Raw genomic sequence first — 120,090 nt, 5'->3', positions numbered from 1 at the left:
GACCTCCAGGTAAAGTTTATTGGACGCGTTTCAGTGGATCAGCCATCCGACGTAATCCAGACCGAGATCCAAACAAACACATGACCTTGTGTCTGTGTACTGTGGTTAATATACACCTTTAATAGCTTCTGCAGTCTTTGAGTTTGAATGTATGCAGTCTTTATGAATGGGCTGATTATCTTCATGTAACTTGTACATGACATAAACCAATAAATGGTTAGGACTTGTGCCTTATCGCTGTACTGTAAATGCACTGCAATCCATTGATCAGAAAGCTGATTTCTCAGTATTTCCTGAAAAACAACCTACTTTGTTTCATAACTGGTTTTCAGAACCGCGTTATGACCCTATAGAAGTGTAAAGTACTTGAATAATTATACTTTATTATTATTCTTTTAGGGTAATTTAGAGAAACAGGATAATTATGCATTTACTTAATCAAATGGAAAATTACCTTTATACATTAAAAGCACAAAATAGTTTAAATAAAAGAAGCTTTAACTGAAAAAAATAAAATTAAAAAAATAAAAATGTAAATGCCTTTAGCTAGTTAACAACTAAAGGCCATGAAAAGAAAGCATTTTTGTTTCATGAAAAATGTTTACTGAAATAAAATAAAATATATAAAAATGACTACTACTAAAAATGAACTAAAATAACTAAAAGCGATATAAAAAAAATTATAAAACTATATATACATATTTAAAACATAATAATTATATTATATGACATACATTTAAAATGAAAACAGAAAATATAAAATTTTAAACTAATTAAAAATATATATCAAAAATATAATAATATCTCAATGATAATAAAATAAAATAATAATGCGGAAAATTTAATGTGGACACTTTTTACTTTAGTACAATTTAGACAGTGTTAATATTTAAGTATAATTTTTTAGTACTTTACTGAAAACGCCAAGTAAATAAATAAATGAAAAATATAAATAAAATAAAAATTTAAAAAAATTGATTTTTCAAAGCTGTAAATAAAACATAGATTATTGAAGTATGATTTACAAGAAAATACTTTTTCTACTTCAGAATAATTCTTTTAATTTAAATTTAATGTGTTACTTGTCATTTCTTTTTAATTATATTTCTGAGTGAAAAAAACTTAGTAAACCACACCAAATTGTTTTTAGAAAAAAAAAAAAAAAAAAAACCCCAGAGAAATCTGAGACACCGAAAATATGGCAAACTTTATTTGCTCTGTTTCACTCTGCATGAACTAATTTCTTGACAAAATCAAAAACCACAGGTCGATGTCATTTCTCACAGGACCAAACAGCCCTGCTGGATGAAATCAGAGCTCAGTACTGGCTCCCGAAGCCTGCGTCTCTCCCCTTCCACGTGTTTAGTGATCTCCTATGTGTGACTCGGCTAAAATTAGTGTTTAGAGAGCACTGGAGTCAAATTCAGTCATAAGGCCATGTTGCATACAGTACATAAGTGCACTGCTTTACTCCAGCTGCACTGGATTGTGTTACAAAGCTGCTGATGCATGCTAAGCAATTATTTTGGCTTTGGAGTAAATGGACTGTAATACTATGCAAATAATGCAAATAATTTAATGCAAATTCACTGATTACTTTATCATATCAACACTGTACTCCTCTGGCAGTGTAATTACAGATATACATAATTTGTATGTCCAAATAAAAGACAACAGAACAGTTCATCCAAAAATTTAAATTAACTGGAAATGTCCTCATCCTCAGGCCTTCCAAGATTAGGATGAGTTTGTTTCTTCATCAGGTTTGGAGAAATGTAGCGTTGCATCAGTGTCTCATCAATGGATGCTCTGCAGTGAATGGGTGCCATCAGAATGAGAGTCCAAACAGCTGATAAAAACATCACAATAATCCACAGCACTCCAATCCATCAGTTAACATCTGGAGAAGACAAACACTGTGTGTTTGTAGGAAACAAATCCATCATTAAGATTAAGATTTCAACTTCAAGCCATTGCTTCTGGCTAAAATACAAGTCCATAATCCATAATGGCAGTGAAAAAGTAGTCTTATTTGAATGCGGAGAGAACTCTGCACAGATCAAGCACCGTTTACAAGCCACAAAACAGCTCTAAACAAACATGTGAGTGGTTTCTGATGTGAGTGACAACAGGAGATGGACTTTTTCACTTTAAAAATCCATAACATCATAAAAAACAACCAAAAGATGAACACATTACTTACAAACACGCAGATATTGTCTTCTCCAGACGTTAACTGATGGACTGAAGTGATGTGGATTATTGTGATGTTTTTATCAGCTGTTTGGACTCTCATTCTGACGGCACCCATTCACATCCATTGCTGAGACACTGTTGCAATGCTACATTTCTCCAAATCTGATGAAGAAACAAACTCATCTACATCTGCTATAGCCTGAGATTTTCATCAGACATTAATTGTTCGGTGAACTATTCTTTCATACTTCTGGCATCTGAAGAGTTCTAAACACCTGTCCTGTCCATATAACGGGCTTTTCCCTCGCTGCGTGCGTGTCCTGTGTTCAGGTTACAGATGCTGAATAGGTTGGTGTCCCCCTCTGCACAGATACCTTATAAACCTCTCTGGAGTTAGTCTTGGCACAGACGCTTATCCTCCACCAGACTCTGACGTAATATTGCAACCGGAGCAGACAGCTTTGCTGCAGGATTATACCCTACGAAGTACAGCGTCCCCGTTTATATTTGGACCTATTAACATTAATTGCTGATACTACCCTGCACTGACCTTTTGGTATTTTTAAAATCCAATCAATAATGTTTAGGCTTCAGTATTATTTCAAATATTTGACCTTTTTAAAGACAACTTGATAAATCACAGAAAAGTTTTCCCAATGCATTTGAGTTAGTCTCATAATAACCATAATCATATAAATATAAAAGCACCTGTAAAAGCAAAATTCTCATTTTTTTTGTTTGTTTTTTTCATTTTATATTGTCATTTTATATGCAACCACATAGACTTTATGTTAACTTCTATGTAAATGACCATAAGAAATTATAGCTGAACTAAAATACACAAATAGGTCAGACACAGTTGCAAAAAATAAGTTTAATGTCATGAGTTTTTCAGCAATTAAAACTCATGGTGTGTTATTTTATTATCATTGACACTATTATATTTCTATTAATATTTTTAAATTGTTTTTTTAATTTTTAGCTAAATTTTAGTATTTTGTATTTTTTTTTCAAATATGTCTATATAGTTTTTATTTATATTTATTTCAGATTAATTCTAGTATTTTAATACAAAGAGTTAAAATAAATGAAAATGAGAAATTTAATTTTAGTTAACATCTATTTTATTTCAAGTCACAAAAAGGTGTTTTATAACCTTTAATTGGTTTATTTTTGGTTAACCATAATAATCCTGCCTTGAGGCGTTAACTAACTTTAGTTTAGTTCGGCAAATAACGTTCCCTTTCATAGGTCACTTCGATGCTGCGGTGACGTCACCGTATGGGAACACCTTCGGTGTGACGGATGTCTGAAGCCCTATACCATCTCGCCAATCCTATTGGCCAAATAGCGCTTGGCACCGCCCGCCCTACGCATGCGTACGCATCGTATACCCGGGCGCCGCGCGCTATTTCGCTCAGATTTCATTTCCTTCAGGAAAGAGAATCATCTGTGCCCTGGAATCATCTCGCGTTTCATAGCGGTTTTCCCTCGAGCAGTGTTAACTCCTCTTCGCGGACGCGATGAGCTTTCGAAAGTGCAAGGAACCGTGTACCAGGTTCATCACTAAGGAGACACTCACGAAAGGTGCGTAGTCTGTTTGGGATTACATCACGCGCAGTCTGCGCTTAGTGGCCTTTCCTCTTGTCCCCACTGTGATGGCCTCGCGACTTAAAGTACTGCGCTCGAGGGTAGAAGTGTTTTCCAAGGTCGCCCCCGCGTCTAACCCCCCCCGCCGTGTCGCTTCTTTCTTTCTGCGGCTGCCGAGGCACCGCACGAGCGATGGCTTTGGGGAGACATGTGCGACCTCACTTACGACGACAGCGCGGCGCGTGGAGTTTTCTCCACATTCGCTCGCTCTCCCCTACCCGGTGCAGGATGCCACCTTTCGTCGAACACCGTTGTGTTCTCGGACGGGGTTTACAGCCCACCCCGGAGGCATACATGCTATCTCCTTCGGTTGTGGGCAGTTCGACGACGACGTCTTATCCACCGCGGCTTCGGAGTCTGAGGACTTTCGGTGGCGGATACGGACAGCCCTCTCCCTCCTAGCGGACAGGAGAAGCGCGTCTCTCCCTCCTACAGCGAGCTGTTGGATGTGGATCTCGTCTCGTGCGTGTGGGTAAGCTGGGACTGGGACTGGGGAGGTTGAGAAGGCCGAGGCCCAACCTTCATCTAAGCTGGACGACCCGTTTTTTGACTAGTCGTGCTCCCCCGCGCAGCCCCGTAGGCCCCTGCCTTTTTTTTTCCCGGACCTCCACCAGGAGTTTCGAGGTCCTGGAAGCAGCCCTACTCGCGCGCATCACGAACCTGCTGCGGCTGCGGATTTCGCCACCATTTCAGATATGGCGAACCGTGGCTATACAGCGATGCCCTCCGGTTGAGGAGACTCTCGCCGAACATCTGGCGCCTAATTCGCCCACGGCATGGAAGTCTCGCCCCCTCCTTCCTTCGAAGGCGTGTCGAGTCACGTCTAGCCTTGTCGGGAAATCTTACATGGCTGCTGGCCAGGCGGCCGCATCGCTCCACTCTATGGCCGGTCCCCTCCAGGCCTACCAAGCGGAGCTTTTAAAGGATCTCGACGAGGGGTAGGCATCACCACCAACAACCCGAGGCTGTGAAAGAGCTGCGTCGAGCAAACGGATTTGGCGCTACGCGCTACCAAACATCTGCTCGTGCAGTGGCCGTTCCATGGCTGGTTTGATTACGGTCGAGCGCCACCTTTGGCTGAATCTCACCGATATCAAAGAAACAGGATAAATCTTTTCCTCATGGACGCGCCCATTTTCTAAGGACGGTTTTTGTTTTGAGAGGCAGTTTACGTCGGTGGTGGATAAATTTAGGGCACGCGAACAGCAATCAGCCGCTTTCCGCCAGCTGATTCCACGCAGACCCAGAGAGACTGAACGGCGGCAGGCGCCCGCGCGGTGTCGTCTCGTTCAACCCTCCCTCCTCTTCAAACCGCCAACGGGCTGCCTCACGGGAAGAGCCTTCGCCTATGGCGGCCCCTCGTAAGGACTGGGGTCCTAAGGCTTTTTTCCACCAGCTCGCCACGACAGCGGAAAAGATCTAGACCTAGTTCGACGGCTAATGCCTCTCGCTCTCGGGCTCCTAATAGCAGCTCCTGATATTTTCGCTGCTTGCCAGGGACTGTGCCCCTCCGCTAGAGAGCGCTATTGGACCCGTTTTTCCTGCGCATCCCACCATCCCCCTCCATCACTGCAGTCCCCACGCTCTAACATTGACTGTCTCGCCGCAAAAGGAGCTTCGAGCAGCATTGGATCGAGTAACCATGTCAGCGTTTCCCCTCAGACACTCTCTGGCGCGATTCAGCCTTCAAATCCGAAGAACCGGTTACAAGGGTCTGGCAAAGACGGCCCGTTTATGACGGCTCATACAGCCGCCGCTTTTTCGCTAGCGGCAGAGAGCCCGATGTTCATCTTGTTGGATTAATTCCTGCCGTGGACACACGCTTCAGGATTATACACAACGAGATGCAGCGGATTTGACGCACGCGCGCTTCCCCGCTTACCCCGACGTACGGACCGCGAGCTTTCCGTATTCGGGCATGTTAACGCGTATGAAAACGCTGAAAAAGGCGGAAACCTTGAACCCCACTGACGCTATTTCGGGCCGCGTGGGAACGCTTGCCCGGCATTTCGCAATGGGTGTTACGCACGATTCGTCTCGGATACCCCTTCAGTTTTCGAAAAGGCCCCGCCTCCTTTCCGTCCGCGGAATTCTTCCCACGGTTGTGAAACCAGAGGAAGTCGCGCGTGCTGCGGCAAGAATTACAGCTCTGCTGAAGAAAGGGGGCTATAGACGAAGTACACTCCTACAAGCCTCTCAGATTGGAGTCAGGTTTTTACAGCCGCTATTTTTTTTGTAACCAAAAAAAAGGGGGCGTTTTGCGACCCCATATTGGATCTACGCCGTTTGAATCTTTCACTCAGGACGAGCAAAATTCAGGATGTTAACGTAAAGTCCATGTTTTGTCCTCAGATTCAACCAAACACTTGGTTTGTCACGATCGATCTGAAGGATGCATATTTTCATATTCAGATCATCAAGAGACACAGGAAGTTCCTCAGATTCGCTTTAGAGGCAAAGCGTATCAATACCGTGTTCTTCCGTTCGGCTTAGCCCTGGCTCCCCCCGAACTTTTTCCAAATGCATGGACGCAGCTCTGGCCCCGTTGCGGCTCCAGGGCGTTCGTGTGTTGAATTACTTGGACATTGGCTGGTGCTACTATCTCAATCACAGACTCAAGCACTCTCTCACCGAGATTTAGTGCTGAATCATTTAAAAGCCCTGGCTTATGCACGAATTTTCCAGAAGAGTGTTTTAAATCCCCTCTCAACGGATAACCTTTCTGGGAATAGATTTGGACTCTCTCTGCGCGCGATGACAGCCAACTATCTCTCCCTGCGCGTTCAGTCTCTCACGTCATGCGTGCGTCACTTCAAAGTAGGCCGCACAGTGACGGTGAGTTTTTGTGTCTCAGGCTGTTAGGTCTGATGGCAGCGGCATCCCTGTAAGTCGTCTGGGCTTACTTCACATGCGCCCTTTTCAGTGGTGGACAAAGTCAGAACATTTCACCCCCGTTGTTTTCCTTCGCATCGTACGATTCGTGACACGGAGGTGTGTTATGTCACTAAACAGTGGATGTCAACCGAGTTCCTTCTAGCCGGAGTTCGGGCTGGGGATTTGTGCTTCCCCAGAGAGACTGTCACAGACGGACGCGTCTTTGAACCGTTTGGGGAGCTGTTTGTCAAGGGCGCCCAGCTCATGGAGTGGGACAGCGACACAACGCGGTTGGCACATAAACAGGTTGGAACTACTGGCAGTTTTTCTAGCTCTCCAGTATTTCTCAATCTGCTGACCGGCCGTCATGTAACTACTCAGGTCAGACAACATGGCGGTTTGTGCAGTAAAGACCTGAATCATCAAGGAGGGTTACGCTCTCGGCTCCCCCTGTGCAGGCTGGCGAGGAAGTATTCTTCTTTTTGGTCTCGGAACAGATTTCTATCGATCCGAGCATTCATGTCCCCCGGACGTTTGAACGTCGGAGCGGGATCTGCTATCCAGACAGACTCTGGAGCAGGGGAATGGAGATTACACCCACAGACGGTGAGCCTTTTATGGCAGGAGTATTTGCGAGAGGCGAGAGTGGACTTATTCGCGTCGAGCACGACTACGCATTGCCCCTGTGGTTGTTCATTGCCCTATGTCCCCTCCATCGCCCCTAGGCCTGGATGCGTTAGGCTCACAACGATTGGCCCAGGACCAGCTTGTATGCTTTTTTCCTCCAATTCGTTTAATTCCAGCGGTGTTGTCCAGGGATACGGCTGGACAGAGTGGAGCAGCTGCTGCTGGTGTGCTCCGTGGGTGGCCCACCACGAGCCGTGGTTTGCGGCGAACTGGTCAGTCCCTAATAGTGGGCTCATCCATGGGAGATTCCCCTCAGACAGGACTTACTATCGCAAGCACGAGGGATGATTTGGCACCCGATAGCCAGATCTGTGGAAACTGTGGGCGTGGCCTCTGAGCGGAGTGAGTTACATGATGTCCCGGTCTTTCTACTCCCTGCGGAAACCTCCGAGACTATTATGAATTCCAGAGCACGCATCTACGAGACGCTTATTATGCTTTCAAATGGAAGCTGTTTACGACCTGGTGTGGTTTTCGTAGTATAGACCCGAGTTTACTGCCCAGTGGCTTCAGTACTGGAGTTCCTTCAAGACCGTTTCTCTGATGGCGTAACGCCAGCAACTTTGAAAGTTTATGGTGGCAGCCATTTCAGCTAACCACGTGCTATATATGGATGGTGCTTCATGGGGGCCGTCATCCGCTGGCTCTCGTCGTCGCTTTATTTTCACAAGTGCGCGACGGCTGAGGCCTTTCCGCCCTGTGCGAGTTCCCTCATGGGATTTATCTATTGTACTGCAAGGTCTATCAGGACATCCGTTTGAGCCCTTGGAAACCGTACCGGATAAAATCCTGACCTTGAAGACAGTTCTTCCTATGGCCTTATCCTCCCTCAAGAGAGTTGGGGATTTACAGGCTCTTTCTGTTTCGCCGTCGTGCATGGATTTTGCACCAGGCTCTTGTGAAAGGTATTGCTGCGACCGAGGCCTAATTATGTCCCTAAAGTCGCTTCGAACCCCTTTCATTTTCAGCAGACGGTCCTGGAGGCTTTACCCCCTGGCTGGGATAGGATCAGAAGATCTAAGTCTTTGCCCTGTCAGAGCGCTTAAGACTTATGTCGATCGATCAGCCTCATGGCGTTAGTCCGACCAGCTGTTTGTCTGTTTTGGACATAATAATAGAGGCCATGCTGTCACAAAAGCAACGCATGTCCCATTGGTTGGTGGAGGCAATATCTTTAGCCTATGAGGCGCGCGGTCTCGCCTCCTCCTCTAGGGTCAAAAGCTCATTCCACTAGAGCAGTCGCGCTTCCTCTCTCAGGCGGCCCTCAGTGGATCTTCTATGGCTGATATCTGTGCTGCGGCAGGATGGTCCTCACCGAGCACTTTTATAAAGTTTTTACAGTCTGGATGTAAGGACGGCTCCTGGCTCCAGGGTTCTCTCCGCTTGAGCAGATGCTTCCTTGGATCCCAGCTATCAGGTACGTCCGAGGCGTTATGGTATAGGGTTCCCATACGGTGACGTCACCACCGCAGCAGCATCGAAGTGACCTATGAAGGGAACATCTCGGTTACGTATGTAACCACAGTTCCCTGAATAGGGAACGAGATGCTGTGGTCCCGGCCGTTCCATACCTGATAGCGTTCTTCTCTTCAGTTCATGAAATCTGAGCGAAATAGCGCGCGGCACCCGGGTATACGATGCGTACGCATGCGTAAGGCGGTGCCAAGCGCTATTTGGCCAATAGGATTGGCGAGATGGGATAGGGCTTCAGACATTCGTACACACCCGAAGGTGTTCCCATATACGGTGACGTCACCGCAGCACCTCCTTACCAAAACAGGAGAGCTTTAATTACATACGAGACCTACTTACTTTTATTATTATTATTATTATTAATTCTGCAGCTCATTCAGTCCGCGCCGTGCGTAGTAAAAGAGGAGGGTCTCATTTACATACGAGCATTGCTTTCACCCGTGATTGGACGTTCTGACTCTGGTTCAAAACGCGCTGACCAATCAGAGTCCACCGCTCACTCAATGGGCGTGTCTAAGGAGTTTTCTTAACGTGATCAGGCGTTTTACCGGCATTTCAGCGTTTAATCGCCGGCTGGCGAGAGTGTTATTTATTTATTTATTGTCGAAGACTTTTATCATTTTCAAGATGCTGTGCCTGTGCCTTTATGTCCCCGTCCATAATTCAGATCAAGTCGAGGTGGAGTATTTTGAATCTAACGGATTACCGTCCGAGCTCAAGTCGCTCAAGTCCCTCAGCGTCCTTCTGCCGTCGCAGGAATTCTCCACATACCGAAAATGGAGTAAGGTAGGAAAATCCAGCCATCTATATACATATTTTTTCACTGTGATGTAACTTAATAAGTTAAACTGATTAAACTAAAACGTAGTTTAGTTATTTAATTATTCCTGTGCACGTTCCGTTCCCCTGCGCGCGCTCGCGCAGCCGTTCGAATTGACCATATATGGAGTTTCCCAGCACGAAAACTTAAAAAAAACGCGCGTTTTTATTACTATCGACTAATTAAAGTATATCAGTAATGAGTCTAATGTCTAACCACATCAATAGCACTATAACTTATACATTTTACTTGAATGTCGTTGTCCTTGAACTGAATGCTGTATGGCGCCCCTAGTGGTGCAGTTTCACCAAAACAATCAGTTCATCATCTGGATGAGTGTACAAATATGATTATCATCTCATGAACATGTGTTCTTGAGAATGCATTCAGTCATTACAATCAAAGAGGAGTCTAAGGAGTCTATGTCAGTGGTTAAAATGATTTGAACGAGGTTTTTAATTGTTCTAGTTTGCCAGGTGTTGACATTCACACATTAACTTCTGCTGATTTCTGCTGAGCTGCGTTGGATTTTCTTGCATTAAATTGTCATCTTTTCAATTTCCTCCCCACAGAAAACCATGAAAACTCAAGAGAAGGAGCATGATGGACAGCTGGACTTCGAAGAGTTTGTTCACTACCTCCAAGACCACGAGAAAGACCTGAAGCTGGTCTTTAAAAGCCTGGACAGGAAGATTGCTGGTATTATACCTCAATGCAACACTTCAGAATCATAAACCCGCAACTTGCTGAATTAAAATCGCTGACATTTAATTATTTGTTCCACATCAGGTCAAGTGAGCGCCGATGACATCGTGAACTCACTGCGGGATCTTGGCGTTCATATTTCCCTCCAGCAAGCAGAGAGAGTCCTTCAAAGGTGAAATATTTTTTCAATAAAAATGGACATTAATGCACTTATGTTTTCTGGTAGGGCTTTGACTTTTAATAATCGTGGTGAAGTCTTAAAACCACTGTCATTTACCTCTAATTTTCACTATTTTAGACACAACAAAAGCTTTATCGGTTAATTTTTTTTATTGCTTTATAATTATTTTTTTTGCATTATTAGCTTAATTTGACCTGTAATTTCACTGGAATTTATTGTAGTAATTGTTTATTACTGTACATTACAGAGAAACCAAACCCTTTGTTTATGACTCTATAAATGCAGTGACCTCTTGACCATTTTATCTCTGAATGGACCGAGTCACAGCTTTGTTGGAAGTTTTATCATCTCTTAAATTAACTGTAAAGTTAATTAACAGGCTCTAAACGATCTTCTTTCTGTCCTATTTCTCATTTCTCTCACGCAGCATGGACAAAAACGGCACGATGACTGTCGACTGGAACGAATGGAAGAAGTCTCCCACGTTGCAGCCTGCCGAAAACATTCCCGAAATCATCCTGTACTGGAAACACTCGACGGTAAGCGGTTCCTCCCACACAAATCCTGAACTCAAACTAACACCGGTCCAAATCCTAGACAATCTTGATTAGCAGAAGCTGCTTTATTCATGTCTTCTGCAAAGAGACATTATTATGGGGATCTGGGTGACATGTTCGCTTGATTCAGATTCCTTGAAATGTGCATTAATTAAGCTGGTTTGGGTTTTGGGATGAGTTCAGAGCGTTGGCCTGGTATATGCTTGATGACAGTCCTAACGCGACTTCCTAAAATATCTCCAGCTCCAAAGGAACACCGTGATCTAGGACAGGGTCCAATTTAATAGATATAACCTATCATCCAGTCTGTCTCTAGAGAATCCTTCTATTAATACAGCAGCCAGAGTTTGTGCATAAATCCATCCATTAAACATGCAAATCAAGTGTCATGGCACTCAAATAAACCAGGACTGACTGTGCGACACCTTCTTGTGCAACAGTTCAGGACACTCACAGTTAGATGATTTGGAGACTTGGTGTAGTTCAATATCAACAAGCTACTTTAGATTGTTATTGAGCTCCGGTTTAGACCGGACTGCAGCCTTTGTTCTCACGAGGCAGAGTTCAGCGCGCAGACAGATGTCTGATGCAATGTGCACGAGTTTGCAATCAGTTTTGTATGAGTTTGTAAAGTCCGCAATGGATTTTTTGGATCAAATGGCGCTGTGAAAACACGCAGATTAGGTTCAGGTTTTGTCAGCGTCACAGACTGACGCACACGCTGATGCTGCCAAGGTCTTGCACTTTAGTTCTCTTGCGGTTTATATTTGCACTCATGTGAAATACTACACTTTACAAAAATTGAATCTGGTGTAGAAATGATTTACACTCTGAAATTGCTAGTAAATTTCACAGATGATTACAAAGAAATGGCAAGTAACGCACTGAATTAAAAGTGAAATCTTGAAGTAGAAAGACAGAAATTGTTTTGTTTTTGTTAAAACATCCTGCAATAATCTTTGTTTTATTTACAACTTGGAAAAAAATTTTTTTTATTTTTTTTTTTTTTTATTTAAAAAATTCACTTAAAATGAGTTAATTTCACAACTAATTACAATGACATGGCAGATAATACATTGAATTAAATGTCCGATTAGACTGAAATAGTATTTTCTTGTAAAACACACTCCAGTAATTTTTTTTTTTAATTATGTACTTTGAAAAATACATTTTTAGTGTAGGATTTACTTTAAAACAATTTTTATTCAGAAATTGCTAGTGAATTTCACAAATAATTGTAAAGAAACGACAAGTATCACATTGAATTAAATGTGAAATTTATGAGTAGAAAAACTGAAGCATTTTTTTTTTCCAAAACATTATTTACAAATTTGAAAAATACTTTTTTACTTAATGTATTAAAAATAATTTTCACTAGTAAATTTAACACATTACAATAAACTAGTTCATTGTTTTGTTTTTTTTATTTACAACTTTAAAAACTATTTTTTGTACATTGCTTTGAAACCATTTTCACTTTGAAATTGATAGCAGATTTCACAAACAATTAATGGCACGTAACACACTGAATTAAAGATGAAATTAGACTGCAGTGGTATTTAATGTAAATAAGGAGATTAATGGAGTATGTTTTTTAGAGTGTAGTTGTTGTTTACTGAAAACGCTGTATATTGTCAGTTGTCTTTAACCATGCTGCTGATCTGAACTTATGCATACATACCATCTATGAGAGAAAAAAAATGACCCACACGAGATTACTTCACATCAGACAAACACATGACGGGGATGTGGTGGAGACATCTGGCCGCCGGCGGAGGCGCTGGAGCCGTTTCCCGAACCTTCACTGCTCCGCTCGACCGACTCAAAGTCCTCATGCAGGTACGGCGGCGCACACACCTCAGAATTACTTGCAAAGATGTATGTTCCAGTGAAAGCATTTGGACTCTGAATAGTTCTACAGTCCAGTCAGGCGACCAATCAGAATCCTTGGAGTCGAGCGCACCCTCTGTGCTGCGCTCTGATTGGTCAGAGACGAGATAACGTTTGATGCTGTCACCTCCCGAGCGATAGTGAAGATCTGTGTCATGTTCTACGTCAGCTGTTACTCAATCGGACTTTGATAGTTCAGTGAAATCAGGCCCAAACCTTTTACCTACATATTCCGAAATACTTAACTTTGCTCTAGTTTTAATTGAACGCATCAATCCGTTCATTAAAACTGTAAACGTATGATATCATCTGTTAATATTGACACACTATTCTGAAAAACTAGATTGTTGTTGTGTATATTTTATATCTATATTGTTGGCTCTTCTGCTTTAGGTGCATGGATCTCATGGAAACAGCATGTGTATCATGAGTGGTCTCGCACAGATGGTCAAGGAAGGAGGGATGCGTTCGTTATGGAGGGGCAACGGCGTCAATGTCGTCAAAATCGCGCCTGAGTCGGCCCTCAAATTCATGGCTTATGAGCAGGTAATAGACCAGAGATGATGCTGAGAAGCATAGTGATGTAAAATTGCTGCTTTTTCAATGCAATTCCAAAATTAAAGCTTTATAGTTAATGTTTGAAAATGAAGAAACAGGCTTATTATCATCAACTAAAATCATAAAAAATATTAATTACTTGAAATGAAATGAACTATTGAAAACTGAAAAAAAAAAAAAAACAGTGTTAGTAGATAATATATGCTATATATATATATATAATATATTATAATATATATATATATATATATATAGATATATATATATATATATATAGATTTTTTTTTTTTTATTTATTATTATTATATATTTTTTTTACGTATTTTTATAGATAGTTATTGGCTATCATTTTCTATTTTTTTTTATTTTTTAAAATTGAAGTACTAATGATAATTCAAATCAAATAACTAAAAAACTAAACTTGAAAAAACATGTACAATATATATATATATCATATATATATATATATATATATATATATATATATAATATTATATTTTAAATATTACAAAAATCATTGCTAAAAAAATTACTGCAATTTTAATTAAAACTAAAATGAAAAACAAAATCGAAAAATGTAATTCAAGATATTAACAAAAACTATAAAAGAATATCAATAATACTAAAATATCAATTTACCATTCTGTAAATTATTATTATTAATTAATATTAATATTATACTATTTATAATCACTATAATATTTTATTGTGGTTGTAATATATATATATATATAATATATATATATATATATATCTATATATATATTTCATAGAATCCTGAAAAAAACATAGAATCCTGAAAAAAATTATTTATTTTTTTAATTTATGGGGTGAGCATTAAAATAATGGGCTATTATTATTATTATTATTATTATTGTATAGTCATACTGAATGGGGTAATACAGGTTTTCCACTTTTATTCTCAGCTGATCACATGTTTGCTTTGTGTGTAAATGCCACTCAAATCCTGCTGCATTAAATGAACCGCTTTTCTTCATCAACAGATTAAACGTCTGATGGGAAGCAATCAGGAAACTCTGGGGATCAGCGAGCGTTTTGTAGCAGGTTCCCTGGCAGGAGTCATCGCCCAGAGCACCATCTACCCCATGGAGGTGAGGTGTCAGATTAACCTTAAAGATCTTTAGTTGCTATTTTAATTTGTAATTCAGACATAGTTTTAAGATTAAGCTGTCAAAAAACAAAAAAATCAAACCCCCTTAATTCCATTCCCTCAAAATTCCCAAAACCCGCCTAGAAATAAGAAACAAGTACAAGTACAAGGGCATCTCAGACTGTGCCAAACAGATCCTGAAGTCTACAAAGGCTACGTCCCCAACATGCTGGGCATCATCCCGTACGCCGGCATCGACCTGGCCGTGTACGGCATCGACCTGGCCGTGTATGAGGTGAGCAGAGGAACACAAACTAAAGCGGTCACTGCTGCCGTCACTCGTGAAGGGAGAAAGCTCATTGTATTTCCTCTTCTGCTCTTGATAGACGTTAAAGAACACTTGGCTTCAGCGCTACGGCACGGAGAACGGACATCCGGGTGTGTTTGTGCTGCTAGCCTGCGGTACGACTCCCAATACACCCGCCAAACCCGCAGTACGAACACGCATGCAGGCGCAAGGTGAGGTTTATGCTTTATAACAGCTGTAAATAATATATCATCTCTTTTAATAATTATATATTTAATACATTTTATTACTAGATTTCATTTATTGCTCATTTTAATACATTTATGCTTTATTAATTGCTTAATATTTTATTTATGTATGAAGAAATTTATACGTTTCCAAGCTACGAGCAGCGGGGACCACCCGGCGCCACAAGATCGGACATTCTGCTATTACGGTTTCTATTTATTGCTTAATATTTTATTTACGTACGAACACGCATGCAGGCGCAAGGTGAGGTTTATGCTTTATAACAGCTGTAAATAATATATCATCTCTTTTAATAATTATATATTTAATACATTTTATTTATTGCTTAATATTTTATTTATTTTTAATAAATTTTATTTAATATAACACATTAATACATTAAATGTATGTTTATATATTTAATATACATTTTATTTAATATGTTTTATATTAATACATTTAATTTCTTATTTAATACATTTATATAATGCATTTAATTTAATGTTTTAATATAAATTTTATTTATATTATTTAACAGATATTAATACATTTTTTTTAAAATGCACATTTTTATGTTTATTATATATATATATATTTATATATATATATATATATATATATATAGATATATATATAAAATACATTTGCTTTTTTAATATTCTTTTTTTTTCTATATAATAATACATTTTAATGTATTTACATATTTCTAATTTTATTGTAAACTTATTGGTTTAATATTTATTTTAATATTAATTTTAATATATACTTAAAGAAAATTCACTGCTTTTTTTTCTTTTAAGTTCAATTTTAATGTATGACATTTCCAAAGTTAATGAGTAATCATGATAAATAATCATTTTCTCAATATTGACCAAAATAAATATGATTATGACTTTTACTATAATCGAGCAGCCCTAGTTTATAATGCATAAATGTACTAAATATTGTTCGGTTTGTATTTCTGCAGCTATGGTTGAAGGCGCGTCTCAGGTCTCGATGACGGGACTCTTCAAGCAGATCATGAAGACCGAGGGCCCCACGGGTCTCTATCGGGGCCTGACCCCAAACTTCCTGAAGGTCATCCCGGCCGTCAGCATCAGCTACGTAGTGTACGAGCACATCAAGATGACGTTAGGCGTGCAGTCGAGATGAGGAGTTGATGAACGGACATGAGGCGTAAATCTCGAGGTTTCTGAACTTTGAGGTGTGGAGGCCATCTCATTCTGTGAATGTGAGCGAGGACGATGATGCTGTCAACGAACATCTAATTATTTATTTAGTATTCTAAAATGGTAACGATGTTTGAAAGCTGAAATCAGGGACCAATTGTGAGCGTGTATTTCGTCATATACATGTAAAGTGCCACTGCGAGAAGAATCAAGTGCTGTTATGATCCAGTCAGGCAGTGCATGCATTATCTCATGCTGACTGAAGTTGCACTGCCCGTTTTCTTTCTAATGCTGCTTTATATCGACTAAAGTAATATATTTATACATCTTTATAACCAGATACTTATTTATGTTGTAGCATCCGAGAGTTTGAAGGATGTGTTGCACAGACTGAGTTTCAGAAGCCGGTGTGTTCTTGTGTTTCAGTAGTTCAGCTGCTGTCTAATTTAATCTTAATTGTGGTTCTCGGCACACTGATGTTCTTAGCTTTGCCTTAAGATAATGTCTGGATGATTTGAAAGGGAATGCACTTTAATTGCTTTAGTTAATTGTGAATGTAATGCAATGCAATGACTGTAAATGTTGTCAGAGGGTGGGTTTTCTGTAAAGGGGACCGTATGTTCGAGTAATAAATTCACATGATATGGTTACGTGCAGTATTGAGGGTTTTGAGTACACTAATGTCAACATATAAATGCACAGGTTTGTGTTGAGACCGTTCTGATGTGGTTCCGGAGCACTGGAAACGGCTTTAGGATGTTCTTGGGAATTAATGATTCAACTATGTCAGAGATTTTCATTGTAGCAGCATTTCTGTTTCAGAGTGGTTCTTATTTTAGTCTTATTATTATTTTTTTTTTTTTTAAAGAAATCCTTAAATGTAATTTATTTTTTCAATAAAAACTTAATATTCATAGTATGTTGTTTTGTTTTTGATTTTTAGAAATGCTTCCAAATTTTAATGATGCGTGTGTGTGTATGTGTATGTATATATATATATATACTAAAATCATTTCGGAAAAACATTCCAATTGTTTAATATTTTAAATATTATCTAAAACAATATTTTAGTTTATTCTGGAAATAAGTCCATTAAATACTGCCATCTGCAGCTCAAAACACTGTATTTATGTACCACTGAAATGCAATCTATTTCCTTCTCCAATTTTAAACATGATATTGGCATTTTACGCGATTTTAATAAACTAACAATTACTATGTACACTTAAAAAAATCTAAAGTTTTAATTTAATCAATTAAAATAAGTAGTTCTATGACAATTAATATTTAACAGAATCTTATTTTGAAATCCCGCTCGGGGGGGAAAGAGGACTTTTATTTTGAAATCCCGCTCGGTCAAATAATGACTTTTATTTTGAAATCCAACCAAACGCGGAAATGTCAACACGAAAGAACCGGAGGAATAAAAACAGCGATTAAAAAAAACATAAAATTAGACGATCTCAAAAACAAAATAGTACAAATATGTTTTAAAATGTTTTACTGTGTGTTAATGAATTCGTGATAAGAGTACACACAGAATAGTACTTGTATGTTTAATAATCTAGCTATGTTTAAAGTGTTTTAATATAATAAGACGCAGGATGTCTAAGAACATGTTTAAATCAGGTTGTTTAGTTCGGACTGCTCACGTGATTCTGACCTGGATCACAACTTTAGTCCTGTTTCTGCATAACACAGGTACACACAATTTACACTTTTCGTCCTGTGTCTTCTGCATAAACACAGGTACATTCATTGGTATGTGTTGTGTGGGTGGTGTTGTGTTGTGTCGTGTGCTGTGTGTGTGTGTGTGGTTCAAATCTAATTACAATTTATGATGTATGTTATAAATATATATATCTATATATATCATATATTATTATTATATATATTATATATATAATTATGATCACTCTGCCGTTCAAAAGTTTGGTCAGTTAGATTTTAACGTGTTTGAAAGAAGTGGCTGCATTTATTTGACAAAAAAAATACAGAATAAAAACTTAATTCTGTAAAATATTTTTACCATTTAAAATAATGGTTTCTATTGTAATATACTTTAAAATATAATTTATTTCTGTGATCAAAGCTGAATTTTTTTGGAACTTTTGATACTTTTTTTCAGGATCATTTGATGAAAAAAAGTTTACAGTAAAAAAGAACAGCCTTCATTAAAAACTTATATTGTTAGACTTTTCTAGCAATATAAGTGTTTATTATCACTTTTTATCAATTTAACACATCCTTGCTGAATAAAAGCATTAATTTCTTTAAAAAAAAAAAAAAAGACAAAAAACTACTGACCCTAAACTTTTGAACGGTAACAAAAGATTTCTTTTTTTGAATAAATGCTATACTTTTTTTTAACTTTTATTCATCAAAGAATCCTGAAAAAAAAGTATCAGGTTACAAAAACAATATTAATCAGCACTGTTTCCAACATTAAAAACAAATCAGCATATTTTCATGATTTCTGAAGATCATGTGACACTGAAAACTGGAGTAATGATGCTGAAAATACAGCTTTGATCGCAGAAATAAATTATATTTTAAAGTATATTAAAATAGAAAACCATTATTTTAAATTGTAATAATATTTCAGAATATTACAGTTCTTTCTGTATTTCTGATCAAATAAATGCAACCATGATGAACAGAAAAGTCTTCTGTAAAAATCTTACCGATCCCAAACTTTTAAACGGCAGTGTATATATATATATATATATATATTACTTAAAATATTTAATTTTATTTTTCTATAAATTATATTATATATTGACATATTGAAAAGAAATGTGAAAATGCTGTTTTGCTGCAGATCTTGGTAAGTGTCGGGAGAGAGGAGATCTGCTCCAGCCTGTGGTCTTCATCTCCGTGGTTCTGCTCTCTGTACTGCTGTACTTCACTGTGTCTCTGATGGATCCTGGCTTTGTTCTGTCTGACAGCGACACGAAGGTAGTTCTGAAAGTAACGTCTGTATGAGATAGTATCCTACTCGAGTAATAACTCATCTAATATAGGCAGATATCTGGGCTCTTTCAGGGAACGTTGGTGGAGAGTAATGAAGAACTGGAGAAGATGATTCCTCAAGATCACAGTTCTTTAAAGCAGCGGCGCTGCGGCTACTGCTTTAAACTGGTACTTCATCAACCTGAACGCTGCTTTCGCTCCACGATAAAGTCCAACCATAATTCTCCCTGGATAGACAACTGTGTCACTTCCACTCTACTGTAAAAACCATAAACCCGATTATGGACCAGTCACGTACAAAAATTGTAACCGCATAGACAACCGTTTTGGTGTCCCATCATATGATCCCTGGATATACAACTGTGGTTGGGTGAGTAGGAAATCACAACGTGGTTTCTAATTTAGTTAAAGTATGAATGTAAAGTTTGTGGCTGTATCTTGGGGTTTACAGGCTTCATGGTGAGTCTGAGTCTGTGTTTTAACATCCCCTTCATATCCTATTATTTGATCAGACTGCAGGATAATTTAGTTAAAGTATGAATGTAAGTATAGTTCATATAAAGATGTTTTAACACTAAAGTAACATAACATATTATAAAAATTTTATAATCATTAAATGAAACTAACGAGATCATCACAGTGTTTAGTTTGAAAAGTTTTGCATTGCATGATGGAACAAAATAAATTATATAAAAAAAAAAAAAATAATAAAGCAATTTTCAAACAAACTTCTGAACGAAAGAAATAAACAAACAAAAAAAAAAAAAAAAAAATAATATGAAATAAGATTAACAAAATAAATTTGTTAAAATAAAAAAAAGTCGTAAAATAACTCAAATTTGATTGAAATAAATAAATAAATGTAATAAACAATAATAAAATAAATTTTGTTTTAATAAATAAAAGTCAATAAATAAAATTATTACAATAAATAAAGATTTATTTGAATAAATAAAAATACATTTTGATAAAAATAAATAAATAGAATTTAATTTAAATAAGTAATAAATAACTAAATGTGATTAAAATTAACAGAAAATGATTCAAATAGATATATTCAATAGATAATTCGATTTAAATAATAAGAATAAATAAAATGATAAAAATAATATAAAATTTTATTACAATAACTAAAGATTTATGTGAATAAATTAAATAATTAATATAATTTAATTTAAATAAGTAAAATAAAAATAAAATTATCAAAAAAAATAATTAAAATAAATAAATTTAAATAAAAAAAAAAAAAAAAAAAATAATGATAAAAAACAAATAAATAGAATTTAATTTAAACAAGTAATAGATAACTAAAATTAACAGGAATGTTTCAAATAAATAGATCATTTTATTTAAATAATAAATAAAATGTGATTAAAATGATTAAAATAATGTTTTAATAAAATAAATAATAAATACATTTTGATAGAAATAAATAGATTTTAATAAATAAAGAAATAAAGGGATTCAATGATTAAAAATAATATGTGTGAATAAAATAAGTATAAATACATGTTGGTTTTATTAAAATAAATAATTAATTTAAATAATAAATAAAAAAAAAAAAAAAAATAAATTATAAAAAAAAAAATAATAAAAACATTAAAATAAAAAAAATACAAAAAAAAAATAAAAAAAAATAACATATCAATAAAAAAAAAATAATATATCACATATTAATATACAGGGGACCAAATTTGATTAAATAATAACCAGTACAGATCTATCGTTGAGTAAGCTTTAAAATAATATAAACATAGTAATTATCAGGGGTTCCATTTTTTCAACCCATATCAAATGTTTTTTTATATATATATTTTATTATTATGAAAATGTGTTTTTGTGTCTTTATAAATTGTTTAAAAAATTTAAGGATGGGGGGGGGTCCCTCCTCCATTGAGGGAAATCATCATATTTGGTGAAGTGTTATGTGGAGAATTGGAAAACCGCCTGCATTATGCAGTTTATATCTGCAGTTATATATTTATAGTAATATATTATATTCATTAAGCTGATTTGATTAGCACTTTCCCCTCATCACTGTGAAATACTGATTGTTCCCAGTCCGACTGGGTTATTCATTAAGCTGATTTAATTATCACATTCCCACTCATCACAGTTAAATACAAATCATTCCCAGTAAAACCACTATGAATTACTCCGGAGCGTGTGTGTTTAAGGTCCGGCGTGGTCTCTGCACCCACAGTGTGGGTGTTAAGGTCCCGTTTTTCGGTGGTCGTGCTGCTCCTGCTGTGCATTCACCTGTACCTGGCCTCGGTGAACAGCACCACCTGGGAGTTCATGTCCCGCCAGCGCATCCTGTACCTCAAGCACTGCGACGCGGAGGAGAACCACATAGAAATATTATTCAACCTCAACCACTTCTCAACACCACCCCAGAGCACACTTCACCCCAACCAATCCTACACCTAAAACAACCCGACCCACAGAAGAACCCTCTCCAAACAAGACACACCGACTCCAAACCTGTGGGACTTCTGCTGCGCCTGCGGGACGGTGGCATGGGAGAGGATCTACATCAGACACACCGACGCGGAAAAAAACCTGCAGGGAACATGTACAGTATCTACTTGATACTCAAACCCTGCATTAATCGTGTTTTTACTAATACTGATGTCAGGTGCTTATTTGCATCACTTTATGTAGTAAACCTGCAGGGAACATGTACAGTATCTACTTGATACTCAAATTAACTAGTGCCACAATTACTGGGTGTGTTTGGTATTAACAGAAGGATGTTTGTTGGATGATGACATAATTAAATCTCGCTTTTAGTTAATTTTATACGTGACTTAATAAACTTTTGTACACAATATGTATTGACTCGCTAATGAATGATTCTTATAAAAAAAAAAATAAAATAAATAAAATAATACCTGGAAATTAAACAAAAAAACAAAGATTCGTGAGACTTGAAGCAATGCTCAAACCAATGAAAAACTTCCAAAATGACTCAAAAAGATTACCAAAAAGTGTTTCATATGATGCAAAACGAGTGTGTGATAATATAAATGAATAAAAGCATCATCGTTTAAACACAACTTCAATTAATGAAAACAAATGACCTTATCACCTCTGCTTGCGCGACTTCTATCGATGGAGCTACAGGGTTCAGGAAGTTTAACAAGAAGTTTAACTGTTTGTTGTTGTTGTTGTTGTTGTTGTTTAACGTGAACGCCGCATTTTTAGAACGTTCTTCACGCGCCAGACGCCAGCGCGACGCTCAAGACGTCATCCTCGCGCAGATTTACGTAGAAATTTTAAGAAATTTTAAGATTTCTATTGAAACTGCTAAGATTTAAATTTGTTTAAATAACACGTTTAAACAACAACTTACATAGTCATGTTTGTTTATTTTCAGTGTTGTTTTTGTCTACAACCATTTTATCTACATTCAGATTGCATGTTGTGAGAGCTCCACTGATTAAAAAAATTTTTAAATATTTTTTTTTCCAACATAGTCCTGACAGTTTATTTTCAGTCTAGAACCATTCTACAACCATTCAATTAAACATAGTCCTGAGTGTTTATTTTCAGTGTTGTTTTTGTCTAGAACCATTTTACCTTTATTCAGATGACATGTTATGAAAGCTTCATTGAAATCCCGCCCTTTCTGTAGCGGTTCCACGCGCAGCCCCGCCCCCACCGGCCGCCGGCCAATCAGAGAGCAGGTCCGGGGACCGACGTCGGGTTGTTCTGGAAGAGGCGGAGTTCATTTTTCGAGCTCGTGAGGGGCGCGTTCTGTCCGAAAGAGAGCGCGTGAGAATCTGCGTTCGTTTCCTCGCTGTAAGTGTGTGTGTGCGGAGCAGCAGCGCGGGCTCGCTCGATTCTCGTCCTGTTACAGTCTCAAGAAACCGAGCTCAAGGAGGACGATCTTCTACCTCAACGAGTTTGAAACCCACAGCTCTTGATTCTCACTGAACACTCCTCTCGTCGCGATCAGTGAAATCATGTCTGCCTCAGCGGCTAAAGTCAGTAAAAAGGAACTGAACTCGAACCACGACGGAGGGGACGAGACCTCAGGTAAGCGAGGACGATCGGCGGCCATTTTCACTTTCTCTTCTCTCGCAAGCGGGGTTTTAATCGCTATTGTAGCTAGTTAAATATCCGCGGCTCGAGTGTGACTCGTTTGTGTAGACCGTGGCGGTGTGCGGTGCTTGAATTTGGCCGCGGGTCTGGTCTTCGCGGAGGGACGGCAGCAGCCGGCGGAGGAGGCCATGTTTGATTTCTGCGAACTAAGCGCGCCACAAAGCCCCATTAGGACGTACACAAAAACCGTTGTATTTTGAAACTCAAAGCGCGGGAGTTTGTTTTGTTCTGCCCGCTAACGGATCTTTTCGCAGAAGCGCGTGCAGTTAGAGAGCGTGAAACGTGCGGGAACGGAAGCGTCCGATCGCGGTGCTTTATTGTTGTTGTGCTTTAGCTTTAGCCTAGCCGAGCCACGTCTCCGCCATGATGTAGCACGGGCTAATGCTTGTTTATGCACTTTAACGGGCGAACGATGCTAGAAATTAACGCCGAAGCGACTTTCTCCCGCATCGACCGTGGGTTCGCGGCGGAAGCAGGTGCAGCGCGAGCGATTCTGTGCACATTTAAACCACGCGGCATCCGCGCGCGGCTCCCTCCGAGTTCAATGCATCAGACTGCATTCGCTCACAAAAAATTTTTTCCCGGGAATAATACGAATTTTTCGAAGAAACTATGCACATGTGTTAAGTTTAAAAATCTTTGAATTCTACTTAAAACGCGCGAATTGCGAATACAAGCGTTTTAGTTGCGCTAGCTTGTTAAATATTTCCTGTTGTTTTTTTCCTTAACTCTGTTTTCTCATTTAGAAAAAGAGCAACAAGAAGCCATCGAGCACATCGATGAAGTACAGAATGAAATTGACAGGTTTGTAAAACTACATTGAATGAATTACAGCGATAAGAAAGTTTAAATCAATGCTGTGATGATTGTGAATGGAGATGATTGATTTTATTAATTCATATTTATCTGATCTTGTCCAGACTGAACGAGCAAGCAAGTGAGGAGATTCTCAAAGTCGAACAGAAATACAACAAACTCCGCCAGCCGTTCTTCCAGAAGAGGTCAGAACTCATAGCCAAAATCCCCAACTTTTGGGTCACAACATTCGTCAACCACCCACAAGGTAAGCACCTGTACAAATCATTCCACTATCATCTACCATAATAATCAATGAGTGTTTGATTTAATATGACATGATTCTCTAGTCTCCGCTCTTCTCGGAGAGGAGGACGAGGAGGCGCTTCACTATCTGACCAGAGTAGAGGTGACCGAGTTTGAAGACATCAAATCCGGCTACAGAATAGATTTTGTAAGTGGTAAAAATTCACTTTCATGCCTTCGAGCGTTTATGCTTCCATACCTCATCCTCTGTTCTCCATTGCATTTTAGTATTTCGATGAAAACATGTATTTTGAGAACAAAGTCCTCTCCAAAGAAATCCACCTGAACGAAAGCGGAGACCCCACCTCAAAGTCGACAGAGATCAAATGGAAACCGGGAAAAGTATGTATAACGTTTATTATTATTATTAAGAGTTCTTTTCTCTGTGACGGAGTTCTATCACATACTGGGTTTTTAACGTGAATCCTTTCTTCTTTCGCAGGACCTCACAAGTCGGTCCAGTCAGACGCCGAGTAAAGCGGGCAAGAAGAGGCAACACGAAGAACCCGAGAGCTTCTTCACCTGGTTTACTGATCACAGCGATTCAGGCGCCGACGAGTTGGGCGAAGTCATCAAAGACGACATCTGGCCGAATCCTCTTCAGTACTACTTGGTGAGACCCCATCTGGAACGATACCCACATACAAGCGAAAGCTTTAAAAATATTCAGATTAACCCTTTAACTGTCACCCCCCATTTTTTAAAATAGGCATTAAAGTGCACTATCCAAACTTAAATTGTTGTATTTTATGAATACTTTGGAATATAGACCTAAGGTTGGTCTCTTTTTAAAGAAGAAAAGCAGATTTTGGCAAAAGTGGAATTTTTCCAAAAAATTAAAGTATCAAAAAGTTATAGAAGTTTAAATGTACTGTAAATAAAATGTGCTATATTTAATTTTATTTATTATAAATATTTTACATAACAGGTTTTACTCTAAAATTGGTATAAAATTAAAGCCTTGTGTCTAAATAAGTTATGTTCCAAATTTGAAGTTGATATGAAAAAAATGGAGGTTCCTGTGAGATTTTATTTAGGGCGTCATACCACAAACAGGCACTGGGAGCCACCAAAAAATGAATTTATCTCTAGATTTCTCTGTCAATTTTACTTCTATCTCAAAATAACCACCAAATATGGAATCCTGAGACTCAGACCTTTCCAATGATATGTTTGTTGCCAAGATTATAAAAAGTTTTGATTCTAAAAGATCGTAATGCATTTTGTAATATGACCCTTGACTCCGCCCACTAAGGGGGAGGAGACCGCCATAAGATTTTAAAGTACCATTTCCATGTGACGCAATGTCCGATTTCCAAATGGTTTTCACAGAATGAATCTTGGGCTTCTAAGCTTTCAAATGATATATAATTTGACGATTACTAAAAGAATTTATAGAGAAAAAGGACAACAACAAAAAAGAGCGCCAAGCGTCCCACAGGTGGGACGGTGACAGTGAAGGGGTTAAACCCATGTAGACTTGGTTTGTAGTATTTGGTCGTAGAACGTTTCCGTTCCAGTTGTTCCATTGACGCGGTCGAGCAGTTCTTCCAGTTTATGCAGCGGAATCTAATTCATTACCAATTCCAAACCATCTACAAACCCCAAAAATTTACAGACATGGAGGACGAGGAAGGAGAGGGTGAGGATGAGGATGAAGACGAGGAAGGTCTGGATGATATTGATGAAGAGGGAGAAGATGATGGAGAGGAAGAGGAGGATGATGATGGAGAGGTGTGCAACCAATTCGCGGTCGTGTAGAAAGTCTCTAAATGCGTCTAGTCCCTCTTCATTAAATTTCAAGTATTGTCTTATCATTTGAAGAACCGCTCATTAACTAACTGTGCCACCTTTATTATTTCAGGATGACGATGGCGAGGATGACTGAAGCTTGAATAGAGGAATATCATCCACATTTCTCCAGTCCGGTTTCCAAATTGCTTCTTTGGCTTTTTTGTTGTTTTTCGGGGAGCAAGATGCTTCGTTTTCCTCTGTTTTCGGTTTTGAGCTCCATCTTTCCTCTATCCTGAACTTGCCGTGTTGAAGTCCCCCGAACAGACTCACAATAAACTGACTGCGAAATCTTGCCGACGTGGCGTCTACCATCTCAATTTCCAAATGCATTTCGAGGTAAAAAGCAAAACACTGTAGTTATCGGCCACACGTTGTCTGGAGTAGACTTGCGAATAGTGTTTTCTGTTTGTTGGTTTTCTTTTTTTTAATATATATATGTACAAATATGATTGATTTTCTTCCTGTTAAAGTTTTGTGTGGTTAATTGAACGGAAGCCATGGTGCGCAGCGATCGGCTAGCTCTAGCGTTCTCCACCGTTTCGTTACTTTATTCTCGGTGTTTAAACCCTTCATGGTAGTGAATCCCGGTTTCAGGAGGGCTGAGGAAAGAGAGGGTATGTGGACACCATCATCGAGTCTTTGATTTTTATCTTGTCTTGTTTTACAGACATTCACCAGATTTGAAATGGATTACATTTTTGATAAAGAAAATAAAATAATCAAAAAAAAAAAAAAAGGAATCAAATCATGCCTGTAACTTTCTCTTCAACTTTTTTTTTTTTTTATGTAGTGGTTGTATTACCGTGTAAGACACTTCGAACTGTTGGGTTGGTTTTCAAATAAAACACCATGTTTGGGATTCATCCGGTTGCTAAGAAAATAAAATAAAGGTTAAAATGGTTTGTTTAAAAAAAAAAAAAAAAGTCAATGGGACGCCATATTTTAATATCCCTTGGGTCAAGAACAAAGCCATTAAATATTCCCCATAAAATAGCTTTATTAAATGTCATAAAGTGTGGTTTGGCTAATTGTCAACTTCTAAAAGATTTTGGTGTCAGCAGCAGCGTGGATGCAAAGTGTTCCTGCAGACGTCTGGCAACTATGAGCGCCACAAATGTTTGGTCCGAACCTTTAAACTCTTCTCGGGTCACCGTCACTGGGCTGAAACGCCCAACCTTCAATAAAAAACGATGATTTAATCCTGTATATCTTACACTGCAGTTCCAGATCGAAGGAATAGTTCACACAGAAATCAGGACACGCAAGATGTGAGTTTGTTTCTTCATCAGATTTGTAGAAATGTAGCATTGCATCAGTGTTTCAGCAATGGATGTTAATGGGTGCCGTCAGAATGAGAGTCCAAACAGCTGATAAAAACATCACAACAATCCACAGCACTCCAGTAAAAAGGTCGTCTGGTCTGAATCAGGAGAGAAATCTGCTCACATCAAGCAATGTTTACAAGCCAAAACCGTTTTAAACAAAAGTGTGAGTGGATTTCGACGTGAGAAACAACAAGAGATGTACTTTTTCCAACTAGAGGAAGCGTTGTTATATAGTATGGACGATTTTAGATGTAAAAAAAAAAAAAAACATCTTAGTAGATTTTTTACTTATTAACAGTTTTTCACTTCACAAGGTGTTACCTGATGAACTGGAGTGCTGTGGATTATTGTGATGTTTTAATCAGCTGTTTGGACTCTCATTCTGACGGCACCCATTCACTACAGATGCTACATTTCTCCAAACCGGATGAAGAAACAAACGCATCCTAATCTTAGATGAAGACACTTCCAGATAATTTTTCTTTTTTTTGGGGGGGGGGGGGGGGGGTTTAAGGGGGGGGTTTAACTGTCATCACATGTACATGAATGGAAGTGGAAATTTGTTTATTTCTTGTTTTGTAGTTCACTTCAGTAGACAGTAGCATGAAATACATTTCGCATGTAAATTTTTTTTTAAATTAGTTTTTCTTGTTTTTAAACGTTTTTATTAATTTTTACTTCGTTATTTTAGTACATCAAGTTAAACTGAATGAAAATGAGAACGCCGCCTTGGAAACTAGCTGAAATAAAAGTGTTTTATTTTTATTTTCAAGTAACAAAAACGTTACATTTTAGTTAGTAACATTATCTGTTACATTACACTTATAGGTAATCAAATCTGACTACTTTTGGATTACTTTTAGATTACAAGCTCGTTTATCACATTGATGTAAATATAATTTTGTACCATATTAATATGAAAATGCAAAGAAAAAGAAAATATATTCCATTCGTTGTAATTAACAACGAGAAGTGCATTAATCATTACATTATCAAGCTTCCTAAACTGGGGTTCGTAAAGAAACTGCATGGGTTGTGAGTTTGGTGAAAAGCTAATAATTAATTTATCATAAAACTGTAAAATTAAGATGTTTTAAAATAACATCAATCAAAATAAAACACGTACTAAAACAAAAAAAATAATTTTTTATTTGTTACCTGCATGTCATGTGACCATTTACCATTATTGACTTATTACTTTAAAACCTCAGGGGTACTTCAAGTAAATATATTCAAATCAAAATACACTTGGTGTACTTGGTTTAATCCTTACGCCATATAAAATCATAAATATCCACATCAATATACAGTACATTTCATCTTAGTGTACGCACATGAGTTTACACTCTATCATCATATTGCAGAAATAAAGCTTACGCAGGGTAAGCTGATTACTGTTAACGATCACGTGTCTAAAACAGATAATAAACTTTGGTTGGAGGATAATTTTCATGAATTTGAGATCGGATGGATGCATTAAGACACCAACATGTCAAATTTAGAAAAAGGAGATTCTTTCCTTACATGCTCGGATAAAAGAAAACAAACTTGAACTTAAGATGGCATGATGCTCGATTAAATAAACAGTATTGGCTTATTCTTCATTTCAGTGTAGAACATTTCGAAACATTTGTAAGGTTAATTTCCACCAATCAGGACTTGAAGAAGGCGGAGCCAAGCTCGCTCCTGTGGGCGGGAATCTGCTTGGTTCTCAAAGACGTCTGGATAGAAGAAAGAACAGATGCAATGTGAATATTAGTTATTAAAAATCGAGAAAATATAATTTAGCTGCTATGAACAAGATGCTGACCTCTAGGAACTGTTTGAGTCTGGTTACGGAGCCCATCTGACCGGTGCTGGTGACCGCTTCGATTCTGAGTACATACGGTTAGGTTACATCAATAAGGGCCGGTTCACGGCCGTATTATTATTTTTTTGGTGATTTAATCACTGTGGCATATTTATGTTTATACCTTGCATTAAAGAAATACTTCACCCAAAAATTACATTTGGTAAAAATGTACTCCCCGTCAGTTCATCCAAGATCAGGATGAGTTTGTTTCTTCATCAGGTTTGGAGAAATGTAGCATTGCATCAGTGTCTCAGCAATGGATGCTCTGCAGTGAATGGGTGCCGTCAGAATGAACAGCTAATAAAAACATCACAATAATCCACAGCACTCCAGTCCATCAGTTAATGTCTTGAATAGAGAAAAGCTACGTGTTTGTAAGAAATAATTTTTTTTAATTTATCAGCTGTTTGGACTCTCATTCTGACGGCACCCATTCACATCCATTGCTGAGACGCTGATGCAATGCTACATTTCTACAAACCTGATGAAGAAAAAAACTCATCTACATCTCGGATGGCCTGAGGATGAACGGTTCCTTTAAATCCAAATTTAATTTAAATTTTAATTTAAAATCTCCAAATTTAAAGGAATATTTGGAGGCTCATTTCTTTAGGTTCACTTTTGGATGCTTGATGTATAAAGTATAAGGGTGTATTATGCATTTAGAAGGCAATAAATAAAACACATTCTAAACATTTTTTTTTTAAATGTCTATAAAATACCTCGGAAAGTATTCTTCAATAATAAGCAATATCAGTTTCCAGAACTGCCCTCGATATTGTCTCATCAAAGCATTTCCGCAGACCTAAAGAGACACACATGCCACAAAAATACATTGTCATGAAGCAAATACTGAGTGGGAGCAATAATAACAGCAGAGAAATGCATTTACCTCCAGGAAGTCAAAGAGAATAGTTGCTGTGATGTCGGCGAGTGGCTCCATGTTGAGGATCTGTGCGAGCCAGCGCCAGCCGTGATTCAAGCCGTGAGGATGAGGCTGATGCAGACACACGCTTACATTAGATATTCAGACACTCACATCAGGAATGAAGCTCTGTGTTAATGCATATTGACCTAAAGGAATGTCACACACCCCTTGTTTGCCGGTATAAGGCCATCTCATCTGGATTATAGCCGCGTAGAGACGAATCATTCCCGACATTCTCTTCAGAAAGCTGTCCTGGCCTTCCACTTTGGAGTCATCCACACGGTATCCCAGAATCCTGAGTGTGAGAAAGACACAAGGTCTGGCTGTTTTCACACAGGAGGTGCTCTCGTATTTAATCGATGATTGAATACATGTTGTTAATTTACTCGATTTATCTAATAACACTCAACAGACTGTCAATAAACAACCTCTGTATGCTTTACACACACATTTTATTAGAATTCAGTAATTAATGTTGCATGCATGCATAAATGTTAACTTTAAATGTAAGTAAAGATAGAGTTTAAGTAAGTAAAACTAATGCAACTCTCACACAGTAAACATGTTTTCGTTTGAAATGTAAAGTGCAAAGTCAAAAGTATTGTCGGGAATGTTGTTCAAGCCATAAATAAATCTCTCTTGGAAGTGCCATCTGTACAGTACAACATTAATAACACCAAAGACTGATCTGTTAAAATGCTCTTGAATGACAAAGTACAATTACAGGTATTTATATAGTATATGTATATTTCTGTAAAAGTATGTAAAATTGATTTTTACGGTGCAGTCATAAATGTGTTAAGAATTAAAAGGGTCTTTCTGTGTGCATGATGATTAATTAATTGTTAATTTGAATGAAAAAATCTATTAAAAAAAAACAATAAAATACAAAAACAAAAAAAAAAAAAACTAAAACCACAAAAGTGTAACCTGAAAAAAATTAACTGAAACTGAAATAAAATAATCTTGAACTGAAAAAATAAAGTGAAAATGTAACATTGTTGATTGCAGATGCAACATTTTTTATTTTCATTAATTTAACGTGAAATACCACAATAACTAAAACTGAATAAACTCAAATTAATGAATTAAACTTAAGAAAAACGATAAAGACACTTAAATAAAAATGAAATATAAAAAAATTAACTAAACTAAAATTAAAAACAATAAATGGAATAATAAAAACTAATTGGAAATATTCAGAAAAACTATAATATTTAAATAAGGCTAAGATGTGCATGTGTGCATAGACAAATGAAACCAGTGCAGACAGAAGGCACAATCACATTCTGTGTGAACGGCTCATTAATATGTGACCCTGGAGCACAAAACCAGTCATAAGTGTCAATTTTTCGAAATTGAGAGTTAAACATCATCTGAAGCTGAATAAATAATCTCTCCATTGATGTGTGGTTTGTTAGGAGGACAATATTTGTCTGAGATACAACTATTTGAAAATCTGGAATCTGAGGGGGCAAAAAAATCTAAATATTGAGAAAATCATCTTTAAAGTTGTTCAAATGAATTCTTAGCAATGCATATTACTAATCAAAAAAGAAGTTTTTTTATATTTACGGTAGGAAATTTACTAAATATCTTCCTGGAACATTATCTTTACTTAATATCCTAATGATTTTTGGCATAAAAGAAAAATCGATAATTTTGACTCATATTTTTTTGGCTATTGCTACAAATATACCCCAGAGACTTAAGACTGCTTTTGTGCTCCAGGGTCAAATATTTATTTTATGCCAAAAATCATTAGGATATTAAGTAAAGATCATGTTCCATGAAGATATTTAGTAAATTTCCTACCGTAAATATATCAAAACTTATTTTTTGATTAGTAATATGCATTGCTAAGAACTTCATTTGAACAACTTTAAAGGTGATTTTCTCAATATTTAGATTTTTTTGCTCCCTCAGATTCCAGATTTTTGTAAATAGTTGTATCTCAGACAAATGTTGTTCGATCATAACAAACCATACATCAATGGAGAGATTATTTATTCAGCTTCCAGATGATGTATAAATCTCAATTTATGAGGGGTTTTGTGGTGCATGGTCACATGTTGTTGAAAAAAAGAGTGGAGCGACACACTTACTTCTGGTAATCCTCCACAGACGTGCCCCGCTCCATGGGGGGATAGTGCGGCACGGCATACGGGCACTTCTTGTGGAGGTGGGCGAGTATAAGGTCTCCAATAGCAGGATGGAGTTCCCAGATGCCTGACGCCACAGCGGCGATGGGGAACGCTGCCGAATGATTGGACGCCACTTCCTCTTCTCCTTGTTTCTGAGAATGCGTTATCAAAACTAACTTCGTTTGCGTTCAAAAATCTCCTTGTTTGTGTATTTATGTAAACGTCTGCCTTACCACAAACTTTTCTGCCAGTTTATAACTGACAAACTCCAGCCCCTGAGGATGCTGGGACGTAGACACTGTTTTTCCGGCGGACGTCACCGGACGACCGGACAACAGCTTATCGATCTTCTCAAAGGCCTCCTTCAGCGGCGCGCCTACACGGGAATCAGCAGACATGCGGTGAACTCCATGTGAGTGATGCTTTCAATGCATCTTCATTTTGATGAACTGACAGCGAGCCTTTTTCAGTCGATGTATAAACGAAACGTCACTAAACATTATTTGCAGCACACCTACGATCCAATAATCGCAATAAACTCGTGTTTTGTAATGTTTCAATGTCTGAACTTTCAAATTTTGCAAATTTTATAACAAAATTCAAGCAATAAATGTCACTTTGGCACATTTTAATGTGGCGTGTCAGATCCAAAGCTCGTTAATTAGCCAAAAAATAACTCTAGAAAGAAGCATTTTGTTAAATATATACAATATATAACATATTTATAACATTTTTATATCACTGTTAGTGATGTCTTCATTGTTTAGTGTATGTTTGAATAAATCTGTCATGAAAACAAGTTAACTGCCCCCATTTAAATGTTTAAATTTCAACAATGAATTAGAGTAGAAATATTATAATATCATTAAAACCGTTTTTTAAATGTTTGTTTACAACTCAGGTTCATTAAATATATTTTTATTTACTTCATTTTCAGTTTCCAGCTAAATCAAAACTAAAACTACACAAATATTTGTCACTTGAAATAAAATAAAAATATATATTTTTTTTAATTTTATTTATTTTATGTCTGATTTCCATTTAGTTTAAACAGAAATACTGAAGAAAAAAAATACTAAAATGAATAAATAAAAATTAATAAAAAAGAGAAGCACTCAAACTTTAAATTTAAACTAAAAACAGAAAATATAAAAATAAATTCAAAAATATTATTAAAAACTATAATAGTTTTAGTTTATCATTGATATCAAAAAAACGATATGTGCATGTGTGCATAGACTATTACAATAAGTCCGAACTGATTGCACTGTATTTTACGTATTCACTGTATTTTATGTAAAATCATTTTCTATTTTAACTGTTTTAAATTCATTTTAAATAAGTTAATTTTTAAATCATTTTCAAAGTTTTAAAATTGCTTGTTTTTTGTTTTTTTTTTTTATTATTTTTCTTCATGATTATTTTACTTTCTTTTATGTAAAGCACTCTGAATTACCATTGTGTACGAAATGTGCTATATAAATAAACTTGCCTTGCCTTGCCATTAAAAACCAGTGCAGATGGACATTTATTAAAATTTTTCAGCGAAAAAATAAAATAAAATAATTTCAGTGCAATTCTACTTGACGCTGGCGTCTCACCTGAGATGTTTGCGATCTGGCTCACAGGTGTGGTTGCAGCCTTTTGGAGCTCCATTTTTAATTTCTTAGTCTGCGACAGAAGGGCAAGATAATTATTCACTAGCACAACATCATAAAATATCCAATAAATGCTACACAGAGTGTAACCTGCGTGTCTTTAGCTGTGCTGAGCTCATCAAACGCCTGCGCGCACCGAGCGGCCGAATCCTGGAGTGCGTTGTACCATTTTAAAGTGCTGTCGTCTGCTCCTGTCTGCAGACCTGCAGAAGAGATGAAAACCACTCATTTAAGTCAAGTCAAATTTATCTGTGTAGCAATGTTCACACTACACATCGCTTCACGCATGTTCACTCGCTCCCTCACCCTGTTTTCTGGCTTTCTCTTTAGCAGACCGTGCTGCATTTTTCTGTTGCTCCTCTTGCTGGGCTTTGAGCTCCTCGTGTCTTTTCTTCTCCTCCTCCTCTTCCTCCTGCTCCTTCCTCTTCCTCTCGACAGCCTGTGTCACCTCGTCCTGCAGGTTTCTGACCAGTGACCTCATTTCCTGTAGCGCTCGCTCAGCTACGTTCAAATCCTCCACACTGGGAAACTGACCCTGCAAAAAAATAAAATATATTTATGCATTGGGTAGATGCTTTTATCCAAAGCGACGTGCATTGCATATAAGCTACAGGAGCATATTAATCATTATTAAGTAAATAAACAGCACAAAATTATTTTTGAAATAAATCTCTTCTGCTCACCAAGGCTGCATTTATTTAATCAAAAATACAGTAAAAACAGTAAAATATTATTATAATGTAAAACACATGTTTTCTATGTGAATATCTGTTAAACTGTAATTTATTTCTGTGATGTGCAGCTGTATTTTCAGCATCATTACTCCAGTCTTCAGTGTCACATGATCTTCAGAAATCATTCTAATATGATGATTTGCTGCTCAAGAAACATTTCTGATTATTATCAGTTGTGCTGATTAATACTTCTGTGAAAACTGTGATGCATTTAATTTTTCGGGATTCTTTGATGAACTTTGATAGAAATCTTTCAAAACATTAGAAATGTCCCTACTGTCACTTTTTAAGCAATTTAATGCTTAAAATTTCTGTAAGATAAGGCAGATTTGGACTCACGTCTGCAGAGGCCGGCACCACCTCTGACACCTGCGAGCAGAGCTGGTTGCCGCGGGTGATGTAGGGGGTGTGGTCGAGGGCGGAGTCTGTTTGTGTGGAGGGGCGTGGCTGTAGGAGCTGGTTGAGCTGTAGCACCTCCTCCTGTATGGCATTGATAGCTCTGTGCCGCTCTCTGCCCTCCACCTGCCGCTGACGCTCAAGCTCCGCCTCCCGCAGACGCTGCTGCTCCGCCTCCCGCAGACGCAGGTTCAGGATCTGCAACAGAAAACAAGGCCTAATATTACAGGTACTGCTATTTACTTGTCTGTATTTATCATTTAAACAAAGCTTATCGTGCTATTACTGCAGACAAACCTAACCGATGTAAAATGTTACAAAAATCACACACAAAATTAAATGAACGTACAGTAAAATATAAGGGTAGGTTATAGCTGCATTAAAAAAATGAGCTTTCAATAATAAGCACTACTATTTTATCATCACAATTTTAAATTTAATTAACATTTGAGTCATTTTTTTGTGTGCTTTCGTAATTTTTTATTTCAGTTTTATTTTTTAAGTACATCAAGGTCGGATATGACTTGTAAGCAGGAAAAAACCGCATGGATTCCGATTTTCTCAGATCGGATTCAGGCCTCATCCATATGTGGTAATAAATCGGATATGAATCGGATTACGTGCATTTGCGTGTGCCATGTAAGCAGACAAATCGTATATTCCCCAGTAAATGCGAGTCTTACGTCATTAAAAAAAGTACGTTTTATTTCAGTTTAAATGGAGTCGGTACAGTCAATTTTTGACGACTCAGGTGTTTAAGTACATCAAGGTACACTAAAAAATTTAAAATGTTTCATTTAAAAACATCAAAAAAAAAAAAAAAATAAAAAATCTCGCTGAAAACAAACAGATATAAAACAAGTTAATAAAAAAAAATGGTTCGTTTTTTAATATTTTATTTTGTTTTAGGTAATTCTTAGTTTGTTTTATGTAACAAAAATGCTTTGTTCGTTTATATATGCATTGATTTCTATGGTTTTAGTTTTTAGTTAACTAAAAAAAATGGTTCTAAGTTCAGTATAATCTTTATTAACAACATTGTTTCTACTTGACAGTAAGTTGCACATAGCAACACCCTAGCAACCACCCCAATTACCCTAGCAATGGCCCTAGCAACCATCCCGGGGACCCTAGCAACCACCCTTGCAGCCACCCCAATTAACCTAGCAACAACATAGCAACACCCTAGCAACCACCCTAAGTACCATGGCAACGGCCCTAGCAACCATCCCATGTACCCTAGCAACCACCCCAAGTAACCTAGCACCACATAGCGACACCCTAGCAACCATCCTGGGACCCTAGCAATTTCCACCAATTCAACTTACTGTCAGCTGCAGTCTAACATTTTTTAAGCAAAATTCAATTTCAATTCGTTTTTAAAAATCTCGTCTACCTAAATCTCATATAACTCAATGAATGAATCTGAAGTTGAAAAACATTATTTTTATGAGCTGGTAACAGAAAAACATCCTGTAAAAAAATATATTTTAGTTTTTACAGCTGATTACAAACATTTTTGATTTGACAAAAATAAAAGCTGCACATACATGCTTCTAGACTTTCTGCAATCCTTTGTTTATTGAAAAAAGTCATTGCTGCTGAAGGAGCTTAACTGAAATGATCCGTTCAGACTCACTTTCATTCGGTGTCTGTGTTCCTCTCGCATCTTCTCCTGCCGGCCGAGACTCTCCTGCGTCCTTTAAACACAAAACACCTAATTCTGTACACATTACATGTAATCATCTTAACCTGTAAAAGAGAATGAACCGCTCCGGAGTCACATACTCTTTCTCCATCATGTCTCTCATGCTCTGGTACTCCTGTCTCTGTTTGAGCTCCATCAGCTCCTCGAAGCGCTTGAGCTGCTCAGACTCACAGCTGGAGACTGTGGCCACCAGCCGCTCCTGCTGCTCCAGTCTGAGACTCAGCTCCGCCTGCGAGAGAAAACACATGTGCATTACATGCATTATTAAAAGAAGCTTCTTCTGCTGCTCACCAAGGATGCATTTATCTGATCAAAAATACAGAATTTTTTTTAAATATTATTATAATGTAAAACAGCTGTTTTCTATGTGAATGTATATTAAAATGTAATTTATTTCTGTGATGCGCAGCTGAATTTTCAGCATCATTACTCCAGTCTTCAGTGTCACATGATCTTCAGAAATCATGATAATGTGCTGATTTGTCGCTCAAGAAACATTTCTGATTATTATCAAGTCGTGCTGATTAATATTTCTGTAGAAACCGTGATGCATTTTATTTTTCAGGATTCTTTGACGAACAGAAAGTCTTTCTGATGAAAAGAAATCTTTCAAAACATTATAAATGTCTTTACTGTCACTTTTTAAGCAATTTAATGCATCCCTGATGAATAAAAGCATTAATTTCTTTCAAAAAATAAATTAATCCTGTAGTTCCAGGTGTGGTACCTTTGCTTTGGCCTTGTGTTTGTGCTCACACATGAGGATGCAGCCGGCCATCTGTGTGGCTCTGGGCGACAGGACGGACATCGCTGGAGGCGAGCTGACGCTCGCTGCAGGAGCCTCCTTTATTTCTTCTGCTTTCTGAGATCAAAAATGAATGAAAACAGAAAAGAAAAAAAATCAGCATTGCACTCCTCTGTCAACACAAACTCAAGAACGAAACCGAATGCATGAGAGTTATGATATAAACTATTAAAGTTGAGATGAAAGAGAAGTAGGACAGATACTTTCTTCTGTACTGTGACGTACATCAGAGTATATCAGATAATCGAAAAGAAAAAAAATGCACGTAAATGGACAAATGCATACAAAAATGTGTCAAAGTGCCCGTCTTGATGAGTATTCATGTAAACAGTTTATTTATACTAAACATTGTCGGTATACAGGCTATTAAGTGAATGTAAACAGTTGAGAAACAGTTTGATCCGTGCATGAGGTCTTAAAGAGACAGCGACCTAAATAAACCTGCTGTTCTGTCATTAATGTTTATTTATACACTGAAGACTAACCAGTGTTATTTTAACCTCTTAACTGTCTATGACAAGAGTGCATGCTCAAAAATCTACATCATAAAAAAAAAGTCTTCTTCGTTGCCTTTTTCTCTATCACACTTTAGAAATCATCAGACATTATACATCAACTGAAAACTTAAAATCTCAAATTTCATCCTTTAAAACCCATTTTAAAATCAGACATTGCATTACCACGAAAATGGTGCATCAATATCATGTTACAAAATGTTTTCGTTCACGAATTATAAACATTTGAGTTTGGATCATGCGCAAGTCTATGATCAAAAATGTGAGTGACAGTTAAGGGGTTAAAGTTAAATAGATTATTCTGTCTCTGTAGTATTTCTGTACCTGAATACTTTTGTTAAACCTTAAAGCACAGTTCATTTGAGTTGTATCTTGTTATTGTATTTGTTTGTGCCATTGCATATTCTTATTTTATTACTGACTGTTTACTTGTCTTTTTTAGTTTTAATAAATTCAGTTCAGAGCTTTTAAGTATCTTCCTCACAATATAAATATGTATCAACAACATCATAATTTGTAAAAGCACAAATACACTGGTTGACAAAACATTTAGTTCGGATGATTGTAGCCCTGTACTTAAAGCACAGATTATGTTGCAGTTCCAGATAAAGTTGGCCAAAGCTGTTATTTAAGTGCAAGCTCATACTTGTGTACTTTTCTTATCAAATCTGAAACTTTGTATCGCAACACTCCAGTTACTGTCTCTTCAGAATGAATGCAAACACACAAAACCACGTCATGAACTCTGTGTCTTAAGAAGTGAGGACGTCACCTTCTGCTCATCCTCCTCAGCGCGGATGGAGACCGGAGACGAGATCTGTCTGGGACTGACGGGGAACGAACCCTCTTCCGAAAGGCCGGGACTCGTATCACGAACGCATGAAGTCAGAGAGCAGGTGTTGAGCCGCGGACGAGGACTCAGTCTCTTCAGAATCTGTCCTGAGAGAGGAGACAGACTGGACACCTCCACACAACCCGCCAGAATATCCTGCAAAACACACCCGGAAAAGACAAAACTGAGAATCTAAGACTTTATTGATCGATTGGATACATTTATTTAAGTCCTTTCTAAAACATTTTTATTCTAAACTAACACTGTGTGTTTTGGTTTTAGTTGAATAAAAGCTAAAATGTCAAACAAATGTCTTAAAATGTTATTTAAAAAAAAGAAGAATGAAGTACATTTCTCTACATATTTCTTGTTTTTAAAAAAAAAAATATTTTTATCCTTTGTAAAGTACTGTAAAGCTAATACATACACTGCCGTCCAAAAGTGTGGGATCAGTAAGATTTGTAATATTTTTTTATAATGAGTCTCTTTATCAAAGCTGTGCCTGTTTAATCAGAAACAGAAAAAACAGTAATATTGTGAAATATTATTATAATTTAAAATAATGTTTTTATATTTTAATATCTGTTAAACTGTAATTTATTTCTGTGATGCGCAGCTGTATTTTCAGCATCATTACTCCAGTCTTCAGTGTCACGTGATCTTCAGAAATCATTCTAATATGCTGATTTATTATCAGTTGTGCTGCTTAATATTTATTTATTTATTTTTGATCCTGTGATACTTTTTTATAGGATTCTTCGATGAATAAAAAGTTTTAAAAGAGCAGCATTTATTCAAAATAGAAAACTTTTGTAACATTAAACACTAGTTTGGGGTTAATTAAAGAAATTAATGCTTTTATTCAGCAAGGATGTGTTAAGTTGATTTAAAAAAAAAGTGATTATAAAGACTTATATTGTTAGAAAATATTTATATTTTAAATAAAAGCTGTTCTTTTTATGATGCTGAAAATTCAGCTTTGATCACAGGAATAAATTATATTTTAAAGTATATTAAAATAGAAAACCATTATTTTTAATTATTTTTAATTATTTAATATTTCACAGTATTACTGTATTTTTTTAGGTCAAATAGATGCAGCAGAAGAGACTTTAAAACACAAATCTTACTGACCCAAACTATCATTAACATAATTATTATTATAGTATGTGTAACAGTGATAACATCACATGATAATACCATGCTATTCTGATATATACATGTAATTATATTCATATACCTCGGTACCATAATATCAGAATACCATGGAATACATGTCAAAAAGCAGCACGGTACGTTTAATTAGTAATAAACTCTTTCCATACTCCATAATGTTAGAATATGAACTGAAAAGGCGTTAATGTTTCTCAGTTTTTAGCATGTTTTACCTCCCCCTTTTCCAGCCAGTCTGGACTGTATTTGAGTTTCCCCTTCGGAGAGTTTTTCAGAGCTCCTAAAGTCTCCCATCGTAGATTTTCAGAGTGCATTTTGGAGGCATTAAAGTGTTCTTACCCTGCACCGACTTGATAAATTAACGAGCCGCCACTTCCGCCTCACCGTGACTACAAAATAAAGGTCTGGATGACAACATAAATACGCATATCGATAATACATATATAAAATACAGACGCGTGAATAGAATGTGAACACGATTAAATTACATTTCTAAAATGTATTTAATTTAAGGCAAATATTAATTGATAAATTAATAACTTAAAGCGGAAGTGTCCAGAGAAGAGCGCGCAGTGATATGGCAGGGTCACAATCTCACTGGAGGGTCAGTCTAAGATAATTTTATCTCTGTATTTTCCATGAAATGTTAATTAAGATTAACTCGTTGTGCTTGCGTTGTAAATATAGTGCGATATCACGTAGTGAAGTGAACTTTACTCGCACTGTTTGTGTGTGTACTCAGGATTTTCAACTGAAACGAACACTAACATAAATACCACGCTTTTACTATGTTCTTGCCAAATTAACGGTACTTTGGTAAAACCATGGTATTTTTCATAAATGTTGTATATTTATAAAAAGGTAACGTACCGTGGGAATAACATGGTACAGTGATGATAGGACTTTTTGTAAGTGTAATCGTTCAGTACTACAGTGTACATCAAAATATCAGATCATCCGAGTTTGTTTCTTCATCAGGTTTGGAGAAAAGTAGCACTGCATTAGTGTCTCAGCGATGGATGCTCTGCAATGAATGGGTGCCGTCAGAATGAGAGTCCAAACAGCGGTCACATCCATTGCTGAGACACTGATGCAATGCTACAGTTCCCCAAATCTGACGAAGAAACAAACTCATCCTCATCTTGAAGTACCCGAGTACTACATCCCCGAGTACCCTAGCAACCACATAGCGACACCCTTGCAACCACCCCGATTACCCTAGCAACCACACTGTGTACCCTAGCAACAATCCTGGGGACCCTAGCAGCCACCCCAATTAACCTAGCAACAACATAGCAATACCCTAGCAACCACCCTAAGTACCATAGCAATGGCCCTAGCAACCACCCCAAGTACCCTAGCAACCAATTAGCAACACCCTAGCATTAACAACGGGACCCTAGCAACCACTCTAGCAACCACCCCGAGAACCCTAGCAACTGCATAGCAACCACCCCAGGAACCTTAGTAACCACATTGCAACATCCTAGCAACCACCCAGAGTACCCTAGCAACCACCCTAAGTATCCTAGCAATCACATAGCAACACCCTTGTAATGGCTTTGGGTACCCTAGCAACCACATAGCAACCCCCCTGATTACCATAGCACCGCATAAAAACACCCTAGCAACGGCCCTTGGTGCCCTAGCAACCACATAGCAACACCCTAGCAACCACCCCAAGTACCCTAGCAACCACATAGCTGCACCCTAGCAACCACCCTGGGTACCGCCCTAACAACCACCCCGGGTACCTTAGCAACCACATAGCATGTGCTAATACATGCTAAAAACACCATTGTAACCATCTATGGTAACTAGCAAGTTCCTAGCAACTCCCTATTAACCTACTAAAACACCATAGCAACCACCCACAGCACAAAAGCAACCACCGATAATACCCTAGTAACTGCCTAGCAACCACCAGAACACAATCACAGCCTGAAACGCGTGCAATTTAAATTTTGGGATGAACTGTTCCTTTAAAGGATATATATTTGTAATTTTGTCCACAGCCACCACGTTCATGTGACGTCTACTGGTGTGAGTTCAAGCACTGCAAGAGTTCATTCAACAGATTCCACGAGTACTACTCCCACGGCAGAGCGCCGGACTGCCGGCAGTGGAAAGAGGACTTTTACACCTGCAAGGACTGGGAGAAAAACCACAGCACACAGGCCAAGGTGAGCCCAGACCGGTGTAGGTCTCACCCAAATATCACTTACATTCTTTCCTTCTGCTCATCCTTCATCTCACATGCACCGTCAGGAATCCCTCCAGCAGAGCGAGAGGAAGCGGGTCGCGGAGCAGAGGAAGTTCACTCCGGTCTGGGAGCTTCGGCAGACGCCTCCGGCTGATTGGCACGTGCCTCTAAACCAGGGCGGACCACAGGACTCATAAAGCACCGATGCGGATCACACGGGACGGTTTAAGTGCTTGAGTCGCATGAACTCACTCTCTTAGACTGATGCACTTCTGATTTGCTCGGTGCAGAAAGCAGCTTAAAAGTCTTGATCAAGTTAATGCAAAACCTAAATATGAAATTAATAAAGTTATTGTTAAAGTATAAGCATTTCATGAGAAAGTCAATGTAGCACAAATAAGAACGGAATATTATCCTACTTGTTTATTTTCCCATTTAAATAATAAAAATATATAGCAAAGCCACTTTTGTTGTTATTCGAAAGCTATTTTAATTCTACACAGGTGTTTATGAATGAAAACAAGCGACTGCGGATGTTTTTACAAGAGTTTCACACCTTTACTGTTTCACTAGAGACCTTATTTATTGTGCTGCAAAATCAGAAATGAGGTGTAATAATAAAACACATGATTTAAAGACCACACCAACAACTGCAATTTGTGTATTCCACATTCACAAACTCTCTCTTGAGTTGTTGACTCTGACATATATTCATTTGCAAGATGATTTAATGAAACAGATGAATAACAACGATTCGCAGTCCATTTCTCTGATGTTTCGACAGCTGCTGCTCTTCATCTTCATCATCAGACCAGAAGACCCTTCTATTCTGATCCCAGGCTCACCTCACTGTGTGTACACTCGTGTAACGTCGTTGTATTTGCCCTCTGGAGCATCATAGTTTGTAACGGGAGGCGTGTAACTGGGCCCCTCGTGCTGGAAAGGGAACAAGTCCATATCTGGGCTGAGCGCTGCTTTATAAAGCTCTTCTGACTCCAGCTTCAGCTCGTCCAGCGCTTGTCTCTGGGCCTCCAGAGCCTCGTTGATGGTGTCCATCTCCGTCTGGTGCTGGCTGTACTTGTATCTGGACCATTCCTTCAGCAGATGGGCTCTGCGCTCGCTCTCCTCGAAACAGAGTTTAGGAGCGTCACGGATCCTGGAGAGTACATTAGAGTCAATTTAGTTCAAATAACCTAATCACAATAATACGAGGTTCCACCCTTGTTTATTTTTTTTTTCAATCATTAATTAAAGTTAACAATACAAGAAGTTCGTTGAATATTTTTGGGGTGTGAATGTTTTTGAAAGAAGTTTCTTCTGCTCACCAAGGCTGCATTAATTAGCAAAAAAATACAGAAAAATGTGAAATATTATTAGAATTTAAAAGGAATATTTTCTAGTCGAATATATCGTAAACTGTAATTTATTTCTGTGATGCGCAGCTGAATTTTCAGCATCATTACTCCAGTCTTCAGTGTCACATGATCTTCAGAAATCATTCTAATATGCTGATTTATCATCAATGTTGGAAACAATTTTACTGTAAAAATTGTGAAATATTATTACAATTTAAAACAGCTGTTTTCTATGTGAATATCTGTTAAAATCTAATTTATTTCTGTGATGTGCAGCTGTATTTTCAGCATCATTACTCCAGTCTTCGGTGTCACATGATCTTCAGAAATCATTCTAATATGCCGATCCGCTGCTTATTTATTATTAGTCTTCAATTAATAGTAATGCTATTACTAATTCTTACTATTAATGTTGAAAATGGTAACATTTTTCATGATACTTTGATGTTTTTTTCCTCCCGAAATTATTTGAATCAGACAAAATACAGATAAATGACATTTTAACATACGTTTAAATTGAAAACTGTTATTTTAAAGTGTAAAAATGTTTTACACTATTACTTTTACGACATTATAATGTTTCTTGAGCAGCAAATCGGCATATTAATAATGATTTCTGAAGATCATGTGACACTGAAGACTGGAGTAATGATGCTGAAAATCCAGCTTTGTCCAGACTTTTAGTGAAAGATGCATGGTTGTACCTGGTCTCGTCAAAGCACTTAGCAGGTGTAATAAAGTCTTCGATGGGAATCAGTTCCGGTGGCACTTTCTCCAGCCTTTTAAGCTTCTTCTTCAGGCGCTCCTTCATCATTATCTCTCGCCGAGGATCCACCTTCTTCTTCTTCTTGGGTTCTGCTCTGTGGAGTGCAAGCAACATTTATAAATGCATTTAATACAGTGAAACAACCTTACAAAAATATACATATATTTTAAATATTATGAAAATATTTTTAAAAACTATCTCTCTCTCTACAGAGTTTCTATATGTTTTATATAAATAAATAAAAATACATATCTAGCGAATTATGGTGTGGTGATTCACACACAGTATCTGCACTGACCTTTATGGCATCGAGGTTTTCAGAGAAAGCACTGATGTGAACCAGTGACTGTGTCTCACAGCAACCACAGAACTGCTACAGTAAAAGAGTAATTCATAATCATCATAATGACCTCTGGGATGAGAGATATAACGTTACTGTTACTCACGCGGACATCTAAAGTCATAATAACGTTACGTACCATGCTGCTTGACTCGATATAACCCGGCTTGCAATACGACACACAATCCCCGCCATAATTTACAACAATATCGACTTTGCCAAAAAATTAAAAAGTGTTTAACACCTTCCGGTTCCAAACGTGGATATGATTCTGCAGGTCACGTCCGCTGTTACATACGCACTTTCCACATTAATACATTTTCATCTCAAATTGGTATCAAGTATAATTAAATATCATACTTATTAAATATATATATATTTTTAAAATGTAAGCTTATATGAAAAGTGAGATGCTATGTTATTTTTTTAGAGGTTTGTCGAATGTTGCGAAGTGAATGTTGAGAGAAAGTGGGTGAAAGGTCAGCGCGCGGTGGTGTTTCTCAAACGATCACAATCGCGATAATGTCTCTCCTGAGAGGTAAAATATATCTTTTACGTTGAAATTACGCACTATATTTAAAACTGCTCAAGTGATATGTTTATTGAACGTGGTTTTGCGCTTGTTTTCTGCACTACACTCGAAATTCAATGTCACTTAATATATAAATAGCCTTTTCTTCGGTTTCTCACTCGAATTTATTAGCTCGTGTTATTTTCCTTAAAACAGTAGTTTTACAGTTAATTAACAGTTTTTGCTAATTATTAAGATGTCCAACCTTGTATAAAAGTCATTTCTGACGGAATTAGGTTAAAGTTGAGGTCAGAGACGCTCTTGTAATGTTTACTCTGACCCAGAAAAAAATACGTTTTGTGAAATTTGTCGTTTTTTATGTTATTACATTAGTTAGAGCAATAAGAAACAAACTGAGGTTTTTAAAAAATATATATTTTATTCATATTTCTTTCTATGTCACTTGTAGACGAAGCCAGGACTAAGTTATTAATACATAAATAAATAAATAGACACGAAAAGGCATGTATAGGCAAAAACAATTATCTTTAGTTTTAAGGTTTCAGGCTATTTTTAGCCAAATTTTGTACTGTTATATGAAATTTTAAACTATTATATGAAAGATAGAAACAATTTGATTTGTGATACTATTCTACTTTAGGGAATATGTGCATAAAATGTCCTTAAATATTGGTTATCGCCATTCTATACGATGCAAAACATAATGAAAAATACTGTGTTATGACGGGAGCAATAACCTTGCAACGTTTTCATAAGAATATCTCATGTGAATATTGATCTATAGTCTCTCCTCTGTGTTTGTGTAGGTGTGTTCATCGTCTCTGCTAAGAGGACGCCGTTCGGGACGTATGGAGGGGTCCTGAAGGAGCACAGCGCTACGGATCTGGCTGAACACGCCGCTAAAGCTGCCCTCGCCGCGGGGAGCGTGGCTCCTGAGATCATCAACAGTGTCATCATAGGAAACGTCATGCAGGTGAGAGACACACGCATTATACCAGTCCTGACCAGTGCAGATAGCTGATAACTATTGGTTTATTTATTTAGAGGGTTTAGGCGATCATCGTTATGATATCGCTTTCAGTAACAATAATAATGATGATGATGATAATAATAAAAATTATTAAAAAAAAATACAATGCATGCACAAAATGAAGCATCATTTAAAATGTGTTTTATATATATATATATAAGTGTGTGTGTGCATGTATATATATGCAGTTTTTTGTATTATAATATTTATTTCAATATTTAATCTGTTATACAAATAAATTTAGTAACAAGCAACTATGTGCAAGTACAGTCGAGCATCAAAATATTATTTTTTCAGAAGAATGATGCATTGAAGCATGTCATGCAAAAATACCTTTTTTTTATTTATTATTAATCTAGACTAATTCTTCATCTCTCACTGAGATGCTATTATGGGTTTAATTAAAATTTTTGTATTTTAATTTTAAAGTAATTTTATTGTTTTAAGTATTTTTAATGTATTTCTATATTTTTCTTATGAATTATTATTTTAGTTTAAGCTATTTTAGTACGTCAGGTTAAAATAAAATAAGAAAGGTTGCATTTTTTTATGTATTTTATTTCATCTAACAAAAATGTTTTTGTGGTTTTAATTTTAGTTTCAGTTTTATTTAACTGCTGTATAAGGACTACTTTGATAATACCTACTGTATATGCTCACTAGTATAAGTTAATAAAAATAGCTTCTCGAGCTGCTTTGTGTCATATGTCTCTGTCTGTGATCCAGAGCTCTGCAGATGCCCCGTACATCGCGCGTCATGTGGGTCTGCGGTGCGGCGTTCCCATCCCAGTGCCGGCGCTGACCGTCAACCGCCTCTGCGGCTCTGGGTTCCAGTCCATAATCAACGGGGCACAGGTACGAGCCCAAACGAATGCCAAACGGCCCAGTCGTCTCCTCACATGTGGCGCTGATCGCTGTGTGTTGTGCTGTAGGAGATCTGCCTTAAAGAGTCAGAGGTGGTTCTGTGCGGAGGCTCGGAGAGCATGAGCCAAGCGCCTTACGCCGTCAGGAACATCCGCTTCGGGACCAAGTTTGGAGTGGATTTGAAGGTAAAGATCAGACGCTTTATTTAAAGTCCACTGAGTATGAACTTAATCTGGAGGGTATAATAATGAATTTAAATCTTTCTAGTTATGCTCTGCTTAAAAATATTTCATTGGCTCTTAGTGAGTGCAATTAAATTATAAAAAAATTTGCCTAGTAATGACAAATGAGGAAAAGTCAAGAAAGTTAATTGGTTAAAAAGTGTTAAAAACATGAACAACATTTATTTTTCTTGTTAATTTCTTTTTTTTTTTTTTACCAACGCCTTTACAAAAAGAGCATCTACATAACTTAACGTGCAACAATCAAATATATAAATAAATGGATAAATAAATATACATTTAATATAATATAAATAAATGGATAGATAAAATAAAAATTTACAGAAATCTACATGGCTAAAAAATAAATTACTTAAAATAAGAATTTAATAAATACATGCATAAAATACAATGGACAGCGTTGACAAGCAGAGGAAATCAGTCTAAACCTTATCAGGAGCATTACCAAGAAATCTTTCATATTGCTTTAGGAATCTGTCACATTTTTTTTTTTTTATCACTATTTAAAACAAAGAGATTTTAGAAGTCAAGTTAAAATGTGAAAGAGTAGGGGATAAAAAACATTGACTATTACAGACTTTTGGGAGTATAAATTAGACTTAAACTTCTATTTTATGTGTGTTTGTATGTTTGTTTCATGCCATAGTCAAATGTACTGGGTATATTTTGTGCAAGATTTTTCATGTGGCATGTTGGGGATGCAGTAGTGCTGTGGCTCTAAATAATTTCCTGTCCGTGTGTGAGTCAGCTGGAAGACACGCTGTGGGCAGGACTGACGGATCTGCACATAAAGCTGCCCATGGGCATCACAGCAGAGAACCTGGCAGAGAAATACCAGATCAGCCGCGAGGACTGTGACCAGTACGCGTATCAGACGCAGCAGAGGTGGAAAGCAGGTGAGCGGATCGACCTCCCAGCGGTTCAGCGCTGCATCAATACACACACACACACACACACACACTCACACACACATGTGTCTGTGCTGCAGCTCATGAGGCCGGATACTACAACGCTGAGATCGCACCCATTGATGTGAAGGCCAAGAAAGGGAAAGTGTCCATGACGGCTGACGAACACCCCCGTCCTCAGACCACACTGGAGCAGATGGCAAAGCTGCCGACCGTCTTCAAGAAAGGAGGCACCGTCACTGCAGCCAATGCTTCGGTGGGTCAAACAGTTACAAAATAAGAGTCAGAGAGAGGATGTGCTTTTAAACAGCATGTGAATCTTGATCAGTGTAGTGTGTGTATATATATATACTACCGGTCAAAAGTTTGGGATCGGTGAGACTTTTAAAGAAGTCTTTTATGTTCAGCAAGGCTGCATTTATTTGATCAAAAATACAGGTAAAAAAAATTTTTTTACAATATAAAATAATGGTTTCTATTTTAATATCCTTTAAAATATAATTTATTTCTGTGATCAAAGCTGTATTTTCAGCATCATTACTCCAGTCTTCAGTGTCACATGATCTTCAGAAATCATGAAAATATTCTGATTTATTATTAGAATGATCAACAGTTGTGCTGCCAAATGTTTTTTTGGAAACTGCGATACTTTTTTCAGGATTATTTGATGAATGAAAAGTTAAAAAGAACAGCATTTATTCAAAATATAAATCTTTTCTAAAAATATAAATCTTTGCTATCACTTCTTATCAATTTAACACATCCTTGCTGAAAAAAAGTTTTAATTTCTTTCAAAAAAAAAGAAAGAATACAAATGTACCGACCCCAAACTTTTTTGAACGGTAGTGTATATTGTTAGAAAAGATTTCTATTTTAAATAAATGCTCTTCTTTATAACTTTTTTATTCATCAAAGAATCCTGAAAAAAAAGTATCACAGCTTCCAAAAAAATATATACAACACTGATAATAAATCAGCATATCAGAATGATTTCTGAAGATCATGTGACACTGAAGACTGGAGTAATGATGCTGAAAATACAGCTAATGTATATTAAAGTAGAAAAACATTATTTTACATCGTAATAATATTTCACAATATTAATTTTTTTTCTGTATTTCTGATCAAATAAATGCAGCCTTGATGAGCAGAAGAAACTCCTGTAAAATAACATTAAAAATCGTTCTGATCCTAAACTTTTGACCGGTAGTTTTCATTGTGTCTATATATATATATATATATATATATATATATATATATATATATATATATATATATATATATATTATATATTATGTTACTTAGCAGTGCCACTATAATCATTTTGTGGTTTGCAGTGTGTATTTGCATGTCTTGTGTTTAGTTGTTGGCTCCTCCCACAGGGCGTGTCTGATGGGGCTGCTGCTGTGGTCATAGCCAGTGAGGACGCGCTGAAGGCTCACAAACTCACCCCATTGGCTAGAATCGTGGCCTATCACGCATCAGGCTGTGATCCCAGCATCATGGGCATTGGTGAGTGCTCGGTCCACCAACATATTTTTCCCACTAAGTGTACAAGAATAATACACAAAATCATTCATAATGTTTTGTAAATGCGACAGGTCCTGTACCTGCCATCACAGAGGCTCTGAAGAAGGCTGGTCTTTCACTCAAAGACATGGACCTGGTGGAGGTAGATTATTATAACGTACTCTGGGATTCTGCTAGACTTGTTATGCATGGGTTAAACGTTGCTTTTAACATTAACCAAAATGGATTTAGGTGGTGACTTTAACAGGTTCAATCCAGATCTTCATGTATCTGTTTCGTGCATCCGTCAGGTCAATGAAGCGTTTGCTCCTCAGTATCTGGCCGTGGCTAAAGCTTTGGGCTTGGACCCTGCAAAGACCAACGTGAACGGAGGGGCCATCGCCATTGGACACCCACTCGGGGCCTCCGGGACGAGAATCACTGCGCACCTCGTTCATGAGCTCAGGTGAAGACACAGACAACATGAAGTGATTTCCTAATACACATTCCTGGTGCATCACTCATTAATGCATGTTATAATGAAAAAAAAAAGGTTTTGTTTGGCGTTTTGCACTTTTTTTTACTTCATTTGTATACATTTTTCTAGAAAATGTTTCATATAGTGTTAAAGAAACATAGGAAAAGGGGGAACATAAATAAATAAAATAAACAAACAAGGGACACATTGTGTTTTTGAGGTAAGAATTGGTTTGTGTTTGGAATTTATTTTACTAAAAAATACAATTAAATATAAATAAAACACTTTTTGGTATAAAAGTACATTGAAAAAGTTTTTGTTTCTTTTTAAAATGAAGGAAATAAAGTTTTAAACGAATGAATAAATAAATAAGTATATAGCAAACTGAGAAATATTAGTGCAAAAATATGGACAAGTAGCCTCAACATCTCATGAGATGCATTTTTTCTGACATTAAAACCCAAACAAAATAAATATCCTATAAATAAAAACAGCCTTTTCTCAAGAAATATATATATATATATATATATATATATATATATATATATATATATATATAGTTAACTAAAGAGTTCTTGTAATTTTTTTTGCTTATATATATATATATATATATATATATATATATATATATATATATATAATATTACATTAAAATAGTTTTTTTTTTTCTGAGTTCTGAATGCAAATAAAAGAAATAACCTATGATATAAATAACAGCCTTTAAAATATATATATATATTACAATTTTTTTTAATGTAGGACATAAACACAAATCTTTTTTTGTAACCAACAAATCAAATTGTGTTTCTTCTCATCGACTAACATTTGGTCAACAGTTATAGAGCAGCCCTATGTGTTACGTTGTCTTATTTTTAGGATGCACAATCCCGATCATGCGCTGCTGTATTTATATTGCATGACGTCATTCCGTTCTGTGTTCGCAGGAGACGCGGTGGAAAGTACGCAGTGGGCTCTGCCTGCATCGGTGGAGGTCAGGGCATCGCCATCGTCCTGGAAAACACAAACTGAGAAGAACAAACACACACGCGTTAAAGAGACTCACTTTGAACAAATCAAGTTTAATTCAAAACCTAATTCACACCGTCCCAGAGTCTAGAACAAAGGTGTCCGTCCACAGATGTAGAGTAAAAACATGATGAATGTTCTTATACAATAATCATACATTATCCTCCACACATTACTGAGTGACCGAGCGGTTTCTGAGCAGGAGCTTCGGTCTGTTTAGATGTTTGGTTATGGGACAGTGATGGTGTAACGTGCCTTACTTTTGTCTCTGTGCCTGATCTAAGATGAGATGTTTTCCAGAAATGCAATATATTTACTTTGTTGTGATTCAACTAAAACTCTCGTTTGTGGATTTAAAGAATGGTTATGTATGTAATGTTGACTAAAGAGTACTTATCAATAAAGAGTGAGCTGTATAATACTGCATATTTCCTCTCTTGGCCTGCATATGTATTTATATATATGTAGAGTTATACATACTACAGCAACAAAGCTGGATTCTGAGCTTTGGATGCACTTTAAATGATAATAACCTTTAGTCTTCTGATTCTAAATCAGTCTTTATTCTGTTTGAGTTAATCCAGGGTTATCTTGTTACATCTTTCACATGATGTAGCTAGCTGCATAGAGAGAGAAAAACAAAGCAATGTAAACCGTTTATATTATATATATATAGCAGCAAATCATCATATTAGAGTGATTTCTGAAGATCATGTGACACTGAAGACTGGAGTAATGATGCTGAAAATACAGCTGCGCATCACAGGAATAAATTATCTATCTATCTATCATTCTATATGTATAGAATGAATGCAGAAATATTACAGAACTGCATGCATTGACTGGCTAGTTAACTATTCAACTGTATGAATGCAACCTGGACCTTCCGTTTCTAAAGCTGATTTATTGCTTTGCTATATTTTCTACAACGTACAAAATTGCTTCGATTTGATAAAAGACACAAAGCTTTTAAACTATCTCCATTCCTCGCCCGATGAGCGGCGCTCGTGGCTCCATCGCTCGTGACTCAAAGAAGCGCCTGTGCCTTTAAGACCAAAAACACGACGGAAGACGAACCCCGAGCGTCATACGTCACGACTATATATGCGCCAAATGCCCGGATGTCGGTCTTTTTTTTCTAGCTAAAGGTAATCGCGGCTTTCGTGTCCGTTTTCCCCAAATACAATCTGCGTTAATCCGCTTCATCTGATCTTAAAATCTCACTTCGAATCATGAATGAGTGTTTTAGCAAACCTGTAGCAGCAGTGACCGTTAATATTTGTGGATGTAGTGTGTGTTTTAACTTATATTATTAGCGCGCGAGGCCTGACGCCGGGTCTCTCCGAACCGTCTCTGTGTTTATACTCGCATTAAAGACAGTAAAGTCGCACGTGACGAGTTGTCATGTGAATATAGTGCGAAATACGTTATATAATGATGTTTGTCGGTGTATATAGGTGTTAATGTATGTGCTTTAGCCTGTTAGCAATGCTACAGCAGGTCACGTTGAGTTACTGCAGCCCCATGCTGAACAGTGTGTGTTTTTATATATATATATATATATATATATACACATACATACATACATGCATACATAAACATATATGTGTGTGTGTATTTATACACTGAGCGTCCATTCATTGAAGTATCAGTTCTATATGCAACAGTTGAGATATTCTTAAAGGCTTTTCTCAATGATTTTTGACTCTAGTTAGTAGAATAGAAGTGCTGATGTTATTGTTGAGATGTATAGCACTGTTCATAATGCACATGTTTTCAGAGCAGCTTGCTCTTGAGTGATGCATGTCTTTTTGTGTGCATGCATGCTTTAATAACGCCTGTGTTTTCTCAGATGGCAGAGGGCGATAAGAAGAAGGAGGGCGATAAGAAGAAGGAGGGCGATCAGAAGAAGAAGGCCCGTAAGCATGGCAGCCGTAACCCTGTCCTGGTGCGGGGCATCGGCCGCTATTCCCGCTCGGCCATGTACGCTCGCCGGGCCATGTACAAGAGGAAGACTAAGGCTCCCGTGACGAAGGTGAGTGTTTGTGTGTCCACCGCAGGGTCACGGGTCTCGCCTCAGAGCTGGGGTTATCTGACGCTCTGTCTTGATGTTTCAGGTTGAGAAGAAGATAAAGGAGAGGGCTCCCGCCAAAGTCGTCAAAACTGTCGGCGGAGACAAAAATGGAGGCACCCGTGTGGTCAAACTGCGCAAACTGGTGAGTATTTATGAGCAAATCACTGAGATCTTGTTCGGGGACCGGAATCGTATAACCGTAAACTTGCTTTCGTGTCTATTTTAACCCTAGTTTTAACTTCACACTTAAGTTTATGCAGATTTTCTGTGATCTTGGAGTTAGATTGGTGTTGAAAGACTTTTGTGAAATGTATTTAGTCTTATATCTTGCACACTTTTGGGGCTAAGTTTTGTTTATCAGCATGCATGTCTATTGATGAACCAAGGAATGAAAACACAATCTTTCAAGTGAAAGTTACGCAAGTAAAATGTTTTTTAATAAAATGAATAATTATAGAAAATAAATAATTAGTGCACACATTAGCTATGCATATTCAACAGTCAAGTTATAAGGAAAGGAAAAAGTAATAGGTTCAAATGTTACGAAATTGAAAAATAAGAATATTGATATTGGAAATGCTCAGATTACTTGTAATAAATTTCATGTAATTGGTTGATTTCTCATGAATATTGAAAACATAAGCCAACGTGATTCAAGACGCATTGAAGAAAGAAAAAAAAAGGAATTAAATTTAATCCGTCATTGATTTCAGAGTATTTGGTCCTTAAAATTTTCAGATTCTATAGTAAAAATGCTAGTCAAATAGAATTTCTAAGGAGTGTTGAAATAAATGTGATGCAAGAAGGTATAAATAATTAAGGAATTTAACTGAATTCAAACGAGCTGATGCTGGTAATTATATTTTCTTAGGTTTAATGATTCAAATAAAATGAGTTTTGAGATTTTTCTTGCGCCTTTTCTTACGTTTTTCTGGTCAAATTTGAAAGTGTAAATATCAGTAATATGTGACCCTGGAGCACAAAACCAGTCTTAAGTGTCAAATTTTCTAAATTGAGATTTATGAATCTTCTGAAAGCTGAATAAATAATCTCTCCATTGATGTATGGTTTGTTAGGAGGACAATATTTGTCTGAGATACAATTATTTGAAAATCTGGAATCTGAGGGAGCAAAAAAAATCTAAATATTGAGAAAATCATCTTTAAAGTTGTTCAGATGAAGTTCTTAGCAATGCATATCACTAATCTGTAATTAAGTTTTGATATATTTACAGTAGAAAATTTACAAAATATCTTCATGGAGCATGATCTTTACTTAATATCCTAATGATTTTTGGCATAAAAGAAAAATCAATAATTTTGACCCATACAATGTATTGTTGGCTATTGCTTCATACGTGACTGGTTTTGTGCTCCAGGGTCACATATAGTAAACTGTTTGTGCATTAACTCATTGAGAAGTTATTAGGTAATGATGCAAATATTTAAGATATGACTCTGTTATAAACTTAATTCATACAATAATATGCAGATTAAAGAGTGTGATTTCTGAATTGCATTCCACATTGTTTCATGTTGACGTGTGTTGTGTGTCCAGCCCCGGTACTACCCCACAGAGGACGTGCCCCGTAAGCTGCGGAGTCACGGCATCAAGCCCTTCTCTCAGCACCGCAGGAAACTGCGCAAGTCCATCAGCCCCGGGACGGTCCTGATCCTGCTGACCGGTCGCCACCGCGGGAAGGTACACGCACCTCTCCGTCTTTATAGCATCCGAGCATGCTGTGGTTTCAAATCACGGCGTTCAGAAGCCGAACGGAGACGGAACTCCTACATGCGGAGCACAGATGCTCTCCTAACACACAAACACTCGTTAACCGTTCAGCTAGGCGATGTTTGAATTGCAGAAGAGGTTCATATGTGAGGCCTGACGCTGTTAACGGTCACTCTGTTTCCTTCTGCAGCGCGTGGTCTTCCTCAAGCAGCTGGGCACCGGGCTTCTCCTCGTCACTGGTATGTGATCGCTGTTTGATGCTGAAGCGGCGGAGGGGTTTTGTTGCGGGTGTATAATTGATCTCGTCTCTCTCAGGTCCTCTCGCTCTGAACCGAGTGCCTCTGCGGAGAGCTCACCAGAAGTTCTGCATCGCCACAACCACCAAAGTGGACATCTCTAGCGTGAAGATCCCCAAAACACTGACCGACACTTACTTCAAGAAGAAGAAGCTGAGGAGACCCAAGCACCAGGAGGGAGAGATCTTCGACACTGAGAAGGAGGTGAGACGGCGCTAAATCAATTCCGGGTCATCGGATGCTTTTGCAGCTTTTCTGATCTTGTGTGTGTTTTGTGGTTCTGCAGAAGTACCAGTTGACGGAGCAGCGGAAGGCTGACCAGAAAGCGGTGGATTCTCAGCTGCTTCCTCTGATCAAGAAGGTTCCTCAGCTCAAAGGATACCTGCGCTCCACGTTCTGCCTGTCTAACGGAGTCTATCCACACAAACTGGTTTTCTAAAGTGCTAATAAAATCTGTGGCAACCCAGATCACTTTGTGTTCCTTGCGTTATTTAACGTGTCAGAAGGTGGACTCACTGTAAGTGTGTAGAACGGAGTAATAAGGGGTTTAACCCTTTAAGTGCCACCCCCCATTTTTGAATATAGATGTGAAAGTGCACTATTCAAACTTAAATTGTTAAAATTCATGGATGCTTTAAGACAATCTGAAGATTATTGCAGAAGTGGAATCATTTCAAAATATTAAAGTCTCAAAAAGTTGAAGTTTAAATTTACTGTTAAGAAAATGCACTGTACCATTTTTATTTTATTTTACATATTTTTCAAAATATTTTTGAATCCAAAATTGCTATAGAATGAAAGCCTTATTTCTAAAATAAGTTGTGTTCCAAATTTGAAGTTGAAAAAAAAAATTAGGTTCATGAGAGATTTTATTTAGGCCGTTATACCACAAACAGCCACCGGGTACCATCACAAACTCCACTGAATTTTTTTAATGCATTTTTCTGTCACAAATGTCTAAATATCTCTGTCAATATTACGTCTGTCACAAAATCTTGAGACTCAGACCTCTCCGATATGTATTTTGTCAAGTTGTGATTCTAATAGACCATAATACATTTTGTAATATGACACCTGACTCCACCCACTAAGGGGAAGGAGACTGACAAAAGATATTAAAGTACGATTTCCATGGTAACACAACGTCAGATTTCAAAATGGTTTTCACAGGATGAATTTTGAGGTTTTAAGTTTTCAAATATGTAAGTTATGAATATTACTAAGATGTGTGACTGAAAAAAAGAACAGTCGGTGGCACTTAAGAGGTTAATCACAAATTTGCATTAATTGGTTCACAAATTAATCGATAAAAAGACTAAATTACAAATGCATTTGATATTTCGATAAGCTGTAAAGAGTAATCGTTCCAAAAAAAAATAAAGTAGTCTATCAATAAATGGTTCAAAATGTTCAAACAAACATGCAATAAGATGATTTTAAAATGCACAAAGTGGAATTTCAAAATGTATTTAAGTGCATTTAAAGGCCAATTCTGTTAATTAATTGAGCATGAATGAAATTGTCTTGCTATTTCCCAGATATTTCTCATACCACATAATCGTTCTGCATTTTAGTAAAAAATAAAATAAAAAATAAGATCTGTACGTGATGTAGTTTTCTAGAAATAGCTTGGCAAGAGTCTCATTGCAGTCATTTAAATAGTAAATAATTCTACACTTTGAATTTCTAAATCTTGTAATCTTTGTAAACTGATTTAAGACTTAATTATTAAAATAATATAATCTTTTACCATTTTAATATATTAATAATTGATTTTGGGGGGCATTTTAATGTAGATTATTGTAATTAAACTAATAATATTTGTGTAACAATAATCACATTAATTAGTTTTTGTTTTTTTAAAGATAATTTAATTTATTATTATTAATAAAGTAATAATAAAAATTAATTAAAAGCTAAACAAAGTTGAATTATTTTAATTGTTAATATTTAACAATATTCACACGTGTGTCATATATTTTTCTTTTCCCACCTTCAATGCTGTTTCTGTTTCTTAGTTTTAAAAATAATTGAGAGTTGTGAGGGTTTGGAAGTTATCAAAGATTTAACATCAGTTGAGTCTGACAGCATCCTGAAGATAAGAGACTCCAGACGAACAGCCAAACCATTTCGCTTTAATTAAAAAAACACAGGTGACATAAAACGCTCAAACCGTGTATAGAAAACAAAAATAAATACAAGTTTCTTTATGGCATTTCCCTCTCACACAGGCTTTTTCTAAACAATAATCAGAACAACAGCAGAAGCAGCCGAGAGAAGAAGGCAGGTCCCAGTGCAGGAATGGTTCGCCTCGTCAGTACAGTCAGTTCATAATGAATGGGTGCCGTCGCTCAGCCCGATTTGAAGAGCAGGATGGCCACCTGACCCAAGTAGAAGTAGATGAAATGTTTGGTCTCGTGAGTCACGTAGCTGCCGAAGTTCCTCCCCACGATGCAATGCCAGGTGGGGTTGTACTTTTTGTCAAACTCCTGCAAGGAAACAACACGATTGAAGATTAATATGAAACGCTGTTCATATCTGAGAGCGAAAGCCGTGACATTTATGATCTTTTTATATCTTTTCAGAAGCATTGGTTGGGGAAGTATTTTTACCATTCATTTTTTCTCATCGGGATTAAAAAAAAAAACTTATAAACTTTTAAGTTGAAGCAAAAAGTACTTAAGAGTGTGAATTTAGCAGCTTTAATGAGGGGAAGATCTACAATCCCATGGAGCATTAAATTGTGAATTACAAAATTAAATAAAAGAATTATAAAACTATTGATTTAAAGTTGTTGATTATACAAAAATAAGTTAAAATAAAGTCAACCGATGACTTCAAAAAGCATTTACTATATTTTAGAGGTTTAAAATACCCAACGAATTGTGGACATAAATAGAAGATATTATTAATGTATTATTATTAATACAAACAATATTAATAAATTAAAACAATCTAACTTAATTAAAATGCTAAAATATAAAATACATTTAGTTTTTAAATTAAGTCGATTTCAATGTACCAATTTAGCATAATTGCCATAATTATATATTAAATGATATTTTATTTAGGTTTTTAAATAAATTTAAATAACCTTACTTAAAATGCTAAAAAAATACATAAAATCAAATATTAATAAATTAAAACTAATTTTTAAATAAATTAATTTACATTTTCTAAAAATTATTTAAATGTAAATAAAAACCTAATAAATAACTAATTAATATTTTCTTTTAACATTTTAATTATATTAATATTAAAACCTAATAAATAACTAATGAATTATTATATTATTTTAGCACTTTAATTCAATTATATTAATCTTTTTAATAATACATTCATTTAAGAATCTCATTCAATAATTCACAATTTTTTATAAATTAATCTAACGTAATTAAAATGCTAAAAATACATAACATTTAATGTTATTATTAAAAAATAGATTTGTAATGAATAAATTCATAGATTTTCATTCATATTCATAATTGTAAAAGTTTTTTATGTTTTCAGTATATTTTAATTAATTATGTTTAATGAATAAAAGCCATATACGTTTTTCATAATTCATATTTTTCAGCCCACAAAGTGTTCCGCCCACTAAAGCGTCGTTCACCTTCTTGATGTAGGCGGCGATGTCCTTCTCGATGTTGTACTTCTCGAGCGCCTGTGTTGCACACTCCACAGCGTCCTGCTGCATCTCCTCAGACATGTCCGCATTCTTGATCACGGCCTTTCTGTCCGACATGCTGGATCTGGAAAGACAGAGACATTCAGTGTTAAACAGGGCTCAGTCTGAGCAGCACCCTGTGACGCACCCTATCTAGTGCTCATCCTGCCCCAAACCCCTGCTGACTGCGACGGTGGCCAGCCGGGCGGATGGGCGTTATATAATATCAGCACATGAGCTGCTCCACAGCCTTGATTCCATCATTATTGCATAACATCACGTGGTATATTTCACCAGGTTACTGTTGCCATGGTCACCTGAACTCAGCACCACAGAATATTACACCAAACTTATGATACTTATTTGGAAATTATGCTCATTTAGCTTTTAATTAATCAGTTAACTGAACACAAAAAAATGTCTTAACATATTAAACCAAACTGTGCCTTTTAAGATGCTTTGTTTTTATTAGTAAACGATTAATTAATGGCGCCATGGTTATTATTATTATAATTTTTTTAGAAATACAAAAACACCTCACTTCACATTTTTTAATGGTTAATGAAAGAATTATGCATGTTTTTATTTATATTCTAATCAATCCTATTATTAATGATTGTTTTTATTTATATTTTAGGACAGTTGCTGAAATATTGGAGCGCAAACGGTCAAGTAGGTGCAACATCGCTTACTCTGAGCCAAAAAAAAAACACACAGGATGTTTAATTCTACAGACTGATATGCATTAAACGGATGGAAGTAAAAGTTGTACCTTCTTTGTGTGTAGATTTCTTGACACGGAGAGAAACTCGACTCGCTCGCAGCCCTGATGCTCCCGCTGTGTGCTTGGCTAAAAGTAACGTAGGTGTGTAACTGCCGTTGGCTCCTCCCGCTCTCGCCTCCCATTGGCTGTCGCGGCCAGGCCCGGCTCTGTGATTGGTCGGCTTTGCAGAGTCTCGCTGCAATGTATCTCTGCATTTTATTTCAGACCGTCATGCCTTGCGCCTAACACGCTTCTCTCGTCTCCATAGCAACAGAGAGCGAATCCGGAAAAAAAGGCGGGCAAAGGCGGGCGTGGAGGTGTTTATTCTTAACCGAGGTTTGAAGTTGTGTATTTTTATAAATTGTTTATATTAAGAAAAATGCTTGTCCTTTGCAGCAAACAAATGAAACCGCAAAAAAGTTATAAACTTACAAATCTACGAAACTATAACAGTAATACTGTGACATTTAACCCTGTAATGCCTGACATAAGAAAAAACAGTCAGAAAAAAAACGATTCATTTACGATAGAAAATACAATATATTAAGACAGAAACAGCTGTTTTACATTGTAATAATATGTGTAATTTATTAATGTGTAAAGAGCAAGACATTGAACCAAATACACAGATCAGGAATGAGAGAAATCTAGTCATACAATGTTTATTGAATCGATAGCATATAGTGTAATCATGACACAACTCCAGCATCTTATTATAAAATGCATTTAAACTATTGCTGTCATTCAGCCAGTCTTGAAGAGCAGAATATTTTTGTCGCTTACACTGAAGAACATGTAAGAGTTACTCGTATGTTGCACATAACTAGAAAAGGTATTCCCCACGACGCAATGCCAGGTGCGTTGATACTTTCTGTCAAATTCCTAAAAGGAAAAATGCAGTGTTAAGGTTCTACTTATCACAATTTTACAATATTTATTAAATTGCATGCAGCCTGTGAAGATATTGAATTGACTCAGTAAAACAAGGAACTCTTGGAACAACCTTCGCAATGTAGGTAGCAATGCCACTTGCATTTTGGTACATATTCACAGCCAGAAGAGCACACTGCAGAGCCTCACGCTGCATCTCGTCACTCATGACTGCATTATGGATCACAATCGATGATCTCGCCATGTTGATCTGCAGCCGTAAGTACAGATTCTGTTTTAATGAGCAAGTATGAAAGTGTTTAAACGTGACAGAATCTGAAAATGAACATATTTTTATTAATTTTTTTGTTAACAGATGCAGCACTTTACCAAGTAATCAAGTAGGAAATCAGTGTTTAAAAAACAAAAAATTGGCATCAATAAGATTTTTTTTTTTTTAAATGAAAGAAGTCTTTTCTCCTTACCTGTATTTAATATATTGTGAAATATTGTTACAATTTAAAACAGCTCTTTTCTATGTGAATATCTGTTAAAATGTAATTTATTCCAGCGATCAAAGCTGGATTTTCAGCATCATTACTCCAGTCTTCAGTGTCACATGATCTCCAGAAATCATTCTAATATGCCGATTTAATAATAGTAATCAAATGTAATAACACTGCATACGAACTACGACTCCTCACACGCATAAACAAGGACTTTTTAAACTCCGCTGCGCTCTGCTTCACGGAAACATGGCTGAACGGAGCAATCCCGGACAGTGCGTTACATCTAACGGGCTTCCAGCAGTTCAGAGCAGACTGCGTCACCAAGTCATCGGGGAAAACGAGAGGTGGTGGATTATGTTTTTATATCAATGAAGGCTGCTGTACAGACGTGACAGTTTTAAAGAAGAAGTGCTGCCCAAATTTGGAAGCTCTCTTAATTAACTGCAAGCCTTTTTATTCACCGCGGGAGTTTTACTCATTTATTCTAATGAGTGTGTACATTCCTCCTGACGCGCTTGTGAGTGTTGCGCTAGAAATGTTGGCCGATCAGATCACACACACAGAACAATGTTATCCGTACTCTTTCATTATCGTTCTCTGTGATTTTAATAAAGCTAATCTCACCCGTGAACTGCCTAAATATAGACAGAACATCACATGGCCCACCAGAGACAGCAATATACTGGACCACTGCTACACTATTTTAAAGGATGCATACCACTCTGTCCCCCGAGCAGTGCTGGGACTCTCTGATCACTGTTTGGTTCATATTCTACCAGCCTACAGGCAGAAACTCAAATCTGCTAAGCCTGTAGTTAACTGCTAACTGTAAGGAGATGGACTGCTGAAGCAGAGCAAGATTTACAGGCCTGCTTTGAACTTACTGATTGGAGTGTTTTTGAGGCTGCAGCAACTGATCTGGATGAACTTACTGACACCGTGACATCCTACATCAGTTTCTGTGAGGACGTGTGTTCCCACCAGGACTTATTTATCTTTTAACAACAACCAGCCTTGGTTCAGTGAAAAACTCAAACAGCATCGCCAGGCCAAAGAGGACGCCTACAGGAGTGGGGACAAAGACTTGTACAAACAGGGAAAAAACTGTTTTTCCCTCATGCCATCTCCAGCTTAAACAGCTAACACATGAATCATAACCTGTGTTCTGTAATTCTGTGTTCTGTAATTAATTTCCATAAATCATTCTACATCTTTAATTATTGCCTTATCAAGTATTATGTAAATACATATGCATATCTCTATTATTTATACAGTTCTACATAGAGTAAAAATGCACAAATCTGTACATAAATTAATATACTGTTCCAGATTCTTTCATATTATTTATTGCGAAGTCTTGTTAAATTTTTTTTTGTTGTTGTTCTCATGTCAGATGTGTATGTATGCATGTATGTATGTACCAGGAGCACCTTTAAAAACCCACAACAAATTCCTTGGGTGTTTGCGCACACCTGGTGAATAAAGCTAATTCTGATTCTGAACTTCCCAACTTTATAGAAACAGCCATTGTGCCACAGACACATTGCAGGCTACTGGTTCCGGACACAGTCCTCATCATCCATAAAATGCGCAGCACAAATCTGAATATTTGGGGTTGAACTGTTCTGGAACAGTGTTGTAAATACAACTTAACCACTGATTTCTAGTCGTACATTTACATTTAGTCATTTAGCAGACACTTTATCCAAAGCGACTTACAAATGAGAACAATGAGAGAACAACAACAGTATACAGGGTGCCATGACAAGTCTCAGTTAGTCTAGCACAGAACACGGAGCTAAGGTTTTTTTTTTTCTTTCCAAGAACAGAATAGACAAGAAAAGGTAAGTGCTAGTATTAGTTGGTCAAGTGCTGGCAAAAAAGATGAGTCTTTAGATGTTTTTTGAAAATGAGTAAAGACTCAGCTGTTCGAATTGAGATTGTGAGGTCATTCCACCAGCTGGGCGCAGTCCAGGAAAAGGTCTGTGAGAGTGATTTTGAACCTCTTTGGGATGGCACTACAAGGCGTCGTTCACTTGCAGAATGCAAGCTTCTGGAGGGCGCATACGTTTGAACTAGTAAGTTTAGGTATACTGGTGCCGTGCCAGTGGTCGTCTTGTAGGCAAGCATCAGTACTTTGAATTTGATGCAAGCGGCTACTGGTAGCCAGTGTAACCTGATGAGGAGAGGAGTAACATGAGCTTTTTTGGCTCATTGAAGACAACTCTCGCTGAAGAGGCTTGATAGTACATGCAGGAAGGCCCGCCAGGAGAGCGTTACAATAGTCCAGTCTGGAGAGAACAAGAGCTTGGACAAGAAGTTGTGTGGCTTGCTCTGACAGGAAGGGTCTAATCTTCCTAATGTATAAGGCAAATCTGCAGGACCGGGTTGTTGTAGCAATATGGTCTGTGAAGCTTAACTGATGATCGATCACATCTCCTAGGTTTCTGGCTGTCCTGGAAGGAGTTATGGTTTACGAACCCAGCTGTATAGAGTAGTTGTGATGAAACGATGGGTTAGCTGGAACCACCAGCAGTTCTGTCTTAGTAAGGCTGAGCTGAAGGTGATGGTCATTCGTCCAGCTAGAAATGTCACTCAGACAGGCTGCAATGTGAGCAGCTACCGTCGGATCATCTGGTTGGAATGAGAAGTAGAGTTGAGTGTCATCAGCGTAGCAGTGATAAGAAAAGCCATGCTTCAGAATGACAGATCCTAATGACGTCATGTAGATGGAGAAGAGAAGCGGTCCAAGTACTGAGCCTTGAGGAACCCCAGTAGCAAGTTGTTGTGACTTTAGAAACTTCACCCCTCCAAGACACCATGAAGGATCTATCAGAAAGGTAGGAGTTAAGCCACTGGAGAGCGGTTCCAGAGATGCCCATCTTTCTGAGGGTGGACAGGAGAATCTGGTGATTAACAGTGTCAAAAGCAGCAGACAAAGTCCAGCAAAATGAGAACTGAGGATTTTGAAGCTGCTCTCGCCAGTCGCAAGGCTTCAGTAACCGAGAGCAGGGCAGTCTCAGTTGAGTGGCCACTTTTGAAGCCAGATTGGTTGCTGTCCACGCGGTTGTTCTGTACAAGAAACATAGAGAGTTGGTTGAACACAACTCGCTCAAGTGTCTTTGCAATGAATGGAAGAAGGGATACTGGTCTGTAGTTTTCTAGAAGTGCTGGATTTAGAGATGGTTTCTTAAGCAGTGGGTTACCCGAGCCTGCTTAAATTCTGAGGGAAATGTACCAGAGTGAAGAGAGGAGTTGATAATGTGAGTAAGTGAAGGTATGACTGAAGAAGAAATGGCTTGAAGGAGGTGAGTGGGGATAGGATCAAGTGGACAAGTAGTAGGATAATTGGAAAGGATAAGTTTGGAAACGTTCATCTCTGAGAGTGGAGAGAAGGAGGAGAGAGAGTGTGTATTAGTCGTTATGAAGTAATCATTAGTCTGCGGTGTGGAGAATTGGTCACTGATGGTTCTTGTCTTATTTGTGAAGAAAACTGCAAAGTCGTCGGCTGTAAGAGTCGATGAAGGAGGAGGTGGAGGCGGACAAAGAAGAGAAGAGAAAGTTTTGAAAAGTGTGTAAGAGTCACAACAGTTGTTAATTTTGTTGTGGTAGTATGATGTTTTAGAAGTGAAGAAATTTGCAGAGAAGGAAGGGAGGAGAGACTGATACACACTGAGGTCGGTAGAGTTTCTTGATTTATGCCATTTCCTCTCTGCAGCCCTGAGTTTAGAGCGATGTTCACGGAGAACTTCGGACAGCCAGGGGGCAGATGGGGTGGTGTGTGCTGGTCTGGATGTCGTGTCCTCTTTTGGAAGGCCAAACAAAGTAGTTTCGCTTTCACAACAAAACACACAGTGACTCCACGACATGGCGCCGGCAGCAACAGAGAGAATAAAAGTTACGCCTTCTTTCTTTGCGTAAACATTTGGGCGGCATTATGCAAACCTGCATTAAGCTGTTAGAACAAGCCGTTTTGATTAACTGATGCCTCGTTCATACTTCTCAATAATAAGGTTGATAAATCAATAAAAAACAAATACGCATTTAGAAATAATAATTCATAACCCATGTTTTTTATGTTTTATTGATGAAATTTATTCAAATTGGTGTTTTAACATAATTCAAATCAATGTTCTAATGTAATTTAAATGCAATGTTACACTGTTACATTATAAAATTAAATATATTTAATGTGTTTTAACAGAAATGTCTGTTTCACTTTGCAGTTTGACTGGCCCATTTTACCTGAACACTGCTATATAAAAAAATGTGGGGCTGCTAATGTTTCAAAACTTGTAGGGCCTGAACAATTTTATTTTATTACATCAATTCAACACAAAAATATTAAAAACAGTCCTTATTAATCATAAAAAGTTTTTTTTTTTGTGAGTGTCCCAAGCGATTAACCGAAAAGTGGCCCAATTTGCACGATATCGCCCTCTCGCCCTCTATATATATATATATATATATATATATATATTTACATTTAGCAAATGCTTATATCCAAAATAACACCCAAATGAAGACAATAGAAGCTATCAAACCAACAAAAGAAAATGAGGACAATAGAAGCTATCAAACCAACAAAAGACCAATAATATGTAAGTGCTGTGACAATAAGTACCTTTATTACATGTAAGGAAGATTTTTACACTGTCTTACCTTATTATGTTCTGATCTCTAAACAATGCAATTATAGCTATGATTCACTCACAGTGTCTGAGACACTCAAGCTGAACAAAAGTAAAATAAATATGTAACTGACTCCACCTGTTCTTGCCTTCATCCTTTCCACCTCTCAGCATTCACAACTTTACTTGACAACATTCCTAGATCATTAATCACTAACAGCACAATGCAGAGAATAGAACAGAAAAGAAAACTGCAGAGACACATGCCAGTAACTTCTGTGACAATAGTAAACTGAAATGACCTCTAAACGGCTGCGTGTACTGTGTTGTGTTTGTAAGGTCAGTGTTTTTGTTGATGTTTTCACTTTTCTGTAAAACGTTCACATTCATGCAGCTGCTTTGCTTTTGAATTTGTAGGTGCTCATAGTAATCTCGTTCTGCATTCACACAGAGCAGATTACCGGTAATTTACTGATAGCCTAATGTTACAACTTCCCATACAGGTAAATTGCAGGAACGAGTTTACCAGTATTTTTAAAAAAGGTCCTGTTCACACATGATCGCTTTACAGTAATTTATCTGTAATTTACCAGTAAAGACTGTACGTGTAAAAGAATCTAAAGACTAGCGTTCAGCCTTAAAGGGATAGTTCAGCCAAAAACTAAAATTCTGTCATTAATTACTTACCCCAATGTTGTTCCAAACCTGTAAGACCTTCGTTCATCTTCGGAACAGAAATTAAAATATTTTTGATGGAATCCGAGAGCTCTCTGACCCTCCCATAGACAGCAAGGGTGCTACCACGATCAAGGTCCAGAAACGTAGCAAGGAGATCAGTAAAATAATCCATGTGACATCAGGGGTTCAACCGTAATTTTACGAAGCTGCGAGAATACTTTTTGTGTGCGCAAAAAAAAAAAAAAAAAAAAAAACTACTTTATTCAGCAATTCATCTCCTCTGCGTCACCCTAGCAACATTTTGGAGAGTATCCACTGAACGTAATACACTCCAGCTGTGCCACGCGTATACATTGTTTTCGTTCAAATCAAAGCATAAATGATGTGAACAGCGTATCCACGTGGCACAGCTGACACAAAATAGCATACGCAATTTACGTTCAGTGGAGTAAATAATGACAGAATTAAAATTTTTGGGTGAACTATCCCTTTAAGCTCAATTTATACTTCTGCGTCGAACCTACGCCATACCCTCCACACACCTCCACCAAATTGTAACTACACGTCAAGTCGACGCTGAATGCAAGGCCTGTAATTGGTCGGCTTGGTAGCACCGCATTTCCTTCTACACATTTCCCGCGTCTACTTCAGTAGTACAGTGAAGAACATTCAGAGGTCGTACGTACCATCTCCCCCGACACCTTCTCTCAGCTCTATTTTTAGTTTCAGAAATTTTAACCAGAGTAATTGTTGAAACATGACATACTCCCTTTCACTCGCCATGGTTTGTAGTAGCCCAAACTTAAAACAGTGGCGAGGAAACTCAACACAGGACAATATAACCCCAACGGCAACTAGCATTTCGGCAGTGTACTTGCAGAGCAACGCAGACAGAAACACAGAAGTATACATGTTAATGACCGTGTCAGTGTAGTAGACTACATCATAGGTCTCACGAAGAAGTGTAAATCAGCCTTATGGCATAGGTTCGACGCAGAAGTATAAATTGGCCCACACATATATATCGTCAATAAAAATCATGCTGGACCAAGCCCATGAGGAGGCTATTCCTCTAGTGGAGTGGGCTCTCACCCCTTAAGGACACTGCTAGCCCCCTGATTACTATACTTATCAGTATATTCTCAGCAGAAAGAAAGTCAATCATATCATCATATAAGAACAATTCATAATTCAGATGTACATTCATTTGGAAAAAAATCCATAAAATTAAACGGACCAAAACTGATTTGTGGGATTTTTAATGCAGAATCCAAATTTTCACACAAACTTCAAGAATCTTTTGTCATATTATGGTAAACTATTATATAAATAAAAATATCCCAATAACACCATAATAGATTTTAAATAACACAACCACAGACAATCATCATTCATATATTTCTTTAGTTTGCTTTCTTACATACCAGTGTGGAGTATGTTGAAGTAAAGATATGCTTGCTGCTATACTTATGAGAGATTGATGATCTTATAATGAAATATCTGTTGTCACAATATTGACATGCCTGTGACTTCATTTCTCTCCGTCACTTCATTCTTGGTTTTAAAACCAAATATTATGCATGACCATTATTATTAAAAAGCACCATCAACTACTACTAGTAGCTGCTTTCACAACTTTAAAACTTATACACAAAATTATTAAGTCTCCCTAAATGTCTCTTCTACTCTTAAAAAACAGTAACATGACCTAAATGAGCAGCACACACACAGTTTGAGGCTGAATTTTGTCAATCTTTGTTTCACTGGCTGCGCTCCTTTGGTTCCTTGTATTTCCACTGGATGTAGTCAAAGATGTCCTTCTCACTGTCCACCAGCAGAGGCTCTCCAGCCACACCTGGATCAAACAGAGACATGAGACATCAGCTGAGGAAAGCAGCAGCAAGTAAACTAGACTTCTGGATGGACAGAAACTCAGTCTGCACTAGCTCTCAGCACTTTCTTCTGTCCTGCGATGTATAATCGTGAGTCTCACCAGTGACGCCGAGTGGACGGATGGTGTATTCGTTGAGAGTGAAGCCTTTCTCCAGCGCGCGAGTCCTCATGTTCTTGTTGAATATGTCACTGCCGGTGAAGTACAGCACACCGCAGTAATACTGATCCTTAGGAATAAGCCTGCAGATCCAGAGAGAGAGAGAGAAAGACATGAGGAATATACAGGAAATTCCTCAAATATGACATTTGCCACAGGGACATACTCTGCTAAAACAGGACGTGTTCTACTACAGATGGCAGGAATGATTGTGCATCCTAGTTTTGTAATATGAGATATTAGATTTAGGATTCAATATTTTTTATATTTTAAATTCTGCTTCATTTTGAAATTGAGTCGGATTTAAATTATTGGACTATTTAGTCTTGATGTTTCTGAGTATTATTCTCTGAATTCAATTAAACTGCATGCAAGATATTGATTAAAAAATGAGAAAAATAGTCACATAACAATGTCTCTACTCTAAAATAAAAAATCATGGTTTACTAAAATCATAAAAAAGGGTAATTTGAAATTAATGCTGAATAAAATAAAATATTAATACTTTTTCTTCAGCTAGTTGCCAAGGAAACATTTCTCATTTTTGTTTAGTTTACCCTGAAGTATTAAAAGAACTAAAACTAATTGATGAAACCTATATAACTAATAAAAAAAATATATTTTAAAAATATACAAATTTTATTTTATCTAAAAAAAACATTCAAAGTATTAATAAAAACTATAATTGCATATCAGTGATACTAAAATATCAACGCAAAAAACATTATAATGGAAATAATCTGAATGAACCTGATGTCAATACGGCGGTGAAAATACTCTTCTTCATCTTCCTCTTCTTTCTTCAGCTGACACACACCCTGAAGAAGACATGCCTTATTTATTATTCATTTATTATTATTTGACAGTCACACTGACACAGACAGAGACCCACCATAAACTTAGTGTCTCCTTTAGAAAGCGTGTCAGTGATGAAGCCGATGGACTCCAGATGATCCACGACAGCGTGAAGGAGTTTGGGCTGCAGGACAGAAATCACAGCAGGAGTTCAGAGAAGACAAACCCTGCACGCATTCAATCATCCAGTCTTTAAAACTGAACGTTCACCTGTTTCTCAGACTGAGAGGTGAAGTCCGGATGGGTCAGCAGTATATCAATATCACCACTCGACTCTGCTCCTGAACATTAACAAATGCATTTGTGACACATTTAGTTGCTGCAACTGATAACTGACTGCATCAGAACGATTGATAACCTCGTCTGTAGCTGCCGCAGATGGTGCCGATGTACACGGGGTCCACCACATCCAGCTCCTTCAGTATCAGAGCCTGCAAGCATCAGTTAAACACAGTGAGACTTTATAAATCTGTAGAATTCATTCATGAAGATCACTGAAAGAAACTGCAACCTCCATTTTCTGCATTTCTACACGAGGGATTCTCTTCTCAAACTCTTCAAAGTACCTTTAAAAGATGAAGACAGGAGCATAAAAATAGAAATTAAAAACAGATGCATGCATTATAAACACACATAATCCACAAATCGAACATCGATCAGGGGTCAGGAGTCCAAGGAAAAGATTAGAGAAAAATTTACAAATAAATACTTAAAAAAAAAAAAAAAATGTTTACCCAACTAAATAAATAAATATTTTGATTTAAATATATTTAAAATTAGTTTTAAAAAATTAATTAAAATTTAAATTAATTTAATACAAAATAAAAATTATATAAATACATAATAAATGTACTATAGTAAGTAAGAACATAATAGAAAGTAAATAACATTTTACACATATTTATAATATTAATTTTCCACAGTCTTTATGCATAATAAAGCTGCCATTTAAATTTTAGGATGCCTTGCATGAGGATGTTTATATTTGGAAGGCCATTGCATCTAAAAGACTGAAAACCCCTGTTCTAGATTAACACTGACACTAACGAACATTACTGCTGCTGTTAAACAATTCACTCATTTATCTGTTTAAATCAAGACGTACTTCAACCCGATCTGCTGATGGTGGTTGAGTTTGTGCTCGATCTTCTTCAGATCTAAAAGTCAGATGAGAATTAAAATGTGATGTTAAATAAATATATATATATATGCAAAATAACCATAAACAAACCTTCTAAGTTCCTGATGCCTTCATCATAAAACTTCCTGGCTGCAGCAGGACTAAAAAACAAAGAATAAAGGTGAATAGAGTTTGAGTCATCTCTAATTTTATTGTGATTGTTCGATGAAGTGCCTCGGATCGTACCCGATTCCAGTCACTCGGGTTAAGAAGTTGATGGAGGAGCTTGTGTCGTCACTGCGAATCTACAGGATGAACAGACCACAAACAAAGCAGAATCTGATACAGATGTGTTTCAAACATACCAAATCTGTGGATGAATTCAAAATCATCTGCCTGCTGTCTTTAAATCAACTATAAAGCATGCATTTCAAATGCACTCGAATACCTTCTCCAGCTTGCGCAGTTTTCCCGTCGTTAAAAACTCATCGATTTTCTCAGCTATCTTTGCACCAACTCCATCCTGAGAGGAACACCGAGTACTTAAATAAGTCAACAAACAAGTATTACTCGCATTTCAGGATATTAAAACTAATTAAAACAGCAAATGTGTACCAGTTTCTTTGCTTCGGCCCCACTTTTGATCTTCTGAGGGTATTTGGCAATCACAGATGCTGCTTTTCTGAACAGAAAACACCAGACAGGTTACATTTCATTATAATTTCTTACATTATTACATTTACATTTAGTCATTTAGCAGACGCTTTTATCCAAAGCGACTTACAAATGAGGACAATGGAAGCAATCAAAAACAACAAAAGAGCAATGATATAAGAGTGCTATAACAAGTCTCAGTTAGCCTAAACACAGTATACGTAGCAAGGGCTTTTAAATAATATAATAAATAAAAATATTATTATTACTATATATATACATTATATACATTATTAGACACTTTAGAGAAGACTGTCTTACCTGTAAGCATTGTATTTATGGATGGCTCTGTTGACGTTTCTCTCATAATTGGCCAACTCTGAAACGAGAAAGACCATTAAGATTAAGAGTTTAGATATGACTCAGTGTATTAGCTGGAAAATATTAATATTAATATAAAATGCCTTTCGACATTTATCGAATAAACAAAGAAAACAAAACAAGCAGGAGAATCGGATAATAGCTGGGCTACCAAACAGACATATTTAAACATAAATGAAAATATTTGGTATGAAATAATTTTCAAATATCCATTATTTTATTTATACATGAACATAACACTGCGGACTTTTATTTTGTAGATGAAACTGTGCCCTGATGGCATGTATTAAACTGCAAAAATGGTGATTATCGCTGTTTTACTTCCAATCGGGTATAAAGATAGGTCTAAAATCCCACTAAAGCGAGGTATCTTGTTTCAAACAGACGTTATGTCTACAAAACCGATGTATTTCTATTCATTCGTAATTTAAATGTCCAGTTAGCTTAGCCGCATGCTAACCGGAGCTGTCATCAGCAAAACTCACCGATGAGAAAATCTGTGATTCCTTCGTTGAGGGTTTCCTGTGGCGCTTTCCTTTTGCTCATAGTTGAGAGTTATTTAAAATACGTGTGGATAAATGTGTTGTTTTCACTTCTACACAACAGCTGAGTACACTACAGGACAAAGCCTTAGCATTAGCGCTGTAGCCACGCAATATGGTGGAGGCGGGGCTTAGGGACCACGCCCATTGCGTGTACGTTAGCCAATCAGAGGCTTTCATTGGATCAATATGAACACGCCCCGTCTTTAATAAATACACTCGCCATAAAATGTACTTTTGGAAGCTCAAATTACGTTTAAATGTTATGTACACATATGATTTCTTTCATAAAGGAAGATGCCGCTTTTCAAGCAAAATATCTAATCAAGGTATTAAACTGATTTCATACACTCTATAAAAATCACTGCCACACCAGTTGATTAAATGACAATAAGCTAAATTGTTTTTGCTTTTATATACCACAATGATGCATTGCTTGTAGGTGTGTTGCAAACATATTTTTGTGCCAATTTATGGAACTTAATAAACATGATAAAACAAACACTGTGAATTTATTTTTCTGAAAAATAAACTTGAGTTTTTGTGGTTGGTGCAGATATTTTCGATTGTGTGTTAGGCTCGTGTAATGTGACCTGACATTTAAAACAAGCACCACTTTTTAGTACTGCAATACTAAAATTCATTTCAATAACACATCAAAACTATTGAATATAAAGGTTTGCTAATAGCATGCTAAAAGACAGCATTATGATTCATTTGAAGGTCAGCAGCACCTTGGGATTGTAGACAATTGTTACTGTACATGGCAGCAGAAAATCTAGAAGTACAAATTCCCTAATTTACAGACAATTCTGAACTTTTATACAAATCCACCAAACACTATAGAAACCCATTTCTGCTACACAAGAAAAACATACTTTGGTAAATCATAATTATGAGATAAAAAGTCATAATAATGAGATAAAGTCAAAAGTGTGACATGCTAAGTCATAATTGTGAGATAAAAGTCAAATATGAGATAAAAACTTAATTATGAGAAGTTGAAATTGTGACAAAAAAGTCAAAATTATAATAAAAATGTCAACTTATGTCATCATTTTGAATTTTATCTCATATTTATGACTCAGTGCGTCATGTTTTTCTCATAACAACGATCTCATAATTATGACTTAGTATGTAATAATTTAGAACTTTGACTTTTCATCTCATAATTAGGGCTGTTAAATCTCATAATTATCTAACCAAAGCATGACTACAGAATTAGCAAAAACGAAATCAATGATCTCTGCCACTAATATGAGTCTTATTTAGTCACAAATCTCTTTATAGTGTCAAGCGTTCAAATGCAGTGAACTCAGGAAATTAAAACTAATAAATACAGAAATACAGGAGAAAAAGCCTGATCTGGATGTGATGTTTAAGAGTCGACTTTCACGTAGACTTTATCCCGTGAGAAGATTTTGATGGCCTCCTCGACCTCCGAGAGACGCTGATCGAGTTGAGCGCGTCGAGAGCGGACGCTCAGTGTGTCGGCTTTGATGGGGAGAGACAGCAGCTCACTGACCAGAGACCTGTGAGCTACAGACACACACAAATCAATCGATCCTTTCACAAACTACAGGTGAAAACAGACACTGCTTATGAAGACCTACTGTCTTTGAGGGACCTCAGGGTCTCCTGTCTCTCTCTTTCAGACATCTGAGTGTGTCCAGCAGGAATGGATGGATCAGGAGTGTTTCTTCTCCTCTCATCCTCCTCTTTTTTCCACTGCAGCTTCCTCTGCTCCAGACTGAGAAGAAGGTCAGTGTTTAGGCCAAAATCATGCACTGATGCAGTATGCAGAACACATGGGAAACAGTAGTAATAAACGTGTAAAACAGTACAAACTCTATTTTGCATTAAGAAAATGTACTGCCTTTAATTTATACTCATTTTAAAAAACAAAAACAAAATATTCAGCAGCACAACTGTTGATAATAGTCAGAAATGTTTCTTGAGCAGTAAATCAGCACATCAGAATGATTTCTGAAGATCATGTGACACTGAAGACTGCAGTAATGATGCTGAAAATACAGCTGCGCATCACAGAAATAAACTACATTTGAATATATATTACAATAGAAAACAGTTTTTAAAATTGTAATAATATTTCACTGTTTTTACTGTAGTTTTGATCGAATAAATGCAGCTTTTGTGAGCAATAGAGACTTCTTTTAAAAAGCCTGCAAAATCCCACAGATCCCAACCCTAGTGTAAATCAGTGACTCACTATTGTGGCACTTTGCCCTTCACGGCGCTGGGTGGTGGTTTGTCTCTGAGGTTCTGTAAGGACTGTGATCTCCTGAGGTTCGTCTTCCCAGCGGCACGAGCGTTATGACTCACAAAGTCCATCGTGTGTCCTCTCACATGCATCTATACACACATAAACACCTCACAATGAGAGAGGAGCTACTCGTATGAAAGACACAGAGGACTAATGTCTATTTTAGTATGTTTATATGTATATTGCACACCTCAGAATCCGAGTCTCCTGCAGATGGTGACGGTCCGCTCTCTGAGCGGCAGAGCAGCGCTCGACCTCCAGTGCCACACAGAGAGTGAGCCTTCAGGAAGTTCTGACATTCGGGTTTCTTAGGAGGGCTTGTCTCCTACACAGACACAGAGACGGAGGTTTAAATCCTTTGTTTTAGTGCAGTTGTTGATTGACAGATAAGTAGGCGGCGCTTCACTATTGTTGATTGACAGGCAAGTAAGCGGCGCTTCACTATTGTTGACTGACAGGCAAGTAGGCGGCGCTTCACTATTGTTGATTGACAGGCAAGTAAGCGGCGCTTCACTATTGTTGACTGACAGGCAAGTAGGCGGCGCTTCACTAGTGTTGATTGACAGGCAAGTAGGCGGCGCTTCACTATTGTTGACTGACAGGTAAGTAGGCGGTGCTTCACTATTGTTGATTGACAGGCAAGTAGGCGGCGCTTCACTATTGTTGACTGACAGGCAAGTAGGCGGCGCTTCACTATTGTTGACTGACAGGCAAGTAGGCGGCGCTTCACTATTGTTGATTGACAGGCAAGTAGGCGGCGCTTCACTATTGTTGACTGACAGGCAAGTAGGCGGCGCTTCACTATTGTTGATTGACAGGCAAGTAGGCGGCGCTTCACTATTGTTGATTGACAGGCAAGTAAGCGGCGCTTCACTATTGTTGACTGACAGGCAAGTAGGCGGCGCTTCACTATTGTTGACTGACAGGCAAGTAAGCGGCGCTTCACTATTGTTGATTGACAGGCAAGTAGGCGGCGCTTCACTAGTGTTGATTGACAGGCAAGTAGGCGGCGCTTCACTATTGTTGACTGACAGGCAAGTAGGCGGCGCTTCACTATTGTTGATTGACAGGCAAGTAGGCGGCGCTTCACTATTGTTGACTGACAGGCAAGTAGGCGGCGCTTCACTATTGTTGATTGACAGGCAAGTAGGCGGCGCTTCACTAGTGTTGATTGACAGGCAAGTAGGCGGCGCTTCACTAGTGTTGATTGACAGGCAAGTAGGCGGCGCTTCACTATTGTTGATTGACAGGCAAGTAGGCGGCGCTTCACTATTGTTGACTGACAGGTAAGTAGGCGGCGCTTCACTATTGTTGATTGACAGGTAAGTAGGCGGTGCTTCACTATTGTTGACTGACAGGCAAGTAGGCGGCGCTTCACTATTGTTGACTGACAGGTAAGTAGGCGGCGCTTCACTATTGTTGATTGAATTTAAGTAATTTTGTTATGTGATTTTGTCATTTGTATTTTAAATATTTTTATTTAGCTTAAGAACTTCAGCTTAAACTTAATTAATTTCAATTAGTTGCCAGTGCAACGTTTATACTTAAAATATATATATATTTCAAGTTATTACATTATTACGTAATTACATATTACAAGTTAAACATTATTTAAATTAATGAAAATGATTTGTAATAGTTTCAGGTTTAGTGAGTAATAAAGAAGCACAATAGACAGACTTAAACAAATGAGTTGCATGTTTAGACTCTGCATTTGTTTTATTTCTTTGCATTTACTGTCTAACATCAAATTCTAACTCTAGAAAGTACCCCACTGCTACTGCACTGAACTATTTAGAAATTACCAAGGGAATAATGTGAAAAAAATCACCTGTAACTGGGCCATAACCCTGGAGGAGACGTCCTGGTATTTTGGAGAGATCCAGAGTGCTTTAACCGGCGCGGGTTTGGCATGTTCTCTCTGCGCCTCCAGCTCTCGAAAACGCCTTTGGATTTCACGTAGCTTGCGTACATTTTCTTTCCCAAAGTCCCGTACGGCAGGTTCTGTCAAAGAAGAACATGGAGGAGATAAATGGAGGAAGTAGACATTAATAATGTTACAAAAGATTTCTATTTCAAATAAATGCTGTTGTTTTGAACTTTCTATTCATCTGTGAATCCTGAAAAATAAAACGTGTCACAGTTTCCACAAAAATATTGTGCAGCACAACACTGATAACAATCAGAAATATTTCTTGAGCAGCAAATCAGTATATTATAATGATTTCTGAAGATCATGTGACACTGAAGACTGGAGTAATGATGCTGAAAATACAGCTGTGCGTCACAGAAATAAATTACAGTTTAACAGATATTCACATAGAAAATAGCTGTTTGAAATTGTAATAATATTTCACAATTTTCCTGTTCTTATGCAGCCATGTATTCTGATCTTACTGGGTTTGGCTGGGCTGGGGTTCAGCGCCACTCCCTCCAGCTTCAGCAGGTCTCCCACAACCCCTCTCTGTCCTCTCTCGAGGATGTGAGCGGCGTTGGCACCGATGCGGGGTCGAGGGGTGCCGCGGGCGCTGTAACACCCAGCATCTGGTGCTAACGGACCCTTCAGAAGAGGAGACGAGCCGCTCTGAGCGTTCCCCTCCAGCCGACCGCGAGCTCGGCAAGACAGCAGAGAGAGATGAGATGAAGCATCACACATGCAAAACGAAGTAAGCCTCACAGTTTCAATCTTACCAGAGGACGGGCGTTTGTAATACTCAGGAAACAGTGTGGGGTCTGGAGGAATGGGACCAGAGATCGCTGAGGGCCCTTCACACATACCGCTGCTGCAGAGGAGATGACGACAAGTTGCAACAAACAAATAAAACTTAAAATCAAACTTGTTTAACAATGCATTTTATGCAAAAGGTACTCTGCAAATGGGGTTAATATAATTTAATATTTTAAAAATTAAAATAATGACTGTTTTATTTATAATTATATTCATTTTATTATTTATAATGATATTATATATTAATTATTTTATATTCAGACCAGAATGCTCTTAATGCTCAGAGTTAATGCAATTGAATTATTATGTTTTACTAATAATTATATTAATTTCTCTTTTATCAGTAATATTAGATAATATTAGATATTTATATATTAAGTGTTTTACATTCAGACCAGAATGCTTTTAATATCAGTCTAATGATCAGCAGGTCAACAGGTAATTATCACAGAATAAACACGCATTTATTAATATCAGCTTTTAGCAAGCGTGTCTAGATCATATGAGGTGCATAATGCATTTTCATTTATCTGATCACAGATCGCGGCCCTGCGTGAACTCTCACCGTTAGTAACATATATAATGAAAATGAGCTGCTGAAAACGCTTACCTTTAATTAAACCCTTAATTCTTTGATAATTGTGCGGATAGTGCGCGGTATTTGCTCTATTCTTCTGTTACACGCAGACTGATGACGCATTAACAACAAGCGCAAAGCTTCACCATGGCAACGCCTTAAAGAGACAGGAAGCTTTTACACGGAAACCTTCTGCAACTGGAATAATAGTATACTATTTATACTATATATATATATATATATATATATATATAGAATACTGGTTGTGTCAAAGGAGATTTAGAGTGTTAAACAGGAAAATAGTTTGTCAATAATGCAAGAAGACAATAACAGTCATTTTTCAGCTAAAGTCAGTTCATTGATGATTCAGTGATGTCATCCTCCAGTTCAGCTCTCGTCCAATAGTGTCTGTGCAATCACTGTCCCCAAAAGCAAGCCACTAATTGTGCGTGTGTGTGTAAAAACACGCATTTATAAAATATATACACAATACATAAGATTATTAGTTGCATTAGTCAAATTATTATAACTAAAATTAATATTAACCCGTTTAATCCCAAATTTTTCCCAGACATGAAAATATCCAAATTATGTGTCATTAGTAACCCTTTGAAATAATCAATAATTATTTTTTGAAATTAAAAAGTGTGTGAAAAATTGTGTTATCCCGGTGGGATAATGTGTGTACTGAAATAACATATTTCTGCAGTCATAAATATTAGATATTTTAGCCCAGCTATTTTAAACTGTTTGATCACATTCTAGGGTTACTATTATGCAGAAAACAAAACAAAACAAAACGAAACAAAAACAAAAAAAACTTATGCAACATTCATAGGAACACAGATAAAAAAAAATTGTAAAATATAAAATAACATTTTTATATTAATGCTTAGAGTATTACCACATCATTACTGTACATTTTTTCTAACATTTGATTTTTTTAATTTAGTGCAATATTTTGTTATTGCAACATTTTATTGTCATTTTCACCAGCAACTGCAGTTAGAGTTATATTGTAGTTTGTATACCTAAGTTCACTGTTATCCCACCCGTCACTATTGTGACCATCAACATGTTTACTCATTATATGACCACACTTAACAAAACTGAATATATGTGAATGCATATATTAATACTAGACACCCTAAAGATCATGTGTACCAAAAATCTTTGTTTAGTTTTGGAGCTTCTCAAGGTGCAAACAAGAAATAAGCTGCTCTGGTCATGTGACAATTTGCATTAATCATGTGAAACTGCACATATTTAATTGAGACCCTTTATTTTTTCCATATTTGCAGGAAGTACACTAAAACATCGGTCAGTAAGGTTTTTAGAGCTTTATAAATGAAAACCCTTTTTACGGTCACTTTTGTGACCGGTGGGATTAAACGGGTTAAGTTCAATATGTGCTTACTGTCTTCGTCTTTACATATTCAGCATCAGCATCTGAGAAATTAAAGGACATTTTTATTCATGTTTATTAAGGACATTACAGTCTTTGATCGCCAATTCATTAAGTCAGAGAGGTCAGTTTGCACAAATCAAAAAGTTGCGAAATACAATTAAATATCATATATATTTAGATAATCGAGGAGGAAAAATAGGAAAGGGCTGCGCATGCGCGGTTGACGCGCCTCCGCTCCGTCGCGTTCTCCTTCAGTCTGTCCTCTCGCGCTGCACACTAGCTCCGTCGGGAACATCGACACGGCGAACACGGTAAGCGCTTACCGATTCACACTCAAAGCATGCTGCACTGAAACATTACTCGACACGGCAGAAAACCTCAGCTGCATTGCTTTGAACTGTATGAGCTGTTGTTATTGTGTTCACACCGGAGCTGCGTGCGCGTTCAGGGCCGCAGGGACGTCATGACAGCAGAACAATGAGGATTATTAAATCACCGTTACACGCATTTACCTTTTATCCTTTAAAATCACGCGTATTAATTCTCTTGGAAATGTATTACGCGCCTAATCTGTGGTCTGACATACAATATATCAGTGTTTGATCAAGGACACTGATTCTGTCACCCGTGTAGCTGGTTTGACGAGTTGAATATGAAACTTTGTATCACTGAAGATCTTACTGATCTGCGTGTTACAGTGTAACGATGTTTCTCTGCGTGTTACAATGTAACAGTGTTTCTGCTCATTATATTATCAGCTGAGTAACGGACTGTTCCGCGCGCTTCTGATGTAACAGTCCGAAATAAAACAATAAAACCCTCGCGCTGCAGCCAATACTCTAATAATTGATGCTGATAATTGATTTCGAAGGTATGCAGTTAAGCCATATTCGTTATCTGGGCGTTGTGCGTGCGTGCGCCGCGTCATGCGCGATGGTTGTGCACCCTTGCGCGAGTTTCTCTCTTTGTGTGTCTTAGTTGGGACGGTGCTGCATGACAGCTGTTCTCCAAAACATGATCAAATCCACTAAAACATGATCCGAACATCCATGTGTGTCAGTGTGTCGTCTGCCATCGTTCTCTGCTCTCTCGTGGTTTTCATTATAAACATTATATTTTGTTACTTTGTTAGGGGTTTCTCACGTTTTTAGGGATTTATCCTATATAAGATCAATACTCAGTTATGTTGGGCTAAAACAATTTTTTGGTGATTACATCACAGTAGCTCTCTGAACCATCAGTTAATTCGTTTCTTCTCTGGTCTCGAGCAGATCTGAATGTGAAGCCGCAGCTGAAACTGAAGCAGCTTTTCTTTATTTTTTATATCTTTCACTTTTATAAAGAGTCACAGTGCCGTTGCATATCGTATATGCATCTAAATGCATGTGTTTGAGTGGTTTATTACAGATTTATAGGAAAGGTGACTATACTTTAACAGATTTTTGCGCTTTTCTGCTTCATAGATTCTTAATTCTACCAATAAATGGCACCATCTGGTGGGTCTCTAGAGCAAACCACCCACTGACTCTGTTACACAATGTGCATTCAGTAAGAAGCAGTGCTCACAGATAAAGCAGCTTATTTAATGTAATGCATGCATAATAACTTATACAGCAATTCATTTGCGAGTGAACAGTGCATATAATTTATTATTATTTTATTATATTATTCAAAGCATAAATATTCTTAATGTGTTTTTTTTTTATTGCAGTCTAATGATTTTGTCGAAATAAAATGATAAAAAATAATCAGTTCTGCTCATTGGTTATGTGATAATAATAATAATTTCTATTTGCATGTCGGTCATAACATAGATAGATATATAAATACCATTAACATATTCTGGGACCGCATAGACCTGCACAAAACAATATCACATTTAATACAACTTACATACACTAATTAATCAGAATATGGTTGCATTATAAAGACAGTAAGCTCTTTCCAGATGTTCTGAGATTGTGTGTTTTTGGCCATCGTGTCTGAGGATGTTCATTAAAGTGCAGTGATTTGTTCATGACTGATGAGCGTCTGCCACCAGACTGAGACGGTGAGAGCTGTGCTTCAGTAAAGGGTGATGAATAGCAGGTGGATTTCGAATATGCTTTTAAAGCTGATAATATCTCAACATGGCGACCACCGTGTGATCTAGAATAAAACGTAGCTTTTGTAGAAGACTGATAGAGTCATCATCTCATACATGCATCATTTTAAACTCATGTGATGAATTCATTTCTTAAGAATGAAGCTATATGTGGATGCATCCTGATGTCAAAGTGTTCAGTGTCGAGGAAAACATTTCCCATTTCGTAATGCCTCACGTCACAGGAGCCGCGGTGTCAGATGAGTCTATTTTTAGCGTGTGTGTCGGGGGATCGGGGGAAGGGGAACACGCTCGGTAATGATGCTGCATCAGCATCCCGTCACCTGGGATCAAGGGTAGAGGTTGCCATGGCGACCCCTTCCATCTGATCTCACACACCTGGGGATGCTGGTCGACGCCGCAGGCTCCAGACGGTCATTGTGTTCTGCAGGTAGACCGTGTGCCGTGGTTGATGGTGTGTGTTTGACTGTGATCTCTGACCCCAGATCATGTCTGAGAAAGGACTGAAGCAGAAAGGAAGCAGTGAGAGCTGCCATCACTGCAAGCCAAAGACATGCGGTGAGTGACGGACAGAGAGAAGACAACAACCTACACAGACAGAGAGAGAGAGAGAGAGAGATAGATAGATAGATAGATGGTAAACATGGAAATTTTCACATACATAAGGAAACCAAAGCTACATCCTCACAGGAATTACATCTGTAAAGCATAACAAATTTCAGGATAATTTTGACATTTTGACATCAAATAAAACTCAAATTATTATAAGTGCTTTAGCAAAAACACAAGCTGTGCATTTTGGCTTTTAAACCCTCTGGTAGACAAACACCATACACTTCAGTCTGTGTGCATGCTGTCTTTAGCGCCAGCAGCTGTTCTTCCGGCCGTCTGTAGGACACTGGACTGTTAGGAGGCGTGTGCCGCTGGTATTTGTAGACTGATGTAAACATGTTGCGCAACATTACGTGCACAGTGTCACACAGCCGATGATCTTCAAGCGACTCTGTGTCTCTAAAGTGTCTCCTTGTCTCTTTTTTTTTGTCCAGCAAACATGGCCGTCCCTCCTGCGTACGCTGACCTCGGCAAGTCTGCCAAAGATATCTTCAGCAAAGGATATGGTGAGTGACTTTACAGAGCCACGTTAATGTTAAATGTGCCACAAACATGAACCATTCAGTGCTGTTTCAGTGAGAGTTCTGTATATAGATTTCTGTGACGTGATACTGATACGAGAGAATCAATACTGACCTTCTGACAGATGGAGAGTGGGTTCAGGTCAAAGGTTACACGACAGGAAAGAGTTCTTGAAGAAATAGGCCATCGCTTTCCTTCCCAGAGGCTCATGGGACTCATAATGCTCCACACGGACATTCATGCTGCTTAAATTTAAATGCATTGTTCAAAATCATCTTTAACATATTTAACCCATCGATCCCATCCATTTGCAATGCTTTATTAAAGGTTATTATAGATAAAATAAAATAAAATAAAATAAAATTAAATAAATTATAAAATAAAATAGTTATTTTTATTATTACTTATTTTATTTCAGCTAGTTACTAAGACAACTTTTCTCAATTTAATTTAGTTTAACTTGATGCACTAAAATAACTAAAACTGAAATAAAAATGAATAAAAACTAAACAGAAATATAAAAAACTAATAAAAATGACAAAACACACAATAAAATGACTGAAGTAAAAAAAATAATAACTAAAATGAAAAATCAAAAATATATTAAAAAAAAAAATATATATATATATATAATATATTACTACTATCTGTAATAAACTATAAAACTCTAATAGAATCTCAGCACTTTTGCATGTTGCTCTTGAGCGCAGTGTCTGATTTGAAATGACTCAAATGAATAACATGAATGTTTATCATGTTAATTCAACGTTTAAGACAACATTTTTCTCTCTTTTCTCAGGCTTTGGAGCTGTTAAGTTGGACCTGAAGACCAAGTCTCAGAGTGGAGTCGTGAGTTGCTTTTTTCACTCTGTTTCTTCACTGAGTGCCAACAAGTACCACGGTACTAATCAGCCAGTACCATGGTACACGTCGAAGTGTCATGCCATTACCATCTGATATCTCATCACTCTACCTCTATTTAAACCCATCACAACTCTACCTCTTAACAAACTTATCCAGATGTTCATTATGAACAACATTCACCAAACTGTGTTCATTATTTATATTCATTGAGCTGTGTGTGTGTGTGACTGATTCATGTTCTCCAGCCCAGCTCTCGTCTGTTTCTGGGTCAGAAAGGTTCTGTTGCAGACATTGTTATTTCAGTATCATTGATATACTATTATAGTTTTTATTAATATTTTGAATTATTTTAGAATTTTATAGATTTTTTTGTACATTTCTATTTAAATAATTTATATATATTTTTATAATTATTTTTTATAATTTTAATTCTAGTTAGTTTTACTACTAGTTTTTTTTTTTTTTTTATACATTTTTATTAATTTTATTTCAGTATTATATTTATTTAATCTAAGTTCAAAATGAGAAAATGTTTATTTTTTTTCAGATTTTTTTTTTCAAGTATCAAGTTCTATTTGGATGGTTTTAGTTAATGATAAGGCCCCAGTTGGGAATGATTTTCTGTCACTCCCCATGAATCTGAATGTTTGCATCAGTGTAACTCTTTCCTAACCGGTTTCTTTCTGTCTTTCTTGCTTTCTTTATTGGACGTCGATGTCAGATGGTAAGACTGGGATGTTTTTCACGAGGATGTGAATTTGTTTGGTCTTTTCTGGCAGCCCAACTTTCCAGCTAAATTTGTTTTTGCACAAATGTTGAGAAGGTTTCATGTCTGTCGTTGCTGCGTGAGAAAGATCTTTCCATAATTCAGTTTAAACCCAAAAACTCAGTGACCTCAATATAGCCTCAGTATAACTGTCTGGTAAACAGTTTGTGTTCTGAGTTCAATTCCGTTTTTTTTTTTTGTTATTAAATGCAGAAATATTTACATTACATTAGATTAAATTAAATTAAATTAGTGTTCTTTATTTATATAATTAAATCTTGCAGTAATTATATTATTTTTTAATTAATAAAAAATAATATATATTTCAAAATAAAAAAAGAATTAAATAAAACAAAAATCTTAATAAAAAACAAAAAAAATATAAAATTAAATTCTTAATAAAAAATATAGTTTTTTCTTTAATAAAAGCAATATTTGTTTATCTTGTATTATGCATTTTAAATTTGTGACAATTGTGAATTATCACCATATTTTGATGTATTGAATATTAAGTAATTTATTAAAAAATATTATATAAAAATATATAACTAATTGAATCTGAATTGGTTGAGTTTGAAAGTCTTGGATTTGATAACAGATGGTGCAGTCAAATAAGATACTGAGATACAAACTAGCTCCGTACGGTTGAAACTAGGCTCCTAGTGTGAATGAACATGACTTTACGAGCAGCTGGTGCAGCCTCTTCTTCTGCTCTTTCCCAGCATCCTTTCACTTCCTGTGTTTCTCTCTCGTTTCTCAGGAGTTCTCCACCGGTGGCTCCAGTAACACAGACACCGGAAAGGCGGCTGGAAACCTGGAGACTAAGTACAAGGTGAAGGATCTGGGCTTGACTTTGAACCAGAAGTGGAACACAGATAATGTTCTGACTAATGAAGTGACTCTGGAAGATCAGGTGAGTTCAGGACACCATTTCTATCATGTGCATGAAGCTTTTGAATGGTTATATAATGCACTGTTTTGTCTTGTCTCTGTGTAGCTGGCCAGTGGTCTGAAGCTGGGACTGGACACTTCATTTGTGCCCAACACTGGGTACGTGAACACTGTGATTGGACAACAGATAAAGTTTCTTTATTAAAAAGTAACTTAAGTCACTAACTTTTTGGATTTTGCACTTTGAAATGTGACAGTTTTGAGTTATCAACATGTTTTGATGTATTGAATATTATCTAAAAAAAAAAATGTCTTAAAAATATAAGTAGCTTTTTCTTTAATAAAAGTAATATATTGTTGATCTTGGATTATGTATTTTGAAATGTGACAATTATGAATTGTCACCATGTTTTGCTGTACTGAATATTAAATTAAGATAATGAATATGAATGATATTTTTTAATTAATAAAAATATATATATTTTAAAAATAAATAGTAAAAATATATTAATAAAAAATAAATAAAACAATAATAATCTAAAAAAAATGTAAGTAACATTTTCTTTAATACAAGTCATTTGAATTAGTAAAGTATTTTGAAATGTGACAATTATGAATTGTCACTATATTTTGATATATTAAATTAAGATAATGAATATGATTTTTTAATTTACTATTTTTAATTCATGAAAAATAATATATATTTTTTGCAATAAAAATAAATAATAAAATACATTAATACAAATAAAAAATAAATAATATTCTTAATTTTCTTGAAAATTGTAAAATTACAAAATAAAAGTATAATATAATAAAATAAAAAGTATAATAATAAAAAAAAGTGTGTGTATATATATAAAATTAAAATCAGTATAAAAACGGTCAATTTCTGTCGTCAGTTCCATCTATTCAGTAACTGCACCGTCATCCTCTCTCTGATATCTTCAGGAAGAAGAGCGCTAAGCTAAAGGCGGGATATAAGCGTGATTTCATGAATGTGGGCTGTGATATAGATTTCGATCTGGCCGGACCGACGATTCACGCCGCAGCCGTTCTGGGTTATGAGGGCTGGCTGGCCGGGTATCAGATGGCCTTCGACACGGCCAAGTCCAAGCTGGCCCAGAACAACTTCGCTTTGGGCTACAAGGCAGGAGATTTCCAGCTACACACCAATGTGTGAGGAAACATTACAGCAACACTGATATATCATTATTTACATTTACAGTCTTAGTTTCAGTTAACGATAATAATCCTGGCTCACTGTGCTAACGAGATGTGATTTGCGAACAGTATTGAGCCTTCTGAAGTTAACTGTGTTGTGTGTTGCAGTAATGATGGCACAGAGTTCGGCGGCTCCATCTATCAGAGGGTGAACGGTCAGTTGGAGACGGCGGTGAATCTGTCCTGGACCGCGGGCAGCAACAACACACGCTTCGGCATCGCTGCTAAATACCAGCTAGATAAAGACTCCTCCGTCTCTGTGAGTGCAAGACACAATCCAGTAACAACGGATCAGATGTCACTGACTGTAGATGATAAATAACCCTGAGTCTCTCTCCAGGCCAAAGTCAACAACGCTAGTCTGGTTGGAGTAGGATACACTCAAAGCCTTCGGCCAGGTGAACAAACACCTGCATGTCATTAACAATCAGACACTCATTCTTTAACGAGATGATTACAAACCTGAAAGTTTGAAATACCTTTTGAAGCCAATAGAATGTTATTTACATGCTCTAGCACATTGCTTAAATGTTTATGCATGATTTAACATGCCGTTAACATGTATTAGCACATTCCTAGAATGATTTAGCAAGATGTTAGCATGTTTTAACATGTTTTAATATGGTTTGGCATGTTGCTAGCATATAAGCATTTTGTTAATGTGTTTTCGCACCTTGTTAGCTTTTTAACACATTGTTAGCATGTTTTAACATCTTGCTAAGATGTTTTAACATGTTGCTAACATGATTTAGCATGTTGTTAGCTTTTTAACACATTGTTAGCATGTTTTAGCCTCTTGCTAAGATGTTTTAACATGTTGCCTTGCATGATTTAGCACATTGTTAACATGTTTAAACATGTTTGCATGATTTTACGTTTCTAACATGTTTCAACATGTTTTAATGTGGTTTAGCATTTTGCTAGCTTGATTTAACACCTTTTAAAGTATTTATCATAACACTATAACCAATTAAATAATTTAAATATCAAAATAAAACACATCTAGCATGTTACTTAGCATGTTGCTAACATGTTTTGGCCTGTTGCTAGCACGATTTAGCATATTGTTAGCTTTTTAACACATTGCTAGCATGTTTTAACATGTTAACCTGTTTTAACAGGTTGCTAGCATGATTTAGCACATTGCTAACATTTTTTAACATGTTGGTAACAGCTTTTCGCATGTTAACGTGATTTAACATGTTTAAATATTTTTTAATGTTTTAGCGTGATTTAGCATGCTGCTAACATTGTTAGCATTATTTCACATAATGTTAGCTTTTAAACACATTGTTAGCATGTTTTAACATCTTGCTAACATGAGTTTACAGATTGCTAGCATTTTTTAAACATGTTGTTAACCTGTTTTAGTATGTTAACGTGATTTAACGTTAATAACATGTTTAAATAAGTCTTAACGTTTTAGCATGTTTCTTTCATTTTTTAGCCATTTTTAACACAATTTAACACATCGCTTGCATGTTTTAACGTGGTTAATGTTTTAGCATGTTAGCATGTTGATAACGTTTAAACCTGTTTTGATATGTATTAGCATGTTGTCCTAGCATAGTCGTTAAACTTTGCTAGCGATAGACAGCTTGAATACTCTACATGTGTTACTGCACAAAAGTTTTGATCCCTCAATGAAAGCTAATGGGATTTTTCGTAGGTTTGATAACCATAAGTGTTCAGTTAGAAAGGATAAAGCAACCTGAGTCAGACCCGTCTGAAGATCTGAGCCGAGTTTGCAGCGGAGACACAATCCAAATGAAGTCTCAGAAGAAGAAACTTAAAAAGGACTCTGTCAAGCCAACATAGTAAATGCCAGAGAAGCTAATAAATGTTCTGTATCTTCTGCAGGTGTGAAACTCACTCTATCTGCTCTGATTGATGCTAAGAACTTCAACACCGGAGGGCATAAGGTGGGCATGGGCTTCGAGCTGGAGGTGTAACGACGGACGGACGGACGGAAGCAGAGAGGCATTAATGAAGAGTAAAGAAACGCAGGGAGCTGATGGCACAACCTATGAAAACACTTTTCCCCGTAATTCCTCTTTAACTAATCTGGCCTTAAACCCCCGTAGAACCAGTAATAAACAGGTTCACCAGTCACTTGATTCCCCACCAATCCTCCATCACCAGCTCAATATGTGACATCACCACGACAACAGCTTCCTCTCAGTTACTATGGCAACATATCAAAGCGCTTTTAATGTTACACACGTGGCACCATATCATTTCTCTTTTATTGTAAACTAGATAAATATTGAAGTTTGGTTTCTGAACAGTCACATAGAATCTGATGTGTTAATGTTTAATAAGAAACGCCTCGCCGGATGTCAAGCCCCACTCTTTCTTTATAACGTTTGTTGCCAAATGCATATTTTATTAGAAGTTTGTTGTCTGTGTTTGTGGGCTGGAGTTATAAGAGGACGGTCCATGACTTGTTTTTATCCCCGTTAAAAAAGTAATTTATGTTAGAAGCGGAGGGCTAGAAGAAGAAACTGATGTTGTGGAACTCAATAAATAGGAATGTTGACTGAATAAAACCTGTTTTCATTTGCTTTTTATGCTATTTAAATCAAACACTGGTCAAATGATAACAAAAAATAATAATAATGTTTAAAATTACACTAGAAAACAAAAACATAAACTGTACACCAATGTTATTACAGTTAACTAAAAACATGAAATTATGACATTAAAATAACTAAAAACGAAATTAAAAAATTAATAAAATCTATAGACATTAAAAAAATTAAGAATTACAAAAACAAAAAATGACTAAACCTGTAACTAAAATTAACATGAAAACAAAATATTAAAAAAATAAAATAAATTCAAAATATTAATGCAAACTATATCTCAGCAATACTAAAAGTGATACGCAGTGACGTGCTGCTGTACGCCAAAGAAAAAGTTATATTTTTTCTCAGCATATAAAAATAATTTCCATAAATTAAGATAAATGTAGAAGTTTTAAGTACTAAAAATGTTTACATTTAATGAAATTGCACTAGAAAACAAGAACACACAAAATACTTGGAAACAACATTTTATTATTTTTTTTGTGAAAAATGTGCTATTTTATTCTCAGCATATAAAAATAATTTCCCTGACTGAAGCTGTACTTTACATATTTCATAGGTTCACATCCTCGTGTGTATGATCTGGATACGTTTACCTTTTGTCATGAAATCTTCATAGCACCATGAAGGATGAAAACGAATAAAATGTCCATGTTTACACATCAGTGACACCTACTGAGTGATCAGACACTTGGTCTAACTAGGATGGATTTATATTTTCATTTATTCAATAAGCAGATGCTTTTATCCAAAGCGACTTACAAATGAGGAACAGCACAAGCCATTTGTCATGGAGCCAACAACATTTATACACAATTAAATGTGCATTTGCATAGAAAACATCAGAAAGGCTGGAAAATTGTCAACATAAATGGATTAAAAGACTATGTAAGGGTTTATAAGCTCTTGCAGGTAAGAAATGATTTCACGGAATGAACTGTCAGCACACACTGCCTGCAGTAACGTGTTTCCTCCAGTTGCTGGCAGTACAGCATCATGTGTGTTCGCTTCTGAGGTAACAGTCTGACCCTGACAGACTCTGGTTTGACTCTTTGGTAACCTGTGACCTCAAGCCAAATCCTGCCCTCCGTTCAACCACTTCCACTCTCTCAGTATCTAAAAGAGAAAGAGATGAATGTCAGTGATGAATATAATCTCTGGTCTGTCTGTTTTAGGGACATGTTTTCAAAGAGGCATGAATTATTCTCAAAGAGTTTGTTTCTTCATCAGGTTTGGAGAAATGTAGCATTGCATCAGTGTCTCAGCAATGGATGTGAATGGGTGCCGTAAGAATGAGAGTCTAAACAGCTGATAAAAACATCACAATAATCCACAAGTAATCCACAGCACTCCAGTCCAGCAGTTACTGTCTTGAGAAGCTGTAAGCTTCATGTTTGTAAGAAACAAATCCATCCTTAAGGTGTTTTAACTGTTGCTTCTGACTAAAATATGAGCCAAATATTCAATAATAACGCTTCCTTCAGTGAAAAAGTCCTTCTCATTTTGTCCTCTCTCATCAAAATCCACACACACGTTTGTTTAGAGCTGTTTTGGCTTGTAAACGGTGCTTGATCTGTGCAGATTTCTCTCCTGATTCAGACCAGAACACTTTTTCACTGGAGAAAACAATATTATGGATAGAGGACTCGTATTTCAGCAACAGAAGCAATGGTTTAGTTAAAAAAGTCTCATTATTATTATTTTTTTTTTATTACAAACACATAGTTTTTGTCTTCTCCAGATGTTAACTGATGGACTGGAGTGCTGTGGATTATTGTGATGTTTTTATCAGCTGTTTGAACTGTTATTCTGACGGCACCCATTCACATCCATTGCTGAGACACTGATGCAATGCTACATTTCTCCAAATCTGATGAAGAAACAAACTCATCTACATTTTGGATGGCCTTAGAATGAGCAGATTTTAAGCAAATTAAAATTTTTGGCATTTTGCTGAATTTGAAATTTAGTAGAAACTCTACAAAACGAGTCCAAATAGTTGTATTTCTCAGATGAGTTACCTGCATGCTGGTCTCTGTTTCCTGAATGGTGTCTTGCACTAAACTCTGCAGGCGGCTCTCAAACATCTTGCTCTCCTCAATCACAAGCTGAGACTCGTCTCTGAACACACACGAGAGAGAAACACTCATGATGCAAACATGCAAATGAATGCAAAGCGTCTCATGCACTAGACTCACGTCTGCGGTACGTCTGACGTTCTGTGGGACATCAGCGGGTGCGCAGGGGCCGGTGGGGTCCGTCCTCCGTCTGGACTGCCACTCACTGGACTACGAACCTTACTCTAAAACACACACACGCTCAAGTCAAGCACACAGCATCGTGCAAGTGCACACATGCATACTGCAGAAGTAGTATGAGTAGTATGCATACGCAGGCCACTTTGAGCAGGTTCCACAGCTCCTTCTGTCTCTTCTCCTGCAGGTGCTGCAGCTGTTTCTCGCTGCGAGCCATCGCGCTCACCATCCCCTCCACACGCGGCAGCAGCTCCAGGACTCTCTGACGGCACACCATCGTCTTACTGCACACACACATGCACATCATTATACATTTAAATGAATTAGTATGATCACTGAACAGGTCATTCCTTAATAGTATACAGGATAAAGCAACGAAAATATAAAGAAAACAGAAAAATTATCAAGTTAACGGTACAGGTTCCATACTAATTAGTTTATTTTCAATGCATCAAGTCACAAAATGAATAGATTTGGTACTAATTATTTAAAAACTAAAAAATATTAAGTCATAAAGTGCTTTATACAATACAGGAATTTCAGCTGTAAAGCAGCTCTACAGAAGACGATAGTGTCATTATTCAGTTCATAAGTTAATTATTAAAGTATAATTTTAAGTAAAAAAATACATTAAAACAGTATGCATCCTTCAAATATTTTTCAGTTAAGTAAACATGGCTTTAAAAAGGTCTAATGAAAATTTATTCATAAAATGAATAATAAACACATTACTCGTAATAGAAAAAGTGCCAGGTTTATTTTTCTTTTTCAGTTTTTTTCTTGTCCATCCATTGCTATTGTACGACTCATAGTCAATTAAAATTCACTCCCTATGTAATTAAAAAAAAGCAGTCTACACAGCACAATGAATGTCTTATTAGATCGTGTTTATATTTTTTATTGATTGTTATGAAAGATTCGCGAGTGTTTTGGAGTGGATTCTGACTAATGCAATCTTAAACGTCTCTGATTGGCTTTTCACAACATTACTACTTCTACTTAATCACTACTAACTTCTCCCGCATTAAGGTCTTCAAAACGTGGGAAAATTAAGTATTACTTCATTTCTTTAAATGCCAAATATCAAATGTGTCATTCACTGTGAGGATAATTCAGAGATAATTTATCCTGTATTTGTGTACTATAATATTTGGGGTATTTTGTTAGTTTAGCAACACACAGACATTTACTCCGTCACCCTTGAGATTCAATACTAGTTAGACTGCTGCCTTAGAAGGAAGCTTCCTATGTAGACAGCAAGGTTTGAAAAAGAAGTTGGTTTGATGTTAGAAATTCGATATTCGCAAATTTAGGGACCGTCTCTAAAGTAACATACAACATTGGTAAAAATGTTTCTGACTTCAATAGCATCTGAAGAAAATGACTCACAGTCACACAATCAACTGTGAAGTGTTTATCTAAGTGTCAGCTATAATGCACACCTTTTAGATTATTGATATTTATTTATATCAACTGTCAAATCTTCTGTAAAATTGCTATTTTCACTACTGTAAGTGGGCTCATTCGCAAAATATGCCATGATATAAAGCTCAGTAACATTTGAAGAGAATCATTTAGTCATAAAACCAACTGTAAAGTGTTCATCATATGATTTGACAGATTATTTTAAGAAATATGAAACAGCTAAAAGGTGTGCATTATAGCTGACACTTAGATTAACACTTTAACGCTGGGTTTATGACTGCAAGTCATTCTCTTCAAATGCTATTAAAGTTAGAAATGTGTATACCAATGTCATATGTAACTTTAGAGACGGTCCCTAAATCAACCAAAAACCAACCATCAAACCTAAAACATACATCAACAAGCCTCTAATACAACACCAATCCCTCAAAAACAGGTGTCTATCTGTTAAAAATCACACAGGAGCCGACCTCAGGTGTGTGTAGAAGTCCCGCAGCTTCCTCTCGTAGAACTGCACGGCCTGAACCACCAGCTTGATCACTTCCTGACAGTCGCCCATACTGCGCAGCTCTGGAGACATAAAGAGACTTTCAGATCCGGTGACGGATCGGCGCGTCGTCTTGAGGATGTTGAGAGCGTGTCTTACCTCTGGGTTTCTCTCTCAGTTTACGGAAGAGCTCCATGGCCTTCACCTCACTGCAAAACACAACACAGGTGAGTCTGAGCAGGTAACTTACATCAGTCTGCTGGGAGACCAAGTCAGGTTTATGTGGTGTCAGACCACAGAGGCTCAGGAATCTTTTACAGATATTCAGGAGTTTAAAGGGTTAGTTCACTTCCAGAATGAAAAGTGATAATTCCATAATTTCCTCACCCCCATGTCGTCCAAGAAGTTCACGTCTTTCAGTCGCAAAGAAATGAAGGTTTTGAGGAAAACATTCCAGGATTTTTCTCCATATAATTGTCTTTAATGGAGATCATCGGGTTAAAGGTCCAAAGTGCAGCTTCAAAGAGCTCTACACGAACCCAGCCGAGGAATAAGGCTCTTATATAGAGAAACCATACATCACTTTCTTAAAAAATAAACATTTATATACTTTTAATCACTAGCTTCTCGTTGCGTCACACATGACGTAATCTACGTAAGCTTGTGCAAGACGAGCATTAGTGGTTAAAACGTATATAAATGTTTATTTTTTTATGAAAAGGACTGAATGTTTCTCAAGATGAGACTCTTGTTCCTCGGCTGGGTTCATGTAGAGCTCTTTGAAGCTGCACTTTGGACCTTCAACCCGTTGATCTCTATTGAAGACAATTATATGGAGAAAAACCCTGGAATGTTTTCATCAAAACTTTCATTTCTTTGCAACTGAAGACAGAAAGACATGAACTTCTTGGACGACATTGGGGCGAGGAAATTATCAGGAAATTTTTATTCTGGACGTGAACTCGTCCTTTAATATAAATCCTACTGTATCATATTTGAGAGGTCTCTAAAGGATCAGTTTGATCAAAACTAATAAAACTGTCACACTCAAATTAGTCCAAGCCTTCTGTCATCTTTAAGACTTTTTTTTTATCAAGTACAAAGTCTTTTAGTGTAATTGTACAAACGTCCACCTTCAGCTCGTGCTTTTTGCTTTCTAATCTTTACAGTTTTTATAAAGTAAACGTAAGAATGACTCTGATATTGTTAGTAATATTTTAAGATGAACACTTACTGGACTGAAGCATCTTAGGTTTATCCATACATTTTTTTTTTTTTTTAGAAAGATCAGTGAGTCTCAAATCTGATCTTCAGGCTTTCAAAGAACATTTATTTATTTATTGAACTGCATTATACATTTTGATCATCATACAAAGCATTTAAATATCTTCTTACTAAGATATAACTGTGAGCATTGAGTGACAAATGATATTTATATCAGTATGTATCTCTCTCTCTCTCTCTCTCTCTCTCTCTCTCTCTCTCTCTCTCTCTCTCTATATATATATATATTAGTATGAGTGTGTGTGTATTGACTTACAGCGTCTCTAAAGCCTCTCCACTCCTCCACGGCTGTCTCTGTAGGTCCACAATATCAGTCTGAAGGGTCATCATCTCCTCCTCCAGCTTATTCACGTCTTCTGTCTGACACACACACACACACACACACACACACATCACAACACTAAAACATATGGTTACAACAGCATAAACATTAGCTATGATCTCTGTGACAACTGACAAGTATGAAATCACACACACCCTCCTCTCACCTGTCCGCAGTCCAGGGCGGTTTGCTCCATTTCTCTCCAGACACTCAATAATTTTTCAGAAGCTGGAAAACATGTAAACAACACACAACATGATCAAATCAACACTTAGTGTTCTGAAAGTAATGCTAAACAGAACTGAGCACCTGTGTGTTTGTTTATGTGTGAAATATCACTGTGTATGCAAACTAAGCATGCAGATATTTGTTGCATGGAATCTGGAAAAAAAAACATGATCTACTACTGCTATATCCCACAATGCACTGTGCTCAACCTGAGCCTCTATTCCCAGTGTGACAAATTAATAGGACAGGATGTTAAGTGCTTATTTTATAATAATAACAATATTAATAATAATAGATGATTTGGAAAGGATTCTACGTTTTTTAAAAATAATAATCATAATAAATAGATAAAATGAAAAAAAAAATCATTTGCAAAGGATATCAAGTGCTTATTTTTTAAAATAATAAATACATTTATTTGGAAAGGAGATCAAGTGCTTATTTTTGAAATAATAATAATAATCGTTATTATTATTATTTGAAAAGAATGCCAAGGGCTTATTTTTGAAATAATACTAATAATGAATAAATAAAAATAATAATTTGGAAAGGATATCAAGTGCTTATTTTTTAATAATAATTATTTGGAAAGAATGTCAAATGCTTATTTTTTTTAATAATAATAATAATAAATAAAATTTATAATTTGGAAAGGTATGTTTGCTTATTCTTAATAATAATAATACATTAATCGGAAAGGATATAATTGGCTTTTTATAACAACAATAAATAACTGATTTAAATTAATAACTGATAATCAAGTGCTTTTTATATCTACCTTGCTAATTATTTGATTAGAAGTTAATATATTTTTACATAAATTTAGATTCAATGACTAAATAAGCCTTTTAATTTCTAAGACAACAATACGACGCCCCTCACTGAATTAAACAAGCAACATAATGAGGTCTTTATAATACTGTCTCACATACTGTTATACACTACTATACAGCAGTTTACAGTACACACTGCACAGTATGCCCTTATCAGTACACTAGTATTTGATTCTGCCGTGTGTGGTACCGATGCCCGTCGCTCTCTGCTCCTGGTATTTGTCGATGTCGATGTGCAGACTGGTGCTGAAGAACTCCAGCGTGGCTTTTAACCTCTGGTGCATGGACACCATCTCATTCTTCTGCTTTGACAGCGTGCCGTTGTGTCTGAGGAGACTCATGCTGGAACAGAGAGAGAACGGGTCACTCACAGCCTCAGCGTTAGCTCGTACGGAGCGCTTCTCGTCTTACATGGCCACTTTCTGTTGCGCTGCAGTCTCTGCCAGTCCTCCCTCAGCGCGCGGATGGTGTGCCACGCTTGACCCCACGTGCGTCTCTGGGAGCTGTAGGGCAGCAAGCGCTTGTGCTCGTTCTCTACACCACAAAACACAGGTCAGTTTAGGACCCTACTGTGCATGTTATTGTGGGTGCTTTAAAATGCCTTGGATGATTTTAGATAATCGATTGGGAACTGTTCAGATGCTTGTTTTCCACCAACCGGTTAAATGTGCATGTGCACTGTCATGTAAACAAAAACCTAACATGGACGAGTGGGAATGAGTGTAGGAGACCAGCTGAATGAAAATGAAAATTCACCTGTGAGAAACAATACGATTTCCCCGTAAACAAAACCGGTTGTGCTGCTTTGTTTCAGACAGGCTTGTCACAGAGAAGAGAGGAAGTCAAACAGCATTTATGTTTTCAAACAGCAATTCAGATTTTTGTATTTGCTTTGGGGTTTACGAAACTATGCCAAATGTTTATAAACTTAAAGACTTCATAATTATTTTCAAACATACGCTACCAGTCAGAAGTTTTAATAAATGCTTGATTTCTGAAGATCATGTGACACTGAAGACTGGAGGAATGATGCTGAAAATTCAGCTTTGAAATCATAGGAATAAATTACATTTTACAATGTATTCACATAGAAAGCAGTTATTTTAAATAGTAAAAATATTTCACAATATAACTACTTATGCTGTATTTCGGATCAAATAAATGCAGGCTTGGTGAACAAAAACATACAAAATCTTACTGTTTAAATAATTTTGACTGGTAGTGTGTGTTAACAGATATTTTTACATTTTAATCTGAAAATATTTTATTGTTTTATTTATATTTTAAATTATTTACTTTATTTCATTTTATTATTATTATTATTATTATCATCTAATGGAAGCCTGTTTCCATTACAGAATATATATATATATATATATTTTTTTTAAGAAATCACAATTCTAATTTTTACTTTTTTTTTCTTTTTTTTTAAGGAATTGTGTGAAATAAACGTCCGATTCCGACGAAAAAAAGTTGGAATTGTGAAATATAAACTCTGACTCGCTCTGAATTCTGACTGACTTTCTCCCCTTTCTGAGTTCATATCTCACAATCTGAGTTTTTCCTTCAGAGTTTACATCTTGCAGTTAGACGGTAACTCACGGACGAATCGGATGTTCTCAGGCAGGACGCGTGGCGTAAACTGAGGCTCGTAGCTGTAGCACGAACGGTCAAACAGGAAAACCAGCGGCTCATCTGCCCGCCGACTGTCCATCATCTAAACAACACAGAACAATCAGGATGATGTTAACACTGAGTCAATAAAATAAACTTGAATTCAAAAAGTTGCCGTTGCACCAAACGCACGCTATAATCGATTGCACACTGCGTGACGCTGTTGTGCGGCTCGAGCGCAAGCCCCGCCTCCAGCAGCAGCTCCTGATTGGCCGGAGGAATGCGAGCGTCCTGCGCGATCCGCTCCTGCAGGGATGCCACGTCCTCCTGCGGCTGCACCGAGTAGGTGAATATTTCAGCAGAGGTCATGTTGAGCACATGGACCAGCTGAGGAGACAGAGACGGTGGCATCAGACACGTTTACACGCCACACTGCGATCGCTCCACTGACGAGAGCTTCAGCTACCTTCAGATTCAGAATGCGGCTTAATTCATCGAAGCAGAAACAGGAAGCTTTCGGAGAGTCTTTGCCGGTCTCTGAACTGCTCTCTTTACCGTCCTCTTCCGAGTCTTTGACCCCGTCCTGACTGTCTTTGCTCCGCTGTATTAAATCTTTGCCTCGCTCTTTAGGTGACCATCTCAGCATCATTTGTAGCCAGCTCTCCAGTTCACTCGCTAACAGTCTGAAACACAGTTAGATTAACCACACCGGCTACATTGTTGTGATGAATATATATATTAATATCTGGGTTATTATTAGCACTGACTAAAACTAAAACCATAAAATACTTGAAACAAAATAAACGTTACCTAAAATTAAATAGAATATTTAAAAATAATAATAATTATTAAAAAGTAAATATAAAAAACCTAACCTTATTTTATTTCAGCTAGTTGCCGAGGCAATATTTCTCATTTGTGTTTAATTTAACTTGAAGTAATAAAATAACTCAAACCAAATAAAAAATTATAATAAAATTAAAAAATATCTATTAAATAAAAAATAACAAAATTGCTAAAACTGACTGAAGTTAAAGTGAAAACAAAAATAAAAATTAACAAACTATAATAGTACATCAATGACACTTAATATTTCGTAAAAAAATATTGATATAGTTGTACTTCAAACTGTCGAAGTCGCTGAATAATTTAACTTGAACTTTTTTAAGCATCATCTACTGTAAACCTGCTTCATAAAATTATTATAAAAATACTAATAGTAAAAAAAAATAAAAAAATTATGAAAATGATTTTCTGAAATTGAAAAACATTGCAACATTTTTCTTATTTATCACCATCAGCTGCTTTGAAGTAATCGGTGTTGTATTAATCACTATAAAAAGATTCTGTTTACTTATTTGTTAATAAATGTTACTGATTTGAAATTCATTAAACTATGATATTTATCTTCTTGTTGTTATCAAGTGGAAGGGGAAAGATTAAATTAATCAATAATATCACAGCCAGATCATGATCCAAAATACTGATGGATAAAATCAACAGAATTGAGAGTATCGTTTAAAACCAAAGAAAACCTCATTCTTAGTAACAGATCATCTGGTTCATGTGGCCGCAGGACTCACTTGTTGAGGTTGTGAGGGTTCGGGAGGTGTTTGGAGAAGCGAACTTCTCCCGTCAGATCCTCATAAACCACAATATCATCCACTCTCTTCTGCAGCAGCTTGCTGTGCCTGAGGAGAAAGAGAAAGAGAACCACACACCCTTCATCTTTCCACGATCTCAGAGGCTACGGATACTGGAGCACAGCCAATCACAGAGCAGAAATCTCTGGAATAACAAACTAAAATATTAGAACAATAGAGTTTCATGAAGGGTTTTTTTTCTGCATGGATCATAAGAACTCTGGCTCAAGCCGTCAGGTCATAACTTATGAAAAATAATTTAGAAATAGTGTCATTTCCTCACATCTGGATGTCAAACTAGCTACAGTTAACCTTCCTTATCAGCCCGTTTTATTTAGTTAGCAGGATAAGAAGCCAGATGCTCTAAAACTCTATATTTCCAGGTCAATTTTATTTTTAAGCTTTCTTTAAAGAACCTGGATTCCCACAGTCTTGGAAAACTGGGATATATGAGCAAGGCTTGTTTTAAGAGTGTGATTTATAGACCTGGAAAAGTCACAGGAATTAATAAGAAAGGAATATTTTGTAAAGAATTTTACTAGATACTCCAAGCTTTAAAACCAGAAACATTCGGCTCTTAAAATGTCTGGAATGCTGTAACTTCATGTATAGAAATTAGAGGAGTTTCCGAAGATTCAAAGAGGTTTACATAATACTTTCAGCAGATGTACCAAATTAAATCTATTATTAGCCTACATGTGGTGAACTTTGTGGACACCGAGGAGCCTTTGGAGTGAAAAATGTTGAGAAACACCAATCTAATCAAGAAACTTCAAATCAAATGTAAAATTCAGGGAGAGCTGAGGGAATAAACACCATTGCACGGGTTGCCAGGTTGGTAGAAAAGGCCTGAATCCCGTGATGCACTCGAACACCAGCGTCCCGAAACTCCAGTAATCCACCGCCACTGTATACTTCTGCTGTTCTAACAGCTCAGGGGCCTTAACGAGAGAAAACAGAGACCGGAAGTACTTTATATAAGTATAGAAGAGAGTCTGAGACAATGAGAAGTCTTGCATTTTGCACAGATCCAATGCTGTACCCACCAAATACTGCAGCGTCCCAACAAACGATGTGCACAGGCTGCTCTGGTCCAGCTCTTTAGCGTAACCCAGATCTATGATCTTATGAACCAACTACCGGAAAAAATGCAGAAATGCATCTTTAATTTAGCAATAAAGGTATAAAAATAGTGCCATCTAAATGCTTTTAGAAAACAGTTACTGCAAAATAAAGGAGGTTTCTTTATTAGCACTCACCCGTTTTTCTCCCTGTTGAAGGACGATGTTTTCTGGTTTGAGGTCTCGGTGAATAATCCTCATCCCGTGGAGGTACGTCAGTGCTGAGGCTAGAGAGAGATTTTTTAATTAACAACTCAAACATGGCCTTCTTAAATGCTCATGTACTGTTTATATTTACATTTTAATGAGATAATGAATACAACCTGCTCACACAACTCATGCAGGTCCTGAATATACAGTGTGTGTGTGTGTGTGTGTTAATGTTGCGGTAACAAACCTCAGTGTGTCTCAAATGTCTGTCCAGATATGTAATGTCAACAGTTTAACTCAATTTTTAAAAGCAAGGTTTCTTCAAACTGTTGTCTAAAGATGAATAATCGTGTCATTTTTGTGCAAAAACAAGGTCTTGCCCCAACATACGCCATCGGTTAAACCAGTGTCACTGCACTTACACTTTTTAGGAAGTCAACTACTAGTGATTCATTTATAGTGACTCTCTATATTAAACTCAGATATGACATTGACTTTTAAAGGGACAGCACACCCAAAAATTTACTCAAAACTTTATGTCTTCTGTGGAAAATTATTTTCCCATGACTTTTCTGTTCTGTGGAAGAAATGAAACCATACAGATTTGGATCAACACAAGGGTGAGTAAATGACAGAAATGACATTTTTGGGTGGACTATTCCTTCGTCAAATCAAAGCCAGCACTCTCACTGACTGCCAAAGTGAAAATCCAAGTCACATTATTTATCTAAAGGCGTCTCAATAATAAAGTCACACAGCAAAAGCAGTCCATATTAATAGAACCACGTCAACTTCCAGTGTTTGACTGAAGAGCGGAGACTGAAAACAGGATGATAAATCCAACTAAATCAATCTTAATTAACATGAAAAAACATGAAAAACCACAGACTGACCACAAAATGACGTTAACATCACGTGTTTTTGTATACAACATCACGTATGACCTTTCTTTAGACCCAGTTTGAGCTTGATCGTTCTGGACCGAATGTAAACAAAGCGAATCTACTCGTATTGGAAGATGAACGGCACTTATGTTACTATAATAACACTGTAGTGACTAAAAGTCATTTGATACATCACATGGTTCGTTCACGCTCATCATCTTCTCGGACTCAAACCAGTACGACTGATCTTTAGTGGAGCACAAAAACGAGATGTTTGAATGCTAAAAATGAGAATATATCTGGCAACCAAGTTCCTGTTTCCCAGAGCTTGTCCTTCTAAAAACAAAAGACCCCAGAAATCACACTTCTCTTCTAGAGTTTCAAAATACATCTCAGTGATGTCTTAAACAGTGCTCAGATTTGCCAAAACAGCAAAGTCTGCAATCAAACGTCTCGATATGAACTACAAAATGCATTTGTATTGACTCATTCGGGTCTGTTTTATTTCTACTGAGGGGTTCTAGGAAAAAATGTCTAAAGCAAAGTTGATAGTTAAATGAATCATTTAGTTAAATTAGGCTAAACATTTCCTTCAGTGTCCCACATATGAAATCAAGTCATACAGATTTAGAACTATATGAGGGTGGGTAAATGATGACAGAATTGTCATTTCTGGACTAACTATAGTCTATAGGATTTAGTAGAGCTCCCACACACTTTCCGATGTGTTTTGTTTCCCCTTTTCTTGCTAAAAACATAACTTGAGACTCCTTCATGGGAGTAATGTGAGTTTGTGTGTCTGATTCATACTCTCCAGCACATTCAGCTATAAATCTGGGTCAAATATTTGCAGTTTATATTCTGATGGATCCAACACAAACTCAGCTTCAGCAGAGACGGCTCTCATGTGTTCACCTGCTCATGTGATGAAGGTCAACTTGTCTGAGACTGAGCGTCTCTAAACTGTGCTTAGTTAAACAGCTGGTTGTGTTTATAACATTAACATTGGTTTTCCATCGGCTGGTGTGTGTGGACTCACATATATCTTGAATCAGTGTCAGTACAGCAGCTTCTCTCATGCCACAGCAGTTCTCAAGCAGGTTCAGATACTGGAAACAACAGAGATTATTTTGATAAAAACATGCAACTGAATAGAGCTGCACGATTTGCAAAAAAAGTGATTTTCGTGATTGCAAGTGCAATTTAAAATGTGCAACAAAACAAAACAAAAAATTCAGGTTTGCTGTGCTTGTTTGTGATTACAGTTTTGCAGAATTTACAACATAAGAGGAATCATAAAAATTGCATGCTGCATGCAAGGGTCATTTTTATACATTCAGCTGTTATTTTGTCTTGTGGACTATGTAAACATCTGTTCTGTGAAATAGCTTATTCAGTACAGTGTTATATTAGGGATGCATGATACAGTATTTTTACCGATAGCCGATATGCCAATATCATTTAATCTTTCCTTTTGTTTGAAAAACAACACCAAGTCTCTCCTGTGCAGAGATTATAAACAAACTGTTTTTAATTTTGGTTTGTTTTAAGGCAAAATCTTACTTGTTAGAACTTCATGAACAATTTAAACATATTTTTATAATGAGAGTTTTTTATATTGAAAGCTTTGAAAATAACTACAATAAAATCAATCACTGCTAACCCCCCCCCCCACACACACACACGGAGTTGTAACCTTAACATTTTAACATTTTCATTCAAAGTAATCACCATTCAGGTAAAAATTTAACTTATGATGTTGTTCCGATAATATTGTGCATCCCTATACTATATAAAAAAATACCATGCAATTTTTATGATCCCTCTTATTTTGTTCATTCTTGCATTATTTTACTAAACAATTTATTTTACATTACAACTGTAAAATTACAATACTAATATTTATGGCTGATTTAATGTCTTCATTTTCAAACACTGAAGCAATCAAACATTTATTTTGACTGAAAACCGTAGGGAGCCCCTGAAGCGTCTCTTTTGTTGATAAGCGCTTCTCATTACAAATTTGGGAAAATGGTCGGAGCATGTTGTGTTTCCAAATGCAGAGAAGGATTTGTGTGGAGCAGAATTTACTAAACCGAGTTGCTGTGGATAATGAGCTGCTCGTGTGTTAATGAACACAGTGCCGCGCTTCACTCTGAAACATGCAGTGCATTTATTTATTTATTTTTTATTTTGAATAATCGTGCAGCCCTACAACTAAATTATTACAGTAGAATATTCATATACTATGTTAATTCTATGCTTCATGTCCAAAAACCCATGCAAGCGCCACACCTTGCGTAGGTCTCCTCCCTGGCAGTACTCCATGGCCAGCAATGGCAGGTCATTTATGGCCAGTTTCTGGAGTTCTTCTGGGACGTCTCTCGCTGCCACCACATTCATGTGATTCAACCTGCGAGAACAGAGACATTTCATCACAACGTGCAAATAACAGAGAACTCAATGTACATACAAACACCTCATAATCTGTCTTACATAATGTTATTAAAAATGTGCTTGTAATATTCAGACGGCTAGCCGGCCCTCCTATAAAACACACACGCTCAGGACAAAGAGTAAAACCAGATGAATTCCAGGCACCATAACATAACAACTGCAACTAAAACTATCATCTGAGAACATAAACAGATCGGTTTAACCTTCACAGGCAAACATAATTGACATAATTGCTGTAATAACAAATATTAAGTCTGGAGTAATGACGGGTGAGTTGCATGAGAGGTGTTTTATTATGTCTCTTAAAGGGGTCATATGATGTTGCTAAAAAAACATTTTGTTGTATTTGGTGTAATGCAATGTGTTTATGTGGTTTAAGGTTCAAAAACAATATTTTCCACATACTGTACATTATTGTTTCTCATTTATGCCCCACCTTTCCGAAACATGTCAATTTTTACAAAGCTCATCGCGCCGAAAAGTGAGGTGTGCTCTGATTGGCCCGCTATCCAGTGCGTTGTGATTGGCTGAATGCCTCAAGCGTGTGACAGAAATGTTACACCCCTTAACATACTGTGATGTTATCTCCCGGAGCGACGACATAAAACCAATAAAACCCATTACAAACGAGGCATTTGTTGCATCCAGTGGGGACATAATTACTGATTATAATGACTTTTACTGTTTTTTTACGTGTTGCGTTGCATCAGGCCGCGTAAACATAAAACCATGTCTGCATTTGTGATTGAAGAAATGACAAACAACAAGCGCTGCTCTACACTGCTCAAAACTCTCGCTTGAATCATCAGTGGCAAATTCTTTAAATATGTAAACGTACTTACAGGCTGCGTGTCAGAACAGCTAGAAATGTAGTCTACTCCCAGGATCAGGAAACAGTCCTCCATAAAATGCGCAGCACACATCTGAATATTTGGGTTGACTTTTTCTGGAACAGTGTTGTAAATACAACTTAACCACTGATTTCTAGTTGTGTCCTCTTTTGGAAGGCCAAACAAAGTATTTTCGCTTTCACAGTGAAACACAAATCGACTCCACAACATGGTGCCTGCGGCAACAGCAATAAAGTTACACCTTTATTCTTTGCGTGAACATTTGGGCTGCGTTATGCAGATCTTCCCACATCGTGACATAGACATATGGGGGGCGTGTTTGAACAAGGCATTTTAGGAGGGTGTGGTTGAGTCTTAAGTTTTTTTTATAAAGAATATCTCTTTGGGTTTGAGACTTCAGTTTTTGCAAAAAACTTGTATCACTCCAAAGAGAAAGGAAAACTTGACATCATATGCCCATGTTAAACTTTTCTTTTCTAGTACATTGAATAGAGCACATCACAGGTAGTGTGTAATGTGAAAGGGAATGTAAACGATCTGCTATTTTGTAAAGCTGAAAGTGCAAAAAAAATAAATTCATCCCAAAACAAAAAAAAAAAACCGAACATCAAAAACTAAAACGATGCTTCCCATTGCAACTCAACAGCACCACCACAAACCCATACTTTTTTTGTGTTCCCGTCATTTTACTGACGACTGTTTCTCTAATCTCGGGGAGTTCAACGCGGGATTCAAAAACGCTTGCTCTTGAGAGATGAATCAGTGTCCAGTTTATTCTGATTAGCTGACTCTACTGATCACAACCTGCAAATATGATAAATTATAGATGTTTATATTTTCTATCAAGCGTTCAAAATACGGAACTGTGGCAATGGGTGTATCGTTTCCGACACAAGCTGAACGCGGTGGACCAATCACAACAGACTGGGCCATCTGACCAATCAGAGCAGAGTAGGCTCACGGAAAGGAGGGTTTAGAAAGACTGAATCTGAGAACTGCTTAGGTGATAAAATTAGGTGATAAATGCAAATTTTGAGAAAGACCTTGCATGCATTTAAACCTATTGTAGGAGACTCCCAAAACAATATTACGAAGCTTAAAAATGGCATAATATCGGCACTTTAAATAGAAATTAACTGTTTTCTAAATGCATCTTATTGATGTTATTGGGAACATTTCATTCGTGCACATTTTTTGAGCCTCAATCTTCCAATGAAACGACAACATTCTCTCATGTTGCTGTTTAAATTCTGCCCCTTTCATACATTGTGCCTTTAAAGGCAATTTCTTTAAACTCTACATATCCAAACACAAATTGTAGCATCAAGACATAATTTTGATTTCTGTCCCAATATTGCCGTATCATCAGCTTTATACAGCTTCAATATATGTTGTTGTTTGTATATTGTAAACCTGTAGAGTAGATAACTGCATTTCAAAAAGGTACGCTGCAAAACATTGTCGTGTTTTCCAGTTAAAATATCTAACATTAGTTAAAACAAGATAAGTAGCACTGCATCAAATTGTATCTTGAATAAGCGTGCATTTTGTCTTGGCATCTGCTCTCACTTGCTTGTTTAAAGGGGTCATGACCTAAAAGAGAAATGGACAGCACACGCGTCCGATCTAGATATTTTAGGATCACAAGGAAGGCAATTCAAAGACTGTTTTTCACAACTTACACTACAGTATCATGTAATCTTGTAATGTCATCTGTTTGGTTCTGCTGATGGAGTAATCCTGTGTTTGCATCTTTCTAGTATTTCCTCTCCTCCTTTTACATGCACGTATCAGTGGGCGGAGCTAAACAGGCACTGATGTAGAAGAAGGCGTTGATCTTCTCCTGTGGAGGCGGGGCTTAGCCACACTATTAGGTCATAAAGTGGCACATTCCAAAACGAGTCGTTTTCTGAGCTTGGTTTCAATAAAAGCTGTTTTTAGACTAACGAGAAAGTTATAAAAGTTTTATAACTTACAGGATGTTTTTATAGTACATTGACCTGTATGTCAAAAGATCAAGGGAAATTTGATTTCTCAGTTCGTGACCCCTTTAAACTGAAAATAAGTTTCAGTTAGACAAAATACACTCATATTAAAGATGCATTCTTTGAAAATTGTTACAATATCTTATGTAGTGTTGCTTTTTGTATGAACTAGTTTTAACTAGTCAGAAACACCAATAAAAAGTTACATTTTTGCAGTGTAACTACAGTTTCAAGGTGCCCCAACCAGCGCTCTGAATCTCGATCTGAGAAAGATCCAGTTGGAAAGTTATGACACAGACAGCAAAGATTCATCACAAGTGGTATGTTATCATTACATGAGCGCTCACAGGGTTACGGTGGACACGTCAGAGTCTAACACGCTCTGACAATCACTGGTCATTGGTGAGTTTAATCAAACTGCATGCTGTTTTGACGTCAGTTTTATTTCTGAGTCGTTTCCAATACTGTCAAATCCCCTGGAAAACATGAACTGAAGGTCATTTCTGAGACCCACCACTGATATCATCCTAATTTAGGGTTGATGATCACTGAATGTGTGCAATAGAGAAACTCAGTTGGCCTGGGTGTGTTTCCCAAAAACATCTGTGTGTTTGTGATCGCTGTGGTTTGGCTCTATACACTGAGCTCCACAAGATGGTGTTTTGAGTCCAGGTTTGTGGTTCAGACCAAGTCTGGGGACAGCCTGCAATAAATCTGAGCAAATCAACACGTCCCCCAACCCCTCGCTCTCGTCACACAACCACAGCAGCCTGGTTAACAATCACAGTCCATCCAACCACACCGAAACGTCACAGAAACACTCACACGGTGACACTCAGTGAAACACTTCAACTATTCAGATGCATTTTAAACAGCTCTGGGGACAGTTTGCGTGCACAATTTAACTCTTTTACAACGCATAGGTTAAATATAGCACCTCTGGATTGTGCTGGATGAAGAATTCTTCAAAAGTCAAGATCTATAAAAACCACAGTAGTATTACTAAGGTTTACTGGACATGTGCTTTGGTCATGCTATGATGTTCTTTCAATATGAATACCACTGTGTGTGTCTGAATATCATTCAGTGACCCATGGTGCTTTTTTCCACTGGAAGATCCCACAGATTGGTATAAAAATATTAAATATTATATAATCAAAATGATTTTGGTCAATATTGAGAACATGATTGTTTACCACAATTACTCAGTGACTTGGGAAACATCATGCATTTACTGAATTAAAAAAAAAAAGTGGATTTTTAACAGTGGGTTTATAATTTTTTTTGTTTGTTTTTTTGTCATACCTTTTTTAAGTCAGTTGGATAAAAACAAAACATTGGTCTAATTTAAATCTGAAAAAACTACTAAGACTAGTAGAATAGTTATAACACACTATTTATGCAACTGGCCCCTTGGTGAAAAATGATGGCTTTATTTTCATTTTTGGGTGAACTAACACTTTAAGCTCAAAAATATCGTACAAAGATGGTACAATAATACAACTGACCCTGGAGAGCCTTTAAAAACTTGATAATATTTCTTTATAATATTTTTCATGTGTTCACACCCAAATACGCCTTAATACAATAAGCAGTTTACAATAAACAACTGGACAAGAAAACAGCCACAACAAACTCAGCCCTAAACCAAAACAGGAGGAAAACCTCCCGAGAAAACCAGAGATGCTCTCGCTCCTAATTTAAGATGAGCCTGAAGGTGTTGTGACGGCGCAAACTGAAGCTGCGGCCGCAAGACTGGGGCACTTTTTACTACTGTGGTGTCATAAATTCATCCCTCTTTGTTTTGCTCAGAGATTTGGTTCATAAAAACATATATAAATAGCCGAATAACAACGGAAGGCTTTGCATGGTCGCTTAATGTACTGCACATTAAAAGATGATAAACAGAGAAAAGATTCAGTGGGTGAAAGATGGAAAAATACCATGAAAATGACGCTTTTTCTTTAAAGAAGCATCTGCTATAACGTGAAAACCTACATGATATCAGCCAAAAAACACAGGCGTAGTTATTAGCAGAATTACTGTTGATGGTTCACGCCAAACTCTATTTTTATTATTTCATCACCAGGAAGTCCACTGAAAATGTTTCTAGAGTCTTTGCACCAAAAACAGTAATAGTTTGTTTTTAATGTACATGTTCCAGCCTCTCTGACGCTGAGCAGACTTCCATGTAAATGCCTCTTCAGATCCCTCTCTGTGTGTGTGTGTGTGTGTGTGTGTGTGTGTGTGTGTGTGAGAGAAATGTACTGACCTACAGGTGGCAGAAAACAGGAAATTGACTCTGGACAGGATATGGATATGGACTCACCTTTTCATGATCTGAATCTCTAAACTCCATCTGCCTTTATTTTTGTCGCTGAGCTCCTGCCGGCACTGTTTGATAGCGATCTGAACACTGCTCTCCTGCACACACACACACACACACACATACAGATAAACCAGCACATGTTAGGAAAAATCAGAGACAAAAGGCAAATTCATAGTTAAAAATAACAGTAACAGAAAATTTATTCAATGAAAACTATTTAAAAAAATGGTAAAGTGGAACATCTCACAATAAATTAAATCTTCATTTTCAGCAAATTATCTATTGTTTAAACATAGCAAACTGCTTTTTGTCCAACGTTTTGCTTGCAAAGTTTGTTGTGGCTCTTTCTTTGCAATAAATGACACATTAATAAAAAAAATAAAAATATTTACAATGCAACCTGCTTAAATTCAAAACAATCCAATAAATGCCACTTTAATAGTAATAATAATTAATAAATTTTTTCACAATGCAACTTGCTTATATTAAATACACAAAAACAAGCAAAATAATGCATGGAAAAAATATTTAAAAAATACTAAAATTTATTTAAGGCATTTTCTTGAAACTAATTATTAACTAAACATGATTTAAAAATGTATTAATATTATTAAAATCATTTAGAGCAACATTTTGAGTATAAACAAGTTGCACTGAAAATAAAATGTATTATCACTATCATTCTAAGTTTTATTATGTCATTATTAGTGTCATTTATTGCAAAGAAAGAGCCACAAATAAACTTTGCAAGCAGAACTTTTCACATACATGGTCACACTTTAATTTGGGGACCAATTCTCACTATTAACACACTATTAACTATGACCCTTGCCTCAATGAATTCCTAATTTGCTGCATATGAACAGTTAGTTAAGTTTAACTTTATTTGTTAAGTTTAGGTATAGGGTTGTATTAAGGGATCGAAAATATAACGCAGAATAAGTTATTAGTATTTGCTAGTATTTGCTTTGCCATATATATAAACACACACACACACACATTTTTGTAAACTGTTTAAACTCTCATGAGGGTGAAATTATGTATCTGTGACTCTTGAAGCCTATTGTGAGTTTACAAGGATAACTGTGTGATAAACAACAGATGATGAATGTGTGACGAATAAAGTGAAGTTCAGAGAGGAAATCAAAAAGGCGGCACTTTAATTCCACCTTTCCTATTTCCTACTTCACTTCCTTTAGTTCACTTCTCTCCTCGTGACAGGAATTATGATGAGCGGTGACATCATGCGGAAACGGGAGAAAGAGAGAAACCAATGCAATCAGGTGAGTAAGTGAACACTTGGTGAACACAATGTCATCACAGTCTTTCGTTAACTGCACTGACATCCAAACCTCTGCTTCCGCTCTTCATTTATTATGATTTCATTTGATTATTCAAGCTGGTCTCAGATGTTTGCACATGCACAGCGTCCACAGACGCACCAAACCACACTGTGGTCATCAACATCCGCTTCACCGATGCACTAATGATTAGTAACATGACCTGATGTAATACTACTGACCATAAAAGGGTGAGAGTCTGTGAGGGAGAGGATGTACAGACAATAAAACCTGATCTTCTGACCTGTAGATATGGATCAGGTCCATCCCCGGGATTTTTTCACCTGCTTTATGGTCCAGAACTTGGAAATGGTGCGTCTGATCATTTGTGACCCTGGAGCACAAAAGCAGTCTTAAGTCTCTGGGGTATATTTGTAGCAATAGCCAAAAATACATTGTATGGGTCAAAATTATTGATTTTTCTCTTATGCCAAAAATCATTAGGATATTAAGTGATGATCATGTTCCATGAAGATATTTTGTAAATTTCCTACCATAAATATATCAAAACTTATTTTTTTGATTAGTAATATGCATTGCTAAGAATTCATTTGAACAACTTAAAAGATGATTTTCTCAATATTTAGATTTTTTTGCACCCTCAGATTCCAGATTTTCAAATAGTTGTATCTCGAACAAATATTGTCCTATCAGCTTTCAGATGATGTATAAATCTCAATTTTGAAAAACTGACTCTTATAACTGGTTTTGTGGTCCAGGGTCATGTTTAGTAAAGCACCAGCACACTCCTCTCCTCAACAACACACACCGATGATTTGAGGAAACATTCATGTCATGACTGAATCCTAGTGATGATTTACATACCAAACAAACAGCACTAAATATAAAGCTGGTAATGTTTAATGTACCTGAGCATTCCTTAAAGACTACTGACCATCATGCACAGTAAACCTGTGTGTATGTGTGTGTGTGTGTGTGTGAGAGAGAGAATATATGAAACAAACAAGCACACACTGAACATGAAGTGGGACACAGCAGGTAGATGCATTTCCTCTTTCTTGAGATCATCTCATTGTTAAAATCCCAGTGGTCTGAAGATTAAATAATGTCTTAAATAATGATTAAATAAACCAAAGTCTATGGAATCTGAATTTACGTAAACCCTCTATTTTAAGCAGAGAATACATCTGATTTCACACACCTGTTGAGGAACCACAGGAAGCCTCTATGTAAGACTTTCACACAGACTCGGGTGGGCTGTTTACCAGATGGAAACCACAGGATCAAAAAAAAAAAAAAAAAAAAGCGCCGTGCAAGTAGATGAAATAAAATGAGTTCAAGGCTTTTTATTTTATTTTATTCTGTTTTTTTTTTTTTTTTATTTCAAGTAGTCATATTTTATGGTTTCAGTTTAAGGTAAATGATAATAACTCTGACTACAACCTCAAATATATATGCAATCATGTATACTTTTATAAATATATGCATAAACACATTTTCTAATATAATGTTATAATAACCAATTTAAATGAAAAAATCAACAAATTTGAGATGAAATCCGAATCTTAAATGTTAAATATTTTCTGAAGTAATTTCAAAAATTGGACTTTATTTTAAATTTTCATTGAATTAGACTTTAAGTAACAGATTTTAAAGTGTGAATCGTTTATCATAAATGAATATAATTATGGCGTACATTTCTCCACACTGAAACTGATCATCTGCAGCCACATATATTCTATGAAAATGTGTGTTTTACTATGTATTTGAACAGAGAAACAATAAATCAGTGTAATGTATCTTGTGACAGTAAATGCACACTGACGCATGCTGAATGTCATGTTTGTCTTCTCCAATCAGCCTGATTCAATTTAATACACAACACGTTAATCCTGTATATCACATTACATCACCAACGTTATCATGCCATAAATTCAGCCCTAAAATCACAGCAACATCAAAAGCTGATTGTTGTTTAAACCGTAAAGCTAAGCTGAATGCATTATAGGAATGTTATTTCAAGGAGGTAATAATAAAAAAAAAATGTACTGAAAATGACCCAACCTTCAGGCAGGCCATCCAAGATGTAGATGTTTTTTTGTTTTTTTTATGCGAACAGATTTGTAGAAATGTAGCATTGCATCAGTGTCTCAGCAATGGTTATGCTCTGCAGTGAATGGGTGCCGGGGTCAGAATTCGAGAGTCCAAACAGCTGATAAAAAACCATCACAATAATCCACACACTCCGTCTGGTCTTGAGAAGCCAAAAAACTGCATGCTTGTAGAAAACCAAATCTCATCATCAAGATATATTTTTACGTTACGGCAACCCATGTGAGTCACTGCCAGAGGTTTTATGATGGGGAATGCTCTTCCCTTCATTTCGTATCTAGCGCTCTTTCGGTTCTTGAAGTGCCTCTATCCAATTGAGATCATCTCATTGTTAAAATCCCAGTGGTCTGAAGATTAAATAATGGGAATCTGAAGTGCCTCTATTTTAAGACTTTCACACACCTTTAACCAGGATGGGGCGGGACAACATCGGTGGGCTGTTTACCAGCAGACCACCAAAAAAAAAAAAAAAAAAAGCGCCGTGCAAGTAGATGAAATAAAATGAGTTCAAGCTTTTTATTTTATTTTATTCTGTTTTTTTTTTTTTATTTCAAGTAGTCATATTTTTATGGTTTCAGTTTAAGTAAATGATAATAACTCTGACTACAACCTCAAATATATATGCAATCATGTATACTTTTATAAATATATGCATAAACACATTTTATAATATAATGTTATAATAACCAATTTTAAATGAAAAATCAACAAATTTGAGATGAAATCTGATCTTAAATGTTAAATATTTCTGAAGTAATTTCATAAAATTGGACTTTATTTTAAATTTTCATTGAATTAGACTTTAAGTAACAGATTTTAAAGTGTGAATCGTTTATCATAAATGAATATAATTATGGCGTACATTTCTCCACACTGAAAACTGTTCATCTGCAGCAACATATATTCTATGAAAATGTGTGTTTTACTATGTATTTGAACAGGAAACAATAAATCAGTGTAATGTATCTTGTGACAGTAAATGCACACTGACGCATGCTGAATGTCATGTTTGTCTTCTCCAATCAGCCTGATTCAATTTAAATACAACACGTTAATCCTGTTATCACAACATCACCAACGTTATCATGCCATAATTCAGCCCTAAAATCACAGCAACATCAAAAGCTGATTGTTGTTTAAACCGTAAAGCTAAGCTGAATGCATTATAGGAATGTTATTCCAAGGATGTATAATAAAAAAAATGTACTGAAAATGACCTCACCTTCAGGCCATCCAAGATGTAGATGTTTTTTTGTTTTTTTTATGCGAACAGATTTGTAGAAATGTAGCATTGCATCAGTGTCTCAGCAATGGATGCTCTGCAGTGAATGGGTGCCATCAGAATGAGAGTCCAAACAGCTGATAAAAACATCACAATAATCCACACCACTCCAGTCTGTCTTGAGAAGCCAAAAACTGCATGCTTGTAGGAAACAAATCTATCATCAAAACAATTCACACCAAAGGCACACTAACACTCCAAATGAATTATGAATGTGGAATGCTCTTCCGTTTCTTTTCTGTATCTTAGCCGCTCTTTCGGTTCTTTGTTTAAATGAAAAAGGGAACCATACTGTACCTTATTTTGCCAGAGTGTGACATTCCCGAAGCCTCCGGTTCCCAGCCGCTCTTTCAGTTCCCAGGGGCCACACATCTGCGGCTGCATGGAGGGTGGACGGCTCATGACGGGCCCTCGCGATTACTCTCATACAAACCCTGCAGAGGAGAACACTATCAGAACAATGTCTGTCTAAACAACTAATGTTAAAAAACTCATATATTTATATGCACTAGGACAGGTGTACAGTCGTGGCCAAAAGTTTTGAGAATTACATAAATATTGGAAATTGGAAAAGTTGCTGCTTAAGTTTTTTTAATAGCAATTTGCATATACTCCAGAATGTTATGAAGAGTGATCAGATGAATTGCATAGTCCTTCTTTGCCATGAAAATTAACTTAATCCCAAAAAAACCTTTCCACTGCATTTCATTTGAAAAAAAAAAAAAAAAAGCTGTCATTAAAGGACCTGCTGAGATCATTTCAGTAATCATCTTGTTAACTCAGGTGAGAAGTTGACGAGCACAAGGCTGGAGATCATTATGTCAGGCTGATTGGGTTAGAATGGCAGACTTGACATGTTAAAAAGAAGGGTGATGCTTGAAATCACTGTTCTTCTCCAGTCCAACAATCCACTCCAATTAACCGTTAAATGGTTTGCCAACCGCCATTAAACACCAGAAGAAGAAGAAGAAGAAGAAGAAGAAGAAGAAGAAGAAATCATTGTTCTTCCATTGTTAACCATGGTGACCTGCAAAGAAACGCGTGCAGCCATCATTGCGTTGCATAAAAATGGCTTCACAGGCAAGGATATTGTGGCTACTAAGATTGCACCTAAATCAACAATTTATAGGTTCATCAAGAACTTCAAGGAAAGAGGTTCAATTCTTGTAAAGAAGGCTTCAGGGCGTCCAAGAAAGTCCAGCAAGCGCCAGGATCGTCTCCTAAAGAGGATTCAGCTGCGGGATCGGAGTGCCACCAGTGCAGAGCTTGCTCAGGAATGGCAGCAGGCAGGTGTGAGCGCATCTGCACACACAGTGAGGCCAAGACTTTTGGAAGATGGCCTGGTGTCAAGAAGGGCAGCAAAGAAGCCACTTCTCTCCAAAAAAAAAAAAACATCAGGGACAGATTGATCTTCTGCAGAAAGTATAGTGAATGGACTGCTGAGGACTGGGGCAAAGTCATATTCTCCGATGAAGCCCCTTTCCGATTGTTTGGGGCATCTGGAAAAAGGCTTGTCCGGAGAAGAAAAGGTGAGCGCTACCATCAGTCCTGTGTCATGCCAACAGTAAAGCATCCTGACACCATTCATGTGTGGGGTTGCTTCTCATCCAAGGGAGTGGGCTCACTCACAATTCTGCCCAAAAACACAGCCATGAATAAAGAATGGTACCAAAACACCCTCCAACAGCAACTTCTTCCAACAACCCAACAACAGTTTTGGTGAAGAACAATGAATTTTCCAGCACGATGGAGCACCGTGCCATAAGGCAAAAGTGATAACTAAGTGGCTCGGGGACCAGAATGTTGAAATTTTGGATCCATGGCCTGGAAACTCCCCAGATCTTAATCCCATTGAGAACTTGTGGTCAATCCTCAAGAGGCGGGTGGACAAACAAAAACCCACTAATTCTGACAAACTCCAAGAAGTTATTATGAAAGAATGGGTTGCTATCAGTCAGGATTTGGCCCAGAAGTTGATTGAGAGCATGCCCAGTCGAATTGCAGAGGTCCTGAAAAAGAAGGGCCCAACACTGCAAATACTGACTCTTTGCATAAATGTCATGTAATTGTCGATAAAAGCCTTTGAAACGTATGAAGTGCTTGTAATTATATTTCAGTACATCACAGAAACAACTGGAAACAAAGATCTAAAAGCAGTTTAGCAGCAAACTTTTTGAAAACTAATATTTATGTAATTCTCAAAACTTTTGGCCACGACTGTATATGTGTGTGCAAATGCTTAGAATGTGTCCCATAACCTGAGCTAGATCTGACGAGGTCCTTATGGTTTTGTATATGTCTATGTGTCCTCATTTAAACAGCTAAACAAGTGTGTGTATAACTTCAAAATGAGAAAGTGAACTACTTTCTGTTCATGTTACTTTCTGATCTCATGTAGGCTACAAAGTATCTTTGTACATAAGATCAGATCAGTTTAACAAACTTTCAAAAAGCTGCTATAGTTCGGATATTTAAAGCTGTTTATTCAGAATACACTGTATCTCTGCGATAAAGCGGCTCGTGTTGGCTCTGACACACTGTAGCATCATTGATGTGAAGTGATTTTACCTGTCAGATTTGATCTGGAAACACTCTCTCCAGAAGACCTCTCTGCGTCTTAGAAGAGATTATTCCTGCGATCTCTACACAGCTACTGTTTTCTTTCGTAAATCGGTCGATACATGTTTTAGGATTGAGTTTGAAAGCAGAAGAGCCTTGAGTTGGTTTCTCTACTTCCTGAAACTTGCCTTTCCCGTAAATACTGTAAAAGCGCAGACGAGAAACATCCGTACTTTCAGTAGGCTACTATACTACACATACTACAATACTGACAGCCCTAGAGAGTTCATCTATCTATCTATCTATCTATCTATCTATCTATCTATCTATCTATCTATCTATCTATCTATCTATCTATCTATCTATCTATCTATCTATCTATCTATCTTTTTAGTTTATTTAGAGTTAGTTTATTTAATACTTCAACTAAAACGAAACAAAAGTGAGAAATGTTGCCTTTACAAGTAGATGAAATAAAATGAGTTCAAGTTTTTTATTTTATTTTATTCTGTTTTTTGTTTTATATCAAGTAGTCATATTTTTATGGTTTCAGTTTACGTAAATGATAATAACTCTGACTACAACCTCAAATATATACAGTACAGGTCAAAAGTTTGGAAACATTACTATTTTTAATGTTTTTGAAAGAAGTTTCTTCTGCTCATCAAGCCTGCATTTATTTGATCAAAAAATACAGAAAAAAAATGTAATATTGTGATATATTATTACAATTTAAAATAATTGTTTTTAAATTTATTATACTTTAAATTATCATTTATTTCTGTAATGCAAAGCTGAATTTTTAGGATCATTATCACATGATCCTTTAGAAATCATTCTAATATGATGATTCATTATCAAAGTTGGAAACAGTTCTGCTGCTTAATATTTTTTCAGAACATGTGATACTTTTTTAGGATACTTTGATGAATAAAAAGTAAATAAAATCAATACTTTTATTCAGCAAGGATGTGTTAAATTGATAAAAAGTGATAGTAAAGAAAATATATTATTAGAATATATATTATTAGAATTTTTTTTTTATTTTGAATAAATGCAGTTCTTTTTAACCTTTTATTCATCAAATATATTAGACAGCAGAACGTTTCCAGCACTCATAATAAATCAGAATATTAGAATGATTTCTAAATGATCATGTGATAGACTGGATGTTACATGTGACACTGAAGACTGGAGTAATGATGCTGAAAACTCAGCTTTGCATCACAAGAATAAATTATTTTTTAAAAGTATATTCAAATAGAAAACTATTATTTTAAGTTGTAATAATATTTCACAATATTACTGTTTTTTCTGTAGCAGAAGAGACTTCTTTCAAAAACATTAAAAATAGTAATGTTTCCAAACTTTTGACCTGTACTGTATATATATATATATATATATATATGCACTCATGTATACTTTTATAAATATATGCATAAACACATTTTCTAATATGTTATAATAACCAATTTTAAATGAAAAATTAACAAATTTGAGATGAAATCTGATCTTAAATGTTAAATATTTCTGAAGTAATTTTCATAAAATTGGACTTTATTTTAAATTTTCATTGAATTAGACTTTAAGTAACAGATTTCAAAGTGTGAATCGTTTATCATAAATGAATATAATTATGGCGTACATTTCTCCACACTGAAACTGATCATCTGCAGCAACATATATTCTATGAAAATGTGTGTTTTACTATGTATTTGAACAGGAAACAATAAATCAGTGTAATGTATCTTGTGACAGTAAATGCACACTGACGCATGCTGAATGTCATGTTTGTCTTCTCCAATCAGCCTGATTCAATTTAAATACAACCCGTTAATCCTGTTATCACAACATCACCAATGTTATCATGCAATAATTCAGCCCTAAAATCACAGCAACATCAAAAGCTGATTGTTGTTGAAATGCTAAAGCTAAGCTGAATGCATGATAGGAATATTATTCCAAAGATCTATCTATCTATCTATCTATCTATCTATCTATCTATCTATCTATCTATCTATCTATCTATCTATCTATCTATCTATCTATCTATCTATCTATCTATCTATCTATCTATCTATCTATCTATCTAGCTTTGTAAAGTCATTTTAAACTCTCAGGCCATGCTTTCTCAAGCCAGTCTCAAAGTTTTTTACTTTGTAATTTTCTCCAGTTTTTAATGCACGAGTAAAATCGTCACTAAAAGTGCATTACTATATGTTCATATAAGCTATATTTAAATCAGAATCACCTACAGATATGTTGTGCATTGTATAAATGTCCACGGCTTTGCATTTCCTCGCTTGAATCACTGCTGCATCCTGTTGGGATCATTTCCTCAAAAGAGTGAGTTCCTGTGGTGCCACCTTCCACAAGGACAGATTTACAGATATAACCTCTCTCAGACTTGAAAGCTGAGGTTTCCTTCATTTGTTTTTTCTTCTTCTTCTTCTGTCAAAGGATTGACTTTGAATACAAATTTCTACATAATCGTTATACATCTATTGGACCTTGCTAAAAATGTCAAGTATTCTTATTTGATTTAATACAATTCCCTCAAAAGAAAACAAAATCAGTATTAAAATGCTTTTATTTATTGTGGAATAAAATGATTTGACTGGATCTCAGAGCTCTCAGGAGACACCATCACCTCCTCAGTAAGATCAAGGCCCTTTTTTTCTTTGAATTTCTAAATTAAAGATCCATTTTCATTATACAAGAACTGCTATGACCCTAAATAGCCACGGATGATAAGCCTGATGTCCTGTGTCATTATGAGTGAATTGGATCCTTTGGCTAGTTTGTCCTGAGCGATACACAAACTCTCAGATGTGGCCTGAGGAAACGTCATCGCAGAGTAAATAAACAGCTGCGGGGGAAACAGCTAATAAATCTTCTTAATCAGATGCTCTTAAAAATCACATGTTGCCGCATCTAAGAAATTCTAGAGGTCACTTGCGTAGGGTAGTTTGGTGACGGTCTCTTCTGGTCACTCGCTGGTGTTCTGGTGTGAGTGATGAAGATGGCGTAGATGTTTCGTCTTGATCCACCCCAGCTGCTCTTATCGTGTTTATACACAAGTTTCCTGTGGTCGTGCATAATACTTGATGAAACAAGGAGATAATCTGAGTGTAACATTATACAGATGATAAACATGCTTTAGTTATATAATACTAACTCACTGACTGTCACGAAGAGCACTACATGTATGGCATAAGAAGTTCTCTTCTCTTGTTTACTAATCTAGTTCATTAAAAAAAAATGGCATTGTCTTCTAGAATTGTTGGCTCACTAGAAAATCGCTTGCGATGTCCATATTTGCTCTTTATAGTGCTCACGAAAATCAAATTTCATTACAATTAAATTAGGCTAAATTAAAGCTCACCAAATTTCAATCTCAAACATACTTCATACAACAGCTGATGTCCTCTCTTTTGTCAGTCTGGGTTTCAGTGGAGAAGATTTTACACGGCCTTTTCTGCAGGTTACATCGTTACACCAATAGGCGGCGACAAATGATTGGATTAATGTATTTGATCATTCACTCGATTCGTTTAAGAACATTAATTTATTGAATGAAACAATTGAGCGAGTCATTCATTGAACCGACTCATTCACTGAACCGAATCTTTCGACAATACTGTTTTACTCAGGAATGAAAAAAATTTAGTGATTTATTGAATCCTTCACGGAATCGATTTGTTCAACAATACGGTTTTATGCACCAACAGAACAATTGAACGAGTCACTGAATCATCCACTGAAGCGATTCATTTTATTCAGGAATGAAACAACTGAATGAGTCATTGAATCCTTCACGGAATCGATTCGTTCATGCAGCAACAGATCAATTGAACGAGTCACTGAATCATCCACTG

General features: G+C 36.7%; 13 protein-coding genes and 1 pseudogene across 18 annotated transcripts; 7 read left to right on the top strand and 7 right to left on the bottom strand.

Annotated features, from left to right (window-relative positions):
* Nucleotides 1-9,414: 9,414 nt before the first annotated feature.
* LOC109086963 lies at nucleotides 9,415-17,322 on the top strand (annotated as a pseudogene).
* A 579-nt stretch (nucleotides 17,323-17,901) lies between these two features.
* LOC109086962 (palmitoyltransferase ZDHHC12-A-like) lies at nucleotides 17,902-23,318 on the top strand. The gene is made up of 7 exons (XM_042763008.1): nucleotides 17,902-18,107; nucleotides 19,228-19,364; nucleotides 19,452-19,639; nucleotides 19,791-19,838; nucleotides 21,557-21,739; nucleotides 21,857-21,954; nucleotides 23,017-23,318. Exons 1-7 carry the CDS (start codon nucleotides 18,011-18,013, stop codon nucleotides 23,316-23,318), a joined length of 1,053 nt encoding a protein of 350 aa, XP_042618942.1. The 5' UTR covers nucleotides 17,902-18,010.
* On the top strand, nucleotides 23,125-27,244 carry seta (SET nuclear proto-oncogene a). Its single transcript, XM_042761592.1, has 8 exons — nucleotides 23,125-23,420; nucleotides 24,233-24,290; nucleotides 24,407-24,549; nucleotides 24,632-24,735; nucleotides 24,816-24,929; nucleotides 25,030-25,201; nucleotides 26,200-26,321; nucleotides 26,452-27,244. The coding sequence occupies exons 1-8, from the start codon at nucleotides 23,348-23,350 to the stop codon at nucleotides 26,473-26,475; spliced, it is 810 nt and encodes a 269-aa protein (XP_042617526.1). The 5' UTR covers nucleotides 23,125-23,347; the 3' UTR covers nucleotides 26,476-27,244.
* Nucleotides 27,245-28,933: 1,689 nt separating this feature from the next.
* gle1 (GLE1 RNA export mediator) lies at nucleotides 28,934-40,848 on the bottom strand. The gene is made up of 16 exons (XM_042761589.1): nucleotides 40,667-40,848; nucleotides 39,219-39,434; nucleotides 37,854-37,988; nucleotides 37,207-37,355; nucleotides 37,058-37,118; nucleotides 35,362-35,616; nucleotides 34,595-34,823; nucleotides 34,379-34,491; nucleotides 34,232-34,301; nucleotides 32,864-33,006; nucleotides 32,592-32,782; nucleotides 30,652-30,781; nucleotides 30,451-30,555; nucleotides 30,281-30,363; nucleotides 29,517-29,580; nucleotides 28,934-29,427 (listed from the first exon to the last, which is right to left on the bottom strand). The coding sequence occupies exons 1-16, from the start codon at nucleotides 40,763-40,765 to the stop codon at nucleotides 29,359-29,361; spliced, it is 2,112 nt and encodes a 703-aa protein (XP_042617523.1). The 5' UTR covers nucleotides 40,766-40,848; the 3' UTR covers nucleotides 28,934-29,358.
* A 24-nt stretch (nucleotides 40,849-40,872) lies between these two features.
* Nucleotides 40,873-43,295, top strand: ca8h22orf39 (chromosome A8 C22orf39 homolog). The gene is made up of 3 exons (XM_019117312.2): nucleotides 40,873-41,055; nucleotides 42,467-42,634; nucleotides 42,720-43,295. Exons 1-3 carry the CDS (start codon nucleotides 41,029-41,031, stop codon nucleotides 42,849-42,851), a joined length of 327 nt encoding a protein of 108 aa, XP_018972857.1. The 5' UTR covers nucleotides 40,873-41,028; the 3' UTR covers nucleotides 42,852-43,295.
* On the bottom strand, nucleotides 43,189-45,419 carry mrpl40 (mitochondrial ribosomal protein L40). Its single transcript, XM_042761591.1, is given in 4 exon segments — nucleotides 43,189-43,810; nucleotides 44,714-44,869; nucleotides 45,074-45,148; nucleotides 45,255-45,419. Coding segments are annotated over 4 exon segments (597 nt in total). The 5' UTR covers nucleotides 45,311-45,419; the 3' UTR covers nucleotides 43,189-43,500.
* Nucleotides 45,420-45,506: 87 nt separating this feature from the next.
* Nucleotides 45,507-52,130, top strand: acaa2 (acetyl-CoA acyltransferase 2). The gene is made up of 10 exons (XM_042761590.1): nucleotides 45,507-45,653; nucleotides 46,454-46,620; nucleotides 47,404-47,532; nucleotides 47,610-47,726; nucleotides 48,532-48,679; nucleotides 48,772-48,947; nucleotides 50,074-50,203; nucleotides 50,293-50,363; nucleotides 50,512-50,666; nucleotides 51,623-52,130. The coding sequence occupies exons 1-10, from the start codon at nucleotides 45,638-45,640 to the stop codon at nucleotides 51,705-51,707; spliced, it is 1,194 nt and encodes a 397-aa protein (XP_042617524.1). The 5' UTR covers nucleotides 45,507-45,637; the 3' UTR covers nucleotides 51,708-52,130.
* A 1,407-nt stretch (nucleotides 52,131-53,537) lies between these two features.
* Nucleotides 53,538-56,273, top strand: LOC109086920 (60S ribosomal protein L6-like). The gene is made up of 6 exons (XM_042761588.1): nucleotides 53,538-53,739; nucleotides 53,822-53,920; nucleotides 55,336-55,479; nucleotides 55,700-55,748; nucleotides 55,825-56,009; nucleotides 56,092-56,273. Exons 1-6 carry the CDS (start codon nucleotides 53,557-53,559, stop codon nucleotides 56,242-56,244), a joined length of 813 nt encoding a protein of 270 aa, XP_042617522.1. The 5' UTR covers nucleotides 53,538-53,556; the 3' UTR covers nucleotides 56,245-56,273.
* A 1,647-nt stretch (nucleotides 56,274-57,920) lies between these two features.
* LOC109086930 (dynein light chain 1, cytoplasmic) lies at nucleotides 57,921-60,465 on the bottom strand. The gene is made up of 3 exons (XM_019101202.2): nucleotides 60,245-60,465; nucleotides 59,419-59,557; nucleotides 57,921-58,294 (listed from the first exon to the last, which is right to left on the bottom strand). Exons 1-3 carry the CDS (start codon nucleotides 60,448-60,450, stop codon nucleotides 58,157-58,159), a joined length of 483 nt encoding a protein of 160 aa, XP_018956747.2. The 5' UTR covers nucleotides 60,451-60,465; the 3' UTR covers nucleotides 57,921-58,156.
* Nucleotides 60,466-60,802: 337 nt separating this feature from the next.
* On the bottom strand, nucleotides 60,803-66,923 carry LOC109086929 (dynein light chain 1, cytoplasmic-like). 3 transcript variants are annotated; one of them, XR_006160609.1, is made up of 3 exons: nucleotides 66,277-66,923; nucleotides 61,239-61,397; nucleotides 60,803-61,117 (listed from the first exon to the last, which is right to left on the bottom strand). XR_006160609.1 is itself a non-coding variant. In XM_019101201.2 (2 exons), the coding sequence occupies exons 1-2, from the start codon at nucleotides 61,368-61,370 to the stop codon at nucleotides 60,980-60,982; spliced, it is 270 nt and encodes an 89-aa protein (XP_018956746.1). In that variant the 5' UTR covers nucleotides 61,371-61,522; the 3' UTR covers nucleotides 60,803-60,979. The 3 variants fall into 3 exon arrangements, 1 of the variants encoding a protein (XP_018956746.1); XR_006160610.1 differs by having other exon boundaries at nucleotides 61,239-61,376; XM_019101201.2 differs by lacking the exon at nucleotides 66,277-66,923 and having other exon boundaries at nucleotides 61,239-61,522.
* A 1,243-nt stretch (nucleotides 66,924-68,166) lies between these two features.
* Nucleotides 68,167-72,671, bottom strand: LOC109095155 (DNA polymerase beta-like). The gene is made up of 14 exons (XM_019108823.2): nucleotides 72,469-72,671; nucleotides 71,924-71,981; nucleotides 71,564-71,630; nucleotides 71,397-71,471; nucleotides 71,195-71,253; nucleotides 71,060-71,109; nucleotides 70,934-70,985; nucleotides 70,340-70,394; nucleotides 70,187-70,259; nucleotides 70,039-70,109; nucleotides 69,866-69,952; nucleotides 69,724-69,791; nucleotides 68,917-69,056; nucleotides 68,167-68,778 (listed from the first exon to the last, which is right to left on the bottom strand). Exons 1-14 carry the CDS (start codon nucleotides 72,527-72,529, stop codon nucleotides 68,684-68,686), a joined length of 1,011 nt encoding a protein of 336 aa, XP_018964368.2. The 5' UTR covers nucleotides 72,530-72,671; the 3' UTR covers nucleotides 68,167-68,683.
* Nucleotides 72,672-73,565: 894 nt separating this feature from the next.
* On the bottom strand, nucleotides 73,566-78,280 carry enkd1 (enkurin domain containing 1). The gene is made up of 8 exons (XM_019108822.2): nucleotides 78,148-78,280; nucleotides 77,501-77,592; nucleotides 77,207-77,422; nucleotides 76,641-76,813; nucleotides 75,000-75,134; nucleotides 74,756-74,898; nucleotides 74,139-74,275; nucleotides 73,566-74,064 (listed from the first exon to the last, which is right to left on the bottom strand). The coding sequence occupies exons 2-8, from the start codon at nucleotides 77,583-77,585 to the stop codon at nucleotides 73,904-73,906; spliced, it is 1,050 nt and encodes a 349-aa protein (XP_018964367.1). The 5' UTR covers nucleotides 77,586-77,592; nucleotides 78,148-78,280; the 3' UTR covers nucleotides 73,566-73,903.
* Nucleotides 78,281-79,706: 1,426 nt separating this feature from the next.
* On the top strand, nucleotides 79,707-89,051 carry LOC109095152 (voltage-dependent anion-selective channel protein 2-like). 4 transcript variants are annotated; one of them, XM_019108819.2, is made up of 11 exons: nucleotides 79,707-79,833; nucleotides 82,112-82,184; nucleotides 82,673-82,744; nucleotides 83,560-83,609; nucleotides 84,346-84,348; nucleotides 85,151-85,303; nucleotides 85,388-85,440; nucleotides 86,230-86,457; nucleotides 86,611-86,761; nucleotides 86,843-86,900; nucleotides 88,363-89,051. In XM_019108819.2, the coding sequence occupies exons 2-11, from the start codon at nucleotides 82,115-82,117 to the stop codon at nucleotides 88,452-88,454; spliced, it is 930 nt and encodes a 309-aa protein (XP_018964364.1). In that variant the 5' UTR covers nucleotides 79,707-79,833; nucleotides 82,112-82,114; the 3' UTR covers nucleotides 88,455-89,051. The 4 variants fall into 4 exon arrangements, with proteins under 4 accessions (XP_018964364.1, XP_018964365.1, XP_042617520.1 ...); XM_019108820.2 differs by lacking the exon at nucleotides 84,346-84,348; XM_042761585.1 differs by lacking the exon at nucleotides 82,112-82,184 and having other exon boundaries at nucleotides 79,813-79,833.
* A 513-nt stretch (nucleotides 89,052-89,564) lies between these two features.
* On the bottom strand, nucleotides 89,565-116,428 carry ikbkb (inhibitor of nuclear factor kappa B kinase subunit beta). Its single transcript, XM_042761584.1, is given in 23 exon segments — nucleotides 89,565-90,206; nucleotides 91,112-91,211; nucleotides 91,289-91,392; nucleotides 91,482-91,629; nucleotides 93,241-93,340; nucleotides 93,417-93,466; nucleotides 94,798-94,901; nucleotides 95,030-95,091; nucleotides 96,115-96,266; nucleotides 96,336-96,351; nucleotides 96,354-96,458; nucleotides 97,527-97,641; nucleotides 97,731-97,925; nucleotides 98,005-98,221; nucleotides 99,122-99,229; nucleotides 99,998-100,122; nucleotides 100,228-100,317; nucleotides 100,441-100,529; nucleotides 102,376-102,445; nucleotides 103,632-103,749; nucleotides 108,959-109,053; nucleotides 113,951-114,087; nucleotides 116,222-116,428. Coding segments are annotated over 22 exon segments (2,316 nt in total). The 5' UTR covers nucleotides 114,056-114,087; nucleotides 116,222-116,428; the 3' UTR covers nucleotides 89,565-90,158.
* Between the last annotated feature and the right edge of the window lie 3,662 nt (nucleotides 116,429-120,090).

This window comes from Cyprinus carpio, chromosome A8, assembly GCF_018340385.1.
Source record: "Cyprinus carpio isolate SPL01 chromosome A8, ASM1834038v1, whole genome shotgun sequence".
Classification (NCBI taxonomy): domain Eukaryota; kingdom Metazoa; phylum Chordata; class Actinopteri; order Cypriniformes; family Cyprinidae; genus Cyprinus; species Cyprinus carpio.
The sequence above is the reverse complement of the archived record's forward strand: the minus strand, read 5'-3'. Positions and strand labels throughout refer to the sequence as shown.

Bases quoted from the DNA above. Each gene is read 5' to 3' on its own strand.
- LOC109086962 (XM_042763008.1), top strand. From the start codon at position 18,011: ATGTCTAAGAACATGTTTAAATCAGGTTGTTTAGTTCGGACTGCTCAC. The intron at 19,640-19,790 runs GTAAAAACCATA...ATTTAGTTAAAG, and splicing joins TGTGTCACTTCCACTCTACT to TATGAATGTAAAGTTTGTGG. The intron at 21,955-23,016 runs GTACAGTATCTA...CCCTTTCTGTAG, and splicing joins AAAAAACCTGCAGGGAACAT to CGGTTCCACGCGCAGCCCCG.
- seta (XM_042761592.1), top strand. From the start codon at position 23,348: ATGTCTGCCTCAGCGGCTAAAGTCAGTAAAAAGGAACTGAACTCGAAC. The intron at 24,291-24,406 runs GTTTGTAAAACT...GATCTTGTCCAG, and splicing joins GTACAGAATGAAATTGACAG to ACTGAACGAGCAAGCAAGTG. The intron at 25,202-26,199 runs TGAGACCCCATC...AACCCCAAAAAT, and splicing joins TCCTCTTCAGTACTACTTGG to TTACAGACATGGAGGACGAG.
- gle1 (XM_042761589.1), bottom strand. From the start codon at position 40,765: ATGCACTCTGAAAATCTACGATGGGAGACTTTAGGAGCTCTGAAAAAC. The intron at 37,989-39,218 runs GTGACGTCCTCA...TTTTGATCTCAG, and splicing joins CTGAGGAGGATGAGCAGAAG to AAAGCAGAAGAAATAAAGGA. The intron at 35,617-37,057 runs GTGAGTCTGAAC...TTTCTGTTGCAG, and splicing joins AACACAGACACCGAATGAAA to ATCCTGAACCTGCGTCTGCG.
- ca8h22orf39 (XM_019117312.2), top strand. From the start codon at position 41,029: ATGGCAGGGTCACAATCTCACTGGAGG. The intron at 41,056-42,466 runs GTCAGTCTAAGA...TTTTGTCCACAG, and splicing joins GGTCACAATCTCACTGGAGG to CCACCACGTTCATGTGACGT. The intron at 42,635-42,719 runs GTGAGCCCAGAC...ATGCACCGTCAG, and splicing joins ACCACAGCACACAGGCCAAG to GAATCCCTCCAGCAGAGCGA.
- acaa2 (XM_042761590.1), top strand. The intron at 47,533-47,609 runs GTACGAGCCCAA...GTTGTGCTGTAG, and splicing joins CCATAATCAACGGGGCACAG to GAGATCTGCCTTAAAGAGTC. The intron at 50,667-51,622 runs GTGAAGACACAG...CTGTGTTCGCAG, and splicing joins CACCTCGTTCATGAGCTCAG to GAGACGCGGTGGAAAGTACG.
- LOC109086920 (XM_042761588.1), top strand. From the start codon at position 53,557: ATGGCAGAGGGCGATAAGAAGAAGGAGGGCGATAAGAAGAAGGAGGGC. The intron at 53,921-55,335 runs GTGAGTATTTAT...TTGTGTGTCCAG, and splicing joins TGGTCAAACTGCGCAAACTG to CCCCGGTACTACCCCACAGA. The intron at 55,480-55,699 runs GTACACGCACCT...TTCCTTCTGCAG, and splicing joins CCGGTCGCCACCGCGGGAAG to CGCGTGGTCTTCCTCAAGCA.
- LOC109086930 (XM_019101202.2), bottom strand. From the start codon at position 60,450: ATGCAGAGATACATTGCAGCGAGACTCTGCAAAGCCGACCAATCACAG. The intron at 59,558-60,244 runs GTACAACTTTTA...CTGTCTTTCCAG, and splicing joins GAAATCTACACACAAAGAAG to ATCCAGCATGTCGGACAGAA. The intron at 58,295-59,418 runs GTGAACGACGCT...GTTTCCTTGCAG, and splicing joins TCGCCGCCTACATCAAGAAG to GAGTTTGACAAAAAGTACAA.
- LOC109086929 (XM_019101201.2), bottom strand. From the start codon at position 61,370: ATGGCGAGATCATCGATTGTGATCCATAATGCAGTCATGAGTGACGAG. The intron at 61,118-61,238 runs GTTGTTCCAAGA...TTTTCCTTTTAG, and splicing joins TTGCTACCTACATTGCGAAG to GAATTTGACAGAAAGTATCA.
- LOC109095155 (XM_019108823.2), bottom strand. From the start codon at position 72,529: ATGAGCAAAAGGAAAGCGCCACAGGAAACCCTCAACGAAGGAATCACA. The intron at 71,631-71,923 runs GTAAGACAGTCT...TTTTCTGTTCAG, and splicing joins CATAAATACAATGCTTACAG to AAAAGCAGCATCTGTGATTG. The intron at 71,110-71,194 runs GTACGATCCGAG...TTTGTTTTTTAG, and splicing joins ACCCGAGTGACTGGAATCGG to TCCTGCTGCAGCCAGGAAGT.
- enkd1 (XM_019108822.2), bottom strand. From the start codon at position 77,585: ATGTGTGAAGGGCCCTCAGCGATCTCTGGTCCCATTCCTCCAGACCCC. The intron at 76,814-77,206 runs GTAAGATCAGAA...CTTCTTTGACAG, and splicing joins CCCCAGCCCAGCCAAACCCA to AACCTGCCGTACGGGACTTT. The intron at 74,899-74,999 runs GTGTGCAATATA...ATGTGTGTATAG, and splicing joins CAGGAGACTCGGATTCTGAG to ATGCATGTGAGAGGACACAC.
- LOC109095152 (XM_019108819.2), top strand. From the start codon at position 82,115: ATGTCTGAGAAAGGACTGAAGCAGAAAGGAAGCAGTGAGAGCTGCCAT. The intron at 85,441-86,229 runs GTACGTGAACAC...TGATATCTTCAG, and splicing joins TCATTTGTGCCCAACACTGG to GAAGAAGAGCGCTAAGCTAA. The intron at 86,762-86,842 runs GTGAGTGCAAGA...GTCTCTCTCCAG, and splicing joins ATAAAGACTCCTCCGTCTCT to GCCAAAGTCAACAACGCTAG.